This window comes from Tiliqua scincoides, chromosome 13 (assembly GCF_035046505.1).
Source record: "Tiliqua scincoides isolate rTilSci1 chromosome 13, rTilSci1.hap2, whole genome shotgun sequence".
NCBI lineage: Eukaryota > Metazoa > Chordata > Lepidosauria > Squamata > Scincidae > Tiliqua > Tiliqua scincoides.
Genome location: NC_089833.1, coordinates 622,586 through 765,254, shown reverse-complemented (window position 1 = coordinate 765,254; position 142,669 = coordinate 622,586). Strand labels below are relative to the sequence as shown.

The 142,669-nt window shown below is 50.4% G+C and overlaps 2 protein-coding genes across 2 annotated transcripts in view; both read left to right on the top strand.

The window, feature by feature from the left end:
- Positions 1 to 34,377, top strand: part of PRKCB (protein kinase C beta) — a 54,156-nt gene extending 19,779 nt beyond the window's left edge. The window contains exons 5-9 of the mRNA XM_066640403.1: positions 1,531 to 1,669; positions 12,846 to 12,926; positions 14,232 to 14,339; positions 24,945 to 25,085; positions 34,041 to 34,377. Coding sequence (XP_066496500.1) covers positions 1,531 to 1,669; positions 12,846 to 12,926; positions 14,232 to 14,339; positions 24,945 to 25,085; positions 34,041 to 34,199 — 628 coding nt within the window. The 3' untranslated portion in view covers positions 34,200 to 34,377. The remainder of the gene's footprint in view (positions 1 to 1,530; positions 1,670 to 12,845; positions 12,927 to 14,231; positions 14,340 to 24,944; positions 25,086 to 34,040) is intronic.
- Positions 34,378 to 72,126: 37,749 nt separating this feature from the next.
- CACNG3 (calcium voltage-gated channel auxiliary subunit gamma 3) lies at positions 72,127 to 136,698 on the top strand. The gene is made up of 4 exons (XM_066640808.1): positions 72,127 to 72,337; positions 128,556 to 128,639; positions 130,151 to 130,291; positions 136,184 to 136,698. The coding sequence occupies exons 1-4, from the start codon at positions 72,127 to 72,129 to the stop codon at positions 136,696 to 136,698; spliced, it is 951 nt and encodes a 316-aa protein (XP_066496905.1).
- The last annotated feature ends 5,971 nt before the right edge of the window (positions 136,699 to 142,669 follow it).

Below are 142,669 nucleotides of genomic sequence, written 5' to 3'. Positions count from 1 at the left end.
AGGGCCCATGGGTGGGCAGGTAGGGACCAGGAGTTGGGGCCAGGACCTGCAGTTTTGACCCCGTTCCCGATCCTGACCCTGTTCCCAGGCAGCACAGAGCGGCTCCAGGCTGCTTAGCTCTGCCAGGATCTGCGCCACCTCTTTAGGTGGTGCAGATCCGAGTAGACCCATCAGGGCTGCAGTGGCTCTCCACAAGGGAAGGGGAAGCGTTTCCTCTTGCCCCGGGCTGAAACTCGCACTGGATACAGGGCAGGCCTGTCGGCCTCCCTGTCCCAACACAAGTTAGGATAGTACTGTAAGTTTAATTAACGGCCTTTCTAAGGTTCAGAAAGCAGCATAAACTTCTAATATATATTTTTAAATGGTCCGTATGCTTTTTAGGAATGAGCCATGGAAACCACTCCCCCCTGTGTTCACTGCCCCATCCACATCATTTTAGCAACTGAAATGGAGGCACAACATGGGGGTGGCAGTGCTTCTCTGGGTACCTGGTAGCTGCCCCTTTGTTCCCAGAAATCCTCTGGGGATAGTGCTATTTGCTGTCATCCCCAAAGGAAAGGAAATGCTCACTACCTGGCAGAATAGTCTCACTGGGGCAAAACTGGGGGCAGCAACGATGAAAGAAGAGTTGGTGGCCTGTCTGGGAGAACCTTCACAGCCAAAGCTTAGCAATAGAAATAGAACCAGATCCAAGAGATACAAACCGAAAGAGAGGAGATTCTGGCTGGACATCAGGAAGAAGTTCTGGATGCTCGGGGCTGTTCAGCCGTGGCGCAGATTGCCAAGGGAGATGGTGGAGTCTTCCTCACTGGAGATCTTTAAGCAGAGACTCAACAGGGACCGACTGGAGATGCTCTAAAACAGGAGTGTCAAGCATAAGGCCCAGCGGCCGGGTGCAGCCTGTGGAAGCTTTTTATCTGGCCCTGAGACAATAAAGCTTTTTATCTGGCCTGTGGAAGCTTTTTATCTGGCCCTGGCCCTTTATCAGCTGCTGAATGGTGCTGAGGTGTTACTGCTGAAAGGCTGGCTTGTATGACAGGCTCTGCTATACCTTGAAATATCATCAAGATATGTGTATCTTCTCTTCTGTCATTAGCAGGCAGTGTGTTCCTAAGTGGGGAAAAAGTACTTATTTCTGGTTATGACCCATTTAATGACATCATTTCTTGCCTAATGACATCACTTCCAACCCTCAGCAGACATCATAAATGCTGTTTGGCCCACTGTATGAAATGGGTTTGACACCACTGTGTCACTAGGATTTCCTGCGACAGGCAGGGGGTTGGACTAGATGACCTTGTAGGTCCCTTCCAAATCTAATTCTAAACAGCATGGAGCATGACCAAAGATGACAGCTGCAAATGCACTTAAACTACCAAACAGAACCAGAACTTCCCCTGAAGCCGTTTGTTCTGCTTCTAATTGAACGCTGCTCAGTATAGGAATGGCGGCTCTCAAGAAAATTGACGCCCCCCCCATGCCCCACCCCTGTGCATTTTCATGACTGTTGCTCTGTTTTGACTGCTGCAGGGACTTGAAACTTGACAACGTCATGCTGGACTCGGAGGGGCACATCAAGATTGCCGATTTTGGCATGTGCAAAGAGAACATCTGGGACGGGATCACCACCAAGACCTTTTGCGGCACTCCGGACTACATTGCGCCAGAGGTGAGAAACACACCGGAGCCTCCTTGCGCCATTGCTTTTGCTTCCCAGCTGACAGTGTGAGTGACTGGATGCTGCCTGGTGCGCCAGATCTGTGCTCCACTGCACAAGGCAAAATGCAGGTCCCGTTGGGGGGTTCCAGGTGCTCTGCACCTGTTCATGAGGTTGCTCTAGGACATTGCGTGGTGGCAGTTCAGCCGTGTGGGTGGCCCTTCTCCCTCCACCCCATCATGCAGCTGGAGGTCCACATCTTGGGGGACTGGAAGGACAAGATGGGGGGTGCAGCGGAAGGGGAAGTGCTACTAATTAGGGCTTATTGCAAGGTTTTGTTCTGTTTTTGCTGGGGGGGGGGAGCTGAGGAAGGGTGGCATATTTAAGGTCTGCTGACTTGGTTTCAGACTTCCCTGCCTGGGCCTAGCAGCAGTGGCATAGCTAAGCCATCTGACATCTGGAGACAAAACCGGAAGAGCCTTTCTGAGGCCTCCAGGAGACCTTATGAGGCCCAGGGAGACCACATGTAGCCTTTCTGAGCCTCAGAAGGCCGCTTTGGTCTGCCATTGGGGGTGCAGGTTGACATCCCCTCAAGGCATGGTACCCAGGGCAATGTACCCCCTTAGCTATGCCCCTGCCTGGCAGAGCCTCTCCCAAGGATCAGTCTCTGGCCTTGGGAGTGTTGATGTCTTGGTGGGGAGTGGTACAGGATTTGGAAGTTGGGGGACCCTGGGGCCTACCGAGGCTGCTCCCAGTTCTCCCCTTCTCGCTCTCTCAGGACACTCTCCCTCCCACTGTCCTTCACCTGCCCCTGATCTCTTCCTTGCCACTGTCCTCCTCTGCTTGCTGCCTCCCTTGCCTCTCCTCCTGGCAGCATCAGCCTCTGCTTCCGCCTCCCTCTCCTCCTTCTCCCTTTTGAAGTCCCTGCCTTGCTGCTACAGCCCCAGTCAATGGTATTCTGGCCAGCTGAGCTGCCAGCCTATTCACACCACCCCCCTTTGCCAGGTGGGATACCCCACCCCACTGCGACCACCCTTGGCATCTATGAGGGCTGCAAACCACAGCTGCCCACATCAGGGACAAGGAATGTCTGTGGCAGGGAAGAGGCAAAGGAATTGGAATAAACTGACAGCTTAGCAGGGAAAACCCGCTGGCGTTATTGTGGAAAGGGAGGCCATTTTCAGCCAGCTGAGCCATGTTCAGGGAGAGAAGCAAAACTGGTGCATCCAGGAGAGGTATGGAGAAAATTGGCAGCCACTTGTGAAAGATGAGAGGGAAGGATGGCCAAATCTCCATGGAGATGGGACAAGCTTTTTGCTAATTAGATATTTTTTTCATTGTTACTGAAATGTGAACCCACAGCATGGTTAACACGCCGTTGTTCCATGTGCATGAATTCTGTGTGCACTGCCTGTTTGGAAACCTCAACTTTAGCTGCACATGTCTCTTAGATTTACACAGGTAAATGCAGAGGTGGAGCTAGGATGGGTTCAAGGCACTAAGTTCTTCAGGGAGCCTCACCGCGGTGTGCAAGCCGCCCCTCCCCCTCCTCTTCAGAGCATTCCGGGCTGAGGAGGAAAATGGAGGCCTGCACCTTCTGGGAACATTCAACCCTTTTGATGTACACCTCTGGTCTAGAGGGTCTGGTCTAGAGGCTACCCTCTAGACCAGAGCCTCTAGACCAGAGCCTCCGTTTGCCTGAAGATAACATCCACAAGGTCGCCAGTTCGAGGCCACCGGCACCGTGCGACCTTGGAGCAGCTGACAAGCTGAAGCCGAGCTATTCCATCTGCTCTGAGCGTGGGAGGATGGAGGCCAGAATGTGAAACCAGATCAGAAACATCTGAATGTTGTGGTTCTTGAAAGATAGAACCTTCTTTCAATTGTAAAAATCCCTACGGGGATTTAAATAAGCCTGCCTATGTAAACCGCCTTGAATAAAGTCTTGAATAAAGACCAAGAAAGGCGGTATATAAATACCTGTTGTTATTATTATTATTATTATTATTATTATTATTATTATTATTATTATTATTATTATTATTGTTGTTATTACACCTCCGCTTTGCTTCCCCACCTGGAATGGCTCTGAAGGAGATGGAGAGGGGCCCCTTGCACACCTGCAGAACTTAGTGCTTTGCACCCACTCTAGCTACACCACTCGGTAAATGAATTCTTCAGTGCACTTTTAATAAATGTGCTTGCCTATAAATGATTCGCCTATCATATATTTTACAGTATATTCTCGATATTTGGGATCAGAAAAGACCCCAGAAGTTCTGAAGAAAAACAATGCTCAGTCCATTTCTCTTAGCTTGTTTGGGGTGCTGAATCCAAAAATGGCATCGGTTTTGCCCGATTTGCACTAGTTTTGACACTAGCCAAAGCATCGGCTTCCTCACTAGGAAGATGCTTGAATCAGCATATAAGGTGGCTATGCCGCACCGCCCCCAAAACTAGTGTCAGTCGAGCAAAACCGATGCCATTTTTGGATTCAGCACCCCAAAATATTCTAAATTTGTTCAAACACCCTTGGCAACTAAAGCAGTTTTTGTTTGTTTGTTTGTTTTGTTTTGGAAGGTTTGTGTTATTCTTTATTTACCAAATACCAAATTCTTTATTTACCAAAATTTGATAGTTCAATAAGGCTGCAATCCAGTTCTGGTCGCCACATCTCAAAAAAGACATAGTGGAAATGGAAAAGGTGCAAAAGAGAGCGACTAAGATGATTACTGGACTGGGGCACCTTCCTTATGAGGAAAGACTACGGCGTTTGGGCCTCTTCAGCCTAGAAAAGAGACGCCTGAGGGGGGACATGATTGAGACATACAAAATTATGCAGGGGATGGACAGAGTGGATAGGGAGATGCACTCTCACATAACACCAGAACCAGGGGACATCCACTAAAATTGAGTGTTGGGCGGGTTAGGACAGACAAAAGAAAATATTTCTTTACTCAGCGTGTGGTCGATCTGTGGAACTCCTTGCCACAGGATGTGGTGACGGCGACTGGCCTGGACGCCTTTAAAAGGGGATTGGACAAGTTTCCGGAGGAAAAATCCATTACGGGGTACAAGCCATGATGTGTATGAGCAACCTCCTGATTTTAGAAATGGGCTACGTCAGAATGCCAGATGCAAGGGAGGGCACCAGGATGAGGTCTCTTGTGATCTGGTGTGCTCCCTGGGCATTTGGTGGGCCGCTGTGAGATACAGGAAGCTGGACTGGATGGGCCTATGGCCTGATCCAGTGGGGCTGTTCTGATGTTCTTAATCATGACTGCATCCTAGGCTGGCGCAAGTCCCTTGTGCCGGCCCAGGAGGGTCATAAACGTGCTGTAAAGCATGTTTACACTTCCTCAAGAGTAAGCTGGGTTGATGCAGGGACGCGCACTGGCCCACGGAGGCTGCATCCAGCCTCCGAGCCAACTTGGGAAGGGAGGGTTGCATTGGCTGAGGTTGGCCAATGCAAGGGTCTGGGGAGGGCAGGGAGGAGGTGGGGAGGAGGTGGGAGGGAGGTGTTCCTGGGCGGGCAGGGAGCAGAAGACCGGGGCTGGAACATGGCTGTTATGCCGGATCCCAACCCCATTTCCCAAGCAGCGGGAACTGGCTTGAAACCACTCCACTCTCCTTGGACTTATGGCACATCCGGAGGTGGCGCAAATTTGAGGAGACCCATTGGTGCTGTGGTGGCTTACCCAGGGTTATTGTATTGGCAACCTTCAGTCTCGAAAGACTATGGTATCGCGCTCTGAATGGTGGTTCTGGCACAGCGTCTAGTGTGGCTGAAAAGGCCGATTTGGGAGTGACAATCCCTTCCACACCGGGAGCAAGTGCAGTCTGTCCCTGGTCTGTCTCCCTGGCTATGGGCCTTCCTTCTTTGCTTCTTTGCCTCAGACTGTTGGCAAAGTGTCTCTTCAAACTGGGAAAGGCCATGCTGCACAGCCTGCCTCCAAGCGGGCCGCTCAGAGGCCAGGGTTTCCCACTTGTTGAGGTCCATCCCTAAGGCCTTCAGATCCCTCTTGCAGATGTCCTTGTATCGCAGCTGTGGTCTACCTGTAGGGCGCTTTCCTTGCACGAGTTCTCCATAGAGGAGATCCTTTGGGATCCGGCCATCATCCATTCTCACGACATGACCGAGACAACGCAGGCGTCTCTGTTTCAGCAGTGAATACATGCTAGGGATTCCAGCACGTTCCAGGACTGTGCTGTTTGGAACTTTGTCCTGCCAGGTGATGCCGAGGATGCGTTGGAGGCAGCGCATGTGGAAAGCGCTCAGTTTCCTCTCCTGTTGTGAGCGAAGAGTCCATGACTCGCTGCAGTACAGAAGTGTACTCAGGACGCAAGCTCTGTAGACCTGGATCTTGGTATGTTCCGTCAGCTTCTTGTTGGACCAGACTCTCTTTGTGAGTCTGGAAAATGTGGTAGCTGCTTTACCGATGCGTTTGTTTAGCTCGGTATCGAGAGAAAGAGTGTCGGAGATCGTTGAGCCAAGGTACACAAAGTCATGGACAACCTCCAGTTCATGCGCAGAGATTGTAATGCAGGGAGGTAAGTCCACATCCTGAACCATGACCTGTGTTTTCTTCAGGCTGATTGTCAGTCCAAAATCTTGGCAGGCCTTGCTAAAATGATCCATGAGCTGCTGGAGATCTTTGGCAGAGTGGGTAGTGACAGCTGCATCGTCGGCAAAGAGGAAGTCACGCAGACATTTCAGCTGGACTTTGGATTTTGCTCTCAGTCTGGAGAGGTTGAAGAGCTTTCCGTCTGATCTGGTCCGGAGATAGATGCCTTCTGTTGCAGTTCCAAAGGCCTGCTTCAGCAGGACAGCGAAGAAAATCCCAAACAAGGTTGGTGCAAGAACACAGCCCTGCTTCACTCTGCTTCGGATGTCAAAAGGGTCTGATGTGGAGCCATCGAAGACAACAGTGCCCTTCATGTCCTTGTGGAAAGATCTGATGATGCTGAGGAGCCTGGGTGGACATCCAATCTTGGGGAGAATCTTGAAGAGGCCGTCTCTGCTGACCAGGTCGAAAGCCTTTGTGAGATCTATGAAGGCTATAAAGAGTGGCTGTCGTTGTTCCCTGCATTTCTCCTGCAGTTGTCTAAGGGAGAATACCATATCAGTGGTGGACCTGTTGGCTCGGAATCCACACTGTAATTCTGGATAAACGCTCTCTGCAAGTACCTGGAGCCTCTTTAGTGCAACTCGGGCAAACAACTTTCCTACAACGCTAAGGAGAGAGATGCCGCTGTAGTTGTTGCAGTCACCCCTGTCACCTTTGTTCTTGTACAGCGTGATGATGTTTGCATCCCTCATGTCTTGAGGTACTCCACCTTCTCTCCAGCAGAGACAGAGGATTTCATGCAGCTCAGTGACGATGATCTCTTTGCAGCACTTTAGGACTTCAGCAGGGATGCTGTCTTTTCCAGGTGCCTTGCCAAAGGCAAGGGAGTCCAGGGCCACGTGAAGTTCTTCTAGGGTTGGTTCACTGTCAAGCTCTTCCAGCACAGGCAGGCACTCAATGTTGTTCAGTGCTTCTTCGGTGACTACATTTTCTCTGGAATATAGCTCAGAGTAGTGCTGCACCCAGCGTTCCATCTGCTGCGCCCGATCCTGGATGACCTCGCCTGTGGCAGACTTCAGAGGGGCAATTTTCCTCTGTGTTGGACCTAGGGCCTGCTTGATACCCAGGGTTAAGGGGAAGAGTTTCCCCTTGCCTCCGGCTGAGCCATTTCTGGCCCCAATCTTGTGCTGGATGCAGTGCAGGCCTCCTGGCCTGCCTCTTCCAATGCAAGATAGGATTGTGCTGCACATGGTGTAAATTGTGTTCATAGTACTGGACACAGTACTGCACACAGTACTGGACACAGACTGCAGATGGACATCGTCGCCCTTCAAGAGACAAGGCTGCCAGATTCCGGATCTGTCAAGGAGCGAAATTTCTCATTCTTCTGGCAGGGAAAACCACCAAACAAACCAGGGAACATGGTGTTGGCTTTGCGGTCAGAAATACCCTGCTGAAATCCATCATCCCACCTACTGTGGGAAGTGAAAGAAAGGAAGGCCCATAGCCAGGGAGACAGGCCAGGGACAGACTGCACTTGCTCCCAGTGTGGAAGGGATTGTCACTCCCGAATCGGCCTTTTCAGCCACACTAGACGCTGTTCCAGAACCACCTTTCAGAGCGCGATACCATAGTCTTTCGGGACTGAAGGTTGCCAACTAACTAACTAACTGGACACATTTATTCATTGGTACCTCTGACGATCTCATTCAAACGAATGAATGAGAAATTCTTGCTGTCTCCTCCTCCTCCATCCATCCATCCATCCATCCATCCTGGGTCCCCAGCTGGTGCTGAGAGGAAGCGCTACCTCTGCTACCAAAAGTGCTTCCAGCCCAGGCATCACAGGCGATGCTGGGTCAGGCTGTTTGATGAGCACCTGCTGGTCCTGGGAGTTTCTTAAGGAACAGTTGAGTGAGGAAGAAGGAACCCTAATGCCAGAAAAGGGGTGGGAGGTGTGGCTGCTGCAGCTCAATGCATGTAGGGTCTGAGCACTGATCAGTCTGGAAAAAGGCACCTGAGAGGGGGCATGATTGAGACATATACAATTATGCATGGGATGGATAGAGTTGGCTGTTCTTGTTCCTCTCACCCCACACCAGAACCAGGGCACAGTCACTCAAATTGAGTGTTGGAAGAGGTAGGACAGAGAAAAGAAAACATAATTTGTGGAACTCCTTGCCACATGATTTGGTGATGGCAGCTGGCCTAGATTCCTTTAAAAGGGATTAGGCAGATTTATGGAGGAAAATTCCATCCCAGGTTAGAAGCTGTGAAGGGTACATGCAACCTCCTGGTTCTAGAGGTAGGCTGTCTGAATGCCAGTTACAAGCGAGGGGAAACAGGTTGCAAGATGTCTTCTGGGCCCCCTGAGGCATCTTGGGGTCCCCTGTGAGATCCAGGAAACTGGACTAGAGGGACCTTTGACATGGCCCACATCTTCTTGGGTTCTTATTTGTCACTGCCACATTTTTGAATTGGGGTAAAGATGTTTAATTGATCAGTCAGTTTTATTGATCAAATAAATGTGCAGTCCTAATTTAAAAAACCCGTTTTCCAAAGACAAACACATTGTTTCCCCCACCCGGCCTTGAAAAATCCCTTAAGAAATGGTGTTCTGTGCTTGTACTAAATGTTGAAACCTGAGAATCTCTGGGCGGCAGCATCTCAGGGAAGTCACTCCTCGTGCATTTTTTGAGCGATGCCCCAGAACGCAGTACCGCTTGGTGTGTTCATCTTTCCCAGGGAGATGTTTAATTACTGGCCCTAATGTGTGCTGTTTTCCGCAGTTCTGCCAAGATTAATATGGGAGCCTTGCCAGAGTGTGGCTGGATTGCTTAGCGTGATTAATGCTCTTTCAGAGTAGAACAAATGGCCGCATTCCCTTGGTAGGCAACTGGGCAGCACTTCTAAATGCTTATTTTTGTCCCCTTCCATTTTGCTATTAATTAGTTTAAAAAAAAATCAAGGGACAGGAAACAAAATTAGGGATTGCAAAATAGATACAAAATTATTGAAAGCTGCCTTGAGCAATGGAGCAAAAGTGAGGGGGGGTTTCATATGGAGGGAGAAAAAATAAGATTCTGCTTCGCTCACCATAACCCTGCACTCGTTTCCCTTCCAGTCATGAACAGGGTTATGAGATTCAGTCTCAGGGCCCCAAATCTCCAGGGAGCTCCCACCATGCTTTGCAGCAGTGGCGTAGCTAAGAGGGGGTTCAAGGCCCTAAGTTTTGCAGGGAGCATCACCATGGTGTGCAAGTGGCCCCTCCCCTTCTGATCCATTCCAGGCAGGGGAGCAAAACAGAGGTATTTGCCTCTGTTTTGCTCCCCCCCCCATCCAGAATGGCCCTCTGCTGCCTTGCCAATTGGCAGCAATCAAAGTGCTGTAGGCCGCCTGGAGCCACCAACAGTAGCACAATCAGCCAGGCAAGGTGGGCACTACCTTCTTATGTTCTTATGTTCTTACCTGCCTTGCCCAGGTGATTGTACTTGTTTCTGCACTGTCCAGGAGGTTTTGCAGCTGTAAGTAAGCAAAAAAGTAAGCAATAACACACACACACACACACACACACACACACACACACACACAGACTGGCTCGGACATGAAAATAGCTGCAAGTCCCAAGTTGAGTTGCCTTGCCCAGGTCACTGCCTCTTGGACCCAGCTCGAGTCCAAGTTGGTGAGTGACAGGACTCAAGTCCAACTTGGGAGCAAGTCGTGGGACTCAAGTCTACATCAGTGGGAATATACCCCTGTGTTGCCGTCTCCTCTGTCTGGGCCAGGCCTCAGCTCTAGATCATCATGCAACAACAGTATTTATTTTCAACAAGAAGTTCACAAAGTGGTTTACAGAGAAAAATCAAATAACTAAGGCTGCAATCCTAACCACACGTTCCTGAGAGTAAGCCCCATTGAACAAAATAGGACTTACTTCTGAGTAGACCCTGTTAGGATTGTGCCCTAAGTGGCTCCCTGTCACCAAAGGGCTCACAATCTGAAAAAGAAACACAGAAATCCAGTCTCTGTGATCCAGTGCTCCAACTGGAATTGGGGGTGTTCACCTGAAGCCTAAAGCCAGCAGGAAGTCTTGTGCTATGAACCCAACAAAGGCAGAAATGTCACGAATAAGAAGTCCATGCTCTGAGTATTTATACCAGGCCTGGCCAATAAGTTGCCTACTCATGAGTAAACATGCAAATGTGGCTCAGTTTAGCTTTCCATAAAGCTCAATACATTTTTCTTGTCAGCTATCAGCTTGTCAGTTTCAGGACCCACCAAAAATCAGGTCACAACCCACGGTTAGGGAAAGGCTGTTCCATTTGCCTTCCAGCTTTGACCGCCCTACTGTAGAACTGTATGTCCCAGCAGAAGGCAGAAACCTGAGTTGGCAACCAGCTAAGTCCAGAGACCCAGACTGGACCTGGCTCAGGGGGTGCCCATGTCCCTTGCCAAAATGTCTGGTCTAAATTCCAATGAAGTGCTAAAGTGAGAGCCTTTCGTTTAATTTTTTTCTCTTGTAGTCTAATCACACTTGCCTATTTGAGTATGTTTGTTGTACGATGATGCTGGTTATATAAATCTGCATTTTTAGGGTGTTTGTGTAGGATATGTTAATGCCATGCAAATCTACGATTAAAGAAGGCTATAAGCAGATGGGGCGCAGCAGTCGTGGGTGATTGTGAACATTTGCAATTTGACACGTCTGCGTCAAGTGGATGTCTGCGGTTTGGAAGGTCACCTCGAGGACCGGCAGAGCTCCAGGCCATTTCTCAGCTGTATGTCTTGGGTGCTGAGGTGCCCAGTAAATCCCCCTTAGGAAATGGAGCATCTCTCTGTCGGGTGGGGGGTTTGGGAACAAAGGGTGCTCCAGTCAACTCCACAGCTCCAGGCTTTGGGGACGGATCGGGCAGGAGAGAAGGGTGTGGAAGGAGCCCCTTGTGGCGACGAGCTTGGTCGCGCCTGTGTATATCTCACTGCAATTACCATCTGATTTGCGTTTATGTTTGAATATATGAATCTTTTCGGAATAGAAATCTGTAATTAGGATGAATAAACTGCAGAATGGCTTTGCATTAAGTGACAGATGGTGACGCCTCGGGCTTGTTGAGCTCCATGCGCTGAAACGAGGCAAATAAATGTGGGGAGAAAGAGCTTCTACTCGGTGGCGTAGCTGGAGGGGCTGGAGCACTCAGCCTGGCAGGGAGGTGGGCAAGCGGCCCCTCCCTTTGGGGCAGGGAGGGCAAAACGGAGCCATAGGGAGCTATATGGCTCCATTTTGTCCCCCTGGCGGGAATGGCTCTGAAGGGAGGGGCCGCTTCACCCCTCCTCCAAGCTACGCCGCTGCTTCCACTCCTACTCCTCTCCTTGCTAACTTCAGGTCCCTTTGCATGGACCTGTTAAGCTGCCACTTCTTTGGAAAATTCTCTCCTGACTTCTTGTGGTTGGTTGCTTATTCCCATGCGCAAGGTGATGAAGAACGTGTGCCCAAACTGACTGGTGACAAACCAAGCGTAGAACAAGCCGGCATGGTAGATGTTGGGGTGATTCAGTTGGAGCTGCCCATGGTGCGAGAGTTCCTGCTCCCGCTGGAGGCTTGCCTGGAGCTGAACTGAAACAGCTTGTCCCAGTTCACAGCCTGCTGGAGTAGACTTGCAGAGCACAAACAGTGTGGAGCCTGTGGACCAGAGATGTCCAGCCCAGACAGGAAGCTGTCATAGCTTGTCCCGCCCAAAAAAGACCATCTTGGGTGGGTGAGGCCAGTGGAGAGCCTGAGAATTTATTTTGTATGTACTGTATTTTAATTGTCAGCTGTTTTGATGGTTCTTGTAAGTGGGAAAGCAGCCTGTTGCTGTTAAAAATCAATCCATAAAATCCTTGTTTGCTGACAAAGACATCCTAGTGTATTGTACTGCCTTCCTGGATTGCAGTACCCTCGATGGCCATGATCTGGGTGGCGCTATAACACAGTGAGACCAGGTCAACCGTTCCATCTGCCTGAGAGCTTTCTCTGTGCTGCAGAAGGTATTTATGGACAAGTCAGGACAGTGAAAGGACTGCTTGACGTGCCCCCTTCTTCCTCTGTTCTGAATCTTCATTGCACTGGACACTATGTACATTGCACATAGACCCAGGAGATTTGCAGAATCCCTGACAGCTCCACGCGTCAGGGCCTGCCTTGCTCTCTCTGAGGAATCCATGAATGCCTTGGCTTTGGGCATTCCTTGTGGTACTCACGAATCATCAATGGGAAAAGGCCAGTTCCTGCTGCACAAAGGGGGCGTGTCTTCATTGGTCCTCTACTGGACTTTGGTTGGCCATGCAAACCGTGGGTACAGATCTACAATGGGCAAGTGCTACTGGGCAGCCCTTCCCAGCGAAGGACAGTGATGTTTCAGGAGCAGCTGGTGATTCACTGCACATTTGCCCTCACTGCTTGAAATCCCTACACACACAGCTGTAAACAGACCTGTCTGTTTTTTTGACACAGTCTTGGGGATTTCCAGTTGGAATAATTTTGCCTTGTGACAGTGTGCCTAAAAGGAAGGGTGTGTGTGTGATCCTTTGGCTCTGTTGGTGATGATGATGATGATGATGATGATGATGATGTTGTCTTGCAGATAATTGCTTACCAGCCCTATGGGAAATCCGTGGATTGGTGGGCCTTCGGAGTCCTCCTCTACGAAATGTTGGCAGGGCAGGTAATGGCATCTGAATGGATGTTCTGTGGGATTTGCATGGAGCTCCACAGAGGGAGTGGTGATGGGTGGGTCATTTTTCCCCCCAAGCAGAGTGGACCTGTGGGGAGAGGGAAGGAGGGACAGTTGGTTCCCCACACCCTAAGGCTGAGGGTTGCAAGTTTTGGCCTGAAGCTGTGGAGGTCAATGAACAGCCAAATGTCTATAATTTCAGAATGAGATGAAGAATGCTGATGAAATTCACACTTTCCGGCTTGGATGTGTGGGGGACTTGTACTGCTCACCTCAATGCTGAGGCAAGTAGTAGGAGCAGAGATGTAGCTCCAGGGAGGGGGCAGCACAGTAAGTACTGCAAGCTCAGCAACAGCCCCTCCCACTCGACACCGGAGTCATTCTGGGCAGTGATGGGAACACCCAGGAGCACTACCCAGAATGGCAGTGGGAGGGGCCACTGTCAGATGCATCGCAGGCCTGCAGTACTTACCGAACCACCAGCTCCATAGCTGCACTACTGCGTAGGAGCCCCGAACGCGTCCCTGGCTTGGATTAAAATCAGAGCAATAGAAGAATTCTCGCAGAGAGCCTCTTTCCATTGCACCCAGCCCCAGTCTTCCCATTGACCTAATTGACCTGACCAGCAGGAGCAGCTTCAAGGGGTCAGAGCAAGGGAGATCTCTCTCTCCCTCTGCCCCCCTCTTCTTGAGCACCCAGCATGCCAGCTTGCAGCACCCTTTCAGGATACAAAGCCTCAAGGAACTGGGGAAAGGTGGTTTTCTCAAGGGCAGCCTGTCGAAGACCAGACACACTCAGAAGGGGGGAGGAATAAGCTAGGGCACGGGTCTCCAAACCCTGGCCCGGGGGCCAGATGTGGCCCGTGGCGAGCCTCTATCCAACCCGCGGCCAGCCTCTTGTCCCCTGAAAGCCTCTGGGCTCACTTGGCAGAACGTGACTGGCTCTGGTTGCACCTGGAGGGTTGCTACTGGTCTGGAGGGCCAGAGAGGTTGAATGAATGAGCCCATTCATTCATTTATTCACTCATCTCTGTTCCATCTCTGATTTATTTATATACATTTTATATTTAAATTTTTTTTCCAGCCCTCAACACTGTGCCAGATATTTGATGCGGCCCTCTGGCCAAAAAGTTTGGAGACCCCTGAGCTAGGAGAAAGGAGACCTTGGAAAGAGCAGGCTCCCTACCAGCTTAAGAACCCCAGTTCTGCCCCTCTGATGCTGCTTGTTCTCCTCGCCACGGCTGACACTATTGGGCACCCCTAAAGCTCCCCCTTTCTTGCCTCTCCACTCCTGCAGGCCCCGTTTGAAGGCGAAGATGAGGACGAGCTTTTCCAGTCCATCATGGAGCACAACGTGGCCTACCCCAAATCCATGACCAAGGAAGCTGTAGCAATCTGCAAGGGGGTAAGTGCTCATTTGTGGATGTGTGTGTGTGCTGCAGTGGGAGGGTGGTTTGTGACTCCTTCAGCCCACCGCCAGCATATCTAGAGCCTTGTGCTCAGCTCAGGACGAGTCTCAGATTCTCAGCGGTGGAGGAGGATGTAGATGTGTCCTTCCAGAACTCCTGACACCCCACTTCTGAGCCCTACTGGCTTTAGTCTTGTCACAGGGCCTGTAACCAACGGTGTGGCTAGAGGGAGTGTGAAGCACTAAATTTTGCAGGGAGCTTCACTGCAGCATGCAAGCAGCCCCTCCCCTTCAGAGGAGCCAGGCGTACTCCTCCGTTTTGCTCCCACCACCCGGAATGGCTCCAAAGAGGAAGGGGAAGGGCCACTTGCATGCCGTGGTGAGGCTCCCTGCAAAACGTGGTGCTTTGCACTCCCTCCGGTTATGCCACTGCCTGTGGACATTTAAAAGCAGTTGCTTAGAGGACTGTGCAAAGAGTGGGGGGGGGGGATTTGCAGATTTCCTTTTCCATCATAGACAGACTTTGTCGTGGCTAACCCAAGCACAGAATCATAGAGTTGTAGGGAACCTCAAGGTCATCTAATAGAACCCCCTGCCTATAGTAGGAAATCCTCCTAAAGTATTGCAAGAGGAAGACCAGAAAGGCACTGCCCCCGCCCCGGGGGTCTTCCCCATCTACCCCTAGGACAAAGAGCACACCACATTCCCCCTCCCACCCACAATCCCCCTTCCCTCCACTTCTCCCCACCGACAGTCATCTCCTCCCTGTGTCTGTTGGTGACGGTGCTCCCTCCTCCACTCACTGCTGATCCTCTTCCTGCTTCCCTTCTCCCTTTTGAAAAGGCAGGGAGTTCAGGGGAGGAGAGTGTTGAGCTAGAGCGTCTCTCTGGTGTGCCACCACTCTGCTCCTCCACGCTTCCTTCTTTGCCCTCTGCCCGAAAGGTGGAGGAGAAGAAGCAACAGGGGGTGACCCTGCCATCCGGTAAGGGAGGAGAAAGGACCAGCCATTGGTCTGGTGGGGCAGCGACGGAGACGGAAGCATGACCCCCTCTGCACTAGTTCACCCCCTGAGGTGACCGCCTCACTAGCAGGCCAGTCAAGAAAGTATAGTCCTGGAGCCCTCCCATTTTCATCAGTAGTTTCCTTACAGCAAAATTGGACAGCAATTTACTCAAATCTTATACTTAAGAAACATCCAGGTTCCCGTGTGGAAGAATTTGGCTGTACGTGTTTGTGGGTGACTCCTCCAGCAGGGCTGTGTGTCTTACTCCTCCCGCTCACCCCAAAATTTTCCATCCAGAGGGTAGCTGAATGTTGCCCCCCATGTCAGTTGGATCAACTGACATCCATTTTTCAGCTCCTGACTGGTTTTGCTCACACGGTTTTCTTGTTTATTTTAATATTTTAACATACAGGCGTGCCCCGTGTCTGCAGGAGATCCATTCCACTGACCTGTGGATATGGAAACTACAGATGTGGGGACATCTGTTTCAGGGGTTAAACACTTCCTGTTTAGCATTAGAGCTAGTTTAATCAAGTATTCAGGCTGCTGGCAGCCCGATTTTGTTGTACTGTAAGTTTAAATGCTTACAGCAATCTGTTAAAGATACACTTTGCCCCCAGTAAGTTTTTTTAATTATGTTAATACTGAGGGGCAAACCTCTCCCTGCATCCAAAGATAACTGAAACCACAGATACAGAATCCATGGATTTGGGGACCTGCCTGTATCCTTGAAATGCGCAGTGTGCGGGAGGGGGGGTGGACCTGCGGCTCAGTACCCAAAGAGCTGAGCAGCCACTCCCCTTCCAAGTTTGGGGCTGGGACAGTTCCCGGTGCATTCCTGCAGCTCACTTCTTCCCCTTCTCCTTTTCCACACCCAGCACCCTCCTTCCCTCCCTCCCTCCCTCCCTGTTCAGAGGCCTCTTTGCTTGTCTGTGCTGCAGGCAAAAGTCACTCTGCTGTTCCTGGTTTAATGGGCCAGGGAGAGGAATGGCTTTTCCAGGTCACCTGGCAATGGACTCTGCTTAGAAAGTGCAGCGTTGGTTGCACCTCCACATCCGATGCTCTCGCGTGCGTCGCCTCCCACTCCACGCAGCCTTCACCTCCCCTGATCTGAGCCTCTTGCCTAAAAGCCGAGGCAGTGCAATTATTGGCCATTTGGGCCAGACCCAGCAACGGATGCTGCCACCCTCTCCATCCTCATTGCTGCTTCCAGAAGCAGATTCAGCACCTGCCTCTGACTGACAACTGCTCCCGACAAGATGCGGTGTCTGTTGGAGAAGCCACAATGGGTATGCAGGGCTTGGGTTGGAGCCCCTGGGTGCTGTGGCCAAGTCGCAAGGGACCTTGGTGCCCCCCCCCACTCACTGATGGAGCCTTAGGTGCTGCCACTGCCAGAGTTTGGCCTGGCATGGTGGGCCCCTGGGTGCATAGGAGTCCTTGGGCCAGCAGCTAACCTGTGATGTCATCTCTGAAGCCCCTTCCACAAGGAGGATCAAACGTGCTGGTGTTTTTTTATCTCAAGAAAGAAGTGCCCAAGGAGAGGTTTATAAAAGCAGGCACTGGAGAAAGTGAGCAGAGGGAACGTTGTTCTCTCTGCACGAACTGGGGATCACCCAGCAAAAGAGACTATCCCGTTCTCTATGTCTGCAGAAGATGGAGGCATTTGCCTTCCTGCCTTCTCTTGGGCATCTGAATGGCCCTGTAAGAAGCAGGATATAAAAGGCAGGAGGACCCTTAGTGTGGCCTGGCTCAGTTTCTTATAGCCCACAAGGGTTGTTTTAAGAAAAGTTGCTCCAGAAATTTGAACCCAGAATCCTCCCGGTGCAGCATTGCCATCCCCAAAATGCCCAGATCCTTTGATCGCAGGACCATCAGAAGCACAGGCTCCTCTCCAAAGCCAGTTCCATGGAGTGAGGAGATCAGTTCTTTGCTGAGGTCCCAAGACTGCCAAAGACCCCCTCCCCCCACCCACAAACACATCAGAAAGTTAGAGAGAGCGCAAATGCATATCCAGTATGTGACTCCTGGCCTCCCAGGCTACATCATTTGGCAGGGTTGGGAACTTTACTTGGACATTTCCAAGTTGTGAAAACGCACATTTTTAGCTGACTCATGGTCAGGGGCACCCTGACTCGGCTCTCAGCCCCACACATGCAGACCCAAGTCTGCCCCTGTCTGGGTGTGCTTGCTTACTGGGTGTTCTTACTGCGTGAAAAACCTTGTGGGGCCATCATTCAGACCAGGTGAGCATCAGGGAGGTTTCAGCCAGGAGGCAGGGTAGGGTTAAGGTTTGCTTTTGCATGGGGGGGGAGGCAAGACTGGGCTCTCTTTTCCTTTGATGATCTTTGCATGAAGGATGGGCAGTCTGTTATTGTCTTTGGCTGAGGTAGAACAGAAGCCAAGAGCATTCTTGCCTTGCAATTGGCTGCAGAAGCCCAGGGAGGGGGAGGAGGCGGAGAAGCAGTGGGGGAGGCAGTTCATAGCAATCACACTTCTTACCGCATGGCTGTTTAAAGGGGGGGAGCTTTAAAGGGGAGCTTTAAAGGGGGGGACTCAACTTGAGTCCTATTGAGTCACAAAAGGGTGACTTGGTGACTCGGAATGTGCCCCCGTTATGACTCATTTTTGAGTCAAATTGTGGGGGAAGGGAGACTCGAGTCGTGCTGTGCTGGGTTTTCCCATCCCTGGCATTTGGGGCTCCTCAGTCTAGAAAAAAAAGGCGCCTGAGGGGGACATGCTTCAGACGTACACAGTTTTGCAGGGGATGGAGAGAGTGAATAGAGGGACGTTCTTTACCCTCACACACAATACCAGAACAAGGGGACATCTACAAAACTGAATGTCGGGAGAGTTAGAAAAGATAAAAGAAAACATATCTTTACCCAGTGTAAATAGTCTTTGGAACTCCTTGCCACGGGATGTGGTGACGGTGTCTGGTGTAGAAGCTTTGAAAGGGGGGTGAACAGATTGGTGGAGGAAAGGTCCATCACAGGTGGCAAGCCATAATGGGTATGTGCAACCTCCTGGTTCTAGAAATAGGCTACCTCAGAAAGCCAGGTGCAAGGGACTGGCAAAAGGTGTCTTCCTGTCTTGTGTGCCCTCTGAGGTGTCTGGTGGGCCACTGTGAGATGCAGGAATCTGGACTAGCTGGGTCTTGGACCTGATCCAGAGGGGCTCTTTTTATGTTCTCCTTCATTGCGTGGGTTCTGCTAGGCGTGTGTTCCCCAAGCGGGCCCCCTGCCGCAATCCTGAAGCCAGGTCTGCTCCGTTTGAATCAAAATCAGGGAAGTTCCACACTTCTTAGTCTTGTGTGCTCAGGAGGTGGCCCAGAGTCCAGCCAGGCTGCTGCAGCCAGGGAAGGGGTCCATCCAACCACCATTTCTACCCCTTTGTCCTTGGGAGTAACCATGGCCAACGATGGGAGATGGGAGCAGTGATAAAACTCAGCTGTCGGTTTTATTTTTCTCCCATCAGTCCCAAACCGAATGCCGCAAATTGGCAAGGGACAGGACTGATTAAAACATCTGCTGGATTTTTCGGGTAATGGCTTTTCTCCCTCCTGGCAAATTGTGAGGCTGAATGGGAAGTGACTGAAGCAGGCAGAGACAGAAGGAGGGACGCGGTCTGCGGATGCCCTGCTTGTAGCCATGCTTGCCTTCATTTGGTGCAGAAGTGAGTGACACCCAACACACTCGCAGCACATGCACATATCATATTGTGCAAGTGAGACCATGCAGATATGTGCTTGACGTTCCCTCCGCTGAAGGATGCAAGGATGTGGCTGTTCCGTTGCGACCAAAAGGTTTGGCTGCAGCCTTTCCAACCGTGTCAGAAAAGGGCAGAGATCTTTCTGTTAATGAGCTTCCCAGCTGCCTCATTTGTGTCACTTTCTTTTCCTTTCCTTCCAGCCTGACGTTTGCTCGCTAAGCGCAGAGAGAGAAGAAAAGGGGATTGGCCTGTTGGAGAGCAGGGTTGGGAAGGGGCTTTGCATATCAACATGAAAGGGCTTGTTTATTTTGCAGCTGCTGGCTTCCAGGAGCAATTGGAGAGGGATTTGCGGCTCTCTCCCCAATTTGGTTTGTGCATCCAGAAGCCGGTTTTCGTTTAGGGTGGTTGTGACTTTGGGCAGGAGTCACACAAGGAACACAAGGTCATACATGCACACCCTCAAATGTTTGTGGGCCATTGCAGTTGGCCAAGATGCAGTGCCATTTAGAGCCTCTGTTGCTTGATTGTGTCCAGTGGAGCTTCTTATTGGGGCTTCTACCACATCATGGGAACATCAGCAGGCACAGCAGACCAGGATCCCTGAAGGTCCCTACTTTCTGTACCACAAGTGATCCTGGTCAGAGGAACTGCGGGCAATTTGGGCCAGGATATATACACAGTGGAGCAGAATCCACCTGCCTCCAGGAGTCCGGTGTTCCCTGGGACTGAGACAGACAAATGTCAAGAAGAAGCATTAAATGCTGCAAACGTATAAGCAGCAACTGTTACCCTGCACATGCCTGATCTCGTCTGATCTTGAAAGCTAAGCAGGGTCAGGCCTGGTTAGTACTTGGATGGGAGACTGCCTGGGAATACCAGGTGCTGTAGGCTTATACCATGTGTACCTTGACTCAACGATCTCCGACACTCTTTCTCTCGATACCGAGCTAAACAAGCGCATCGGTAAAGCAGCTACCACGTTTGCCAGACTCACAAAGAGAGTCTGGTCCAACAAGAAGCTGACAGAACATACCAAGATCCAGGTCTACAGAGCTTGCGTCCTGAGTACACTTCTGTACTGCAACGAGTCATGGACTCTTCGCTCACAACAGGAGAGGAAACTGAGCGCTTTCCACATGCGCTGCCTCCAACGCATCCTCGGCATCACCTGGCAGGACAAAGTTCCAAACAACACAGTCCTGGAACGTGCTGGAATCCCTAGCATGTATTCACTGCTGAAACAGAGACGCCTGCGTTGGCTTGGTCATGTCGTGAGAATGGATGATGGCCGGATCCCAAAGGATCTCCTCTATGGAGAACTCGTGCAAGGAAAGCGCCCTACAGGTAGACCACAGCTGCGATACAAGGACATCTGCAAGAGGGATCTGAAGGCCTTAGGGATGGACCTCAACAAGTGGGAAACCCTGGCCTCTGAGCAGCCCGCTTGGAGGCAGGCTGTGCAGCATGGCCTTTCCCAGTTTGAAGAGACACTTTGCCAACAGTCTGAGGCAAAGAGGCAAAGAAGGAAGGCCCATAGCCAGGGAGACAGACCAGGGACAGACTGCACTTGCTCCCGGTGTGGAAGGGATTGTCGCTCCCGGATTGGCCTTTTCAGCCACACTAGACGCTGTGCCAGAACCACCTTTCAGAGCGCGATACCATAGTCTTTCGAGACTGAAGGTTGCCAACCATGTAGAAAATAGGCCTCAAGGGACATCTGACTCCAGCACTGGAGCAAACCAAACGTGACTCTGCTACAGCCCCATGGCTGCCGTCTCCCACCTCCTTCCTTTTGGGAATGCAGCACCCTTCAGCCACTAGCCTGAGAGAGAAGGGGCTGTGGCCGCAGAGCACTTTCTTTGCCAGCAGCAGCACCAAAAGAAGATGTGGGTTTTGGTAACCCTGCGGGGGCAGGGAAGCAAGCCTCCTCCTCCTATGCCAGGAACTTGCTCACTACTGGAGCAGTGTGGAGGAGAGAACAATGATGGGCTAGAGTGTCTTTCCCCTCCACTTCCTTTTCTAATCCATGGAGCAGGAGGAGCAGAAGCTGGCACATCGTCAGGCAAGGCATGTGACCTCAGGTATCTGGAGGGAGCCCTGGGTCTGTTGCATCCACGGAAATTGAGGCAGGACATAGGAAAGGAGATGTTCTCTTAGGCATGTGAGGCTACAATGTGGAAACCCCAGTTTAGAGATTTGGGATGCCTTCAGTGTCCTGCACCCCGTGGATCAAGCTGTGCCAGGCTTGAGATGGGAGCCCGTACGGTCAGCATGTGACATTCTTCTGGGCAAGACACAGTTGCCACACCCCAGGAAGCTCCTGGCTTGGAGAAAGCAGAGACATGGGAGAGCCAGCTCCCAGCCACTGCCCCCCGTGTCACTCTGAAGGCTGCTTCTCTCCCTTGTCCAGGGCAATATGAATTCTGAGCAAAATTCTGAGCAAAGTTCTGAGCAATATGTTCTGAGCAAAGTCACTAGACTCCCCCCTCTGCCACCCCCAACTTGCTGACCTCTGACCCTGCTCTGCTCATCAGTCCCAAATTTGTGGCATCACTTTGGCTTCAAAGCTATTAATACTAAATATGCTAAATACTACTAGATATGGTAGTATTTCAGGTGCCAAGGAAGCGAAAGCAGTTAGGGCGGGGGTGGGGGCTTTTATTCTGTGGACAGGGCCATGCACAGGCAGGGCAATATCCTGCCACCTCCAGAAATGTAGTTGGCAGGAAGACAGGGTGTGCCTTCTTGGTTGCATCGCCCTGACTATGGAACTCCCTCCCACAAGAGGGAATCATCTGGCCCCCTGCTTATTGATCTTCAGCCCGCTATCAAAGACCCTTCAGGATTGACTTGTTGGTATTGGAGAGACGGCTGTTGTCCTTGGCTGATCCTGCTCACCAGTGTAGCTCCTGTTCCGAGTGTGTTCATGGCATTCTTCGTTTTATGAATCTTCCATGTAGCTTGGTCCACCTCTCCAATGTGATAGTATCTGAAACCTTCCCCCCCCCCATCCTAGACCCAGAACGAGGGCCAGTTTAGCTGTCCAGTTCTCCTGGAATCTGGTTTCATATCCCTTGGGCTTATCTCCCTTTGCAGTCATCCTTATCTCTCTCATAGCTTGGAAATCAAGCCCCCCCTCCCCCCGGCCAGGATATTAATGTTTTCAACGCTGTGCCTGGGTTCCCATGTTCCATCCCACTGGCTGTGCAGGGCTTGGGCGGAGGACACGTTCAGATGATAAACAGCAGTAAGTCACCTCCTCCAGTACATGCCGTTTCATTAACCGAGCCGGCTTGCTGGTCCGGATGCGGCCAATTCCCTCCCTGTGCTCAGTGTTAATGAAAAAGAGATTCGGAGCGGAGATGCTCGTCTCTCCACCAGGCAGTGGCCTTTGCACTTAATTGCTTTTATGTTGTCAAGTTTGCAGAGATTTTCCTCCACGTACAAAGCTGCCTTTTTTGCTCCTGTGTGACTGGGATCAGCTGGGGGGGGGGGGAGAGAGAACAACTAGTTGCTGGCCACTTTTTCAGATGTGTGGTTCAGCATTTCACAAACTGTGGGTCCGGACCCACTTGGTGGGCTGTGACCTGGTTTCTGGTGAGTCCCACAGAGTCTCCAGTGAGAATACAGGTGATGGGAAGATCCGATAACTTAGTGGTTCTCAAACATTTAGAACCAGGACCCACTTTTTAAATGAGAATCTGTCAGGACCCTTTCAGCCTGACAGATCGGCCTTTTCAGCCACACTAGACGCTGTGCCAGAACCACCATACCATAGTCTTCAGAGACTGAAGGTTGCCAACTCAGGACCCATCAGAAGTGATGTCATGACTGGAACTGACATCATCAAGCAGGAAATTTTTTAACACTCTTAGGCTGCAATCCTACCAACATTTACCCAGAAATCACATTTACTATCCTTGTTAAAAGCATATACATAGTAGGCTGCTAAAAGTACAGGTCTGTAACAGTCCCCCAAATGCAGTCACGTACCATGGGAGCATCAAGTCTAACATATTAAAAATAAAATATTGAAATGATTGGGGGAGCCAAATGAAATTGGCTCGCGACCCACATCGTGGGTCCCAGCCCACAGTTTGAGAAACACTATGATAACTCATTGCCCCTGAGGCTATTCAAAAACCATATAGATGAAAACTGTCCTGCAAAGAGCTGAGCTCCTGCAGTTTGCAAGCTTGTGTAAACATAGGGAGATAAATGTTTGAGTGTCATTTTTTCTGGTGTGAAGACTGGGTCACATCACTAAGCCCCTCAAGCCTTGAGGCTATTAACATAAGAAGAGCCCCGCTGGATTAGGCCAAAGGCCCATCTAGTCCAACTTCCTGGATCTCACAGTGGCCCACCAAATGCTTCAGGGAACACACAGACAACAGACACAACCTGCTTCCCGGTGCCCTCCCCTGCATCTGGCAATCAGAGGCAGCCTACCTCTACCTTGCACATACCTACCATGACTTGTAACCCATGATGAACCCTATTCATTAGGGCTGCCACCTTAGGAGAAATGGATTATTGCAAACAAACAAATAAATATTACTTGTAAATAAATAAATAATTTCTTTCTAGGTCACCTTTTTTTAAAGCCTGATAAACCTAGGTGGGTCCCAATAAAGTATCCCTTTTCAAAAGTGGGTCCTGGTGCTAAAATGTTTGAGAGCCACTGCTGTGGTCTGTCTGCAACATGAGAAGACCCAGTCTTCATCCCTTTGTTCTTTCTATTCTTACTGCACCCCCCCCCCCTTCTCCTTTTCCACCTCTAGGTACAAAGGTCCAGATTTAGGTGCTATGTTGATTGGGGGGGTTCTGCCCAAAACATCAAACCCATGTCAAGTCCCCCTCCCACAGCAAAGTATCATTAAAGAAATGTGCATTTTGATAACACTCCTTTGCATCATGTTTGACTACAGGAAAACACAATTGTCATGACATCATGTCACATATTTTCTTAACTCTGGAGGGGGAGAATTTTTTGATGGTGATGGAAGAACTCGCCTTAGGTTGGGGCATGATCCAAGTTTGGATCATGATCCATTTTTAATGGAATATGCCTGCCTCTGGACTGTCCGAGCCTGACTCTTCCTCCTGTGGAACTCCTTACCACAGGATGTGGTGAGGGCACCTGGTCTAGTAAAGGGAATTGGACTGATTTATAGAAGAAAAGCCCATTACAGGTTACAAGCCACAATGGGTATGTGCAACCTCCTGGTTCTAGAAGTCTCTGAATACCAGGTGCAAGGGAATGGCAACAGGATGCAGGTCTCTTGTTGTCTTGTGTGCTCCCTGAGACCACTGTGAGATCCCTGAGGCCACTGTGAGATACAGGAAGGTGGACTAGATGGGCCTTTGGCCTGATCCAGCAAGGCTCTTCTTATGTGCTTATGTTCTCCTCATCCTCCCAGGATTCAAAAAGTAAAAGGGGAACGGAGGAGAAGAGAAAGTGTGGAGGAGGAGGAAAGTAGTGGATTAGAATGTCAAGTGGGCACAGAGACAAGTTGCACCAGTCCCTTTTTCAGTCTGCCACCTGAGACAACTGTGAATAGCTGTTGAACAGGAGTCTGTCAGTCCACAGGGCTGAGCACTGGAATGGGCTACAAGCCACCAGTTGAAGTGAAACGATTGGTTTGAAGATCTCCAAACTCCAAGACACTCTGAAATGAGTGTCTTATTATCACCCATGAAATGAAGCTTATTTTTGAGATGATGATGTACAAGTTTCACCTATTTTAATTGGCATTTTTGTCTCACTAGCTTCTCCTTTGGATTCAACACAAAGGCACAGGGATGATTTGCAGTGAAAAGAGGAGGGTGAATTCTGAAGTTGTTCTGCCGGGTGCTGCTCTGAATCCATGAATGTCTCCTCTCTCTTCCAGCTCATGACCAAACATCCAGCAAAGCGCTTGGGGTGTGGCCCAGAAGGCGAGAGGGACATCAAGGAACATGCCTTCTTCCGCTACATTGATTGGGACAAACTTGAACGGAAGGAGATCCAACCTCCTTTCAAGCCAAAAGCTGTAAGTTCCTCTTTAGTCTCTCTTTCTTTCTCTCTCCCTCTCTCTGCCTCTTACACCAACACAGGTATTCCAAGCTACACAAGACTGGGACACAATTCCCTCCTTATGAGTCAGCAGTGTGGACTTTTTCCTTGTGTAATGGATGCATTGGAGCTCTTTTCTCCATTCATGGAAGTGTGCCCTCCCTGCAGTTTTGAAGGAGCTCTTTGTCAATTGGTAGAAGATATGGGTGTGCCTTCCTGTGAGGCATGGCTCATGGAGTGTGCCTCTTTTTGAGACCAGGTGGTGGTCTTCCTGAACCCGCTTCTACAGGTTGCTCTGACAAGGGCCTGATCTGAGAGAGATGCACCAGTCATCTTTCCTACATTCACTTTTAGTGCATTTTGAGATGTCCAGTGTAGACACCACAAGAGCTTCTGAAAAGCCATCTGGCAGGCAGGAATGACCTATACAAGAACCTTAAGTAGTATACCTGGGTCCTCTCGCATGCAAAGCAGTGCTCTGCCCACTGAGCAATACTCCCTCTCCCAGGTGTTTCTGCTTGGCCTAAGCACAGTTTTTACAGCATAAGCCTGAAATGCAATGAGCTGCCCCAACGCCAAGCATGATGTGGTGTCTGTTTGGGTGTTGGGTATCTTGCTGCACACCCGGAGTGTGCCCATCTTTTCTCATGCCTGTGTGTGCTTCCAACTGTGTGTTACAGCATTCAGCCAGAACCACAGAACTTTTGAACACCCCGGCCACAGCTGTCCTTCCCCCTGTCAAAATTCTTTCCTTCCTCCGATGAGGGAGCAGTCCTTTTTCTCTCCTCTAAACAGCATCTGAACATCCATCTCGGAACATCCCGTAGGCCTGAATTATTCACGAAGAGGCAATTCACTCAGCAGGTGGGAAGGCAGGCCAGTGGCCTGAATAGGTAATGCGTACAGACCAGGAGCTGGGGGCAAATCTGGACTGGAAAAAAGGATTCTGGTCTTTCCTTTCCCCAGTGTGCCACGGTGGCCATGCTTCTGAGTGCCGAGGTGACTTGCTACCAGGAAGGGACGTGATGGGCACCCGCCATGTGCAGCTCTGTTTCCCAGAGCGTGTCCAGCTTTACCTCGAAACTGGGCAAAGCGCTGTGACTTTCTCACAAGTTGTTTCTGGGAAATAGATGCAGGAGACCTGCTGAGTCATGAACTAGAACTCACCTTGTTAGATTTTAATCAGTAGATGCTAGATGTGGACACCGCAACAGATATCCCCAAAAGCAGGGAGAGGCCCAGCTGGGATTGGAGAGGAAGTGGGGGTGTCTACCCAATTCCTCCCACACTGCAGCATCAGTCCACTGTGCCCTGTTTTCCTCCCCCCACATCTGCTGCGATGGGGCACATTTTCAACTCCACAGCTTTGAGGGACTGTCTCAGTTGGAGAAGAGATATGGGGGCAAAGTGTTTAGAGAGTCCTCCTCCTCCCTGCCCTGTCTGGATCCAAATCAGGGTGGGGGATCCTCGTGGACATGCTAGGCATGTTGTGTGTAATTTTGCCCTCCTGACATGTTGGTTGGTTTGATAAGGTTGGGTTGGAGCTGAATTCTTCCTGCCCCTTCCCTAAACCCCCTGTTTCAAACCCTGGCCTCCCCACCCTGCTCCTGTTTCTCTTGTCTTTTAAGCTGTAGGTGGGTTTCCTGTGCTGCACTGTGGTGGGGGGAGGGGGGAGGAGAGGAGCAGCATTGTGCTGTCAAATGTCAAAAGCAAACTTCCCCCCTACACACATTTAACCTTTTATTGATAATCTGCACTGACATGTGCATGAATGTGTGTGAGAGAGAGACAGAGAGCACATGCGCTTGCTCTGAGAGAGGCCACGCGTGGCTGATCTTGGGCTGTGGTCTCTGCATACCGATTGCCGGCCTGACTCAGAGTGAGCCCTCAGCACTGGATTTCAGCCTTCACACACCGGCTCTCGTGGAGATCATGACTGGGTGTTTGAAAATAAATAAATCTAATCCTTCTTTTCCTTGACACAGAAGCCTGCGCTCTGGCAGGCCTTTCGGTGTTTTGTTCAGGCAAAAGCCGTGGCAGTGGGTTTCTCAAGAGAAAACAATAATATAGAGTACATCTTAATTACTGAGTGTGAAGCTGCCTTGTGGGGAGGCCTCTGAGGGCTGCCAGTTTGCAGTCTGAACGGCGGCAACCACTGCAAGCAAACTCTTGGCTATAGATCCTGAAGCTTGGGAAGGTGGGATGTGGGAAACGGCACCAGGCTGGCACTCAAAGTGGTGTTCTCCGAACCTGTCTGGGGTCCAGTCATTTGTCCACCTAAGTCTGTACTGCCTGCTGAAGAGCAATGGGGCAGTCCCGCCTGCTGTCCTATCAATGAGGTCTGGAGCAGTCCTGCCTCTCTCAGTCTTTCCAAGGCTTGAATGCTTCCTTGTGTGATATCTCTGGTTTTTTCATCATCCAGTCAGGACCAATGAGAAATATTTTATGGGGTCTTTGCTGGGAATGGGGGAGTCTCTGTGAAAGCAAGCCTTGATCCTGGTGAAATAGAAAGGCTATATTCTGGGCTGACAGCTTAATGTTGGTGACTGTAAAAAGGGAGGAAAAATGCCCTTTTCTTCTGCGATAAATATTAGAAAGAGCTCTTGGTGATCTGTGTAAAATAAATCTTCCACTTCTCAGGGCCATTTTGAGAGCTCTGGGTGGGCCTGACCACAACACTAAATGGGGTAAATTTTCTCCCTGGTGCTCCTGTTAATTGCAGAAATTGACATAGGAGGTAAATCTCTCCCCCTGTTTGAAAAGCAACTGTTTTGGCCCTGGAGCAGGGAGACTGTGGTTCTGAGATCTATGGATTGCTCTCAACAGTATAAAAATGGAACCTGACTTTTCGTTGGCAAGAATGAAAGAAGGCTTCTTTCTTTAAAAGCCTGGGTTGTTTTTGTTTGTTTGTTTTTAATTTTTAGAGAGGGAAAGAAGACTTTCCCCCTGACACAAAGGCAGTGGTGTAGCTAGAAGGGGTACAAAGCACTAAGTTTTGCACAGAGCCTCACCGCAGCATGCAAGGGGCCCCTCCCCTTCAGAGGTGAGGGGAGAAAAACAGAGGCATAGGTTTGGAGCCTGGAATGACTTCAAAAGAGAGGGGAACTTTGCACATGGCAGTGAGGCTCCTTGCAAAACTTAGTGCTTTGGATCCCCTCTAGCTATTCCACTGCACAAAGGGCTGCCTGCTGGGGATTAATTAATAAAATAGCAGTGTGCCAGTTGGGGACAGCTGGATAGCAAATTGGCTTTTGCTGATAGGGGCCTCCCAGCCTTTCAAGGAACAAGATGCAATTGTCACTTCTCGTTCACACAACGAACAAGAGGCGAATGATGTTCTGTGAACAGCACAGGCCCTCGGGGATTGCTCTGTTACCAGATCTGCACCGCAGTCTCCTGCCATTGTCATTTCGATGAACGGCGCTGGGCACTGACTGCGGCTCCCAGATCCTTCCGTTTGGACTGGCCCAGAACATTTGGCAGCCGTCCACCTGAAGAGTCCACAGCTGTTTGCCACCATGGCTATGTGGAACCTGCATGTTCCAAGACAGTCTACCTCTGAATCCCATTTGCCACAGAGCAGCATAGGAGGAGCGTGGCCTCTGCATGGACTTCTGGAAGCATCTGGCTGGAATCAGGTTGCTGGACTGGGTGAAGCCCTTGATCTGCCCCCCCTCGACTCTGATGTTCTTCATGCCTACAGATGGCTTCAGAGAGCCATGTCTTCACATGCTAATGGCAGCTGTCACAGGGTGGCCTGTCTGCTTTGAAGGTCTCATAGCCTGTGGTCTTATCCATGGATGGTACTTGGTCTGTTTTTATCTCCTTGGAGAGCTCCTCATTCAACTGCACAAATGGGTCGCTGTTGTTGGAACGCACTGTAAGATGAACCATCCCGGCCTTGACGTTCTTAGGAGGTTCCTCAGGGGGAACCTTTCCAAATGAGAAGCCACAGAGATGTAGGAGAACCAATGCGAGCAGTTTGCAGGCTGATAGTTTGGCAAATCTGCTTTTCCATTTGGACAAAAAGTCCATTTTGTTTCCCAGCCTTGGTTCCAATGGGGGGGGGTGAGGCACAGCCCCCTTCCTTTGGAGCCAGCGCAGGCGCCCTCTCCAACATCTCCATGCCAGGCACGTCTGAAGCTAGTGAGCCGCAAAGCTGTAGCGACACGGGCAGGGCAATTCGGCCAGAGCTTGCTGCTGGCATGAGCAGGTCATTCTCTCTGCCACACAGTGCCATGGCGATCACCTCCCGCCTCACATCCATTCTCTGAGAACCTGCCTGGCAGGTTTCTTCCCTCTCGCTCTTGGGGAGGAGGTAGGACTGGAAGAGGTCGAGAGCAGCCTGCTTCTGCCCTCCCTGCCAGTCAGTTGCTTTGGGGCAGCCAGTTTGCAGACACGAATGGGAGGGAGATACGTTCTCTCTAACCAGGATAGTGTGCATGTACATGTCAGTGTGTGCGTACGCCATGGTTTTCTGCCTGGAGTGACTTTTCCCCAGAGGGCCCACATGTGTGACGCCTCTCCCTGGAGCACATGCTAATGTCCTGTTTTCAGGCCTGCCTCATCCACAGGCTATTTTGGATCACGCGCGTAGGTGACAGACGAATTGGCGACGGTGGGTGGACAGTGGGGGCTCCGGTCTCCGTTTGTCCCACCTCTAGCACTCTCCCCTTCTCCCTTCCATTCTCCAGTGGATTTGAAAAGAAAAGGGGAATGGAGGAGAAGATGAAGGAGGAGGAGTGTGACACTCGAGCCCACTACCTTTCTGTTCCGGTTTCCTCTTCTTTTTTGAATCCAGGGAGCAGGAGGAAAAGGAGCAATGGTGGCTGTTGCGGCAGGGATTAAGATGGGGTGACATTTGGTGCACTGCCACAGGTACCGGGAAGCTTTGAGCTGGCCCAGCACATCCGGGACCTGTGGCCAGGGGAGGCACAGCCTCCCTCTGACAGAGCCCCCAAAATGCCTTGCAGCACCACACCACAGCAAGTGCCTCACCCGCCACATGGCACACAGCACATGTGCACCCAGTCTCCAGCTCAGACCCAATCAGCCCAAGGTGCCTGATCACAGCATACGGCCGCCAGTTTTGTGTTTCCGCCTGTCTCTTCCCCCAGGCCAGCCGTAAACTCCGCGCCCAGAAAGGAAGCAATTGCTTGGCTGCCAAGGGAACATTTTCAGGTCAGCTCTCTGGCAAACCTCCCAGGGAAGGACAGAAGCTCCAGAAATGTTGCACGGCCCCCTCAGCTTGCCCTGAATGTTCACACTCGGGGCAGGGATGGTGTTGCCGACCAGGCTCTCTCCGTCTGTCTGGGGGACTGTGATGGGATGCACACACACACACACACCCTGCCTCTGCTCTTGGAGAATGTGCAAGGGGCAGCTGTGCCTTTAATCATCTTGATTTCTGACTGTCATCCTCTGCAAAGACTTGCTGTCAGTTTTGGTTAGAGGATACAAGTGTCTTTGAAGTTGGCTCTTGGGACTTGAAATCCGGGGAGGAAGAATCTCTTCGAGCCTGCCTGGCTTCTGCTTCTGAGGAAAGGTGTGAGAGAGCAGCTCTTCAAAGGGCTGAAGACGCCCTCCGAGATGTGCAGCTTAGCAGCAGCACAACACAGTGCTCACTGTGATCGCCACACTGTTACGCGGCCATGTCGGGAAGGGCTGTGTCTTGGCACCTGAGCTTTGCACATTGCAGGCCCCAGGTTCCCAGCTGCAGCTCCAGGCATGGCTAGAAAAGGCCTTTCTCCGCCTGGAGCCCTGGACAGCAGCTGCACAGTCAGAGCAGACAGTCATGAGGACAGCCTGCCAAAAAGAAAAAAGGGGGCAGGATGGAGATGTGTCAGATTTTGCAGGGGATAGATGTGCTTTTCCCTCACACACAGCCCCTGCACCAGGGAATAGCCACCAATTGCGTGTCAGAACAGACAAAAGAAAATACTGCTTTGCCCAGTGGGTCATTAATCTGTGGAACGCCTTGCTACAGGATGTGGTTATGACATCTGGCCCAGATGCCTTTGAAAGGGGATTGGACAGATTGATGGAGGAAAAGTTCATCACAGGGTACAAGCCATGATGGGTGTGTGCAAACTCCTGGTTCTAGAAGTGGGCTGTCTCTGAATACAAAGTGCAAGGGAGTGGCAACAGGATGCAGGTCTCTTGTTGATTCGGGTGCTCCCGGAGGCATTTGGTGGGCTGCTGTGAGATGCAGGAAGCTGGACTAGATGGGCCTTTGGTCCAGTGGGGCTCTGCTTATGTTCTTCTGTTAGCTGGGTGCGCCAAGGGTCTGTCTCCAGCAGAGCAGTGTACTGTGTAATGTGGACACATGCCAGCCTCAGAGAGAGGCCTTACCCATTTCTCTTTGGAAGACCAATTCTCAGAGGGCCCACCCAGCCTGGTCAGTCCCTAAATGACAGCAGTAGTGCCTAGGAAGCAGTTGGGGTGGCCATGGGATGCGACGGAGAGCTCTGCACTAGGGAGGCGCAACTTGGTGCCAGCCCAAGCTTGTTGCCTGCTGCCCTCCCTTGCCAGGGTGGGCAAGAACACCACCCTCCTCTGTCCCATCCTCCTCTTACCTTAGGGAGTTGGAGGAAGAGGAGCGGTCTGTGTGGGTGGGTGTTCACTGCCTGTTTAAAAACAGTGGGCAGAGGGATGGCTGACCTCATGGCCTGGCAAACCCTGCGTGGATCCTCTCAGCGCCCACCCTCGGCTCACCACTTGAGCTGCCTGAACCGAGCCCCTCACTCTTCTGGAGAGACCCATCTGGGCCCAAATATCTGGGCTCAGTTCCATGCAGTTTGATTTGGGGTTGGATTCTTGGAGTTTGTCGCTGGGATGACAGCTCTGAGATCAGGCAGGCAGGGCCCAGAACGCCTGTCAGCCCCACAGTCACAGTGTCTCCCCCTACAAGCTCCCAGCTGACACTCACAAGAGAGACGCCTGACAGTTTGCAAGTGTTTGCCTTGAATAATGGATTTTTTTTAAAAGCCTGCTGTTAAGTGCATTAAAAATGCAAATCTGTTTTTCTTTGCAAATGAAAGTTAAATACCATGGAACCTCCTCTCCACCCCCTCCCCCTCCAAAGCCATCGCCTGGGACAGGTCTTTGGATCCCTGTGTTTGGAAGGGAGGAAAAACTGCATGGCTGAGCTGTGCCGTTCCTTGGAGGGAATCACGCTAAGCAAGTGACGCTGCCATGTGGGCTCTGATAAGACCTCACCAGTGAAGGGGAACCATTAATTGTGATTGTGACAGGAGCTGACAGGGCCTTGGGTTGGGGGAGTCGAGCGCCATTTGCGATGCGGTGGTGTTCTATTAATAGCTTCCTTTCTCAGCTCCAGAGGTACAGCAATCTGGCATCTGGACCGTCTACAAATGGCTATGTGCAAAACTGGCAGGTGGGCATGGGGCACATGGCCACGGAGCCAAAAAACCACCCACAAGGGAGTAAAAGTTTGGGAACTTTTCTCAGGGAAAACTGCAAGAAGAGAGACCTTCTTCCTAATATTCAGCTTGTGGTCACCAAACACTTAATGCATTGATTGATTGATTGATTGATTGATTGATTGATTGATTGATTGATTGATCGATTGATCGATTGATTGATTGATTGATTTCAATCAATTGACCAATCAATCGATGGATCGATCAATCAATTTCACACGTATCCTTCTTCCAAGGAACCCAAGCCAAAAGCAGGCAGATGGTAGGTGCTCCTCACCAGCAGTGATGACTTCAAGATCAGCCTCCCCCACTGTAACAGCCATTTGAAGAAGCAGATGCTGACATCAGTGGCGTATCTAAGGTGTGGCAAGTGGGGACATCTGCCCTGGTCATCACTTGAAGGGGGACGCTGGGTGAGGACTACCATATTCTAACTGATGGTGCCTTTTTGAACCCGTTTCAGGGAACCTCCAAAAAGGTAAACGCCTGCAGAAAAAATACAAGGTGTTTCCATATACCTGAAACAGAGACGTGGCAAATGCACAATGCTATTAGGAAAGAGAATCATTTTTTGCTTCCCATCCCATGATCTCCCCTTCCCTGTTTCACATTGAATAAATTCACTTGGTGGGATGGACAGGGCTGGCTTCCCACCCTATGATCTCCCCTTCGCTGTTTGGACAGGGGCACCATTTCCCCTAGTTATGCCACTGGCCATCATGTCACATGAGGAGAGGCCCCATAGCAGCATCTTCTGGTTCTGTGGGGCCACTGGCAATGTGGGCACCCTTCTTCCCCTGCAGTCTCAGCCACTCCTCCCATGAACCCCAGTGATGGAGACCCTGTAGCCTTGTCAAATGGGATGGGGATCCTTTGTGACTGGTTTGCAATCAGGTGCCCCACAACAGCTGGGCAAAGGAGAGGCTGGTGTCACGGAAGGTGTTGCTGCAGTTGTGCCCAGGACGCTTCAGCATTGCTGGTGGAGAGCAGGCAGGAGCCTGGCCAGTTCCTTTGAAGGGAGACCACTGTGTTCTCCCTAAAAGGGTGGGCTGCAAAGCTAGGATAGAAAATATACATATATATAATTTAAAAAGCATACCAAGAAAGCCAGAGTGATGCCCTCACCCATGCATGTGGCACATTTGTGGGCAGGCACGGTATTGCATGCCTCTGGTCCAGCTCTGCAAGTGATTGTCTCTCCATCTCATCCTCCTATGATGACTTGCTGGGTGGACCTCTGACGGCAGCTTCCCTCCTTGCACTTCCATGACAGCCGTTGCAAGATGTGCTCTCCGCCTGCCGGGGGTGTCAGTACTTTGCATTTTTCCTTTTGTGTTTTCTTCTCTCATTTGCTCATTCTAAGATACTTTGCCTCACCCGGGGGAGGGGGGAGGGGCACGCAGCAGGCCACATCCAACTCGCCTTTTGGGTTTTCCCTTTTTGTTTGGTTTTTGCCACCTACCATGAGTTCTTTTCTTCCCCTTTCATAGTGCGGACGGAATGCGGAAAACTTCGACCGGTTTTTCACCCGCCACCCACCTGTCTTAACACCACCTGACCAGGAAGTCATCAGGAACATTGACCAATCAGAATTTGAAGGATTTTCCTTTGTTAACTCTGAGTTTTTTAAGCCTGAAGTCAAGAGCTAAGTAGCCATTGTAGACCATCTTCCTCCTCCTCCTCCTCCTCCTCACCACCACCTGACCCTTGCGCACCTGTCATCACCTGGTCCCGGCAGCTGGCCGGGATGTGGCGACATCCTCCATTGCAAACGTTTGGCTGTCATGCTTTGACTTTCTTTTGTGGTGATGCGAGAATGACCCTGATTCCAAGACGCGAGTGTCAGCAGCCACCTGCCCAGGTCTTGAGTCTGCAAGAGCAGTGGGCACCTGTGCTCCTTTTGCAGAGTGATGCCCTGGTTCTCTCTGGTTCCTTTCCAAATCTTCTGGTCCAGAAGAACTTGGTTGTCCATTTCACACGCGCGTGTGGACTTTCTTCTTTGTCTTCCTTGCAGCCTTCCTGTGAAGCCAGACTGTGCACATGGACAGCCACGGTTGTATCTGGGGCTGCTGGAAAACCTGCCCTTGTGCAGGAGTGTGCCCAGATCCATTGGGAGCAAACTGCAAGAGAGGAGATTCCACCTGGGCATCAGGAAGAAATTCCTGACGCTCAGGGCGGTTCGGCAGTGAAACAGATTGCCAAGGGAGGGGGTGGATTCTCCCCCAATTGAGATTTTCAAGCAGAGGCTCAACTGGCTCTAGGACAGGGGTGTCAAACTCTTGTCATATAGAGGGCCAAATAGCATTCATGATGCCTGCTGAGGGCCAAAGGTGATGTCATTACACAGGAAGTGATGTCATTGAACAGGTTAAAACCAGAAAGAAACACTCTGCTCATGTAGGAACTCATTAGCTGCTAATGACAGGAGAGAAAATACACAAATCTTGATCATATTTCAAGACATGGGAGAACCCAATTATCATGTGGGCCACCCTTTCAGCAGTGTCACCTCAGCATTGCTCAGCAGCTGAGAGCCTGAGGGCCAGATAAAAAGCTTCTGCGGGCCGCATCTGGCCCCGGGGCCTTAGGTTTGACACCCCTGCTCTAGGAGGATTTCCCACTACAGGCAGGGGGTTAGACTAGATGACCTTGTAGATCCCTCCCAACTCTATCACTCTGTGCTTGAGAAAGTTCACTGATCCAGGTTAGACTCCTCTGCTTTCTCCTAACATTCCTCACCAGTTTCACTGGAGGCAGTGCCCCTACATGCCCCCAAGTTCACTTCAGCTGCAGTTTGACAGCCTTCATTGTGAGCCACCTGGCATCTGGGGTCCAAGAAGAAAAGTAAGATTAGGGAAGCACAAATGTCTGAACACCCACTTGCACAAGTTTGCCCACTGGCTATGTGAATGTGGCTTCTGTTTAAACTGACCAACATGAGTAGCAGCACAACCCGATGCATGTCTACTCAGAAGTAAGTCCCACTGTGTTCAGCAGGGCTTACCCCCAAGAAAGTGCGCCGAGGATTGCAGCCGAGGTCCAGCAGTTCCGTGCCTTCAGAATGCTGGGCTGGCCAGGTTGCCTCTGCGTGCTTGGAAGTCGGTGGTCCCTCTCGCATCTCCCGCCTGTGGTCTTTTCTTCCCCAACTTTTGTGGGTTTTATTTCCTTCCGCCTTGGCGGAGGCTCCTGGTCCAGGTGCCAAAAGGACAGGCCTTCCTTCTGTTCCACTGTGCTTTCAAGTGTGTCAAAAACCTGATATTTTACTGAAATTAAGCTGATATTTAAAAATCCAAACAGTATTTGTGTAACTTGACTGAAGCTGTAAAGTATTTTTGTCTCGACTAATATTCTTCGAAGAAGAACCGAATTTTGCCGCTGGGATTTTCCGTTGTCTCTGTTTCTGGCAACCCCAAACAGAACAAAAGGAAAGGAAAGGGGGTGCTTGGGGGCCTTTGATGTCGCTCACCCACCTTCCCTTCTGCACTCTGACGCCTCCTCTTTGTGGGGCGCCCACCTACGGATTTGCTTTGAGGTGTTTATGTGCCAATTTTTTTCCAGTTACGATTCTAAAATAAAAAGTAAGAAATCTTGTTTTGAGGAAACCGCAATTTATTTGTAGCCAGACGAGGAATGGCTCTCAGTGGTGGGTTTGGGGACAATTGCAGAGAAGAATTTTGAAGGGCAAAAGTTGTCATCTGCAAGCCAAATCTGAACTCCTCTTTGCAAATTAGACATTGCGCACTGAAAGCCCCAACAGTTGTGAAATGGCGAATCAGCACATTTATCATTTGTTTAGAAATAGAGGCAGTGGCGTAGCTAGAGGGGGTGCAAAGCACCAAGTTTTGCAGGGAGCCTCACTGCAGTGTGCAAGCAGCCCTTCCCCCTCCCCTTTGGAGCCATTCCAGGTGGGGGAGCAAAATGGAGGCTCTCCCCCTTCCAGTATGGTTCCAAAGGTGAGAGGGAGGGGCCGCTTGCACACCACGATGAGCCTCTCTGCAAAACTTTGTGCTTTGCACCCCCTCTAGCTATGCCACTGGATATAATGAACTGGAAATCTCAGCGCTAGATCCTGAAGTCCTGGTTGGACCTTCTAATAGAATATGATCTGCTGAACATACGGTGTGGCACATGCATTCCACAAGCTCTCTGTGGTACCTGCCTAGAGCAGACAGCTTCCCCTGTCATTGAGATCATAAGTGCATCACACTAACATTTCAGCCACTTGCATACAAAGATAGCTTTTGGATGGATCTGCACGTGCTCACCTTGCCTTCATCCCAGCCTGTGACAAATGCAGCAACTCCAAGATGACAATAGACAAGTTGTGGGTTTCCAATTCCTCTCATTCTGGGCAATCTGCAAAAGCCTTGAGGGTCCACTTGGCCTGGTCTTTTGTTGAGCTGCATTTCGTGTTCCTCTTCAGTCCAGAGGCGATGCAGATCAGATGCACTGAAGGAGGAAGGCAGGCCAATCTTGCCCTCCTGTCGAAATATTTAGGGGTTGACAGAGAAAAGCAGGAGAGCCCCATTTGGCGGAGCCCCAAACACAGGGAATGGCTTTCCATTCCGCCTCAGCAAGCCTAGTTGCCTTCCTTGGCAAGCTCTTTTGAGCCCTTGGTCAGGTTTTGGGTGGGCGGCTTTGGCAGAAGTTCCACCCCCAGCAGTGCTTCTGCGCCAGGCAGCATGTGGTCATTCAGGTGAGTCACCGGTGGTGCATGGCTCAAGTCTGGAGGCAGCTGGTGCTTGTCAGCAATTAGCAGCTTTTGAGCAGGAGAGATGCAAGTGGCAATGAATCTCCCTTCTCCAAATTCCACCCCTTCCTCTGGAGATCTGCTTCTGTTGAATGAATGGGGCGGGGGAGGGTGAGAAGGAAGCTTACCAGAGTCATTCTTCGGGGTCGCTACAGAGAGGCATGGAACCTGGAGAAGTCAGTTATGAAATCTGAGGACAGAGGTCTCTTCCTGCATGTGCAGTCCACGGACTGCCTTGTTGCCAAGCAAGAGTCCCTGCCTAGAGATGCCCAAAGAGACCATGGCATTCCAGTGTCTTCAATAGTTGTGTAGACAAGCGAGTGTTGGTCTGGGCCCACAGGAGAGGGTAAGACATGCTTTGTCCCGGTCCCCCCATCTCCCGCTGTAATGTCCTTTTCCACACAACCACACAAGGGAAATAAATCCTGTTCCTACTTTAGGCATGTTCATAGGAAGAACTACCTGTTCCTATCAGCCCAGTGGCATAGCTAAGGGGGGCAGGGGGTACATTGCCCTGGGTACCACATCTTGAGGGGGGTGCCAACCCACACCCCCAATAGCAGATCCCAAGGCAGGCAGGGGCCTATTGTGAAAACCAGAAGTGCCTTTCTAATACCTCCAGCAAGCCTTCTGAGGCCCAGGGAGGCTGCCACCTGGGGGGGCAGTGTTCTGAGCATCTGGCCCATTAGTAGATGATAAAAAAATTTTTTGCCCGCAGGTGCCAGATCCCTTAGCCTCACCTCTGTATCCACCCCCAAAATCCTTCCCTTTTCCAGAGATCTGCTGCACTTATGGGGCGGGGATGGTGGTGGTGACACAGGTTAGAAACAGCCTCTGAAGATTCTTGAAGAGGCTGAAGCCTCTGCTCAGTGTCATTTCCCCGGCTTCTTCTTGGCCCTCACTGCCCTCTGCTTCCTTTGCTGTCACTGTGGTTGCACATGCCTCTAGCTTGTGGGCAAAAAAAGCCATCACACCACAATGCTGCATCTTCAAGAACCAAGTCTCAGGGTCAGTAAACAAAGGCCCCAACTCCGTTAGGGCCTTGAACTGTTAGAGCAAACGTTCCAGCTGCACAAGATCCTTCACCACAGTGTGAAAGCCGGGCTGCTGGTTGTGTACTTCCAGGGCATGGCTGCAAAAGCACAGAGGTCTGGCATGTGCAGCCCTGGCTCCAGAAGCCTCTGCCGGTGCAGGTAAGTTGACAGCAGGGATATGTTGTTGGGAGATAAGGGGGAGTTTTGGGGTGGGGTGGGGATGACAGGGAGAGGGTGGGTCCCGGTGGCAGAGACTTGTCCCAGGGCCCTCCCCACTCTTTCCCAAACTCCCTATTCTCTCCTCAGACCTGCGCCAGCAAAATAAGACCCATACAACCGCATCCCAGGGCCTAACAGAGCACAGGGTGGGGTGACACAGTACACAGCAACTTGACCACCCTGCACAATCACATTGCCCCCACATGCATGCGTGCTACACCCCCCCTTGCAGAAGGGCTCCATTTCTGAGCCAAAACCAGGCAGAAAGGCAGGGAGCCACCCAGAGTGCCACAGGGCAGGAGGGCATACCACTACCACTGCTTGCTGCCTGGATAAGTCCACACCTGGCACCCCCCCTCCTTCAGTGGCACCCATGGCCAACACCCTGGCCTGCCACACCTTAGATATGCCCTAGACCCAGAGATAATCACCTGTTCCTACCGCGACTGGCTGTCAGATCACCCCACCATCACCATTGGGTGCAGCTGCATTGGCCCCAGTGCTGGGAAATAGTCACATAGGGATGCTGCAGTCCTTTTATTTTTTCACATGTTTATGCTGCCCATTCTAAGGAGCTCAGGGTGGCACACACAGTTCCTCTCCTCCTTTGGTCCTGAAAAGGACAATCTGCCCAAGGACAAGGATGGTGAAAGCAAAATGGCCCCAACAGTACACAATTGGGCCCAAACAGCTGTTGTTGTTTTTTTTGCCTCAACTCCCCACATTCTTTTTTTCACGCCTGGTTGTCTTGCTCCAGGAAGGATCAGTGGTCAGTGTCTTCTTTGCCCCCCTGAAGTCCCAGGTTCAACGACCAATTAATTGAGTGAAAAGGATCTTGGGAGCTGGTTGGAGGAAAGGCCCTGGAGAGACCCTGGAGAACTGCTCCAAGTTACAGGAGCCATACTGGACCAGGTAGACTAAAATGGTGTGAGGCGGCAGAAAGATAGATTCTGTTAGAAGGGCTGTTTCATGCTCCACTTCCTTTTCTAATTTTATATTACAAAATTGCACTTCAGTAAAATTAATACATCATTGAGAAACACTTACTTTTGACACTACACACAAGAGAAAGCCTTTGGCTTTTGGCATTTTCGCTGGCACTGCGGGAAGACCTTCCTATACAAAATGGAGAGAGCTTGTTCACCATAGCCATTTCTCACTGAACTTCCTGCAAATGCACGCCCTGCATTCAGATACGCATCGAGTGCATGCTTTGGGAAGCCAGTATATCTCATATGCAACACTTGGGCCACAATCCAGAGGACCTATCTGCACGCGTGGTTGAGGGTGACAGCCACAGGAGTGGCCATTTCCAGAGCGTCAAAGTCTTTTTGTTTCAGTGATGGTTGGCCTTAACAGTGTCAATAATGCAGTGCTGTGATTGTGATGAATCTGTTGTGAATTTATGTCATGTGTTTTTCAAGCGCTCAGAGTATTTGTATACGTTATGTCAGTCATCTGTGCAGCAGTTGCAGCTTTACACACACAAACACAGACATTGATATATAACTCATGGGCACACAATGCTTGCTTTCGCTTTGTTGTGTGTGTACAACGTGATCTGAAACTGTGGCAGGAAAAAGAGACTTTTGCACATAGCACAGCATGTGGTTGGTCTGTGGAACTCCTTACCACAGGATGTGGTGGCAGCATCTGGCCTGGATAACTTTAAAAGGGGATTGGACAAGTTTCTGGAGGAAAAATCCATTATGGGTTATAAGCCATGATGTGTATGTGCAACCTCCTGATTTTAGAAATAGGCTGTGTCAGAATGTCAGATGCAAGGGAGGGCACCAGGATGCAGGTCTCTTGCTATCAGGTCTGCTCCCTGGAGCATTTGGTACGGCTGCTGTGAGATAGAGGAAGCTGGACTAGATGGGCCTCTGGCCTGATCCAGTGGGGCTGTTCTTATGTAGTCCAGCTGAGGTTCCCACGTTTCTATTTCAGTGGTTCCCAAACTGTGGGTGAGGACCCGATTTCTGGTGGGTCCTGGAGAGGTTCCAATAAAAACCCCGAAACACCAATGGTGGAAAGATGAGATAACTAATTGCCTCCAGCCCTGAGGCTATTCAAAAATCAGGTCGCTACAAACCGCCCTGCAAAGAGCTGAGCTCCTGCAGTTTGCGAGATAGCCACTAACTACTCTGCATGGAGCTGAGCTTCAGCAGTCTGCCAGCTTGTGTCAAAATAGGGAGATAATGTTTGAGCATCTTTTTTCTGGCTATTATTACTTGTAAATAAATCAATAAAATATTTCTTTTTAGATCTCCATTGTTTTAAAAAGTGGGCCCCAATGCTAAAACGTTTGGGAATCACTGGTCAATTTGGTTTCAAAAGAAGTTTTTAAAAACAAGGGATAGTGTATAAGGGAGCATGATCAGGTTATGAACTGCTGTGGGGCTTAAGTGTTAGCCCCCCACCTCGCCCCCCACCTCCCTTGCAGTTCGGGGCTGTTTTGTTCCTCCTCCCCTATTTGTGAAAAAAGAAGCAGTATCAAGGGGCAAAGGCCAAGTTTGGTTAAGGCCAAGTATGATAGGCCCCTGCCTATCCGGTCCGTAAGCCGAAGGATCTCCTACGTCGGTCAAGTCCTGGACTGATAGCTGGAGGCCACATGCGGGCTACTGTGGACTGCTGAACTTTGTCCGTCCCACATAGTCACCAATAAGTCAGCAACAGGGGAGGATCGTGGGCAGATCAAGGCAGGCCAGGGGATGGGGGAGGATCTTGGCAGCATCTGCAAATGCCGAGCTCCTTTCCCCCCTTCTGCCCTGATCTACCATGATCCTCCCCCTGAACCCGCCCTCACAAAACTCCTTGGACCTATGCCAGCAAAAGAGCTGGTGAAGGTCCAAGGAGACCCATTGGAGACTATGGAGTAAGTAAAACACTTTTTTATTTACCTCTCCTGGACCTTCTGGTGCCCCGTCAATGACACTGCACACTCTGGCCTGGCAGGGGATAGAATTGGGCCCTTTGTTTGATTACTTGGTTAATAATGGTTGGCAACCTTCAGTCTCGAAAGACGATGGTAGAAGCCTACAGCAACCGGTATTCCCAAGCGGTCTCCCATCCACATACTAACCAGGCCTGACTCTGCTTAGCTTCCGAGATCAGACAAGATCAGGCATGAAATATACATTAGGGTCCAACTACAAGAGCACTAGCCCAGTGTACACTTAACGTGTGTTTTAGGCGCCCAGTGAGTTCTTGTTCTGCTGAACAAGAAACCGATAGAACACTTTTGTTGTTGCCTTCTTCTGCGCTCACATGGCTCGTGGCCAATGGCTAGAACTGGGGCATCAAATCCATTTCACACAGCAGTCCAAGCAGCATTCACGATACCTGCAGAGGTCCAGAAGTGATGTCATTGCACAGGAAGTGACATCAATAAGCAGAGCCGAAATAAGCACTTTTTCCCCCCACTTCGGAACTCATTCGCTGCAAATGACAGAAGAGAAACTACACAAACCTTGATCATAATTTCAAGATATGTGAGAGCCCAATTGTCACGTGGGCTGCCCTTTCAGCAGTGACACCTCAGCCCAGCTCAGCAGTTGGGAGCAGCAGATGGTGGTGCTGGGAGAGCCCAAGGGTCGAATATAGAGTTTCCAGGGGCTGTATCTGGCCGATGGGCCTTATGTTTGGCACTCCTGATCTAGAAGTTTTTGGGATGTTTGCCTTGGTGGAAGGAGGGACTCGGATACTCCTTTTTGTCTGAGCACTCGATCCTTATCTGCAGACTGAGAGAGTGGGGGAGCCATGGCATCTCAGTCCTTGGCTACGGCCCCGGTGTTGGGCACCCCCAACCGACAAAGCAGACAGAGTGATGCCTCCAGCCTTCCACCCCCTTCAGATTTGACACCTGTACAACTCTGGCCATGGCCTCGCTGGGACTTATGTGACGTGTCCCTTCCCTTTCTAATGCTGTTTTTAATTCTGTGCTTTCCGTCCAACAGAAAGACAAACGCGATACCTCCAACTTCGATAAGGAGTTCACCAGGCAGCCCGTGGAGCTCACGCCCACAGACAAACTCTTCATCATGAACTTGGACCAGAATGAGTTTGCAGGATTCTCCTACACTAACCCTGAGTTTGTAATCCACGTTTAGGCAGCCCAGCGACACCGCCGCCTGTGGAGTGGCAGTTCGGACTCCAGATTGCCTTGTAGATAAGACTGGCACTAGTCTTCCAGGGTTAACGGTACATTCATTCATGCATCCACGTGCCCCCTGGGAGAAGAGGTGGTTGCTCATCTTAGATGGCAGTTCCTCTCTAAGTGTGTGAGCATGAGCTAGCTTGGTTTATATATATAGATAGATAGGTATAGATATATATAAACCACATATATTCATTTCCATATATATACATGTACAGGAATCCCCCTGTATCTGTGGATCCCGTGTCTGCGGATTCACTGATCCACGGTTCTCCACTCTCCTGTACTCATTACCTACTTTCCTTTACTGTGACTCAAAGCAGTTCCTGTCTCTATCGTTGCAGCCTGTTAAGAGAATGCTAGAAGAGGAATGGGAGAAGCAGTCAGTCAGAATGGGCATTGGGGGCAATTGGTGGGCAGCTGTGAGATACAGGAAGCCGGACTAGATGGGCCTATGGCCTGATCCAGTGGGGCTGTTCTTATGTTCTTAACTACAATTCCCAGGAAGCCTTGCAGGTCTCTTGTTATCAGGTGTGCTCCCTGGGGCATTTGGTGGGCCGCTGTGAGATCCAGGAAGCTGGACTAGATGGGCCTATGGCCTGATCCAGTGGGGCTGTTCTTATGTTCTTAACTACAATTCCCAGGAAGCCTTGCAGGTCTCTTGTTATCTGGTGTGCTCCCTGGGGCATTTGGTGGGCCGCTGTGAGATCCAGGAAGCTGGACTATATGGGCCTTTGACCTGATCCAGTGGGGCTGTTCTTATGTTCTTAATGCTGGAGGAGGGGATGAGCTGGAACACTAACAGGAAGTTCTGTGAGCATTCTCTTAACCTCCCTCCTCTAGCATTCCGGCTGACTGCTTCTAGCGTTCCTCCTCCAGCGTTCTATAACAGGCCACAATAGAAGTGCCATGTAAGTATAGGGTTCCCTTTTATTTATGGTCTCAGTATCTGCGGAGGGCCCACAGGAACATGTCTCCCATAGATACGGGGGACACACCTGTACATATACATATGCACACATACATATATGGAAATGTATTGTGTCTGTTCCTGGGTCGTCAGCAAAGGGACTGCATTTCTGGGACCGCCAACCAGCAGCTCCCCACCGAGCTCTGAAATGATTCCAAGTCTTGTCTCAACACCAACTTTCCTTGTAATTTTCAAAGTTCTCTGGAACTCAGATCCGGGTGTTCCTCGTCTCCTCTGAATGCGAAGCATGGTCCGTATCCTCCATGGTTGTGCTGCAGCTTTCTCAGTGATGACTGTGACCTTGTCTTAAGAGAGCCTTGTTTTTTTGTTCAAGTCTCCCCTTAGTGTGAAGGAGTCTCCTTCCTAGACCCCTTTCCCACTCCGCAGTGAAGCCGTCTCCCCTTCTGTGAAAGCGTTTTAGAACCAGGCGCAGGCTGAAGACTCCCCAACATGACGTTTCGTTCCAGTTCTTGTAAATTAAAGCAAGTTTACTGCTGCTTTTTTTCTTTTTCTTTCTTTCTTTTTTTGGAAGTAAAAAAAAAAACAGGAATCATCAGAAGGTGACGATTTTAAATCACTGGGACAGTTTCCAGTTTTACTGAGCAATCCTGAACTGGTTTGCTCAGAAGTCAGACCCTCTTTGTTCAGTGGAGATTTTTTTTCTTGTAGGTCCACATGGGATTGCAGCCCTAATGGCGCCTTTGATGAATTCCATTTAAAAAAAAAAAAATCTGGAAGTTGTGGTGGGATTGCTGGCATCACAGCCATACAGTGGCATCGCTAAAGCTTCTGGCACTCAGGGCAAAAACAATTTTAACATGCCCCATAACACTCCCCCATATATTTTTAACACCCCCCATATGACATCTGAAAGGCCTCCGAAAGGACTTTTGGAGGCCTTGGGCAGCCCAATCCTGAGCTGCCTGGGGCATGTGGCTGCAGCGGCGCTGAGAACAGCTGCCGCCACATCCTGTGCGTCTCAGCCTGCCACAGGAGGCGCCTCGGGGGAAGGAGACTTTCATCCCTTTCTCCTGGGTAAGGGAAGCAGCCCCGCAATGGGGCTACTCACTTTTCTGCTGACCAAAAGGTCAGCAATAAGGTAAAGCTGTTTGTGTAGGGCACCGAGCCCTACACGAACGGACAAGATCCGGTGGAGCTCTGACTCGCCTCCTGCTTGCCCACTCCCTTCCCTGGCACGACTTCTGCCTGCCCTCTCGCCGCGCCCCCCCCCACTGGCCTCCTGCCTCTCTGGAATGCCTCCTCCATGCCCCCCTCCCCGCCCCGCTTACTGTGCCACAGCTCTGCAGTTTGTGAGACCGCCGAGCGGCGGAGGCTGGGTGCCTGCCCCACACTAGCCCGGTGCTAGCCCAGCAACAGCCAGTGCTGGGCTAGCACGGGCGGTAGCCTGGTGGTAACTGTCACTGACCTGCCTTATGGCATGTTTGTGGCACTGCACGTGTGCGCCACAAAGCTCCGGATTGGGCTCTAAGACATCACCTCAAGGCACGGTACTGGGGCAATGCACCTCCCTTGTTATGCCACTGAGTGGAGCTTATTCGCAGGATTGCAGCCCTAATGGTGCCCTTTGATGAATTCCATTTTTTAAAAAAACAAACAACATCTGGAAGTTGTGGCAGAATTGCAGGCATCACGTCCAGACTTGATTTGGCAGCAGAAGCCGAGCCACAGACACAACGGGGAGAAATGCTGGTGACGGTAGTTTCATAGCTGGGTGGTGGGTGATTTCTCCCAACATCTTGGCTTTCCATCTCCTGGCTTTGCTCTTTTTTCCCAGTTAGTAATACAAAACCATCTGTATCGTGTGTTTTTTTTTTTTTGGGGGGGGGGGGATAGAGAATTTGGAGCATTATTTAAAAAAAAATCCTGCTGGTATTTTTCATCAACACTCCCGATGGCTGGAAAAGAGAGTGTTCCAGCCTGAAACGTGTCCAGATTGCAAATCGCTGGCTGGTTTGTCCCCTGGGTTGGGTTTCCAGTGTTTACATTAAGACTTCTAGTTTATGCAAACACACACAGCCAAGCAGTGCTGCAAATGGGCAAGCGCAAGATCCCAATGGATGCCATCAAACACTAAATGGTAGAGGACGCAGTCCTGACCTCTTATGTCAGCGCTTTCCAGCCCCAACATCCGGGCAGTGCAGCTCTGAGGTAAGGGAACAAACCTTCCCTGACTTTGAGGAGGCCTCCATGAGTGACACCCAACTGCAGGACGCAGCACACGTCCCGTTGGCACCGCTATGCCAGATGGGAAAGCGCTGACATAAGGTGTTAGGATTGTGCCCAGAATTATATAAATAAGAGGTGACAAAACAGAGATGATTTAAGGCAAACTCATTTCATACAGCGGGCCGAATATCATTCATTATGCCTGCTGAGGGCCAGAAGTGATGATGTCATTTGACAGGAAGTGATGTCATTAAACAGGGGAAAACCAGAAATAAGCACACTGTTCTTGTGTAGAAACTCATTAGCTGCAAATGACAGAAGAGAAAATACACAAATCTTGATCATATTTCAAGATATGGGGAAGCCCACCCTTTCAGCAGTGAGACCTCAGCATTGCTCAGCAGCTGAGAGCCCGAGGGCCAGTTAAAAAGCTTCTGCGGGCCGCATCCGGCCCCTGGGCCTTATGTTTGACACCCCTGATTTAAGGTATTGACACTGGAAACATTTTGGCTTCTGCCTTCCTTGGTCGGATTCAGTTTTGGCTCCAGCGCAAGCCAAGGAGGTGACAATGTGGATGGTGGTGGAAATCTCTGCAAAGTGGCCCAGACAAGGGAATTAGGGCACCATCCTAACCTGCGCTGATGGCCTGCACTGTATCCTTAGCAGGTTGGGGGGCTGCTGGAAGGTACCTTGGGGTAATGGGATATTTCCCGCCTTACCCCATGTATCACCCCAGCCTGCCCTAAGAGGCTACTCAGACATGGGCTCCTGCGCATGGGCTGTGAGTGCTTGGGCTGTGAAAAGCTTGGGCGCGTTTCAAAGGACTCTGGCGGGGAGGCTCTGCCTCACCTGTCTCCTCACCCACCGTGCATCCCTGCTCGAATCTCCACCAGCTATTTAGCTGGCACAAAACTGAGCAGCCTGTGTAGGGCTCCAGGGGGCAGGAGATGGCAAGTGTCTTTAGTGTATATATTCAGAATTGTTGGTGTTCTTCCAGTCCCTCAGGAGTTGATGGCTCATACTAGGTTAGTCTAATTTGTCTAGTCTAACTTGGCTAAAAGCAGGAGGTCCAATATGTTCTTGACTAGCCTAAATCACAACTTTATCATTCAGAAGGTGGAGGAAGGAACGGAGAGTTCGCTCTCTTGAATGTAACCAGCAGGGAAGAATTGGTTGAAGAAGCAGCAGGGACTTGGGGCAAAAATGACCACACCATCTTGGGTTTCTTGAGACCCAGGGAATGAGAGTGTCCCCTGGATTTCAGGAAAGCTTCTTTTAATGGACTCTGAGGCAAATTAGACCTTTACTCATGGCTAGAACTTCCAACGAAGAAACAAATCCAAAAGGGTTGGATTGTTTAAAGATGAGATATTGAAGACAGAATTGCCAATAGTACCCATGAGAAGACAGGCTGGGACCTCTCCAGGGAAACCAGCTTGGCTGCACAAAGAGCTGTCCGGAAACAAGAAGAACATGTCAAGTCAAAGGAGAGTCAGTACCATAGTAAATGAATGGCACACAAGTCCAGGCAGCCCCCATATCTGCAGGGGATTGTTCCAGACTCTCCTACAGATGCAGAAACTGCAGGTAATGGGAGAGCCCTATTTCCATGGCCCGCATGGCAGCCTTGCATCCCTCCCCACCCCTCAGGAATGCTGTTTAGATGCTTACCGGGGCAAAGTGTTTCTTTCTTTTACAGAACGCTATAACCACACAAACTTAGAGCTCAATCTGCAGGCAGGCTGAATGCTTGAAAAGACTAGATGTAACATTAACAGGAAGCAGGCAGTTAACTTCCTGCTTCCCGTTAATGTTCAATCTAGTCCAGTGGTTCCTGAATGTTCTAGTGGCCCTAGAGGCTGCTGCCTGGTTTATACAGCCAAGTGGTGAGGCTATAATGGTGATTGGGCAGCAGTGCTCCCCTGCCCCAAGTAGCAGCTTGATCAACCCCTTGATGCACATAGCCTAATCTGCCCTGTCAGCTTCACAACCCAACAAAATTTGGCTCATGGCCCACTGGTGGGCCACAGACTCACAGTTTGGGAGCAGCTAATCTAGTATTTTCAAGCATTCAGGCTGCCTGCACATCATGATGTAAGCTTGCAGGCTTATAGCGTTCTGTAAAGGTAAGAAACATTTAGCCCTGGTACACATCTAAACCAGAGGTCTCTAAACTTTTCGACCAAAGGGCCGCATCAAATATCTGGCACAGTGTCGAGGGCCAGAAAAAAATTAAATATAAAATTTAAGTAAATACATTAGAGGTGGAACTTAGATGAATGAATGGGCTCAAACGCCAGGATTTCTCCAAGCACCAGCACAGCCCAAGAAATAAAGCACAAGCTTAAATGGACCCCTATTCCCTCATCCCACAAGCACAACTCTGGTTGTATTTGCTTAACTGGGCAAGAGGCTCTCAGGGGGCAAGAGGCTGGCCGCAGGCCAGATAGAGGCTGGCAGCGGGCCGCATCTGGCCCCCGGGCCGGGGTTTGGAGACCCCTGATCTAAACAATAGATAGGCATGGGGTTAAGAGACCTGGGGGCACAGAGATCAGCAGGGAATGTAACCAGCAGGTTAAATGCAGATAACTGAATCTGCAGGTAGAGGGGGATGCCTGTATGGGATGGAGTCAAGAAGGTTGAAGCACAGAATGAGCTGGATTTGGTGAGCGGTGCCCAAGACAACAGAAAGGAGTGTTTTGTTGTGTCTGAAAGAAGAGGAAGCCGTAGGCCTGTTGCATGCAGAAGATTGGGGGGGGATCCCCACCATCTCAGCTGGAGCTCAGGTTTTGTGTCTCTCTTCCAAGGGAAAGGTGGCCCAACCCAACAAACAATTGCACTAATGAGGAATGGGGCATCCCAGCTCAAGACAGGTAATGAGATAGGAAGGGAACACTTCAGTCTGTCAAATGGATGTCCATCTTCAGGACCAGATAAACTCCACCCCAGGGAGGAAGGAAGGAGAAGGAGCCACTAAAGTCAGCCTGATGTCAATTCCTGGATAGAGCTGGAAAAAATTATTTCACCGAATGGCTGTCAGAGCTTAGAAAATAATGAGGTGATTCCCAGGAGCCAGAAAGTGTTGAGGAACAAAAGGTGCCATGTGACTGATCACGTTGATCGTGGGAATGCCCTGGCACCGTGTGGAGAGATTTCAGCAAAGCAGTTGCCCGAGTCTCCCAGGATATCCTGGTGGATGAAATGGTCAAGTGTGGGCTAGACAGTTCGGCTGTTAGCTGGGTTTCAAAGCTAATCAGATGGGCTTTGAACCGTTCCCAATGAGCACTTGTAAATTGCTCTGTATCACCCTGGAGGGACGTATCGAGTGGCCTGGCGATGGCTCTGCGCTGTTCAGTGTTTTGATAAATGACCTGGGTGAGGGGAGTCGAGGGGCAGCTTATTGAACTTGCAGACACTGCAAAGCAAACACCCTGAATCCAAATTCAAAATTACCTTGACCAGCTTGATCGCTGGGACCCAACAAGATGAAGTTCAGCAGAGAGAAATGTCAGTTCCTGCCTGTTGGTACAACAAATCAGAGGCACAGGTATAGAATGGGAAGAACGGGCTTGGCAGCAGCTGATGTCCAAAAGATCCAGGTTTCTTAGTGGGCCGCAACCTGAATGTGAGCCAGCGGTGTGATGCGACTGCAGGAGAAGCGAAAGCAAAGCTGGGCTGCACCAGCAGAGGCAGTGTCCCAGTTGCGAGATGCAATAGTTCCCTTCCCTCCCCAGTTCTGCACCTTCTTTGCAATACTTTGTCCAGTTTGGGGCATTATATTTTAAGGTCCCTGATAAGCTGAACCAGATTCAGAGGACAGCAGCTTGAGATGGTGAGGGCATCTGGATAACAAGTTCCTCAAAAAATAAGAACTGCATATGTTCAGCCTGGAGCAGGGAAGATTAAGGGTAGAGACTGTAGCTGTCTTCAAGCATCTGAAAGCCTTCCTTGCAGAAGTACTTACTTCCTGGGTCTCCTTAGGGCAGAACTAGAATCAGTTGGTTGAGACTATGAGAAAGAAGATTGAGGCTGGACATGAAGAAGGATTTGCTGACTGTCAGAGCTATCCGGCACTGGAACAGATTGCCTTTAAGAGGGGATTGGACAAATTTCTGGAAGAAAAGTTATCACAGGTTACAAGCCATGGTAGGTATGTGCAAGCTCCTGGTTTTAGAGGTAGGCTGCCTCTGAATGCCAGATGCAGGGGAGGCACCAGGACACAGGTTGTGTCTGTTGTCTTGTGTGCTCCCAAGGGCATTTGGTGGGCCACTGTGAGATACAGGAAGCTGGACTAGGTGGGCCTATGGCCTGATCCAGTGGGGCTGTTCTTATGTAGATGCAGTTGTGAGCTCACCTTCATTTGAGGTCTCCAAACTGAGGCTGGAGGGCCCCTTGTCAGGGATGCTGACGCAGTTGTCTGTATTGAGCTGCAGGGTTTGACTAGATGCCCTCTAAGACTCGTCCAACAGTGACATTCTGTGATGACACCATACATTACATGGGCGGGCTGGCTGTTGACAAAATAGCAAGAAATGTATGATCATTTGTGCTGCTTCCGAAGGCCACCACAGCCTCTCTGGTTCTGAGCGACTGTGATCAGGGGTGGGGGGTGTGGAATCTTGGCATGTGCCTGTCTCCTTGACTCACTGCTGCTGCCACTCCACGGAGAATTCCACCACCCTCGGATTTCTTCTCCCGGCATGTCCTGGCACATGTTGAAACAATGCGCAAACTGTGTCAGGGAAGGAAAGGGGATTGCGATGCTCTTGCTTGAATCGCAAGGGGAGCACAGTGGGCCCGGCCCCCTTTTAGCTACTGCTCTAGAGGGCAAAAGGGGGGCCACGGCTTGACAAATTGGAGGTGGGGTTCATTAAGGGACTCCCTACCTCTCCCCAGTCCCGTAACTCAACAGTGGGACAGTTTGTTGCCTCCGGCAATCCCTTGGGATTCCAAACCCTGCTCCCGAAAGCCCTTTTCCATGCATCTGAATGGAGCTGTCCACTCCCCTGAAGTGGGGAAGGTCTTGCCATCACTGAGGCTCTTGGTGCACGTGCAGAGTGCCACAGCTTTCCCTTCAAGTGAGCAGCCTCAGGCACGTGCTCCTTTGTAAAGGAGAAAGAAGGTTTTGTTGGTCGGCTTAAGGAGCTCTGGCTCAGAATGTGGTCCTAGACAGGCTTCCTCAGATGTAACTCTTCCATTGGAACCCATCCCAGGCAGGTATGCAGAGGACTGCAGCCTTCAGGGGCCCTACCAAACAGACGTGATGAGAGGTCCTTGAGAGAGGAGGCTCCTTGTATTTTTCTGGGTGTGGGAGAATGTTTGGATCAGGGCTGGGGGGCTTAACCCTTTGTCTCCCAATTATACTACACAAAGTGCCCTCCAAGGCTGCTCCTTTGCCGTATCTTCTCTGCAGCTGAATGTTTACCCTTCCATGTACAAGAGCAGCTGTGGGGGGGGGGGCATTTCAACGAGGGCTGCAGCATGGGAGAAGGTCTGACTCTCCACCCCCAACAATTTGTTTGCTTTTCACATTTTTATGCTACCCACCCATCCTCCAAGGAGCTCAGGGCAGGGTACATTGTTGCTCCCCTCCTATTGTTCTCACAACAACCCTATGAGGTAGGCAAGGCAGAGAGAGAGAGAGAGACCCTATTTTCCCTCCACCACCACCAGTATTCTTGGCAACATACCCCCTTGACCCCCTCACTTACGCCACTGGACCATGGGCAGAGCGTTAATTCCTCTCTCTCTCTCTCTTTCACACACACACACACACACACTCATTCACTCTCACACATACACTCTTTAGCACTCAGTTTTTGCCCTATATTTTGCAAGGATTTATTCAGGAGGAAAGTGTCAATCTCAGGAGTGAGGTGAACACCCCCTGCTGGAAGGGGGGTCGGTGGTAAGTGCCAGGTCCTCTGACCTGTTTCTTTGCTCTGCACAGAACAGAGAGGGGTGTCTCTCTCTCCAGTCATGAGAGATTGGAGATTGGAGATGCCTTCTGTCCCATGCATGTGCTGAAGACCCTTTGCCCCTGAGCGCAAGGACTGTGGGAAGGGGGGAATTGCAAATTGTACCAGGTTAAAAGGGAGGTATTGCAATGAAGAGTTTTGCATCAGACTGTGAGGGGGGAGGGGGAGGTCTGCTGCACTGCAGATTGCAGCGTTTCCACTCCAAGGCCCCTGAGCCTCTTCTGCAGACCCCTCCCTGGTTTTCAAAGCATGATATCTTCCTTTCAAATATATCACCATGAAGTTCAGACTTTGAGGGTCTCTCTGCCGTTTTTCTGGTATCTGGTATATTTAAATGTGGGCACAGTGTGTCCAGTTGGAGCAGCAGAGGCCCTTTCCAACCCAGCCAAGAGGCAGGCTGCCAGCCTTCAGAATGCCCTTTCCGATGTTCAGCTGCATACAGCCTGGTCTCTTACTCGGCTGCATAGGTGGTGCATCAGGTGCGCATCACTTGCACATCACCTTCCCTTGTCAAATGGACAACAGCCACAAAGCACCACCCAGCCGGGCACCAGCAGCTTTCCTGTCATTCCTCTTCTTTCTCCCACACACTGGATTTGAAAAGGAAGCAGAGTGAAGAGTGCAGGAGAGGAGAGAGCTGGCCGAAGCATCGCCAAACGGGAAAGGGAACTGCCCCAGAAATGGGGAAGTCGATCGTGCAGCGCACAGGGCTCTTTCTAAAAAGACCGCCCTGCATCACAGCATGTGGGGTGCTTTCTTGCACAAGCATGCACAGACCCAGCTACCCACACATGCTCAACACATCACAGAAATTCTCCCCGTCATTCTCCCAACCACTCTGAATGGGAGGCCAAAACGCTTTGTTTAGCGCTTGCATCCCTCTTGTATGTAGGTCCATAAGGCATCCGGGGCTCAAGCTAATTAAGACTTGTTAGCCACAAAGAGACCTCCTTTAGGGCCCCTCCCCTTCCCCACTGGATCACTTTCTATGAATTATGGGATATAAAACTATGCATGCTTACACAAAATGTGAATGCCCGTCTTGACACTATCTATGCCAACAATTTCCAAGGTCCCAGGAAATTTCCTGCTCTCCTCCTTTTGGCTCCCAGGTAACCTTTTCAACCCCAGGCCAAGGCACAATGTAGCCCTTGCACTCTGTTCTCATGGACCCGGGTGACATGGAAGATTCTAGGGAATTTGGGGGGATACTCCTTTGACTCCTGGGCCCCCTTTTTGACCCTGTGCCTGTGTACAACATATCTCCTGCAGCCCCCTCATATGGCCCCTAGTGAAGCTGGAGGAGAAGCAAAATTATTTCAGTGAATGGATCTGTCTCTCATGGTTGTCTAGCATATGCCCTGCCTCCCTTGACCGCCTTGATCTAATACAAACACCCGTATTTCAAATGTTGTGTGTGTGTGTGTTCATGGCCAGCTTCAGGGGCAGCTCACCCCCTTCCTGGCACTAGAGACAGTACAAGAAATCCAGCCCCCCCTTTCCTGGCCATGTGCCAGAATCAGTTCCGTCCACTGCCTGCCTTTAGCATGCCACATGCACACCACAATATGCAACGTGAAAATGAGAGTCACAACACGCCACACACATGCTGCCACATGCCTCAGGCAAATGGGCTCGACCTGGTGCCACTCTCATCCTTCCTCAGTGGCATGTTGGCCACTGATGCACATTCCTCTACTCCCACACTCCCGGATTTACAAAGGAGGAGGGAAACAGACAAAAGAAAATATTTCTTTACCCAGCAGGCAATTAATCTGTGGAACTCCTTGCCACAGGATGTGGTGGTGGTACCTGGCCTAGATGCTTTCCAAAGGGGATTGGACAGATTTATGGATGAAAAGTCCATCACAGATTACAAGCCACGATGGCTTATGCAACCTCCTGATTTTAGAAGTAGGTGACCTCTGAATGCCAGGTGTAAGGGAGGGGCAACAGGGTGCAGGTCTCTTGTTGTCTTGTGTGCTCCCAGAAGCATCTGGTGGGCCACTGTGAGATGCAGTAAGAGGGACTAGATGGGCCCTTGGCCTGAGTCAGTGGGGCTCTTCTGATGTTCTTAACAGAGTGTAAGAGGAAGCAAAACGAGGAAGCTCAAAGGATTGACATGCCAGGTGATCCCCCAGCCCCACATGCACCTAGAATAAGTTCAGGGATATCTCCAGTCACCAGATGGGGAGAACTGCAGTAGTCCTTGAGTGACAAGCTAAGCCCCCCAAGAAGGTATACTTCAGAGCTTTTTATAACACAAACACATTGGACCAAATGCCTGACTGCATCTCCAGCCCATTAGCCAGGCAGTCTCAAGGTGTTCTTGCAACAGCTGCTTGAGCTGTGACTTGGGAGGAACGAGCCAATTGAACAGGAACTGGGGGTGGGGGGTGGCTGTTCCTACCAGGATTACTGATAGGCAGGTCAGGGCTTGCACCCCTCTGCTTTCCCAGGCAAGGAGCTGCACCAAACCCACTTTCTCAACCTACTGACCACCCGGCATCCCAACATCCTCTCCACCACCTCCGCTGCTTGATTCATACAAACAAGCTAAGCAGCCGTCTGGGAAGAGATTTTCAAAGGGAAGGAAGGAACCTTTCTCTGCAGTAGAGTTGGCCAAAGTGACCAGAAGTCAATGGCCTGCATAGCCCATGAGAGAAAGTGGCCCACACACTTGGAGTCATGCGTGGAGCCAGCGTGATTCACCATGTGCGAGGACTGGATATTTAGGACAATGTTGGCCTATCCCTGAGGCCAACTGAAGCAGTCACCTCAGGCAGCAGGTTGATGGGGTGGGGAGGAGTCCACCTCCTTGCCTCCCCTGCTCCACTCCATGGATTGGAAAACAAGGAGGGAGCTGAGAGGACATGCGGAGAGGAGCAGAGGCCAGCACATCATTACGCAAGGAGGGCAGCATTTGGCAGGCTGCCTCAGGCATCAGGAGATCTTGGGCCTGATTTAGGCCCTGATTTGAGAATATGCGACATAAAGGCTGTGCATAAACCGACCTGCCAGGATCAGGAAGAGAAACTACAGGGGATATTTCATTTCTGAAGTGCTTGATTGGTTCATCTTTCTGTCATTCACAAGAGTTCCCAGAAAGGAAAGCAAATACTCCTGACATGACCAGTGCAGACATTTTCTCTTGCAGGGACTGCACGTCACACTTTGGCCACCAGAGAACCTGCCTGCAGTTCCCGGTGTGCAAAACCTCTTTTGGCTTCTTTGCCATCTCAGAAGGTACTCAGCCCACCTCGTTCTTGGTTTTCTGAGTCAGGCTACCAAACTGGTCTTGTGAATGGACGCATTTGCCCCCACCCCCTCTTCTGTGGCTCTCCATCCTAGATGCACTTTGATGGGACTGACCTTCAGATAACTCAGTGGGGCTTCCTTACGATTAGTCAGGCATAGGATCACACTGGCGGGTCCGGTCTCATGACTGTGGGTGGTGCAATTCTGTTCCATTTACTCTCGAGGGCTGTGGAGGGCCTGGTTTGGCACCCCCTGGGGTTCTGTGAGCACCACTGGCTGCTGAGATGGTACACAGGGGCGTCTTCTCTTCTAAATCACCACAATGCCATCTCGTGCAAGACAAACCAGTGGTAAGGGCTGAAGACGTTTCTTTCTCATCTGGTCTTCTCTTCTTGATTAATAGCTTGGGGTGGGGGGTTGCAGTTGTATTTTGTTTTTCTGTGTGTGTGCTTTAATTGCATGATTCTTTATTACTGTTGCACTTGGTTTCATTCTAGTTTTTGCATTTCACTTCCTTATGTTGCTTTGAGCATTCCGTTTATTTGGACAGGAAGGTGGGCTCAGAATCATTTCAATGAATTCAGTTCAGTTTCTCCATACAAAGGGCTGGTGGGCACTGCTTGCAAGTCAGACCTGCTAGTTTGTCAACACTGAATGAGGGTAGCTCACCCGAGTTTCAAACAGGCATTTTTCTGGGTTCTGCCTGGAGACATCACAAATCCAACCTGCAGCCTTCTGTGTGCAGAGCAGGGGCTGCATCACTCAGCCCCAGGGGGTCTGGCTTTCAGTGATTCTTCCCATAAGAAAACTCCCTACCAAGAGGAACAAAGCCCAGCGCTGAATTTCTGTTTCCCGACCAGGAGGCTGTTTAAAAATGTCAATACCTGCCTGCAGTCATCCTTCTAAAGACCAATCCTATCACTTCAACTCCCTGTGTCCTACTGCGTGCATAGACCTGACCAAATAAGATGAGGATAGCTTGTTAATATCTTTGGTGGGAAGGAAGTGAAAGATTCATTTCAAATGACACAGAGATGCAAAGGACCCAGACACATGAGACTCTTCAGCTTCCTTTTGCAATCATATCATCATCGTCATGTCCAAAGCCACTGAGCTAAGACACCCCCCCCCCCAAAAAAAAAAACATCGCAGAAGAGGCAGCCTTGGGATGAGCAACAGCTAAGGGCAGCTACTTTGGTTTTCAGTTCATAGTTTATTTCGATTTTAGAATTGTTGTAAACACCAAATTTAATTGATACAAAATCAATGGCCGTGATTTCACATGGCAGCCAACGTATCCATTGTAATAATATGCTGTGTCTGGCTGACAGGCAGCGACAAACGTCCTCAAAAACCATGATAAAATCTCTTTCAATATTGTCCCCCTTCTTTCACTCCAAGAGACGTCTCTGGGGTTTGCATCACCTGGTGCAAGGAGCTCATTGCATCACCCCCCTGGTGGAGCTCCTCCTGCACCAGATCATAGAGAATAAATCACAGACGCATAGCCTGAATGCAGTGGCTTCACTAGGGTTGGTGTCCCCCTCATTAACTTTATTTATATTGTTTATTTTAATGTATAACACCCAACAAATCAGGTCACTCATAAAATCAGAAACCAACCAAAAACCAGTGGCCAACTTAATGACACTCACACCTGAAGAAGAGTTCTAGTATTAGCTCTGATACATGGAAATGAGAGCTGATTGGTCTCCCACCTGATTGGGAGCTAACACCTGATTGGTTCCCTGCTGTGTCATAACAACACTTCATTGACTCTTGGAACAACCAGTCTCATTGATCAGTTTTGAGTTAAAGGTATCTCCTTCTCATTACATAAGTCAGTTGTGTTTTCCTTCTCTGGTTATTTAGTGATATCATTTGATAGAATACAAGGCTGTTTGTTTCATTGTATTCTGCATTAATTACCCATCAAATGATATATAACGTGATGGGATTATTAAAAATACTGAGATTTTCACAATTTTGGCAGTAGTGGTGTCACCCCCCTGATTGCGTCACCTGGTGACCCCTAGAGGGGCCACTGTTCATTCCCAGTACAATCCATTGGTTTTGCCGCAACAGAACAGATGTGTTCCTTACTCTTGCATTCCAAATCAGCAGCAATAAAAATGACTTTCCAGGGTTTAGCATCACAGAGTCACCTCTGAAATCATTTTCTCTAAATTTGTGCTAAGTCTTGCTGTAATTCAATAAAAAAAATGAATCAAACTACCAGCAAGGTGTTTCTTCTTTTTATTGTCTCTAATGATTATGTTATGATGTTGCTGTCAGCTGTGGTAATGTGAGTAAATTAAATACCTTCATAAATAAAATAATTTGGGCTCAATCTACGTTGAGCCTTCAGTGAGCAATCCTTTGTCTCATGTCTCTGGTTCAGCAACTGTTACCCTGCACATGCCCGATCTTGGAAGCTAAGCAGGGTCAGGCCTGGTTAATACTTGGATGGGAGACCGCCTGGGAATACCGGGGCTGTAGGCTTATACCATAGTCTTTCCAGACTGAAGGTTGCCAACTATTGTCTCTGGTTTTACTTCAGTGCTCTTTGGCCACCAAAGCAGTTTATGTTCAAGTGATGGAGACAGTACATGGCCAAAGTGGGTGGGTACATAGGTGGGTCAAGAGTCAATTTCAGGTGAGTCGCATAGCACCCAGCTCAAATGAGAGCTGAAAATACAGGGTACAGAGCTGCTGGGCAAAGCGGGCTCCCCGTGGGAGAGAGGCAGGGGGCTTTGCCCTGAACAGGTGGGGTGCTGGAAACGGGGGAGGACTTGGGATTGGAGAAAGATCAGAGCCTGTCTTCTGCTTGACTTGCAAGCCAGAATGTTTGAATTCCAAGATACCGGCTTAGGTTTGAAACCTTAATTGATGATGTCACTTCCAGGTTAATGACATCACTTCTGATGGGTCCTGACTGTCAATTCTATAAAGTGTGTCCTGGTGCAAAAAAGTTTGAGAACCACTGCTTTAGCACATTGGAATCCCAGACTGAATCCCTGACAGTAATGCCAGACAGGTCTGGGACTTCTTCCCAAGGGGGCTTCTGCAAATCCATAGAGACCAGGGGTGGGCAACCTTTCAACTTTAGTGCTCCTGAACCTTTAACAATTGTGTAGAGGAGGGGATTCAGCAGGTGCAGCTGATGCGAGATGACAAGCAGCACCTGGTGAAATTCCCTCTTCTATACAATTGGTTAAGGTCCAGTAGCCCTAAAGTTGAAAGGTTGGCCACCCCAGTATAGACTATACTGAAAAGAGATGGCCAGCTTGTCCAGCGATGGCCTGCTAATGTGATAGAAAGGCAGGCCCACAGGAACACTGGAAAACCAAGGGGGAAGCAGTGTGACTGCAGTTTCCTTCTGCACGTCCAACACCTGCAACATCAAACAGCCGCTTCAAGCTCCTTAAGACCAAAATACGGTGATGCTGCTTCTGCTAGTGGCATGTTTAGCTTTGGTGACACTTCCCTTAATTATGTCAGCTGATGACAAAACCATTGTGACAAATGACTCAGCATCTTCTGTGGGGAAGCTAATGAATCCTGAACAAGGCTTCTGTGCTGCGAGTTCCCCCAACAGCCTTCTCCACGTATTTGCTTGCATGGGAACGACAAGGGAGGTGAGCAGTGTGAAGCCATGCAATTCGTCAAGGAGGGGCACAGACTGAAGGATCTCAGGTAGCAGCAGTGCTGGAAAAGCCCTTCCCCTGAGACAGCAGATGGCCTCTGCCACAATACAAGACTCCACTCTCTGCAAGGAGACCCTATGCCCTTCAGAGACCCTATGCCTTGGAAAGGTTATAGTGCCCCCATGTGCAATTCAAAATGAAAATAAAACTACTGTGTAAAATAAAACAAATTACACCATTTGTGTGTGTATTATGTACTCTCTCTGTGTGTGTGTTCCAGGGATTTAAAGGTGCTGAAACAAGGAATTTGGTTATCTGTAGTTTTTGGTATCTGTGGAGGGTCCTAGAACAGATCACTAGTGGATACCGAGGTGCCACTTGTATATATTATTATATTATAAGAAAGATTTTAAAAGAATCAAGTATATATTACTCAGAAAGACATATCAATAATAAAACATAAATCTATTGGAATACATGATGGGATCTGATTTCCTCGCTCTATTTTGACCATTATTAGTAGGATTTCCCCCACCTTGTTCAGGTGGGGAGAAGTAACAAAAAGAGGACATAAAAATGGGGGGAGAGAACGCCGCAGAGTGTGAGGAAATCTAACAGATTGTTCCCTGATGACTATTTCAGTTGTGGGTTGTTTTTTTTAAACTATCAAATATGAAATTCTTTCCAAAAGAGCTTTGCTTGGCTGGTCTCCTAGTCCTGAGTTTAGCAGGACGCTTGGTTAATCCAGCCCTGGCAAGAGTGCTCCAGGTCTGGCTGGGGAGGCCTGCTTTGCCTCCAGAAGGCCTCTGGTCCGATTGAAGGATCTGAGATGTGAAAATGCAAGATGCCCTTCCTTGGGCTCCTGTGCCCCCTTTTGGACTCTCGGCCTGCTGCTGGCCCCCCCCTTCCCATGGGCCCTGCCTTGGGTAGCAGGACGGGGAAGAGCCCTCCCCCTACCCAAGACTGCAGAGCGCCACTGTCAGTTGAATGCACAATTTGGGGCTGGGTGGTTTGGGCCTGACCCAGCAGAAAGCAGCCGAAGCAGAGGTATAAGTCAGCAACCTGCTATGGAAGACCAGCCAGGTTGGGGGAGACCAAGAAGGGAGCCTTCCCTCCCACCCATCGCAGGGAAGAATGCAGTCTCAGGGACCAAGAGGGGCAAGCCAATGACCTTCCCCTCTGGCTGCCTTTCTTCCCCCTCATTTGCATCACAGTCCTCCTTGTTAGCCCCCCCCCCCCTTCATCAGGGAATGTAAAACCAATCAATTAAGGAGCAGGCCTGGCTGAGGCTGCAGTCAGAGAGGCTTTTCCCAGTGGAGGCAGCAGCGGCTGGAATAGACACCTCCAAACTATTCCAGGCTGCTGGGGGGGAAGCAGGAAGATCTGCCTGGGGGTTCGAATCTTAACCGGGGGTGGGGGGAGGGAACAGCCGAGCAGTTTTGGGAAGCTGCTGCCTCCCTCTCAAACAAACCAAACCAAAGCAGGAGGAGAGTAAAGTTGGGCACTTGCCTAGAGACCAGCATAAGGCCTCCGTTGCCTTGCTCCTGACCCCAAGGGGATGCCAGTTAGAACCTCCTCAGGCCCACCTGGCACACGACGTGGCTTGCCAAATGCAGCCCCCTTTTCCCTGATGATGAGCCAGCCTTGGCTCCTCCCACCCCCTGAATTGGAAAAGGAAGAAGCGGGAATAGAATGGAAGAGGAAGTTCAGAGGAGAGGAGAGTAGTGGGCTAGAGCGTTGAAGACACTCTTCCCTTCCGCTCTATTCCCCTCTTCCTTTTCCAAGGAAAGAAGAAAACAGGGAGGGCGAGTAGCTGTGGAGGCAGGTGGGACATCAGAGGTGGGCACCCCAAACACTCTGCTGCCTGAATCACTTGTCCCAGTTGGTTTCATGGATCCGTCATTTCTGGACATCAGAGAGGAGTACTGAGCTGGGCCAGAAGCGATGGTAGCACCTCTTGTAGAAACACTGAGTAGAACAGGAAGGGGCACCTCCATGCTTCTCTCCCCCTTTACCCACCAGGGGCAGGGACTCTGGGACTGGAGCAAGACTCAAGCACAGTCAGGTGGAATCAGTCTCTCCCCCCCCCCACACACACACACCATCACCACTCACAGGATATCACCAGGTCCAAAGACAATAGTCACTGAATAAGAACATAAGAAGAGCCCCGCTGGATCAGGCCAAAGGCCCTTCTAGTCCAGCTTCCCGTATCTCACATTAACCCACCGGATGCCTCAGGGAGCACACAAGACAACAAGACACAACCTGCATCCTGGTGTCCTCCCCTGCATCTGGCATTCTGAGGTAGCCTATTTCTAAAACCAAGAGCTTGCACATACCTAGTAACCAGTGATGGACTTTGCTTGCTCTTCACAGGCAGCTTTCCAACAGGTGCAGAGGTCAGGGCCTTGAACCTACTCTGTGCAAGGCACACTACGAGGGTATCTCGCGACATGACCACTGGCAGTGCCCACTGTGATGCCAGCTGATGCTCTGTGACATCACTGACTCACTTGTTTGAAAGAATGTGTCGACAGACAGCCATGTCACAGGTGAAGCCAGGTCCGGGTGACACTTGCTACTCTGCTGTCCGTCATGTGACACGCAAGAGCATAGGAGTCCTGCTGGGGCTCAGGGTTGACAATCTTCATCTGTGATGTTGCTCAAGAAAAGATTTCCCCTTGTCACAGTTGTTACTAGGAGTTGGCAGGAAAGTGTACCTCCCAGTTGTGGCCTGCCTCAGAACTCTGGGACTCTGAATCAGAGGGAGGTCAGGGACTTCTCCGCCAACAGGGTCTGCAACTCCCCCACTCTGTGGCCTCAGGAGCTCTGCAAGGATCCAGAGGCCAGGCTCCTTGAGGCTCATGAGCATCTGGGTCACAGCAGCCAGGATGAACGAGGCCGTTGGTTGGAGAGGAGTATGGAGAGGTCACAAGGGGTGCTGGAACCAGGTCACAGAGCCAAGGAACGCAGTGTGTGTGGCTCAACAGAAAGACCTCTCTAGGCCACCCCATCATCAAGCGAGGGTCAGGAGGTCAACCTTTACAGTTTTCCTTCTGAGTGGCTCAGAGCCTGCTTGTCTCTTTGTGGAGCCCCCTGGCTAACCAGCTTTCCAACCTGTAAAGCCTTGTACTCCAGGTTGCTGAGGTCTCTGGACCAAAGCCCTGCAGTGGACCCCCATGGCAACCCCTGTGCATCATAACCCCTGATCAGTGATGTACAGTGAGGGAAGGCAGGGGAGGCAGAGCCTCACCAGACCCATCAAGTAAAATCCTTGCCATGCTGCTCTTTTCTTCTCCAGCACAGTTAGGGCGCAATCCAAACCTGCACTGGAGCAGGCAAGCCAGGAGGCTTGCGCTGCATCCAACTCAGTTTTGTTGGGTGAAGCGGCTCAGTCAGGGGCAAGGGGAAGCTCTTCCCCTTACCCCGGGTAAGGGCTGTGCGCCCCAATGGGTCTCCTTGGACCTGCACCATCGCTGGAGGCGGTGCAAGTCTGAGGAGAGCGGAGTGGCTTGAAGCCGATCCGTTCTCCCCAGGGACAGGGGTTGGGATCTGGCATAACCACCAGGTTCCAGCCCTGCCCCTGGCTCTCTGCGCGCCCACCCCCAGGGCCGCCCACCCTAACCCTAACCCTCCCCCGCCCAGAAACGCCCCCTCCCACCTTCTCCCCGCCCTCACGGTGTGTCCATACATCACGGTGTGTCCCGTGATGGGCAAGGGGGCTGTTTCTGGCTGCCCCCCATGGCCACATTTGCACTCCATCTGCAGTGACTGGTGTTAATGGTATACATGGCAAGGTCTGTGTGGGTTGGGCCACTGGAGTCCCGCCCCCCCAAATGCTGATCTGCCTCCAAAATGATCTATTTTACCCAGCATGTGATTAGTCTGCGGAACTCCTTGCCACAGGATGTGGTGATGACATCTGGACTAGATGCCTTGAAAATGGGATTGGACAAATTTCTGGAGGTGATCACAGGATAGGAGGTGGTGATTGGCACCTGGCCTGGGCGCCTTTAATAGGAGATTGAGGCAGAAACATTCAGCATAGGTCACAAGCCATGATGGGTACATGAAACCTCCTGGTTTTAGGTTACCTCAGAAGGCCAGATGCAAGGGAGGGCACCAGGATACAGGTCTCTTGTCTGCTCCCTGCGGCATCTGGACTAGGTGGGCCTTTGGCCTGGCCCAGCGAGGAATTCTGATGTTCTGATTCCTTGGCTCTGTGCAGGGGAAGGCTGGAGCCTGGGCAGCTTTCCCTTCCCTAGTGGAGCTGCAGGCTTCATGAGTGCCCTTTGCCACTCTCTGCTCCTTTGCTGTCAATGGGGAATCACAGCCATGAGTTTCTCATGTGGACTGGAAGGCGTGTTGCAGTCGGAGCTGAGACAATTCTGTGGACGTGCCTGGATGCCGTTTGCACAAGCGCAGACCACCCCCAGCCAGACAATGTGCTTCGTATCACACACAGGCTAGTCTGAAGGAGCCGGTAGTGCTGCAGCAGCCGAGGCGTCTTGAAAGGTCACATGAGTCATCCTCCACTCCAAGCAGCCGTGAAGGGAAATGGAGGAAACCACGAAGATGCTCATCTGGAGGGAGGCCTGCCAAGGAGTTCCGGGCTCTGCTTGGGTTCCTTTGAACTAAGGACCCTCCTGGGAAATTGTGGGCGTCAGGAACAATGTAGGGAATTTGGGGATGAGGCTGCAGCTCAGTCACGTGCTTCGCAAGCAGAAGGGGCCAGGCACAACCCCTGGAAGCAGCTTCAGGTGGGGCTGGGAAACATCAGAATTTCCCTGCTGGATCAGGCCCTGGGTTAGTCCAGCTTTTTGCATCTCACAGGGGCCCACCAGGTGCCTCAGGGAGCATGCAAGACAACAACAGACCTGCATCCTGTGACCACTCCCTTGCAGCGGGCATGTCAGAGACAGCCAACTTCCAGAACCAGGAGGTTGAACATACCAGTGATGGACTTTCCCTCCATCAATCTGTCGCAACCCCCTTTTAAAGGCATCTAGGCATGTACCATCACCATATCCTGTGGCAAGGAGTTCCACAGATTAATGACACTCTAGGTGAAGAAAGATCCCCTTCCTGAAACTCCAAAGAACTGCCCCTTTTTGGGACAAGAGATGGAACTGCCAAGGGGTCTGGGAAAAGAGTTCCATGAGTAGAATTTTTAAGGGAGCAGGAGACTTTGGGGTGGTTTTGGGAGCAGAGTGGGAAGAGTGAAGGTTGTGGGCAGTTAGATGAGGCAGGACAAAGACCTTAGAAGGGGGGGGCCAGGGGAAGGAGTTCTTGCCTCCCCACCCACCACACGTCTCTGCTTAGATGGACATCAGTTGCTCAACAGTCTAGGCCAGGGGTGTCCAAAGTTCTTGGCAGGAGGGCCACATCATCTCTCTGACACTGTGTTGGGGGGCCGGAGAAAAAAAGAATTTACATTTAAAATTTGAATAAATTTGAATAAGTTTACATAAATGAATATATTAAAGATGAACTTATATGAATGAATGAAGGTCTTGCAATAGCTCAAGGCCTATAAAAGGCCTTGAACAAAGCAAGGCTGGCCTTTCCTTTGCTGCATCGCAGACGTGACACAGCAAGCAGTGGAGGGAGCCCTCATCCCACAGCTCACGCGAGAGGTCAAACAGTCGCCCTCATGCAGAGAGCAGTTGCGTCAGGCCAGTGCGGGCTCCAACAAATCTCCAGAGGGCCAGAGGCTCATTGGAGACTGGGGGCTCCCTGAGGGCCACATTGAGAGGCCTCGAGGGCCACATGTGGCCCCAGGGCCGGGTTTTGGGCACTCCTGCTCTAGGCTAATTGGGGGGGGGGAGGTTTTCATGTGTGTTTGTTGCTGCTGGAGGTTTGTTCCTGCTGGACCTCCTCCTGCATGGAATGATGCTCGGGGACACATCAGACCTGCACTGGTTGCCAAATTCACCCTTGAACTCTCTTTGGCCACAGATAATATTTTGTGCTCTGTAGTTCCCAGACACCCTAAAGCAGCACTGCCTGTCCTTGGCCTGGGTTCCTTTAGGTGGGAGAGGCAGCACAGGAGACCTGCAGCCTACAGCATCTTTGCAACACTGGCTCTATTCCTGTATATGCGTATACAAAATAAGCATTATGGAAGACATGAGGCATCACACAGACCTCTCTTCTGTAGGCAAATGTTCGCAGTCATAAGAAGAGCCCCACTGAATCAGGCCAAAGGCCCATCCAGTCCAGCCTCCTGCATCTCACAGTGGCTCACCAGATGCCCTGGGGGGGGGGGGGGAAACAAAGGCCAAAAAGATCGCTGCAAACTGTTGCCACTCCCTTGCACTTGGCATGTCAGAGATTGCCTACTTCTTGTATGTACCCAGTGGCAGAGGCATAGCTCGGTCATTTGACACCCGGGAACCATAAAATTTTGTCACCCCATACAACGCAATTAATTAATTATAGTATTAATTGATTAATTCACATTTTTATACCACCCTTCCTCTAAGCAGTTCAGGGTGGTGTACATGGTTCCTCCTCTTATTTTGTCCTCACAACAACCCTGTGAGGTAGATGAGACAGAGATAATAATAGTCATGACATGAAATGAATAATAATAAGGGCCAGAAAATAAATTCAGTGAATATTTCCTCACAAGCAATGGATGAAATTCTGCATAAAATGGTATATAACATGAAGGTATTATTCCTAAAAGCCACAATTTCCAGAATTTTGGTGACCAGGAAGATTGTGGGGGATCAAGGCTTGGAGGGGGGGAGAAAGGGAGCTTGTGGGGGATCCTGGATTGGAGGGGGGGGAGAGATTATAGAGGATCCAGGCTTGGAGAGGGGAAAAGATTGGGGGGATCCAGGCTTGGAGGGGGGAGGACAAAAGAAAATATTTTTTTACTCAGCGTGTGATTGATCTGTGGAACTCCTTGCTACAGGATGTGGTGACGGCATCTGGCCTGGATGCCTTTAAAAGGGGATTGGACAAGTTTCTGGAGGAAAAATCCATTACGGGTTAATAAATAATAATAATAATAGTAATACAGGTATTTATATACCGCCTTTCTTGGTCTTTATTCAAGACTTTATTCAAGGCGGTTTACATAGGCAGGCTTATTTAAATCCCCGTAGGGATTTTTACAAATGAAAGAAGGTTCTTTCTTTCAAGAACCACAACATTCAGGTGTTTCTCTCTGATCTGGTTTCACATTCTGGCCTCCATCCTCCCACGCTCCGAGCAGATGGAATAGCTTGGCTTCAGCTTGTCAGCTGCTTCAAGGTCGCACGGTGCCAGTGGCCTCGAACTGGCGACCTTGTGGATGTTATCTTCAGGCAAATGGAGGCTCTACCCTCTAGTCCAGACCTCCTGCCCATGGTTACAAGCCATGATGTATGTGCAACCTCCTGATTTTAGAAATGGGCTGTGTCAGAATGCCAGATGCAAGGGAGGGCATCAGGATGAGGTCTCTTGTGATCTGGTGTGCTCCCTGGGGAATTTGGTGGGCCGCTGTGAGATACAGGAAGCTGGACTAGATGGGCCTATGGCCTGATCCAGTGGGGCTGTTCTTATGTTCTTATGAGGAGAGATTGTGGGGGATCCAGGCTTGGGGGGGTGGAGAAAGGGAGATTGCAGGGGATCCAGGCTTGGAGGGGGGAGAGCAAGCATAGCACTATCAGGACTCACCCAGCTTTGCAAGTCTTAAAACAAGTAAAAATTCACCTTACAACTGATGCCTTTGTTTTATTCTTGGGGTGGGGGTGGGGAGGCTGCCTTCTGGAGCATTTGTTGAGCTCCACTTTCATCAGATGGGGACTATGCAGCTAGCCTTGCATTCCCGTGCCCAACTTGACCAGGAACCAAGGCACATTTGCCTACTTGGGAGTAAACGCGACCATGTGGCTTCCTTTCGCTTTCCATAGGGCTCAATACACTCCTCAGCTTGGAGGGAGGGACTTCCTTCTTGGGTGTTTTTATTGGACAGGAACCATTCTGGTGTCCTTGGATTCCTCTCAGCCTGCCCTTTCCAACGAACTATGGCAAGTCCACCTACTCATGAGTAAATGCGCCATATGGCTCGGTTTCACTTTCCATAGGGCTCCATGAATTTTTGGGTTTCTGGTTTTTTGGCCATAACTTTTGATGGAAAGGAGATATTTCATTCTGGTTTTTTGCAATGCATTCCACTGGAATGCATTGCATTCTGCTGGCTACAGCATAATGGGGTTATTCCTAACCTTCGTGATGTTAACGATGTTGGGGCATTTGTGGTGTCACTCCGCTCCAGCTATGCCACCACATGTACCCATCACATCTTGTCACCTGTGATGAGCTTTTCCTCCATCAATCAGTCCCAATCCCCTTTTCAAGGCATCTAGGCCAGGTGCCATCATCACATCCTGTGGCAAAGAGTTCCTCAGATTAAAGGAACCCATTGTTGAAGGAAAATGAAGGGTCTTTTTTGAAATCCCAGACTTCCTCAGATTAAAGGAACCCATCGTTGAAGGAAAATGAAGGGTCTTTTTTGAAATCCCAGACTCCCGCTTTAGACAAAGTCAGAAGTGCACAGTCCTGAGACAGAAAAGCCAGAACAATACACCAAGAGAACAAGCTGGCACTCCATGTTGCCACTTATCACTGGCTGAATGACTTCCAGGTCTATCTGGAATCAGGGTAGAGCGCTTCTCCTCAAGCCCCTGCCTCCTTGTGAAAAAGCCAGCAGCATCCAAAGCTTTTGGCAGGAGGGCCACATCATCTCTCTGACACTGTTGGGGGGGGAGGAGAATTAATTTACATTTAAAATTTGAATAAATTTACATACATTTACATAAATGAATATATTAGAGATGGAACTTATATGAATGAATGAAGGTCTTGCAATAGCTCAAGGCCTATAAAAGGCCTTGCACAAAGCAAGGCCGGCCTTTCCTTTGCTGCCACTACTGCATCACAGACGTGAACAACAAGCAGTGGAGGGAGCCCTCATCCCACAGCTCACGCGAGAGGTCAAACAGTCGCCCTCATGCAGAGAGCAGTTGCGTCGGGCCAGTGTGGGCTCCAACAAATCTCTGGAGGGCCAGAGTCTCATTGGAGACTGGGGGCTCCCTGAGGGCCGCAAGTTTGGGCACACCTGCTGCAGTGGCTTTCTGCCACTCTCTCAGTCTCTGGACATCTGCTTTCCTTCTGCTGTGTAAGCTTCTCCTCCCTGTTGGAGGACTTTTGCCAGTGCAACAACGTTGTCTACTGGGTGCACCTCACAAGCTCCACTCCTTATTCTCCTCCTGCCTCTTCTGGCCTTGATCACTGACTCTGAAATATTTCTCCTGGGACCTCATTCCTACCCATCCTGCAAACTGCTTTTTTCTCTTCACTTGCTGCCTTGACTGTCTTTATGGAAATGGCCTCCCACTCTAACAGGAGAATTCGGCTTGTGTTTCCAGTGTCACTGGCTGGAAAATGTCAAGGTTCAGATCCAGGAAGTCCACAGAACCACAAAATGTTGGTAGCTTGGAGGTCATGGTCATCTAGTCCAACCTTCTACTCAGGAAAGGCAACTACAATATAGCACTGTAGGTGTTGGGCCTCTGCTAGAAAACCGAGAGAGAGAGAGAGAGAGAGAGAGAGAGAGAGCCAAAAGCCCCCAATCGTATGAGGCAGACTTCAGTGCCAGATAGCATTCCTCAAATATAGTCTATGACCCTGAGGTCTCCAGCCCTTGCTCCTCAGAAACCACAGAAAACAATTCCTCGCCTCTCTTTCTTCTGCACAAAAACCTTTCAGATACTCAAACACGGTTCTCAAGTCTTCTCCTCTCCAGGCTAACATGCCACTCTCTTTTAACCACTCTTGTTTTCCAGACCACCTCTCCCCCACCTGAGTTGCTCTTCTCTGAGCCCACTCCAGCTTCTCATTTCCCAGGGAAGCACTGGACATAGTATTCCAGGTGCTCAAAACCAGACATGGTATTCCATGTGAGCTCAAACTAGAGTATAAAGTGCAATTATTTCTTCTCCTGATCTGGACTCTCTGAAGCCCAGCATTGCATTTGCTGTTTTTGCAGCTGCATCACCCTGCTGCCTCATGTTCAGTTAGTGTCCCACTAATGCACCTAGACCGTTTTCTTGCACGCTGTTATCCTGTTCTCACCCCTTGAGTGGCCATGACCTTCCAAGGGGACATGAGTCCTCCTTCATAAAGGTAAGAGTGTGCATGTGACTCTAGGGCGTCTCAGGATGAGCTTAGACCCTTAAATTGACTGTTGCCTCTCCTTACTTCCCTGAGGAATGAGAAGCTCTTGGGTGACCCTACCAGGTTTGAGTTCCCTCCAATGACAGAGCACTAGAGGTTCGGCAAGTTCTAGCAATCAGCAAAAGTTCCCTTTTGCTACGGTAAATGCCACCACACCGCTTGTTTGCTACTGTCAATAAACACACATAGGAGCAGAGGCAGTGAAGCTTCTCCCCCACCCAAAAAATACATTACAGTTTTACAATTGTTTGCATCTTCTGACAGAGACTTCTACAACTACAGAGAACCTACAGTTTTTCTCTTTATGCAGAAGTGAGGGAGTTGGTGTTCTTCAGCAACTGTGGACAGCATTCAGGAGTCTGGATGCTGCTCCTCTGGTGATCAGGAAGAGAAGAGAAGAGCACGTGAGAGAAAGGAAGTTGCACAATGGACACATGTCCACCAAGTACCAGAGGGCAGGCTGCAATCCTATATGGGAGCTCATAGGAGTAAGCCCCACTGAACACAATGGGGCTTACTTCTGAGTTGACAGACCTAGGATTCTGCTTGCAATACATGACGTTGCATGGTTCAGGAGAGGAGATCGTTTGCAATGAATGACTCTAGTTTTAGGTTCATCTTGGGTAATCGCTGCAAAGGTGTGTGCCCATGCTGCAGAAAGATGGGCTCTCATAAGGAGGAAAAGCAAGGGCTTCCCTCTGCCTCAGCAGGCAGCACTATCTTCAACTTCTTTCATGTCAAAACCTAAATAAATAAATACATACACAAAGCATGAGACAGGAACAACCATAGATCACACCCCCATCCCAGGACACTATCCACCCACCCACCCCATTCTGCCTTCCCACACTGTTCACTGTAAACGAATATTTCTGCTCTCTCTAATAAGAGCAGAAGGAGTGACTATGAAGATTGGCACTAGTGAAAGCTTTTTCACACAGTTGCCAAGAACCTTAGTAGGACTGGGACACAATCTCCCAGTACCTGAAGGGGTCCACCAGATACCTCCCCCTTTACCTGGTGGTGCTCTAATTCAGTGGGCTTCAACCTTTTTCATTCCTGTAAGTTGCCACGACCCCACAACTGAGGCTTCGTGACCCCACTGGGGTCCTGACCCCAAGCTTGAAGAACACTGATGTCTCTTTAACTAGTAGGGCACAACTTGCAAAATAGGAATAAATAGTTCTGCTGATTTTGTCACAACTTTTATACCCCTCCCATGAGCACCTGCATGGAGAGAGAGAGAGAGTTGGGTGACATGGTATGGAGCAACTTAAGCCCTGACATTTCTCGTTTTCAAAAATGAGAACTGTTTTATTTATTCCTTTTCATTTGCCTGTATTTTGAATGTCTTTCCAGGGTTGGATTTGCACATGGACAGGCTGCTGTGCGTGGAGCAGATTTCGGAATGTGCCCTCCGCAGAGGTGGCAAGGTCTCCTGCTCCCCTTGGCTGCAGCCTTCCAACAGCCTGTCAAAGGACAAAAGAAGAGGCTGCTCACAGGCTAGAAGAAAACTCCTCTTTGGCTGAGCTGAGAGCCTCATCCTGGCACGGCTGACTCCCTTGACCTCTGCCTGGTCTGCCTGCTGTTCCTACCTGCTTGCTCTTGACTCTTCACCCTTGAATCTGATCTTCTCACCTCCCCACCCCCCACAAACCAAAATTTTCTCCAAAGGAGATGTCACAAAGACATGCCCCAGCTTGAATTAAAACAGACAACATGAAACATTTCTTGACCCAGCGTGTAATTAATCTGTGGAACTCCTTTCCTCAGGATGTGGTAATGGCAGCTAGCCTAGATGCCTTTCAAAGGGGATTGGACAATGATGTAGGAATTACAGGGTACAAGCCATGATGGGTACATGCCAAGCTCCCGGTTTTAGAAGGAGGCTGTTAGAGACAAGGGCATGGCCACAGAATGCAGGGATCTTGTCCATGCTATCCACGCATCTGGTGGGCCACTAAGAGATACAGGAAGCTGGACAAGAGGGCTTCTGGGCCTGATCCAGCGGGGCTCTTCTGGAGTTCTTATGGATAGTGAATAGATTCTGTGGGCATCAGTGGAGACCTTTCCCCTTCTCCATGCCCTTGCTCTGCTCAAGACAACTAACAGCCCAATCCTATGCACGTCTACTTAGAAGTAAGTCCCATTCGATTCAACGGGGCTTACTCCCAGGAACGATTGGGCTGCAAGGCTGCTGGACAGCCTCAGACCCGTCAGCGTCCATCTTGCCACTCAGGAAGACTTCTCTGCACCCAAAAGAAGAGGGCGGCGAGGGCAGCCTGGCACACCTGTGGCGGGGCATCTCTGGGCTGGCGGGTGCTGGGTGTCGCCTGATCTCGGAAGCTAAGCAGGGTCAGGCCTGGTTAGTGCTGGGATGGGAGACCGGCTGCTGTAGGCTTCTGCTGGCAGAGAGGGAGGGCCCCGCCCGCCTGCCCGCCCGCCTCTCCATGTGATCAGCAGCAGCAGCAGCAGCATCCCATGCCCGTCTCTCCGCCGGCTCAGTCTTCGCTGCGGGCGGCGGCCGGCCGCATCGCCCTGCCGGCCGAGGAGGGGCCATGGAGACGCGCCCGGCTCCCTGATGGGACCGCAGCCTCCCGCTCCTCCGCTCCGCCGCCCGCCAGCGCCGCCTGGAGCGGGGCCAGGCCGGCTGGGAGGCGCCTCCTGACATCACTGGCGGGAGCTGTCCGCTTCAGCACCACAGCCGCCGCGGCTCCGCTTCAGCAGCGCGGCGGGGCCTCCTCCGCCCCCTGGCCCGGCTCGCCCGGGGCTCCAGCCCGGCACCGTCCTTGGCGCTCTCCCTCCGCGGCCCCCGCCTCTCTCTCTCGCACGCGCGCAGGGAGGCTGTCGATCTCCCGCTCCTTCGCTCCTCTGCCCGCTTTGCCAGCAGGAGCGGCGCCCCTTCCTCCCGCTCGGGCTCGGGCATGAGTAGCAGGTGCCAGGCTGGGCAGCAGCCTCCCGCCCCGGCCCCGGATCTCCAGGCAGGATGAGGCGCACCTGAGGAGTCCAGGGCCCCTCTCCGCCGCCGCCGCCGGGGGAGCAGCTCCATGTCTCCGGCGTCGAGCTCCGGGAGGGCCGGCGAGTGACCGCCTGGCCTCCCCTCGCCTTCCCTCTGGCCGGATGTCCGCGGGACCATGAGTCACTATGAGGATGTGTGACCGAGGAGTCCAGATGTTGATCACCACCCTGGGAGCCTTCGCAGCCTTCAGCCTCATGACGATCGCGGTGGGCACCGACTACTGGCTGTACTCCAGGGGGGTGTGCAGGACGAAGTCCAGCAGTGACAACGACACCAGCAGGAAGAACGAGGAAGTCATGACCCACTCGGGCTTGTGGAGGACCTGCTGCCTGGAAGGTATTCAGCGGAGCTGGGCGGGGAAGGGGGGAAGTTGGTGGGTCCCGACCCGCCTCGCGCTGAGCCGGGCCACTCTGCCTGGGCTGCTTGGGGACTGGGGCTCCGCATGTCAGTGTCAGGCAGGCGCTCCCAGGGGTCTCTCTTCCAGAATGGGGTGGTAGGAAAGGGGGCACTGCCACCCTGCCAGTCAGCGGTTCCTTGAGAAGGGCGCCAGATCTTGTCACACCTGCTTTGGCAACTGCAAGAGAGAATCCCAGTGCATGCGCCAGGCCGAGGCCAAGAGACGGTTTTCCTCAGCGGGGTGCACTTGTTGCAGGATTTGTGCATGGGGGGGGGGGCACCATCCTTGTGAAATCGCTTCCAGAAGCCAGGGACAGAACTGAAGCGGAGCCGAGCCGCTTCCTTTGGTGCTCTGACATTCACCCTTGGCTGCTAAGATGTGGGGAAGGGGATGCTGAAGAGGCTTCTGGGGGGTCTCCGCAGGGTCCTTTGGTCTGCTCTTTTCTCACATGCACCCAGAATCATGTCCTCCTCAGCACAGGACACTGAATGTCACCTTCATTAAGATCCTGCTGAGGCGCTGTCAGGGAGGGGGCCGCGTTGACAACAGGCAGGAGCTCCTCACATTCTGCAGCCCACTCCACAGGCTGCTATTTCCAGAGCATCGAGCTGCACCTGTATGTTACCAGAGAAACTGACTTAAGCTATCCACGCACACCATCCCCGGATTCTCATTTCACAGCCAGCGCCGACAGCTAGACGAGCAGGGATGCGTCTGGGTATCCCTTCCCAGTCCCAAAGTCCCAAGGAGGAAGCTTTGGGGGTCTCTGCGTGAAGTGTTGCAAGGGACCGATGTGATCCGCTAGGCTAGGGGACCTCAAACTTCCAAACACTGACAGCCCGAACCTAGGCACATCTACTCTGGTGCAAGTCCCAGTGGAGCTTCCTCCCAGGAAAGTAGTCCAAAGACTGTAGTCTGAACCTCCTCTTTGGAGAATAACATACATTTGAAGGTCCACCCATTTATGTTTTCCCTCTGAAGATCCATCACCCTCTCTCTGCCCACTGGTCATTCAAATCCCCCCAGCTGGTTGTGGTGGGTGAATGCAAAGATTCCACTCTTTGGGAGATGCAGCACGAACCAGCTGTTCTCCCTGCTTACTCTCACCAACGCCTCCTCCCTTGCCTGCCCCCCATCAAGAACAACCCATTCAGCTTGCAAGCAGCTGTGCCCAGCATTCTCTTTCTCCTTCCATTGAGCTCTGAGTGAAAGCTGCAGTTCACCTTTACCCAGGTGAGCATGGCTCTGGGGGAGAAATGGGGAAAGGTTAAGTGGGGGGGGGCTTTCTATCAATGAGGAAAAGGCAGGCAGCTCAGCCAGAGAGGATAATGGGGGGCCAGACAAGGAAAGTCAGTGAGAGGGAACGCTCCTGGTGGAAAGTAGGGATTGGACTGCAGTGTCTTCCAATCCTACGCTGGCTTGGTCCCTCGCTGCTACCCCAGAATGCAAAATTAAGGCGATGCCTTTCATTGAGCCAGCTGGCATGCGAAATGCTGGAAGCCAACACCTGAGATGCTCATGAGTCTGTCTTCAGCCAGAGGCATCCAAATGAGCAGCAGAGAAGGATCAAACATGGGTTGGCCCGATAGGTAGGCTTCACCTCTCTTGCTGTAGGTGCCTTGCAACAAGGCCCCAGTTGAGCACATGCTGTAGAGAGGGGCAGTCAAGACCTTACCCCTAGCTTTCCAGAGTGTTTCGCATCTGTGGCCCTCACTGGTCAGGCTGGTGATGTGGTTGCTACCTTGACTGCCTCTTGAGAATGTCGTCTCAGCAGGACCGACTCAGGTCTTGTTTGGTTGGAGGTGCAATATTATAGAGAGACATCAACACCTCATACACCTAAGAGAGGCTCTCGCAGGCAGGCTGGGCGACAACTTCTAGCTGACGGCAGCTGCTGCTTCGGCTCTCCTGTCACTTCCAGCCCTGGCTGCCAAGTGTCAAGTCTCATCGGCTTCTCTCCTTGTTATGCACCTTGCGACTGGAAAAATGATCTGACTCCGTTGTCCTCAGGGAATAGGGTGGGGCATGGCAAAGTGTTGGGAAGCCTGTGGGGATGGGGGGGGAGAATCACTGTATTCTGCTTTTCCCCCTTATTCTCACAGCCCTGGCTGTGGGTGTCTGAGTGTTGGTGTGATGTGTGGCCCTCCTTGCAAAACCCAATGACTTAAGGACAGCGTTACACAAACAGCGCGTTCAGAGTGGGCGTGTCAGAACCAACCAGGAATCTGTTGGTTTGAATGTCGCCTCTGCCATGAAGTTGCCTTGAGCAAATCATTCTTCTCTCACCCTTAATCCCTGTCCCACTGCAATATTTTATTTACTTTATTCATTTTCCTTGTTTTTATGCTGCCCTTCCTCCAAGGAGCTCAGTGCTATACACGGTTCCTTCCCTCCTTTTGTCCTCACAACAACCCTGTGAGGTAGGTGAGGCAGAGAGACAGTGACAGGCCCAAGGTCACCCAGGAAGCTCCATGGCTGAGCAGGGATTTGAACCTGGATCTTCCAGGTCTAAGTCCAACTGTCAGAACACTATTGGGGTGATAATATGGTCTACTACTGTACAAGGATGTGATATGGATGAATGCAGGTGCATCAAACATAAGGCCAGTGGGCTGAACGATTCTGTGGGTCCCCAGAAGCAATCTAGCTCCTCGCCCAGTTATAACTGTGATAATTGGGCTCTCTCATGTCTTGAAAATATGAACGAGATTTGCACATTTTCTCTTCTGTCACTTGCAGCTAATGAGTTTCTACATGAGAACAAAGTGCTGATTTTTGGTCATCATCTGCTTAATGATGTCACTTCCTGCCCTCAACAGGCCCTCTGTATGAAACAAGCTTCACATCCCTGGATTAGTGAGACAATATCTGTGAAGTGCTCTGATGAAGTGCTCTCTTTCTACACACACACACACACACACACACACACACACAGAGAGAGAGAGAGAGAGAGAGAGAGAGAGAGAGAGAGAGAGAGAGAGAGAGAGAATGCAAGTGGAGTAATGGATGTCCTTGAGATTGTGCAAATGGTGTCAGAATTCCGGTAAGCAAGTTTGGCCCAAGATGTTCTGACACTGGAGGAGACTTGCCAAATGCTGCCTCCCTTCCCTGGAGATGTACCAGGAGGAACTACAGTAGGGGTGAGTGGGCAGATAAAGGAATGTACCCACTCCTTGTCAATCTGTTGCCTGAGACACTCTAGCCCACCACTTTTCTCTCCTCCACACTTCCTGTACCACTCCATCTCCCTCCTCCTTTTCCAATTCAAGGAGAGGGAGGAGCAGTGGAGGTGAGTGGGCGAATGGAAGTGGACGGACATAGATGCCCCCCCATCTATCTGCAGCTAAGCCACCTTCACAGTCAACCTGATGGGTGGTCTGGCTCTGCTAACAGGCATTGGGGAACTTCAGGTAATTCCTGAAATGATGGAATCCAGTGCCACATTTAAGTTCTAAAATGGGAGGCTTGGGGTGGAGAACTCCTAAGAGGCAATGCCTTCAGAATAGGGCCTTGTTGCTCCCTGATGCTGCAGGCCTGCTTCCGGTTACTCAGGGGTGAGAGAAAGTCATAAGAACAAAAGAAGAGCTCCATTGGATCAGGCCAAAGGCTCATTCAGTCCTTTGCAATTGGCATTCCGAGGTGGGCTACATGTAGAACCAGGAGGTTGGGCGCAGCCACCATAACTTGTTACCAGTGATAGATTTTCCTCCATCAATCTGTCCAATTCCTTTTTAAAGGCATCTAGGCCAGACACCATCACCACATTCTGTGGCAAGGAGTTCCACAGTCTACTTACACACTGCATAAAGAGTATTTTATTTGTCAGGTCCAACTGTCCCGCCACTCAATTTTGGTGGCTGTCCCCTGGTTCTGGTATTGTGTGAGAGGGAAAAGGACTTCCCCCTATCCACTCAATCCATGCCATGCATAATGTTAAATGCCTCAATCATGACCCTTCTTGGCACCCTTGGTAGATACTGAAGGTTGTCATGGGGCACAAGGAAGAGGGCATGGCACAAGGGATGCCGCCATTTTTCAAAAATGGAAACAACATCAGTCCCTTCAGTGGTGCCTCAAAGACAGTGTAGAGCAGTGGTTCTCAACTGGTGGTCTGCAAAGGTGATGCTGGGTGTTATGTGTAGCACCAACTGCCCAGCAGTGAGACCGCAATCGAAGCTTCCAACGGCGATAGGAAGCTCAAGCTGGCAGGCAGAGCTCTAATGCACATTTTTCAAGTGCAAAAAAAGCTTGTTTGCTTACCCTGAGCCTATCGCTGACCTTGGAAGTTCCCGTTGCTGTCTTCAAATCCGGAAGTAACTGGCAATGATGTCATCTTCCAGTGGTACTGCCGGGGACATCGTGGCAGCAGTCAGGGGAGCAGTGCTGAGTAACTGCCTTTTACCTTTTACCGACTTCTGCCTCTGGCCGACCCCCTGCCTGAGCCTGGCTGATCATGTCTGGAAAAGGGGGCCAGATGGTGACTAGTCCAATAGGGTCTGCTTCCCAGAGACAGGGAAGGACTGCAGAGTTGCCTTGTGGAAGGAAAGGCACTCTGTGCATGCTTCAGAAACAAGGCCCCAAAGAATAATGGAAAGAAACCCAGTCTAATAACACCCCAACCCCTGTTGGCTTCTTTGTTGCATTGTGTTGCATTGTCTGTTTGTTGGCTACGGGGTGTGACCTGGCTCTGTGGCGTGCCTTAAAGTGGCACTGTGGAAGAGTTGTGAGGAGCAGGGAACAGACGCACTGGCCTTCTCAAGGCAGCCGGAGTCATTATTCTGAGGGAAGTAAGGATCACTGCCTGAAGCTCTGAACACTCTGGCAGGGTTGCCAGCTTATTTTCTGGCCCTGCTCATGTGCTTTTAGCAACTATCTGATCCGCAGCAATTAACAGGAACGGAGATCGCGTTGGTCTTCATTCTTTGCAAAGCATCACCTGCTGGCTTCTGCATATCAAGTTGCTATTAAAAGCACAAGAGCATGCCAGGTTCATGTTCCCTGGCCAGTTGACAACCCAACTCTCCGATCAGCTGCCGATTGCCAACAAAACAGGACTGTTGAAAGAGGCTGGCTGTCTGTTGGAAGGAGACACCCTTCCAGTGCATTGGGTTCGAGTGATGAGTTTGCTTTCTGATCTGTTTGCTGATTCAAGGCTAGGAGGGGAGCAATTGCCCTCCAGCAAAACACAAGCACCATGTCTGCTTAAAGGAAGAGGGGATCAGTGGCATAGCCAGAGGGGGTGCTAAGCACTAAGTTTTGCAGGGAGGTCAGATCAATGAATCCAGTTGCACCCCACCTGTGCTCCCTCTAACAGTCCCCACTGCTGTAAGAAGCTGTTCAATGGCTGTGCAGTGGTGAGGTAGGGCCTCCTGATGCATGACGACAGTGGCACACATCATCACTGATTCCAGAGTTGCCAAGCTCCCTGCTCCATGGAACTGTGCGGAAGTGCAGCTTAGGAGGAACAGTGCACCCCACATGCCAGGCTGCTGGGCAGGATATCTGGAAGGGGGCTTGGTATCATTACAACCATCACAACCCTAACTCCCCACCCCTGCAGTTGTGGTTCCTGTAGCACTCAGAAGCCTGGTAGACGGCAGCTGAGAGTGACCATTCCCTCCACTTCATCTAGCCAAGTTTCTGTGTGTAGCCAAGTCTGGAACAGGTTGAGCTTATTCTTCATTGCCCCGGTTGTTAAGGCAGCAACTTGGGGATTTTTTTTTGGGGGGGGCAGCAGGGGGACACTGCCAGGACTACCAATCAGAGGTGTCACTAGGGCTTGTGTCACACTGTACAAGAACTCATTGGATCACCACCAAGACAGACCTCCTTCCGTAAAAGACCATACAGAATAAATGACAATACGAACAGCCTCAATGCAGTGGCATCACTAGGGTTGATGCCACCCCATTCACAATATTTATTTTAATATATAATAGTACAGGTCACCCAATAAAAAACCGGTGACCAACTTGATGACATTCACACAGCTGAATAAGAGTTCTAGTTTTAACTCTGATGCAGGGAAATGAGAGCTAATTCAGATGAACACCTGATTGGTTCCCTGCTGTGTCATAAGAACGCCTCATTGGCTTTCAGAACAATCAGTCTCATTGGTCAGTTTTGAGTGAAAGAAATCTTCTTTTTGTTACATAAGGCAATTGCGTTTTCCTCTTCTAGTTAATTGGCCATAAACTTTGATAGAATCCAGACAATTAAACAAGTTTTATTTCATTACATTATGCATGAAATTGCCTTTCCAGTGCTATGTAACATGTTGGTATTACTCATAAAAACAAATTTTCCAAAAGTTTCCAAAATTTTGACCACAAGAGGTGTCACACACACCCTGTGGGTGTCACCCAGTCGGTGGTGTCACGAGGGTTTACATCACTCAGTGTGGGAGGCCAGTGCATCACCCCCATGATGGACCGCCTGCCTCCCAGGCAGTGGGCAGGGCAATGCCTTGGCTGGCGGGTGTGGTGGTGCTCAATCGCCCCTCCCTGCTAGTTTTGGGGCTCTAACTTTTGAGAGAATAGAGCTATTTCGGTGAGGTTTGTTCCATTCCATTATGCATGAAAATACAAATTGAGGGACATGTTACATGATGGTATTATTCAAAAATACCAAGATTTTCACAATTTTGGCCAGTAGTGGTGTCACCTCCCCGTGCGCATTATCCAGTGCAACCCCCACCCCTGCACCTCCCTAGCAGTTGGTAGGAGCCACTGGTTGGAGCCATTTGGGGTAGCTATGGCAAAGAACCGTCGCCATCCTGAATGGCTCCAACACCAAGGGGGGGCATTTACGTGGCATGTTGTGGAGACTGCCGTACTGACCATTCGCCCCCCCAAGCTTCACTTCTGCACGGAAGGCTGATAGAGGGCAAACTGGTGGCGGAATACCCCCTGCCTTCCCCCCTCCTCCCCCACGTTGCTGCCTGTTCAGGAGCACCACCTGGCCACTTCCTGCCTTAGTGCACTGTTCCTGGACAGTGTGGAGGGGGTTCACTTCCTCCTCCAGCTTCTCTGCCAGTGCTTGCCTCCTTCCACCATGCCTGGTGAGGTGGTCGCCCGCCCACTCTCCTCCACACTTCCTCTGCCTCTCCATCCCCCTCTTCCTGTTGTAATGTAGGGAGTGGGAGGGGCAGAGGCTGGCACATCACCAGGGTAAGGAGGGCAGCATTTGGTACACTGAACCTGATGATTTGAACTGGCTGCTGGTTGGCTGTTTGTTGTGCTATTCTATATTGTGTACTTTGTGAAATGCATCCATTATTTCCATTTATTGTTTTAGCCATTTTTAAGAATGCAAATGCTTTGGGTTTCAATGTTTCCTATGAGGTTTCTTATGAGGAAAGGCTGCAACATTTGGGGCTTCTGTCTGCTCTAGAAAAAATGTGCCTGAAGGTGGAACGTCATTGAGACATTCAAAATTAGGCAAGTGATGGAGAGAGTGGATGGGGGGGGATGTTCTTTTTGCTCTCGCACAACAACGGAACCAGGAGGCATTCACTAAAGCTAAGCGTCAGGAGAGTTAGAACAGTCAAATGAAATACAGGTGTGCACCATTTAACTATGGGGATACGTTCTCCTATTCCTGTTGTTATGCGATTAGGTTATTAAGTGAACATTCAGACCAATCTATTGCCTTTGTTGTGTAAACAGACACTAGCTGGCTGCACAGGCTACTGGAGATAGATTACCTTCTCTTTGCATTAAGAGCCTCTCTGTTGTGAGGCTACAGAGACTGTTGAAAGCTATGGGAGACATGATTGCCTCATTAACAGCATCTTGAGGGGGGACATGATTGAGACATACAAAATTATGCAGGGGATGGACAGAGTGGATAGGGAGATGCTCTTTACACTCTCACATAATACCAGAACCAGGGGACATCCACTAAAATTGAGTGTTGGGCGGGTTAGGACAGACAAAAGAAAATATTTCTTTACTCAGCGCGTGGTCAGTCTGTGGAACTCCTTGCCACAGGATGTGGTGCTGGCGTCTAGCCTAGACGCCTTTAAAAGGGGATTGGACAAGTTTCTGGAGGAAAAATCCATTATGGGGTACAAGCCATGATGTGTATGCGCAACCTCCTGATTTTAGGAATGGGTTAAGTCAGAATGCCAGATGTAGGGGAGAGCACCAGGACGAGGTCTCTTGTTATCTGGTGTGCTCCCTGGGGCATTTGGTGGGCCGCTGTGAGATACAGGAAGCTGGACTAGATGGGCCTATGGCCTGATCCAGTGGGGCTGTTCTTATGTTCTTATGTTCTTATGTTCTTATTGTGCTTTGAAAACCATCATATATGCGGTCCGTGGTTAAGCAAATGGTTGCTAAGCGGCACACACCTTTATTTCATTAACCGGCAGTCTGTGGAACTCCTTGCCACAGGATATGGTAATGAAATCCAACCTAGATGCCTTTCAAAAGGAATTGGAGGCAGATTTATGGGGGAAAGTCCATCACCGATTACAAGCCTTGGTGGGTGCAACCTCCTGGTTTTAGAAGTAGGCAGTCTCTGAACAGCAGGTGCAAGGAAGAGGCACTTGGATGCAAGGATCTTGTTGTCTCATGTGCTCCCTGAAGCACCTGGTGGGCTGGACTAGGACTGACTCTTCTGTGTTCTTAGGATCAGGGTAAAAGTCATAACAGTCCCTTCTTCTTTCTGTTCAGTGCTTTCTTCACTGGCATTCTCTGCCTGCTTTCTTGTGTTTTATTCTTCTCTCTCCCCAGGACTGAAGATCCGGGGGAGTTATTTTATTTCACTGTTGTTTCCCTGAAATTATGCACATTATTGCTTTACCTTTTTTGTCTAGGAAACTATTCTAATTACCTTCTCGCAGCATTAGACAATAAAACCCATTGTTTAAAAAAATATTTAAAACGGCATAAAAATCCTATTCTAGCAGGAAAAGCAGGATTGCAAGGAAAATAAGACTGGAGTAGCTTCCTAACTTCTGGTTCCTCTGGGCAGGCCCATCAATAAGGCCAACTAAGACAGTGGCCCACAGGAAGCATTGAGGACCAAGTAACTGGGAGAGATGATGCCCCCAAATCAAACTTGGGCTACCCCAAATGATACCCTTCAGCCTCATCTCACAAATGCCCCTTATTACCTGCTGTCTCAGCCTGTCTTGTTCTGAATCAGGGAAATGCGGGGAACCAGTGGGAGACTGGACTCTGGCCTTTGATTAAGGAGCGCCCCTGCTGGGCCCAAGAACAGGGCCTGCCTAGTAATGAGATTCCTGTGCCCGCCCTCCTGTACACTGACAGTAGCCTGCAATGGGTCGATAAAATGGCTGAGTTGGGTGTCTGTAAGAAGGTGCAAGTGCTGAGCTTGCGCTCAGGGTTTGAAATCCAGGCTTCACAGGACTCTTGTACCTTTGCGGGCAAGTTGAGTCTCCCTCACCTATTCAGACACTTATGTTTAAGACACATTCAGCCCACTCTTATTCTCCCTCCCCCCACCATCATGGCAACGTCAAACTGGTGAATGTTGCATCTTGGGGGGAGAGGCTTCAGCAAGGAAAGGGGATTGTCCCCTTACCCCTGTGCAAGCCTCCCAACCTGCAGTGAGTCTCCCTGGTCCTGTGGAGGCGATTTGGTGGGCACAAGTCCGAGAAGAGAAAGGGGATGGGGAGGCTACTGCCAGAGGGGAGAAGATCCAGTGCAGGTCTTCCTTGAGGGATGCTCCCCCTTTCATGGCCTCCCCTTCCCCATTACGCCCCTCCTTGCCTGGTTTTGCCCCTTCCCTGCCTTCCTACCTGTCTTATCATCTTACCTGCTCCAGCTTGCAGAGACGTTGGCAATGGTGGAGGCTGACTCGTGCACTGTCTGAGCACCTTTTGCACCAGGTACTGACTGCTTTACGGCAGCTGGTGTTGTCTCAAGAGCCTCCCTGCCATTGGGCAGGGAGGAGAACATTGGGCTCTTTCTGTATTGATTTATTATGTTACAGTATTGAAATGCCACCTTTCTCGTAGGCTCGAGTCTTGCAAACTCAGGTTGGTTTACTTTGGCATAAATGATGGCTATAAACCCCTACTCATTGGATGGTCCATTTCTCAAGATGTGCTGTCATCATCCTGGCTGCACAGCTCTTGTGCTTGCCAATTGTACACAGGGCAGCTGTAGAACACGCCTCAGGCTGTTTCTCAGGATGTTTGCTCCATTTCTTGCTAGTTGCCAGTCATTTCTTCATCTCTAGCCAGCAGCTTCTGGTCACCCAACCAAAGTACGGCCAAGGTTGATCCTGCTTAGCTTTTTCAGGCAAGGCAACAGTTCCACCTCCAAACCTCGCTTCCTGCTGAATTCACGATTGCCGAATGTTTATACTGTTTGTTATAAAGTGCAAGGACATGCCCAAGGCACCAGGATAGGGTCAGCCCTAGACCTCCCTAGGAGCCAAAATGCACCACTCTAGCAGATCTCCATTAGCTTAGCAGCCCCTTTGTACTAGTGGAGCTGAGGCAACTATCAGAACAATCCTGCGGGTTCGGGCCCAGAATCCATCTCGTCCAACTTCCTGCAGCTCATGGTGGCCTCTGGGACCCAGGGCCTAGGAGAGGGGGGTAAGGGGTAATTTGTCCCTGGGCCCAGGATCAGAAAGGGAGCCCAGGAGCCAAAGGAGGGGGCCCAGAAATTTCCAGGGATCTTACATTTTCCAATCACACCCAGACTCACTGCCTCTGTGGGATGCTGGGGGCATTATCTGCCAGGAGCCATACACACCAGGCCCAGGAATGCATATAGTCCTAACAGTGTCACATCTGGGAGGAAACTGACCTGCTACAGTAGCTCTTTGGCTTGTGGATCTTCGAACCATGAAGGAGTGTAGAGGACCTCAGCAACCCAGCTGAGGGAGTGCAGCTACTGCAGATGTCGGTTTTGGTGCACACAGGTCACTTTCCATTCTTGTGTGAGCCTAATACAATGCTGCTCATCTCCTGCAATGATTTTCTATATTTAAAAGGTTTTAGAGAGACTTAGGAGTGTGTTTGGTTTTTTCTGTATTACTGTATGTGCCAACACTGGGCAGGCAGGTAGACCTGAGTTCTGCATTGGGAAGACTGGTAGATCTGGGCTCCAAAGACTATTCCAGGTGTTATCACTTTCCCTCCTGCCTATTTTGCCCCCATTCTGTCCACCTCCCATTGCCACCCCCCACTCACCCTCTCCCTCTTTGGGAAGGGGCCCAAAAGAAACTTTGTACCCCCTGATAGAATTCCTCTCAGAGGCCCTGCTGGGAGCACTCAAGACAATAAGGCACCTGCGTCTTGTAGCCACTCCCTTGTCTCGGGGAGAGGATTCCACCCCACACTGCACCAGAAGAACATTATAAAAGCCCTGCTGAGTCAGGAATGAAAGGCAGAATCAAAGAGATCTACACAGGCAAATCAGAGCCTAAGGACATCTGGCTCTGAGTTCAAATTCCTGCCATGTTATGTGCTCAGTTAGGGGCTGGAAAGTAGTGTGGCAGGTTGTGAAGTGCTTGCAGCATCCCGTGCACAAGTGAGGTTGGTGTTGATTTTCACCCCAGTGTTTTCAGACCAGGGGACTGAAAGCTCACCCAACACCTGCCCTAATCTAAACTTGTATATCTGCAGCTCAAATCCCCAAATGCTGCAAGGCTTCAGGTTGCTCTCCCCCCCCAGAAAACAGACCTTGTGGCTGCTGCTGAGATGACAAAATGAGACCATTTGCACCCCGGCAGTGGCACAGCCGGAGCATCTGCACCAGAGGAATTGCTACCAAGCTCCTGGGAAGAGCAGTGCAAAGCCTTTCCTGGTGTATCCTGACGACAGCATGACCTCTGACATGGTTTTGGCCTGGCTTTTCTCCCTGTTGTCCTTCACACAGCCAGGTCCTCCTTGCCTCTTTTCTAGAGCTCCAAAGGCCACAGTAGAGCAGGACTGAAGAAAATCCTAGCATTGTTGGGGACATCGTAACAATTGTTTTTAGGGACATCTGCTAAAATTGAGTGTTGGGAGACAAAAGAAAATATTTCTTTACCCAGCGTGCCATTAATCTGTGGAACGCCTTGCTAGTGGATGTGGTAGTGGTGTGTGCCCAGCATGTAATTAATATGTGGAACTCTTTGCCACATGATGCTGTGATGGCATCTGGACTAGATGCCTTAAAAAGGAGATTGAATAGATTTTTGGAAGAAAAGTCCATCACAGGTGACCAGCCATGATGAGTGTCTGCAGTCTCCTGGTTTTAGAAGTAGGTTGTCTCCAAATGCCAGGTGCTCTGAATGCCAGGAATGGCAACAGGATACAGGCGTCTTGTTGTCTTGTGTGCTCTCAAAGGCATCTGGTGGGCCGCTATGAGCTACAGGAACTGGATGAACCTTTGACCTGATCCTGTGGGGTTCTTCTGATGTTCTTATTATTACCCAGCTTGACCAAGTCTTAACAATGGCAGTGGCTTTTCTGCTGCTGTGTTTGGCAACCAAAGCCTTTCTTTACCCATCACAGTCCCAGAGAGAAATGGTCTTCAGACCCAGAAACTGAGAGACAGGAATCTGCTTCCTGGTCAGGCTTGTGTCAGCTCAGAGGTTCAACCCTGCAGCAAGGTCAGGTGGGAAAGAGCGAGCTCGCCAACTGCCTGCTTTGCTATTCTGACCCCCCCTTTAGCCAGAGAGCATGCCCATTTAAAACAAATACATCTTGGGAAAGATATTTATGTAAGAACTGGCTCTGTATTTGCACTGAAAGTGGCTGGAGGATTTCGTGACATTTGCAGTGTCTGCTTTGCTGCCTGAATAGGGAAAAACAAACCAGGCACAGAACCCGAGATTCCGAATCCCACCATCCCAAGCTAACTTGCTAATAATAAAACAAACGGCAGTGAAACAGCTTGTACATGCGTCCATTCCATCTGGTGGAGGAGGCTGCAAAGGAGCTGAAATCTACAGCTTCTAGGCCGAGGGCCCAATCCTATCCCACTTTCAGCACTGATGCAGCCGTGCCAACAGGGCATGCATGCATCCCGCAGTGGTGGTGGTGGGGGCAGTCACGGAGGCCTCCTTAAGGTAAGGGAACAACCCTTACAATGGGTCTGCATTGGTACTGGAAAGTTGTAAAGGATTGGGCCCTAGAGAAGCAGGATTTTCTGCTTCCCCTCTCCTAATTTCCTCATCTTGTCCCAAGTCAAGATCAGTTGCTGCCACCAGCAAGGAAAATGAGATGTGTTACTATGAAAAGCCCTGCACATTTACAGCTCAATCCTAGGCATGCCTACACAGAAGTAAGCCCCACTGAGTCCAGTGGGACCCATTCCAAGGTCAGTGTGTATAAACCGGGGTTACCAAACTTGATTCACACAGAGGAACATATGATAAACTTCAGGTGTTTGAGAAGCACAATATTTACGAAGCCTTTAAAATTCTTAAATATATGCACTAACCATGAACATTGAACTTATGCTTTAATCCAGGGGCGTCCAAAGTTTTTGGCAGGAGGGCCACACTGTCTCTCTGACACTGTGTCGGGGGCCAGGGAAAAAAAAGAATTAATTTACATTTAAAATTTGAATAAATTTACATAAGTTTACATAAATGAATATATTAGAGATGGAACTTATATGAATGAATGAAGGTCTTGCAATAGTTCATGGCCTTGTACAAAGCAAGGCTGGCCTTTCCTTTGCTGCCACTACTGCATCACAGATGTGAAACAGCAAGCAGTGGAGGGAGCCCTCATCCCACAGCTCACGTAAGAGGTCAACAGTCACCCTCAGGCTGAGAGCAGTTGCGTAGGGCCAGTGTGGGCTCCAACAAATCTCCGGAGGGCCAGAGTCTCATTGGAGACTGGGGGCTCCCTGGGGGCCACATCAAGAGACCTTGAGGTCTGCAAGTGGCCCCAGGGCCGGGGTTTGGGCACCCCTGCTTTAATCCAATGGACTCTCATATCCAGGAAATAGTCACAAAGCTTGAAGATTTCTTCTATTAATTGTGATGCAAAAAAGGAGCTTAGCCAACGTATTTCTGTGAGCTGCACATTATAGTTCAAAGAGCCACTCCTACTATAAACAGATCCTTGTAAGATTCCTTAACTGTTGCCAGGGGACTAAGTGCTGATGATCCATCATCTGAGTGTTCTTCAGGTTAAAGCAAAGAGGGTTTCTCCCTTTTTTCTGTAACCAGAAGGTAGCACAGTACATAGGGATGGGCTAGAGAAGGAGGGACAAACATAAGGGCCACAGACTGGATGCAGCCCCTGGAAGCTCTTTATCTGGCCCCTGTTATAAATGGGCTGTCCCAGAGTTGCCCCTTCAGCAGCATCACTTCTGCCAAGTCTCTGGAAGGAGGGAGAGGAGACAAGGAATGCTGCAAGGGAGGGGGCAGACCAAGACAGGGAGATGCTGCCAAGGTGCTGGCAGAGCCCAATCATCACGTGGGCTGCCCTTTCAGCAGTGCTGCTTCTGGTGAGGAATCACTTTGCAGAGGACCTCTCAGCTGCTGAGTGGTGAAGTGGCGCTTCTGAAAGAATGGCCCCTGTGATAACTGGCCTCTCCCAACATTATAATTGGGTTCTTTCATCTCTTGCAAATCTGATCAAGAATTGCACATTTTCTCTTCTGTTATTTGCAGCTAATGAGTTTCTACATGAGAACAAAGTGCTGATTTCTGGCCATCATCTGTTTAATGACATCACTTCCTGCTTAATGATGTCACTTCTGGCCCTCGGCAGGTGCCCTGCATACTATTTGGCCCACTATATGAAATGAGTTTGACATGCCTGGGCTAGAGTGTCTCCGTGACCTCTGCTCTAGTCCCCCACTCTCCTCACTTTCATTTCCACTTCCTTCTCCAAGCCAGGGATTTGGAGGAGGCATGGTGGATGCAGGTGGGCAGGCGAAGGTGCCTCCCCCCACTAATCTCCTGAGATGACTGTGTCAGTTGGCTTCAGGGATGGGCAATCACCCATTATTGCCCTGGCAATCATCATCACCCTGGCAATCATTATTGCCATTATTGCCCTGGCAATCACCTCAGGCTGCATTTCCGCACAATCAGCCTGGGTGAAGAAGAGATGATGGGGATAGAGTGGAGGAGCCAAAGAGAAAAGAGGACGAAGCACTGTGAGACAGTGCCTGGCCCCAGGGTCTCAAGTCTGCTTTGTGGCTGAGTGGGGATCCAAACCAGGTCTCTCTGGGCTACCCAGCCCTCTGGCTATGTCTCAGCTATGAAACAATTACGGAGCAGAGAGAGTTTCTCTTCTTTGCACCACTGTGGATGTTTGAGATGTGGTTTGCAGGAACTGGAACTCGAGTCAGGTGACTCGAATCCGAGTCATGAAAATCAGTGCTTTTTGCTGACTCGTTTACACTCGAGTCCTGCATGTGGAAGAGTCAGCAAAACAGTCAAGTCAAGGGCCCCCTGACTTGGCACTCATTCCCACGCAAGCAGACTCGAGTCTGCCTGTGTCTGGGTGCGCTTGCTTACTGTTTTTGCGGTGTGAAAAACCTTGTGGGGCCATCATTCAAACTGGGCGAGCAGCAGGGAAGTTCCAGCCAGGAGGCAGGGAAGGGTTAATGTTTGCTTTTGCATCTGAGCAGGCTGGAGCAGGCTCTCTTGCCCATCTCTGAAGGAACCAATGACCACTAAATGTAGGATGGGAGGTCTGATTTGTTTTTTTGCATGAGGGGAGGCAGAAGGAGGAGCCCAAGTGAGTTCTTGCCTTAGGATTGGCTGGAGAAGCTCAGGGGAAAAGGAGGTGGGGAGGCAGGGGGGAGGTTCGTAGCAATCACACTTTCCGTTCACATGGCTGCTGTGAGCTCCATTGTTATTGTGGGGAGGGGAGGAAGCCCCATTGAATGACTGGCTGCGGTTGGACTACTTCTGAGTAGAGCTGCAAAGGATTGGGACATCCTGGTAAGCCTTGCAGCTGTTGTGTGCGACCCTCCTCCCTCTTGCCGCTTCTGTCCCCGCTCTCTTGCACTCTGTCCCACCTGCTCCCACCTTGTTGACAGATGGGCAGGGACAGCAGGGGAGAGTTTAAAGAGAACTCTGACACGCGCACACACGCACACACACACACACACGCACACACACACACACACACCCAGCAGCAGCCCCGTTTTTCTTTTCCGCGCCTGAAAAGACTTGTGACTCCAGTCTTTTCGAGTCACGAAAAGGCGACTTGGAAAGTGCCCCTGTTATTACTTGTTTTCGAGTTGAGTTGTGGGGGGTAGAGACTCGTGACTCGACTCAAGTCAAGCCACGCTGGATTTGCCCATCCCTGGTGGTTTGTCTGCTGTTTTTCATCAGGCTTTTTCACCAAGGCTCTCAGAAAGTGTGCTTTGCTGTCCTGCGTCATTTTAGTTAAAGAGGCAGGTCATGTCCAAAAACAATCCTGCATCTCTCTGTTTGGAGAGGCAGTGCCAGCCTTAGGGCAATTTGACCAATTTGGTAAAATCGGGGGTTGTATGTAGAAGGACGCTGCACCAGAGTGGCAAGCAGAGCACCTGCAGTTGCAGCCAGCACCTCACGCGAAGCTGACAACTGGCGTGGAATCTTCCACTCCAGTGGTTCTCAAAGTGGTGGGTCACAACCCACCATTGGAACCTAAAAGGGTCACTTTCCCCTTAAGGGGAGTGACCCATAAATGAGTGCCCTGATGGCGCTGCAGCAATCCCAGAACTGATCACCAGGTGCATTTACACATACCTGGGGCGACTGTGCAGCTTCCTGGAGGGTCCTGGAGGCTCACAGCCCCCTCCAGGAGCCTCCCCTCCGCTGCGGTGTGCTCCGATCTGCAGTCAGAACCCACTTCCGGTTTCAGAAGTTCCATGCTCTGCAGCTCCAACCCCAAATTAAACAAATCAGAGCCCACTGCAGCGGAGGGGAGGCTTGCGGAGGGGACTGCGAGCCTCCAGGAGGCTGCACATTCCCCCCAGGTATGTGTAAATGCACCTGGGCGCCTGCAGCATCATGATCGCTGCAGCACTGTCAGGACATCTCCCCCATCCTAGTCCCCACCCCCGCAAGTACTTACCTCAGTTTCTCAGACTCCCAGAGAGTTTGAGAACCACTGTTCCACACCAAGGCGCTGTGAGGAGAGCAAGGCGAGCGAGCATTTTCACTAGACCGCCCTCCTGCCCGCCTGCCCTTGGGTCCGACAGGCTTGAAATGCCCCCCCCCCCAAAAGCAGTTGGCGGTGATGCCACTGCCGGGTGCCTCACCTCTGCTGCTCATCCTGGTGAGTAGGGGGGCCCTGTGGAAGGTGGGGGCCCCCTGTAAACATGTTTTTCGTTGTGTCTTCCTGTGAGGAGGGACTCCTATTCCTCAATGAGAGGCCACTGTTGCCTCCCACATCTCTGGCTTTGGATTAGGATATCCTAAGAAGACGTGTCTTGGTTCTTCTAAAATTTTAAGTTACCCTGCACATGCCCGATCTCGTCTGATCTCGGAAGCTAAGCAGGGTCAGGCCTGGTTAATACTTGGATGGGAGACCGCCTGGGAATACTGGGTGCTGTAGGCTTATACCATGATCTCGGAAGCTAAGCAGGGTCAGGCCTGGTTAGTGCTTGGATGGGAGACCGCCTGGGAATACCGGCTGCTGTAGGCTTATACCATGATCTCGGAAGCTAAGCAAGGTCAGGCCTGGTTAGTGCTTGGATGGGAGACCGCCTGGGAATACTGGCTGCTGTAGGCTTATACCATGATCTCGGAAGCTAAGCAGGGTCAGGCCTGGTTAGTGCTTGGATGGGAGACCGCCTGGGAATACCGGCTGCTGTAGGCTTATACCATGATCTCGGAAGCTAAGCAGGGTCAGGCCTGGTTAGTGCTTGGATGGGAGACCGCGTGGGAATACCGGCTGCTGTAGGCTTATACCATGATCTCAGAAGCTAAGCAGGGTCAGGCCTGGTTAATACTTGGATGGGAGACCGCCCGGGAATACCGGCTGCTGTAGGCGTATACCACAGTCTTTCGAGACTGAAGATGAACCAGTATCAAAGTCCAAGGGTTGCCCGGTGTCTCTGGAGCTCTGACCCTGCCAAGGCCTCAGGCATCTGCTTGCGACCCCCACTTTCCCTCCACCCAGGCCGGCCACAGCTGTGCCAGCAAGAATCCTCTCCTCCATCGCCTGCTGCTGCCCATTCAAGAGCAACTAGCGCACGTAACCTACTGTCCTAGATTTTATGAGCAGAAACCGTTGCCAAGCGCGTTCTCCTCTAATCGGAGCCACTTGGACGTGGATGGAAAGTGGCGTCTGGATCCAGCCTGCGAGTGGTGCTGAGGGCAGGCTGGGGGTGGGGCCAGGCGAGAGCACACCACTGGGTTTTGCTGGGCTCGTCCAGGTCCTCGGGGCAGGCTGGCCTGCAGTGCGTGCCACGAGACTGGGCCGCTTGCGAGGGGTGAGCGCACTGTGGCATTTGAGAGGGCTCACTGCATTTGCTGACTTCCTATTTTAAGCATCGCCGGCAACTTGGTAATTGGCCCTGCTCCCTTGTTTCGGTGACCCTGAGTTCCTGCTCTAGATGACTACTGGGGGGGGGGGGGATCTTCCATCTCCAAAGCAAATGTGCTTATTTCAACCTTTCCAAAAGGACTGCTTTGTCTTCTGCTTTGGAAAAAGCAAGCGCTCGTGTGGGCCCCCTGCTGCCCCACACATAGTCCCAGAGGTTATTTTTTGTGATTGGTCCATGCCAACAGTGGCGTAGCTAGAGGGGGTGCAAAACGCTAAGTTTTGCAGGAAGCCTCACCACAGCATGCAAGCTGCCCCTTCCCTTCGGAGCCAGGGAATGTTCTGCCTCCATTTTGCTCCGCTGCCCGGAATGGATCCGAAGGGGAGGGGCCACTTGCATGCTGTGGTCAGCCTCCCTGCAAAACTTAGGGTGCAATCCTAACCAACCCTGCCCCCCAACTACAGGATACAGCACATGCCCTCTGGCACAGCTTTGCCAATGCTGGAAAGTTAGTTAAGATTGCGCCTTTAGTGCTTTGCACCCTCTCTAGCTATGCCACTGTATGCCAATGTCACGCCTGGGTGTGAGATCTCTGACAGATCACCTCCTTCTGTAGCAGCCTGCTTGGCCACTCCACTTTGCAAGGGAGACCCTGCAATCTGGTGGTTGCAAACACAGAGTGCGCATGTTTTCCGTGCAGCACTTGTGCCACAGAATGTCCTCCCTAGGGAAGCCTGTGGGCCTCCCCTCACTGCTCTTCTTTCAGCAAACAGCTAAAATGTGGGGGGTGACCTGAATTGGATTTGTCGCCACATGCATTTGTTATAACATTTTACAGTGTGCCACTATTGAAATGGTTTGATTTTGTTTTTTAAAAATTGTTTAAGGGCACAAGACTAGATGCTAGATCCAGGGCCCACCTAGTCCAGCCTCTTGTATCTCACAGTGCCCAACCAGATACATTTGGCAGCACATCCTGGTGCCACTCCCTTGCACTGGGCATTCAGAGATTGGTGACCTCTAAAACCCAGAGGCTGCATCCGGTCATCATGTGATAAACTTTTCCACCACAAACCTGTCAAATCCCTTTTGAAAGGCATCTAGGCCAAGTGCCACCATGACATCTTGTGGCAAGGAGTTCCACAGATTAATTATCCATTGAATAATATCTCCTATCTTCTTACTCCAGTTTTCTCTGTTTGTACTGTACCTTCTCCCACTGCGGAAGCATAAACTGTAAGCCTCCACAGATAGAGAACTGTCTCTCTTCCTTGTATTTCTCATTCACCCCTCCTGGTGCTCTATAGCAGGGGTGTCCAAACTTTGTGGCAGGAGGGCCACTTCATCTCTCTGACACTGTGTCGGGGGCCAGGAAAAAAAAAGAATTAATTCACATTTCAAATTTGAATAAATTTACATAAATGAATATATTACAGATGGAACTTATATGAATGAGTGAAGGTCTTGCAATAGCTCAAGGCCTATAAAACCTTTCCTTCACTGCTGCTGCTGCACCACAGACATGAAACAGCAGGCAGTGGAGGGAGCCCTCATCCCACAGCTCATGCGAGAGGTTGAACAGTTGGCTGAGAGCAGTTGCATCAGGCCAGAGCAGGCTCCAGCAAGGAGCCCAGAGGGCCAGAGGCTCATTGGAGACTGGAGGCTTCCTGAGGGCCGGATTGGGAGTCCTCGAGGGCCGCAAGTGGCTCCAGGGCCAGGGTTTGGGCACCCCTGCTCTATAGTTACACCCTGATATAGCATTGCTTGGGAACCAAGGCAAAACAAGGGTGCACATTCAGGATTTCACTTACTTACTTACTTACTTACTTACTTACTTACTTACTTACTAGAAATATTTTGTTTGGGAAAAAAGGTTTGATCCAGTTCTCAAATGAGGCAGCCTTCCTGAATAGCCTCCAGACTTGAGACCCAGCCTTCACCTACCCTAGTACCTGTCATTGTTGCACTTGGAAAAAAATACACCAGAAAAAAGATGGTCAAATATTTGTCTCCCTTTATTGTCACCAGCTTGCAAACTGCAGGAGCTCAGCTCTTGGCTGAGCAGTTAGCAGCTATCAGATTTTTAAATAGCCTCACGGCTTGAGGCAATTAGTTATCTGATCTCTCCATCACTGGCATTTTCATTGGAGGCTTTGCAGGACCCATCAGAAATTGTGTCACAACCCACCAGGTGGGTCCTGATTCACAGTTTAAGAAATGATACTCTATCCTGCCCTCATTTGTCAATGGGGGATTGTGTGGCTTCCTTCTTCCTCAGACGCTGCCCCTTTTCTGAACAATTTTGCAACCTTTCCCAAGAAAGTGGAAAAAGTGCTTGGGGGGGAGTGCATTTCTGGAGGGATGGAATGTTTCTGTGATGCACTTTGGACTCCATCCTTTCCTCCTCTCTGCTTTGCTTCACAACCCCCTCTGCATCTAGGCTGTAAATGTGCTTTTTTTGGTTTGCTTTTTGTTTTCCCCTTTCTGGGCTATTGACCTGTCTCTGTACTTCTTGCAACAAACTCTTTTGAGTTTCTGAAGTGGCTCTTGCTGGGAAAGCCCAAAGGATTCTTATGGAGTCAATTTGCATAACGTGCACCTCGGTGTGCAGTGTGGCTGTGTTGATCTGTTGACAAAAATTCACTTTTTGTGCCCCCTTATAATACAGCAGTGAGTAACCATCTCCCCCAAGAGTTGGGGAAGCAACACCTGATATTGGATCCATTTAGGCTGGAGTTACTGGATTCAAGTTTTTGAAGTTAAGAATTCTGCCCACAAAAACCACATTTTAATGAGGCTCTTCAAAGGGCGGCCCTCTTCTTCACACATTTCCTGTGAGCCTCCAGGCTTCACTGCTGTGGGGTGCGCTTTGGGGCAGGCATCCTTCTGTCTTATAAATGCCAGGCATATGTGTACAGTGTGATCTCTTTCACAAAGAAAAACAGGGTGGGCGGTGGGACTAGACAATGTTGTGGAATAATGAGTAGCAAATGGTGAGAAACAGTGGAGAAGATGGAAGTGTCTATTGTTGGGGCGTGGATGAACATGTGCAACACGTGGTGCAAGGGAGCTGGCGTTGTGCAATATCAAAAGCAACCCAAAGAGAAAAAGAAAGGTGGGCCTAGCAAGGACTGGGGTAGTGGTTCCCAAACTTTTTTGACTGGCAGCTCCCTTGACCTACTGGGCCACTGGCCACAGCTCCCCATTAGGGCTACAATCCTATACATTGAATAGGGTGGCAGGTTTTTCACGGAGATTCCAGAGTTCCCCTGGCTGGTTTCAATGGCTCCCCAGGGAGCCACCGCTCACAGTTTGGGAGCTACTTGACTTGGGGATTAGGTGGGTATGTAGGAGGGTGTCAACCTCAGGGGATGGCCGGCAGTTCAGCAGTGGAATAGATTGCCAAGGGGGGTGATGGATTCTCTCCCACTGGGGATCTTCAAGCAGAGGCTCAAAAAGCATCTGCTGGAGATGCTCTAGGAGGATTTTCCACTACAGGCAAGGGGTTGGACTAGATGATCTTGTGAGTCTCTACCAATTTTAGGATTCTATGGTGCAGAGGACACCAAACTTTTCCAAGTGGTGAAGACCAGAAGCGATTGTGAGGAGCTCCAGAAGGATCTCTCCAGACTGGCAGAATGGGCAGCAAAAAGGCAGATGCGCTTCAATGTCAGTAAGTGTAAAGTCATGCACATTGGGGCAAAAAATCAAAACTTCACATATAGGCTGATGGGTTCTGAGCTGTCTGTGACAGAACAGGAGAGAGATCTTTGGGCGGTGGTGGACAGGTCGATGAAAGTGTTGACCCAATGTGCGGCAGCAGTGAAGAAGGCCAGTTCTATGCTTGGGATCATTAGGAAAGGTATTGAGAACAAAACAGCTAATATTATAATGCCATTGTACAAATCCATGGTAAGGCCACACCTGGAATATTGTGTCCAGTTCTGGTCGTTGCATCTCAAAAAGGACGTAGTGGAGATGAAAAAGGTGCACAAGAGAGCAACTAGGATGATTACAGTTGGGGCACCTTCCTTATGAGGAAAGGCTATGGTGTTTGGGCCTCTTTAGCCTGGAAAAGAGGCACTTGAGGAGGGACATGATTGAGACATACAAAATTAGGCATGGGAAGGACAGAGTGGATAGAGAGATGCTCTTTACACTCTCACATAACACCAGAACCAGGGGACATCCACTAAAATTGAGTGATGGGAGGGTTAGGACAGACAAGAGAAAATATTTCTTTACTCAGTGTGTGGTTGGTCTGTGGAACCCCTTGCCACAGAATGTGGTGACGGCATCTGTCCTGGATGCCTTTAAAAGGGGATTGGACAAGTTTCTGGAGGAAAAATCCATTCCGGGGTACAAGCCATGATGTGTATGCGCAACCTCCTGATTTTAGAAATGGGTTATGTCAGAATGCCAGATGCAAGGGAGGGCACCAGGATGAGGTCTCTTGTTATCTGGTGTGCTCCCTGGGGCATTTGGTGTGAGATACAGGAAGCTGGACTAGATGGGCCTATGGCCTGATCCAGTGGGGCTGTTCCTGTGTTCTATGGTAGAGCATATGCTTTGCATACACCAAGCCGTGAACGCCACCATCTCTCACAGAAAGGATCTTAGCCAGGCTGAGAAAGGCCTTTTCCTGAGGCCTTGGAGTGTTGCTGCCAGCCAGAGCAGGTGGCCCAATGGGCTGAGCACGAAGCAGGTTCATGAATGGAGCCAGAGGTCAATGGTTGGGCCACATGCCTTGGCCACAGACAGTTCCAGGTGCAGTTCTTGGCAGCAGCTCAAGGTTGGGCTGGGAAGAAGTCTTGTTTGAAACCTTACAACCTGCTGCTGCGGTCAGTTTAGACCAGTGTTTCTCAACCAGTAGTACTCGTGCTGGAGGTTCTTGTGGTGGCGTTTGGTGGTATGCGTGGGACCCCCAGGCCGCTGCCGCCTGGTAGAGACCAGCAATGCAACATGAGAAGCAGCAGTAGGAGGCTTGGCAGACAGACATCAGCAGGCACTTTCCATGAACTTTCCCACCCTGAGCCTCTTTGCGCTGCATCCAGCCTCCCAATCTGGAAGTAACTGGTGATGACATCATCACCAGTTATTTCTGGTGGTACTTCCAGTAGGTGGACCGTGTGAACTGGTACTGTGGGGGACAAACATTGAGAAATGCTGGTTCAGGCAACACTAGGCTAGATGGCTCGACTGCTCAGAGGGACAGGACAGATTTATTTTTTAAAATTTAAGGACATGTACTCTAATGGCAGAGACACGACAGGTGTTGATTGGGGCCCAAATAAGTGCACCCCCCCTCAAGTTCAGCAGCATGTCATGCCAGGCCTACTTGTGAGTAGCAACTGCATGGGGGCCACAGTTTTGGAAGGGGCCATGTTGTGGCAGTAGAGGCTACTACCTGTGCATTGTAGTCACTGCCCAAATTCATTCCTCCTTTGCAACAGTTTTAGGGTTAAAACAATTTCTTTGAAGAGGTGAATCTTCAGTGGCTAAACTGGGCACAGGGGCACTGTCCTGATCCAAACTGTGGCTGTTGAATTCAAGTAGACATCAGTCTGCAGTGACACACTGGCACATTTTGCGTCATGTGTTCTTAGGATTGTTGAGAGGTGCTTGTCCTCTTGCTTCTTAAAAACAAAAGCATCGAGGTAGGAAGGTCCTAGTACAGCCGATGCAGCCAAACAGCCCCAACAGATCCAGGCAAGCGGAACAGCCAGGCTGGGAAGGACAAGAACTTTGCTTGCAGACAGATTTTTCAGAAATTCTCTTTCAAGGAAAATCATCTTTACAAACAGGGAAAGTCGTTTGATCTGCTCACTCTCTCAGTGCTCCTGGCCAAAAACTTCTCTGCAGCCTTGAAACCATCCATTTCAGTCCGCCAGCTTCTTCAGAAGGGGGTTCGAGTAGGTCTGCTCAATTATCTTCTGTGAGAAAGAGAGAATTTCCCTGGAAAAAGAGATTTTTTAAAACTGATTGGGGACGGAACTGGCCTGAGACCTCCTGAAATCTGAGATAGGGTCCCGAATGTCCCCCATTCCCCCCCCTCCCGCTACAGGGAAAGTAGCTGGTGGAGCAACCCAAATGCCAGAGCCAAAATCCATTGGCATTCAAAAGTCCTCTTTTGTGGCAGAATATTTTCCAGATGGTCTCTGCCGAGCTCTTCCCTGAATATCCTGCAGGCACTTGGCATTTCACACCCAGCTATTTGGCTTAAACAGCTCTCAAGGTTGGTGAGGTCACGCACCATGTTTGTCTGGGTCCTGAGTTCAACATCTTCCCATAGACCTCCTGTGTGGTGGCCCCTAGCCAAAAACATCAGGCTACTAGTGCTTCTATGACAACATAATTACACTCCTTGCCTCAAAATGTTTGTGGAACTCCTTGCCTCAAGATGTTTGATGACACCTGGCCTAGATGTCTTTAAAAGGGGATTGGACAGACTAATGGAGGAAAAGTCCCTCCCAGGTTGCAAGCCTTGATGACTATATACATGAGCTGGGTTTTCAAGGTAGCCTATCTCTGAATGCCAGAGACAAGGGAGTGGCAACAGGACACAGGGATCTTGTGCACCCCCAGAGGCACTGAGATAGAGGAAGCTGAATTAGATGGGCCCTTGGCCTGATCCAACAGAGCTTCTCTTGTATCTTTACTTTCTCAAGTGTGGAGGTCAGAAGAGTGATGACCTAGAGTGTCATAGCCGCTCTTGTTCACCACTCTCCTCTCCTCTACACTTTTACGCCACCCCCTTCTTCCTTTTGCAGGCCTGGAAGTAGGAGGAGAAGAGGATGGCACATCGCCAGTTATGGATGGGCAGCATTTGGTTCACCAGGTCTTCGGTCAGCTGTGATCAGGCAGCAGAACTAAAGGCCACAGTGATGGGGTATCATGGTGGCTTACAACTGGTCTACCTTCTAACTGGAACAGAGGCCACACTGAGGTCTGCCACAGAAAACTTGCCATGGAAAGTGTGGGATACTATGGAGGGTTTGGGGACATGTTGCATGCAGGCACTGTCTTCAAAGGGGACCGTTGGGACTCACCATCACTGCAGACTTGGAGGGTGCATGTTGTGTTTAACTGACTCTGACAATATTGCAAGACACGGGTTCCAAAGCCTGAAACTTTTGTGGGGGCCATTCCATTTTATTTAAAATGTCCATAAGAGCTGCCTTGTTTTCTGCCTGCAAACGCTTTAAGTACCTCATTGCTGCTTTCGTCAGTTGCATGGTTTTTGCCCAGCTCAGAATTTCTTTTGCCAACAGCCATCTCTGAACGTTCTCCTCTGCAAATGAGCCTCTCTCTCGTCATGCAGGACTTGTCAAATGAGCAGTGTTCAGTTCGCATTTTGAGCTCAGCTGTGTCCCCTTCTCTTCTCATCCTGTTATGGAATTTTAAATGTTCCCCGATGATCTTTGGCTCAGGAGCGTAGCATTCTGTTAAGACCTTCCACAGATGTGCAAGACTTTTGTCTCCTGGCTTCTGAGGTTGCATCAGACCTCAGAGAATATGAAAAGAGAGGCTGTTTTGGTGCTGCAAACATAAAGGAAAGTGCTCTTTCCTGCTCTTAGCCGCCCTGGGTCCCTTTCAGGGAGAAGGGCGGGATACAAATAATGTTTATTATTATTTATTATTATTAGTTATCATTTGCTAGAAAACAGCAGCCCAGTCTTCCAGTCTACAGGCTGTCCCTCAGCTCATTGACAATCCCAGAGGCTCTATTGCCCAGGTGCAGTCTGTCCAAGTCTTGTGCTTTCACACAAGTGCAATAGTGCTGGTCCAACTGATGTCAGTTCCAGCTTCCAGAGAAACCTCCAGAGCAGAACCAGAATGTCAGTTGGGGGCTCGCGACATTGCAGATGACTCCCCTTTTTTGGTTCAAAACTCCTCCATTTTTCCATAGGGTGCCACTTTCTTCATTGCTACATTTGCACTGGGCCCCATATTCCCGAAGGAATAACTCTTCCTCGTTGTGTCCTGCAGACGAGCAAGCAGGCTTCTTTATTGCAATCAAACCAGCAGGCTTCTTATCCAGTCCATCACTGCAGTTCTAAGGTTTCGCTGTTTAGGGGCCATGTCTCTACCATCCCCGCCTCTACCTCCACCTCCTCCCTGCCCTGCGACACTAGACCTTTTCTTTACTCCGTGTGTGGTTGGTCTGTGGAACTCCTTGCCACAGGATGTGGTGATGGCATCTGGCCTGGTTGCCTTTAAAAGGGGATTGGACAAGTTTCTGGAGGAAAAATCCATTACGGGTTACAAGCCATGATGTGTATGGGCAACCTCCTGATTTTAGAAATGGGCTATGTCAGAATGCCAATGCAAGGGTGGGCACCAAGATGCAGGTCTCTTGTTATCAGGTGTGCTCCCTGGGGCATTCGGTGGGCCGCTGTGAGATACAGGAAGCGGGACTAGGTGGGCCTATGGCCTGATCCAGTGGGGCTGTTCTTATGTTCTTAACTACAATTCCCAGAAAGCCTTGCAGGTCTCTTGTTATCTGGTGTGCTCCCTGGGGCATTTGGTGGGCCGCTGTGAGATACAGGAAGCTGGACTAGATGGGCCTATGGCCTGATCCAGTGGGGCTGTTCTTATGTTCTTAACTACAATTCCCAGGAAGCCTTGCAGGTCTCTTGTTATCTGGTGTGCTGCCTGGGGCATTTGGTGGGCCGCTGTGAGATACAGGAAGCTGGACTAGATGGGCCTATGGCCTGATCCAGTGGGGCTGTTCTCATGTTCTTAACTACAATTCCCAGAATGCCTTGCAGGTCTTCTTGTTATCTGGTGTGCTCCCTGGGGCATTTGGTGGGCCGCTGTGAGATACAGGAAGCTGGACTAGATGGGCCTATGGCCTGATCCAGTGGGGCTGTTCTTATGTTCTTAAACTACAATTCCCAGAAGGCCTTGCAGGTCTCTTGTTATCTGGTGTGCTCTCTGGGGCATTTGGTGGGCCGCTGTGAGATACAGGAAGCTGGACTAGATGGGCCTATGGCCTGATCCAGTGGGGCTGTTCTTATGTTCTTATGACCTAGCCCCCCCTCATCTCCTCCTCCTCACTCTGCTGCTTTTCATACAGAGCAACAAAGCTCTGTTTCCAAAGAGGCCGCAGCAGAGCAAGGGAGAGGAGACCAGGGGCAAATGCTGCAGAGGTGACCGACGGGTGTAGGGTGCCTCTGTAGACAATTCCCCCTGCCTCGTGGCTGGGCTGGCCCTTCCTGCACAGCACCCACACAAACACACAGGCACAGCCTAGCCACCCTCTAGCCCACAGCAGAAGCCAGAGGTGCTTCCCTTTCCTTCCTCCTTCTGCCCCCCACACCCAGTCCAGACCAACTCTGCAAGCACCCTTTGCAATGGTTGCCGTGGGCAGTGGGTGCTGCTGCAGGGGGGAGGGATATTCCAGGAGCCGATATCCACAGGAACCTTCCACCCTTCTTTTAACTTTGTGAAAATAAATTCCCCCTTTTTAATCTCATTTTATTCTCTCAAGATTTTTTGTTGTTGTTGTTCTTCAAGATGATTTGCCCCATGGGGACAGAACTGCTAACCTACGGGGTGGGGTGGGGGGTGCCAGGAGCTGAGTGGTTCTCCCTCTCCTCCATTTCAGCTTCACAACCACATTGTGAGGTAGGTCAGGCAGAAAGTGAGTTACCTTCTCCAAGTGAGAGCTGCTGACTGCAACAAGCTATTTCTGGATGAATTTTTTCCAGCCTGAAATTCTGGGAGGCCTCGTTCTAATCTCCACGATGGCTTTCAGTCCTCATTTGGAGATGGATGCTGATCCCTGCAGACAGCAGGCCGTTTCTGGAGGGTGGCAACCAAGTGAGCTGCGTGACAATCCTGGGGTTTTGCAGCCCAGTCCCAAAGGCACTGGGTGCAGCAGCACCAAAGCAGCTACCACTGCATCCTGCAGCACCGTGGCAGCCGCCAGAGGCCTCCTCAGAGGAAGCCCCACAATGGGGCTTCTCAAGCCTGCACCAGCCATTCTGCCTGTGCAAAGATGAGAGACTCTGTATCGGGCCAGAAGGTTCAGGATCTGGCAGAGCAGAGCTCTGCTGTTCCCACTGCGGTTTCTTGCCAGCCATCATCCAACTCTTGTGCCAGGCTGTCACTCACATCCTGTTACCGCCTCACTAAATGGCCTTGGACCGCCCACCCTCAGATGCCGTACAGGAACAGCAACACTGACCAACCCCCTTGCAAGATCATTGCAAGCAAGATGGTCATAATGTGCCATTCTGCCCAGGATTATTATTGCCAATTATGACTCCACAGATCCATCTCTGATGCTCCTTTGATTTGATGATCAGTGCAACTCTTTCCATTCCCTAACTTGGATTTAGATGCTAAAAGTTAAGAACCAGGCAGAGGGATTTGGGATGAAGGGTGGACAGCGGCAGAGGGAGAGCCTCTCATAGAAAGAAAACCTTTCTTCACCCAGTGTGTAATTGATCTGTGGAACTTCTTGCCACAGGATGTGGTGATGGCATACCCACATATATCGCCACATATCACCTAGAAAAGAACATCGTAGGTTGCAAGCCACGATGAGTATGTGCAGCCTTCCTGATTCTAGAAGTTGGCTACCTGTGCATGCCAAAAGCAAGGGGGTGGCCACAGGATACAGGGATCTTGCTGCCTTGTGTGCCATGGGCCACTGTGAGATGCAGGGGATGGGCCCTGGGCCCTGGGCCAGATCCAGCAAGGCTCTTCTGATGGTCTTATGTACTTTGATACGTGTGCCCAGTTACCTTTATGTCAAAAGAAACAGAGTGATGGACATTAAGCAGCAAGCTGGAAATTACCCATAATTTTCCCTCTCCTGTTTGGCTCCCTTGGATTCCAGATTGTGCTCTGCTTTTCTGAACTACTTTGTGTAGGTTGTAATTATCCCACAGATTCCAGGATGGGCGCATGATTCACCATAGCGATGTAGACTCTTTCCCATTCCCCTCCCCGCTTTCTGATTCTTCATTTGAGAAAAGATCCAAGCAGGATGCACATTTTTTGCACCACACTTTAAACGGGGTGGAGAACCAGGGCTGGCCCTTCAGGGGACTAATGGAGGTACCTATCTCAGGCAGCAAACTGGCATGGAGGGCATCACCCCTATCTGCTCTCCACTGCTCCTCCTTCTCTCACTTCCTGAACAGGAAAAGGAAGAGGGGATGGAGCAGAAGTGAGAAGGAGAGGAGAGTAGTGGGCTAGAGCTCCCACCACCTTCCCTCTCACTTCCTTTTCCATTCCATTCCCATTGTTCAGTCCATGACATAGGAGGAGGCTGGGTACATCACCAGGAAAGGCAGGGCAGGTGCCGGGAGATGGATCTAGCCCACCTTCTCAACACTTCCTCCTTTGCTCTATTCCCCTCTTCTTGTTTAACTCCAGTGAGCAGGAGTTTTGAACCACCTTTGAGCCCATCTAGTCCAGCTTCCTGGATCTCACAGTGGCCTACCAGCTGCCTCAGGAACACACAAGACAACAAGAGACCTGCATCCTGCTGCCCTCCCTTGCATCTGGCATCTGAGGTAGTCTACTTTAAAATCAGGAGCTTGCACATAAACATCACAGCTTGTCACCTGTGATGGACTTTGTCCAATCCCCTTTTAAAGGCATCCAGGCCAGATGCCGTCACCACATCCTGTGGCAAGGAGTTCCACAGGCTAATTACACCTTGAATAAAGAAATATTTTCTTTTTTCTGTCCTAACTCTCCCAACACTCAATTATAGTGGATGTCCCCTGATTCTGGTGTTGTGTGAGAGGGAAAAGAACTTTATCATATCCACTTTATCCAACAGCTGCATAATTTTGTATGTCTCAATCATGTCCCCCCTCAGGCACCTTTTCTAGACTGAAGAGGCCCAAACGCCGTAGCCTTTCCTCATAAGGAAGGTGCCCCAGCCCCGTAATCATCTTAGTCGCTCTCTTTTGCACCTTTTCCATTTCCACTATGTCCTTTTTGAGATGTGGCCACCAGAACTGGACACAATACTCCAGGTGTGGCCTCACCACTGATTTGTACAACGGCATTACAATATTAGCTGTCTTATTCTCAATGCCTTTTCTAATAATCCCAAGCACGGAATTAGCCCTCTTCACTGCCGCCGCACTTTGGGTCGACACTTTCATCGACCTGTCCACCACCACCCCAAGATCCCTCTCCTGATTCATCACAGGCAGCTCAGAATCAATTAGCCTTTATGTGAAGTTTTGATTTTTTGCCCCAATGTACCTTACTTTACATTTACTTACATTAAAACGCATCTGCCATTTTGCTCCCTATTCTCCCAGTTTGGACTGATCCTTTTGGAGTTCTTCATAATCCCTTCTGGTCTTTACCACTCAGTAAAGTTTAGTGTCATCTGCAATCTTGGTCACCTCCCTGTCCCCTGACAGAGTCATAAATGTCCCCAGGTTATTTATGAACAGGTTGAAAAGACATTGACTTATTGATCTTTAATTTGACAATTAGATCTGAAGCATCTTCTCTTTTAGCCTCTCTCTGACATACAGCACAATCCTAACTTGCACTGGAATAGGCATAAAAACATAAGAACACAAGAACAGCCCCACTGGATCAGGCCACAGGCCCATCTAGTCCAGCTTCCTGTATCTCACAGCAGCCCACCAAATGCCCCAGGGAGCACACCAGATAACAAGAGACCTGCAAGGCTTCCTGGGAATTGTAGTTAAGAACATAAGAACAGCCCCACTGGATCAGGCCATAGGCCCATCTAGTCCAGCTTCCTGTATCTCACAGCCGCCCACCAAATGCCCCAGGGAGCACACCAGATAACAAGAGACCTCATCTTGGTGCCCTCCCTTGCATCTGGCATTCTGACATAACCCATTTCTAAAATCAGGAGGTTGCGCATACAAATCATGGCTTGTACCCCGTAATGGATTTTTCCTCCAGAAACTTGTCCAATCCCCTTTTAAAGGCGTCTAGGCTAGACGCCAGCACCACATCCTGTGGCAAGGAGTTCCACAGACCGACCACACGCTGAGTAAAGAAATATTTTCTTTTGTCTGTCCTAACCCGCCCAACACTCAATTTTAGTGGATGTCCCCTGGTTCTGGTATTATGTGAGAGTGTAAAGAGCATCTCCCTATCCACTCTGTCCATCCCCTGCATAATTTTGTATGTCTCAATCATGTCCCCCCTCAAGCGTCTCTTTTCTAGGCTGAAGAGGCCCAAACGCCGTAGCCTTTCCTCATAAGGAAGGTGCCCCAGCCCCGTAATCATCTTAGTCGCTCTCTTTTGCACCTTTTCCATTTCCACTATGTCTTTTTTGAGATGCGGCGACCAGAACTGGACACAATACTCCAGGTGTGGCCTTACCATTGATTTGTACAACGGCATTATAATACTAGCAGTTTTGTTCTCAATACCCTTCCTAATGATCCCAAGCATAGAATTGACCTTGTTCACTGCCGCCGCACATTGGGTTGACACTTTCATCGACCTGTCCACCACCACCCCAAGATCTCTCTCCTGATCTGTCACAGACAGCTCAGAACCCATCAGCCTATATCTAAAGTTTTGATTTTTTGCCCCAATGTGCATGACTTTACACTTACTGACATTGAAGCGCATCTGCCATTTTGCTGCCCATTCTGCCAGTCTGGAGAGATCCTTCTGGAGCTCCTCACAATCACTTCTGGTCTTCACCACTCGGAAAAGTTTGGTGTCGTCTGCAAACTTAGCCACCTCACTGCTCAACCCTGTCTCCAGGTCATTTATGAAGAGGTTGAAAAGCACCGGTCCCAGGACAGATCCTTGGGGCACACCGCTTTTCACCTCTCTCCATTGTGAAAATTGCCCATTGACACCCACTCTCTGCTTCCTGGCCTCCAACCAGTTCTCAATCCACGAGAGGACCTGTCCTCTAATTCCCTGACTGTGGAGTTTTTTCAGTAGTCTTTGGTGAGGGAACGTGTCAAACGCCTTCTGAAAGTCCAGATATATAATGTCCGCGGGTTCTCCCGCATCCACATGCCTGTTGACCTTTTCAAAGAATTCTATAAGGTTCGTGAGGCAAGACTTACCCTTACAGAAGCCATGCTGACTCTCCCTCAGCAAGGCCTGTTCGTCTATGTGTTTTGAGATCCTATCTTTGATGAGGCATTCCACCATCTTACCCGGTATAGATGTTAGGCTGACCGGCCTATAGTTTCCCGAGTCCCCCCTCTTTCCCTTTTTAAAAATAGGCATGACATTTGCTATCCTCCAATCTTCTGGCACCGTGGCCGTTTTGAGGGACAAGTTGCATACCTTAGTCAAGAGATCTGCAACTTCATTCTTCAATTCCTTAATAACCCTTGGGTGGATGCCATCAGGGCCCGGTGACTTATTGATCTTTAATTTATCAATGAGGTCTGAAACATCTTCTCTTTTAACCTCTATCTGGCTTAACTCCTCGGTCAGGTGGGGCCGTTCGGGCAGCGGTATCTGCCCGCGGTCTTCTGCCGTGAAGACAGATGCAAAGAACTCATTTAATTTCTCTGCCATCTCTAAGTCTCTTTTTAGAGAGGGCCAACCGCTTCTCTGGCGGGCCTGCACTGTATCCAGTGCAAGGTTCGGGCACTTAGTGGCTCAGCCTGGGGCAAGAGGAATCACTTCCCCTGCAGCCCCAAGGGGGCTACTTGGATCTGCACCACCAAAATTGGTGGCACAAATCCAATCAGCCGGGGACTGGCCCAAGCTGCCCAGCAACAGGATTAGGATCCGGCATAACCACAGGATCCTGGCCCTGCCTCCTGCTCCCTGCCCACCCACCCTGGGAACTCCTGCCACCTGCTGTCTGCTCCCTTTAATTCCTTAATAACTCTAGGGTGGATGCCATCCAGGCCCGGTCTTATTGATCTTTAATTTATCAATGAGGTCTGAAACATCCTCTTTAACTTGGCTGGTTAGCCATGCGGGCACCCTCCTGGACTTAGTAGAGCCCTTTTTCCTTTGCGGTATACACTTCCGCTGGGTCTCTGTTACTGTTGATTTGAGCAACCTCCATGTACTCGGTAGGCTCTTATTGGACTCTTTTTACCTTCCCTTTCAACCTCCTTCTAACCAGCCTCCTCATTTGAGGGAAGTCCGCTCGTCGGAAGTCAAGGGTTTTTGTGAGAGATTTGCCCGGTATTCTTCCCCCAACGTGCATGTCGAAACAGATCGCAGCATGATCACTGTTCCCCAATGGCTCCATAACATTGACATCTCTAAGCAGGTCCTGAGTACTGCACCATATTAAATCCAGAGTCACCTGTCCTCTGGTTGCCATCATTGCCATCTCGAAGTGCCTCATTGCCTCATTGTGTCCTTTTATCTCCCCTTTCCCTCCCTGACCCTCGAGAGGGCCAACCGCTTCTCTGGCGGGTTTCCTGCTTCTAACGTATTTGAAGAAGCACATCTCTGGTGCAGACACACTTGGATTCAGTTCTGGTTTCTACAACCCAAGACAGATATTGTAGAGCTGGAAAAGGTGCAAAAGAGGACAAAGGATGCGGTGACTGGAACACCTGCCTTGCGTGGGAAGGCTGCAGCGTTTGGAGCCTTTGAGCCTGGACAGAAGCGATTAAGGTGGGGTATGATTGCTGCCTATAAAATGATGCATGGTGTGGGGATATTATTTCCCTTCCTGCTAGAACCAGGTTGGGTCACCCCACAAAACTGACTGGAAGGAGGTAAGAAGGAACGCCTTCTTTACGCAGCACTGTGGGACCAGTTAGCTCGAGATGTGGTGCTAGCCTGGGTGGCTCGTCCTCTGTTTTGCCACAAAAAGGGAATTCACCCCAAACCAGGGTCCCCCTTTGCACTCCCCGTCCCACCTGGGCAAGCCCCAAAGACCAGGGTCCCATCAGCGCAGGTGTTTGCAACCAGAGGAGCAATCTGGGGAAGCAACAGGCCTGGCTGGCCCCACCTCCTCAGCCGTCACGCTCACCTTGCACAGGGTGGAGATCAAATGGCAATCAGGGCAGAAGGAGAGGTGGCTGCCTGTGTGCTCTGCCCACAGAAGGACAGGCAGGTGATGTACAAATAAGGAGATCAGAAAAATAACATTTACACAGCAAATAATAAAAAGGGGGGGGTTGGATTGTGAGACACAGGGCCCAATCCTATCCAACTTTCCAGCACCGATGCGGCCAGGCCAGCAGGGTGTGGGGTGGGGCAGTCACAAGTGTCCTCCTTGTGCTTGTGGCTGCATCAGCGCTGGAAGGTTGCTTCGGCTGGGCCCAAAGGCTTCAAAAGCAGCACCTGAGCAGAAGAGAAATGCTTGGAGCTCCCCCCACCACCCCGACGACATCCTTGTCGTCACGACTTCTTTGTCAAGCTGTGGCGTAGCTAGAGGGGGTGCACAGCACTAAGTTTTGCAGACACCACCTGAATGTGCCGTGCAAGCAGCCCCTCCCCCTCTCCTTTGGAGCCATTCCAGGTGGGGGGGGGGCAAAACAGAGGCATGCCCCTCTTCTCTGGGTCTTCTCTGGCATTCACCTCCATTTTTACTCCCCCTGCCCAGAATGGGAGGGGGAGGGGCTGCTTGCATGGTATGTTCAGATGCCTGCAAAACAGAGCTTTGCCCCCCTCTCACTATGCCACTGTTTTCAAGTACTGATTCTACAGGCTTCCAATAAATCTGTTTCAAACTACAAAGCAAAAAGGACATGAAGCTGCCAAAGGCCAATCTGGGGCCAAACTGAACAGGCCTCACCCTGGTTGCCACCTCGTCTCCTTGCAGCAGTGAGTCCCCTACGGCCCCCTCCTCCTCCTCCTCTCTTCCCAGGGCCCAGACAATGTGGCTGGAAGCCACCGCTGTGCCTAGAGCTGAGCTCAGTTGGCAGAACCAGCGCTCCTCCCAGGCAGCGCTCAGAGGCGTGCTGTGCCCCCGTGGCCAACAAGCATCTGGGGAAGAGATTTTCCTCTGGCTGCTTTTCCTCAGGCTCTCAGCTTCTTCTCTTCTCTTCTCTTCTCTTCTCTTCTCTTCTCTTCTCTCGCCTGCCATTGGCTGAGGGCTTAAAAACTGCAGGTGCTGGAGACAAACCCATCAGACTTTGACAGCCTCTTTGCAGGGTGAAGGAGAGAGCCAGAAAAAATTCTGCCACACTCCCACGGCTGATAGAGGAAGAGATGCAGGAAGCACCGTGCAGTGCTTGGTGGTGGGGCACCAACAGGGCTTCGTGCAACATCTCTCTGGTGGGCCGCTGTGAGATACAGGAAGCTGGACTAGATGGGCCTATGGCCTGATCCAGAGGGGCTGTTCTAATGTTCTTATGTTCTTCCCAGAGGCCATTTGTGGCACCTCTAACAAAATCCACTGAGTGCCAATAGAGCATGTTCTTCAACCTGTGACTTGCGACCCCCGTGGGGTTGCAAAGCCTCAATTAGGGGGTTGCAGCAACCTTTCAAAGGCTGTTCAAGAGAGGGCTTGGGTCCAATCCAATCATGGTCCTGCCTTATCAAAACCAAGCTCTTGATATAATCCTACACAGCCTCTTCTCACTGTCTTGCTCCGCAGTTCCTAAGGCAACTGCTGAAACTGCTGAAACTGCTACCTTACAGGGTTGTTGTGATAACACAAGAGGTAGGGGCGGGCAGGAGAGGGGGCGGCTGGGCAGATCGGGTTCCAGGATGGGGCAGGATCAGCGGTGGATCCCCAATCTCTCTCTCTCTCTCTCTCTCTCTCTCTCTCTCTCTCTCTCTCTTTTAAAAAAATAAAAAATTCAATTTTCTTAAAATTTGATTTTTGACCTTATTTAGTGAATAACATTAGCACATTTCCCCCGGGGGCTGGGGATAAGAATAGGCCCTCAGTTTGGCTGTACTTGTCGTAAGAGGCGACTAAACAGCCACCGGGTAGATGGGGCTCGTCAGCCTGGGAAGGCAGCTCATCTGAGAGAAGGAAAACTCTGATCCCAAACCTCCACTGCCTTGTGGCTACATCCAGTTATGGAAAAGGCTTCAGGAGACAACCTCGAGGCAAAATCCGGAGCCGGAGTCCCTGAGGCAGTTCATGGCTGAACACAGTCACGTTCTGGCAACTCCTGCGACGCCGCTGGAACCAACCGTATTGGCCTCTGCCTTTCCATTGGACCATTTCAGTGACGTGGAGAGGGGGGATTTGCTGCATGGGTAACAGCCTATCCTCCATACCTACTTTACCCAGGCTTTGCGCACTGGAGAGAGCACTCTGTTCCAGAACCACCATTCAGAGCGTGACACCATTGTCTTCCGAGACTGAAGGATGCCAACAACATTAGCACAATAGTAAAATCTCAAAAGCAATTATACATACCATGTATAAAGGAGATAAAGGAGGAGCAAAAGGGGAAATAAGAAAAATATATAATCAGAAAAGAAACATAGATGTGTTAATGGCAGAAAACTTTGTAAATAAAACAAGAATCAGTGATCAAAACTCTATAGATGAGTATTTTTTTTAAAGAATCTCCAAATTTCCATAATTTTAACCATGCAAAATTGTCTTCTGATTCTAATATAGAGAGAGTTAAGAGTTCCTCTGCCTAACTCATTTACTTATTGGGACTGTGGCATGAAAAAGGTTGAAGACCACTGCTGTAGGTAAATACATGGTGAACCAGTTCTAGGTTCAAGGCTGTGTGCATCTAAAAAGCAGCTTAAATTTTTTTTTTATTTTTGACATTTTTTTACTGCCTTTCCTCCAAAGAGCTCAGGGTGGTGTACGTGGGTCCTTACCGCCTTTTGTCTTCACAGCAACCCTGAGTGGTAGGTGAGGCTGAGAGAGAGTGATTGGCCCCAGGTCATTCCGGAACCTTCATGGCCGAGCACGGAATTGGAACCTGGATCTTCCAGGGCTCAGTCCAACACCAGAATGACTACACCATCCTGTAGGGACTGTTTGTCCACATCTCCCACTTCTGGACTTCCTGGGGCATCTGGCTGGTTGCCATGGGCAAAGGTTTACTAGGTAGATGGTCTGACCCAGCAGGGCTGTTCTGCTCTTCTGATTCAGAGGTTCTCTGTTTACACCCCTGATGTATGGAAGCTGGCAGGTGTGCTCTTGTAGCCAGCCTCTCTCTCTATGAAGGACTTATGACCGGGGTTCATCGGGCCAGGAGATGGCTCAGCTCCCAAAGACACTGAACACAGGGGTCAGGATCCCATCAGTGTCAAAAGTGCAGTTGGTGGAAATGTGGGCCAGAAAATTGCAGGCATTTCTCACCCTCATTTCTCACCATAAACCGAAGGCAACTCTTTAGCTGAGGGTCTTGTGAATGCGAGGGGCTTGCAGAGAATTTTTCAGGGTACCTGATTCCAGGTGGAACTGGGACAAAATGCTCCCTTCCACAAAGCGGCAAAGAGGCTGATGGTTCTGAAGACAGTCATCCAGCCCCTGGCCTGTGCATCCAGCGGCACCGTTTTACAAGGGATAGTTCGAATTTGCTGTCCCCAGAAAATCACTGTCTCTGATTTGGCACTGCAGGGCAATTTCTAAAGGGATCCTTTTTAATAGTGTGCTTTAATGTGCACGAGCGTGCTCTGCAGGTGCAGAAGAGAGCACCCAAAACGACTAGTGAGCTGAGGCAGCAGCTTTCCTTTCTTATTAGGAAAGGCTGCAACGTTTGGGACTCTTCTGTCTAGAAAAAAGGGGGCCTGAGGGGGGACAGGATTGAGACATACAAAATTATGCAGGGGATAATTAAAGTAGATATAGAGATACTCTTTTCCCTCCCACGCAACACCAGAACCAGGAGACAGCCACTAAAATCAAGTGCTGGGAGATTTAGAACAAAAGAAAATTTTACCCAGCTTGAAATTAGTCTGTGGAACTCCTTGCCACAGCATGTGATGATGGTATCTGGGCTGGATGCCTTTAAAAGGGGATTGGACAGATTTCTGGAGAAAAAGAGCATCAGAGGTTACAAGCCATGATGGCAGCATGCAGCCTCCTGGTTTTAGAAGTAGATTACCTTGGAACGCCAGGTGCAAGGGAGTGGCACCAGGATGCAAGTCTTTTGTTGTCTTGTAGTGCTTCGTGAGGCATTTGGTGGGCCATCCAGGAAGCTGGACTAGATGGGTTGTTGGCCTGACCCGGTGGGGCTCTTCTGACGTTCTTAGGGGAGTGAGATATGCCACACAACCTCAGAGAGGACTGTCCTTTTCAGTGGGCCTCCTTGACGGTTCTGCATGACAACAGCAGAAATTCCTTGGCTGACATGACAAGGTGACTCCTTGTCCAGTGTGGGTACTGTCATGTCAACTTTCTTCCTGCTTGACCCTTCCCACCAAGAAGGGCAGGGTCTTGGGTTTCTCCTGGTGATGGTGGTGTGTCACTACAGCTGCCTCATGCATGAGTCTGAGCTGCAATTGTAAAAAGCACTTTTCTTTATAAGTGGGAAAGGTGTTTGGTGTTTTTGCTCATTTGCATTGAGAAATTTGCTCTAGTCCAGGGGTGTCAAACTCATACTGAAGGCGGAACGGCATTCATGGTGCATGCTGAGGGCCAGAAGTGATGTCATTAGGCAAGAAATGATGTCACTAAACAGGTCATAACCAAAAATAAGCACTTTTTCTCACTTAGGAACTTATTGACAGAAGAGAAAATACAGAAATCTTGATCACATTTCAAGATATAGGAGAGCCCAGTTTTCACGTGGGCTGCCCTTTCAGAAGTAACACCTCAGCGCTGCTCAGCAGCTGAAAGCCTGAGGCCAGATAAAAAGCTTTCGTGGGCCGCAACCAGCCCCTGGGCCTTATGTTTGACACCCCTGCTCTAGTCTGATCCTGAGGCTACAGGTGGCATTAGTTGAAATCTAGCAACAATCAGTTCCCTTCTCAGCTGATACTTGCTGACTTTCATCAAAACCAGTTAGAACCGGGCAACATGATGCCAGGGAGTGAGTTTTGTAAGTTTGCTTTCTTTCTGACAGCCACCTAAGCCCCTGCTTTCCTCCCTCTAGGGCAGGCTAAAATTGAATACAGTACCCTGACCTCAAACTGCGACTGTTCCCCCAGCACAGGAGGCTACCACTGTTCCCTAGTTGTGGCCACCCTTGTCACTGGCCCCCTTTCTCCTGTGCCTTTGGGAGCAGCCTGACGCGGAGGGTGATGCTCGGGCACCTTTTCCCACCCCAGGCTCACCCTGCCAGAAAAAGGTCCTCTGCTTCACTCCTGGGTGCCAGGGTTCCATCCACCGCACAGGAGCAGGGCCAGTCAAGGAGATGGCAACCTGTGCTGCCCAGCCTTTTCAGCAAAGCTTAGCAGGTGTGCCTGCTGCTGCCACCTGCCACCTGCCCACGGCTGCCCTCCACCTGGCATCTCATTTTGTTGTGTTTGTTTTGAAAAGGCCTCCATTATTTCTAGCAGCCACGCTGTGAGTTGGAAAAGTGGAGTAAAAATAAACACAGCAAAGGTTATTTTCTGACCAGCAAATTGCAGCCAGCACTTTTCTCATCATTTGATGTTGACTCAGAATGCCAGAGCAAAAGGCTGTCTAGTCCATCCCCCTAATCAGTGCAGGCCACTGTGACAGCATCCGTGACAGGCAGCCATCCACAAGGGAGAGTCCACAACCACACAAGGCGGACTGTCCCGGTGCTGGACAGCTCTTATTGTTGACTGAATAAACCTAGGAGCTGGCCCAGGCAACCTGCAGAATAATGTCCATCTGTCCCCCCATCCAATTCAAAATGGCCTTTAAGGCTGCGGAGGTGAGACTTGAACTGTTGGGGGGGGGAGCTGGAGGTGGACTCAGCTCCATGAGGCCTTTCTGAGCTCAAGGGCTTGGCTTCCTTCCTGCCAGGCAGATTGGCTAAGTTTAATCCAATGCTGAGGTTCTGTTTTTCTGGGTGCAGAATTCTGGTAGCACAAAACAAGGATTTTTCTTTTCTTTTCTTTTTCCAAGAGAGAGAATATTTCCAGCCTCTTGTCAGTGGCATAGCTAGAAGGGGGGCAAACAACTAAGCTTTGCAGGGACCCAGAGTGCAAGCAGCCCCTCCCCATTCCCTTCAGAGCCATTCCGGGCAGGGGAGGTGAATGCCAGAGAAGACCCAGAGAAGAAGCAAATGCCTCCATTTTACTCCCCCCACCCAGAGTGGCTCTGAAGGAGAGGGGAAGGGTCGCTTGCGCCTGCAGGGTGAGGCTCCCCGCAAAACTTAGTGCTTTGCACCCCTCTAGCTACGCCACTGCTCTGAGTGATGTTCATTCTGATGAAAGGAGTTATGGGCTCCAGGAAGGGTGAACAGATATAATGGAGAACAGAGTGCCTTTACCTTCGACCATTGCATAGAAGAAGGAATTTTGCCAGGTGTGGCTTTCTAAACTCTTCCATGTTGAACTGCACCTGCCCAAATTCCCTCATCTATGCAATGGTGAAAGGTGTATCTGGTCAGCCTGACTCCAGGGATCTTTGACCAGGTGCAAAACGATTAGCTGTCTTCTCCAAGGGGCCCAGGAAGAGCAAGAGGAGATGCTGGAGACAGACTAGTGTCCAGCCTCCTCTCCCTTGCTAGGTGATCTGCATGGTGTGGGGAGGGTAAAGGTTGGCCGAGGGAGCATCTGTGGGTTGCTAAATGAAGGGGGAGAGATCCAAGATCTTCACTAAAACCTGATTTTTATGGTGTTTCCCCCCAAACTCTAAGAATATTTCTGGGTATCACATGACCAGACAGTTGCCAAGGGAACTATCTTAGGGTTTTAATGAATAGGAGGGAGTGTTTTTTTAAAAAAAAAAAATAATAAGATAAATGTCAGAGGATAAAATAGATTGGTGCTGGCATGAAACTTAGCAGTGGGCAAGCTAAGGAGTGCCCCCTCCCATCAAGGCAAGGTGGATCAGACCCAAGCACCACGAGGGGGGCTGGGCCACCTGCCTCCTCAGCCTTTTGGCCAATGGAGCCTATGCCCCCAACTCAGTGCCCCCAGCCTCACTCCATCTCCTCCCATTTGGGACTAGAAATCTTAGGTTTTGGAATGCCTCCAACCTGGCAATCCTTTTGAGGCAAAAAATGAAAGGTGGCTGATAGGTGAGTGAGTAAGTAAGTAAGTAACTGAGACTGACGAGGGAAAACTTTCAGAGAAATAACTAATTTGTGCAGTGCCAGAAAGGGATGGAGAGAGAAGCCTCTGCAGATAAAGATCGCAGAGCAGGTAGCTGTGTGGATAGTCACACTGGGGAAACTCTGATGGAAGGGCAATTAGACAACGGCTGAGTTGAGACACAACCACCAGGGACAGAAGTCTCGATGCTGTTTAATGAAGGGAAGGGATAGAGGAATGTTCTTTTCCCTCTCGCACAACATCGGAACCAGAGGGGCACCCACTAAATTGAGTGTTGGGAGAGTTAGGACAGGCAAAAGGAAATATATCCTTACCTAGTGTGTTATTAGTCCGTGGAACTCCTTGCCACAGGATGTGGTGATGGCGTTTGGCCTTGAAAAGGATATTGGACAGACTGCTGGAGGAAAAGTCCACCATGGATTGCAAGCCATGATGGGCATGTGCAACCTGCTGATTCTAGAAGTCAGCTATCTCTGATGCCAGGTGCAAGGCAAGGGCACCAGGCTGCAGGTCTCTTGTTGCCTTGTGTGCTTCCTGAGGCATCTGGTGGGCCACTGTGAGATACAGGAAGCTGGACCTTTGGCCTGATCCAGCTGAGCTCTCCTGTTGTTCATGTGTTCTAATTCGCAGATATGATGTGCTGCTGGCCTAATGATAAGTCATGTCCTTCAGCTTCGGCTCTCGGGTCATGGATTCACATCATTTCCCATGATCTCGAAGTGTTCCATGGCAGGATATATGCTTTGTCTGCAGGAGGCCCCACTCAGGTTCTCCCCACAGGAGCTGGGGAAGTCTAGACTCCTTCTCTACCTGAAGAATTGCTGCCTGTTGGTGTAGAGAATGGACCAAGGATTCTGGTCTTGTGAGACACTTCTTTGAGAAGGATGGACTTCCACACTTCAAAGCAAAAAAAACTCAGCCTGCCCAAGTGAAGCCCTGAATGGCTGCAGGATTTGGGAAGAGGTGTGGTGCCCCAAAACACTTGCGGAATGTTTGGTGCTTGCAAAATGTGGTTGGGACACTGACCAGGAGCTGGGACAAGGGAGGCTAAGCTGGCTGTCTTGCCTTCAGGGCTTCTCTCCATTCCTCTCTCCTGCACCTCTTCCAATTCCAAGTGCACCCACCACCCGGGTTCCTAAGCAACGTGCATGATCGCGAGTGGGGCTGCTTCTCTCTATCTGTCTCTGCTGTGGGTGGGAGGAACTTGACGGATTAAACTGTCTTCTCTGGCTCTGTGTGTAGGAGGGCCAAGTGGGGGGGCACGGAGGGGGCTGTGTGCAATTGGGGAGGGGGCCACAGTTGGTTCAGGCTCTTCCAGGCCAGGCAAGTCCCATCTCACACCAGCACAGCTGATGCTCAGGGGCCAGGCTGAGTTCTCAAACGCAGGCGCTCAGGAGGAGCAGGAGCAGGAGAAAGACATGGTGAGCCCCCCCATTCTTCCTCCCCCCCTAAAAAAATTAGCATTTAAAATTGGCAACAAGTGTTTTCCGACTAATTTTATACCCTCGTAGGAGAGCGCTGGGTGGGTGACAGTGGCAAGGAGTTCAAAGACAAAGTTCCAGCTTCAGAAGAAAACTTGCAGCCCAGGATTTTCTCTCTCCAGTTCAAAGAACTGTGTCTTACCTCTTTGGTTTCACTGTCCATTTAACTGCCTCCCCTGTGGCAGGGGTTCTCAAACTTTTAGCACCGGGACCCACTTTTTAGAATGTGAATCTGTCAGGACCCACTGGGAGTGATGTCATTAACCTAGAAGTGATGCCGTGACTGGAAGTGACATCATCAAGCAGGAAAATTTTTAACAATCCTAGGCTGCAGTCCTACCCACACTTACCCAGGAGTAAGTCCCATTGACTATCATTGTTAAAAGCATATACAGAGTAGTCTGTTAAAAGTACATTTTCCCAAATGCAGCTTCATGGTAGCATCAAGTCTAATATTTAAAAAAAATTGAAATTAATGGGGACCCACTGGAAATTGGCTCCCGACCCATCTGGTGGGTCTGACACACAGTTTGAGAAACACTACCCTGTGGTATTGCAGAATGCTTTACCACAGGATGAGGTGATGGCATCTGAACCAGATGCCTTCGAAAGGGGGTTGGACAGACCGATGGAGCTAATGCTTGTATATCCCAGTGTGGAGCTCAGAATGATGCTCCAGAAGTGACGTCACAACTGGAAATGACATCACACCCTGGCTTTTTTAAAAGTGAAAATTGGGGGAAAACCTGCCTCCTCCCTCCAGCAACTCACCATCCACTTGCTCTGCCGCCTCCCAGTGGCTAAGGCATCTATCCACAACCTGGGGTCAAAGAAGATTTTGTAGCCCCCCCATGACAAAATCAAAGTTAAGAAAATAATTAAAAAGTGTGACCCTTATTGGTTAGAGACACTGTGCTGAGGTGAAGAGGGACGATTACTCTCTCCCTGCTAAATATAGCAGGAGCATCACTTGAAAAAAGTTCCTCTTTACCCAGTTAACAGGGGTAACTGTATTAAGATACATGGAAATGAAAGAGGACTCATATTGACACCTTATTGGTTCCATTCTGTATCATAATAACATCTCATTGGCACTCAAAACGATCAGTCTCATAGGTCAGTTCTGAGTTAAAGACATCCACTTTTTGTTCCTCAAGGCAGTTGTGTTTTTGTTTTCTGGTTAATTGGCCATACATTTTGATAGAATACAGATATTCCAATGTAGTTTGTTTCATTGCATTCTGCATTAAATTACCTTTCCAATGATATATAACATGATGGTATTATTTGCACATTTGCACCAAGATTTTCGCAATTTTGGCCGCTAGTGTCAAGCTCAGCTTGTTGCCCCCCTAAAGCTTGTTACCGGTGCAATTGCTACCCCCTGCACCCCCTTAGCTATCAGACTGAATACAGGTGGGATCCATCACAGGTTACAAGTTGTGGTGGGTCTGTGCAACCTCCTAATTTTATAAGTAGGCAACCCCCCCCCCCCCAGCTTGTTGGGCCTCCGGAATTATTTTGCTGACTTCCTTTGCACAGAGGTCTGCCTACCCTGAAAGAGGTTTGTCCCACCAAAAAACTTTTCTCTGACCTCAAGAAAACCTGGACGATACATCAGTCTGGTGTGGCTGGCAGTTTCCCCACAGAGCAGGAACGTAAAAAATAGTTGGTGAGGGGAAAGGAAGTGGGCAGTTGGGGTGTTTCCCTAACACAGTGGTTCCCCAAGTTGTTGTTTTTTTTCCACTTGCATACCCCTTGGCAACCCACTTCCATAAATTTTACCCGTCATGCTAGCAAAATGTTTGTACTTAATGTAGCTGCTGTTATTTCAAATTTATGTTTTCAACTACTGATCCATACCTGATAATACAATGGTGCGCAAGTTAACAACAGAGATCAGGACCACGATCCCCATCATCAAGTGGCGCTTGACACAGTCTGAACCCTCCGTAGGGAAGGGGATGCTCCCCTCCCCTCTGTGAGGCTCAGACTGAAGGATATCGTGCCTCTCGTGCGACTTCGGGGTTCACGTGCGCTTTGACATGTGCTGCCTCTGGGAGGCTCAGATAACCCTCCAGAGGCGAGGGAAGCAGAGCTCCCTTCGCTTTCGGAGGGTTGAGGTGTGCACCCCCGATGACCATGTGACCACACGTGGTCGACGCATATGTGATCCTGGCGTAAACCGGTAGGTTGCTAAGGGGCACAGCCCTGTACACAAATTGATAACCAAAAACTAGCAGTTGGTGGGGCTTTCACAGCCAGCTAGCTGCCTTCCTTCCTGCCTTGCCAGCCCTGCAAGGCATTCTAATACAGACCTGTCTTTTCCCACCATTTTTCCATTCATTTTCTAGTACCCCAAAGGGTCCTGGGATGTACCCCTGGGGGTACACGTACCCCAGGTTGGGAACACTGCCTTAATAAGTTTTAATTAACTACAACCCAGCTTTGGTCCATCATGGAATTGTGGGTAGCACAGATGAGAATCTCAAGCAGTTTTTCAAGCAGTTTCAGCAAAGGGATTTTTTTCATGTATTCTCCAAACAGGCCCTGAGATGAGGATGGCTGGACTCATTATAAGGGCGGTGTGTTAAATGTTTTTTTCTGAACATTGTGTTCTGTCATGCTCTGGTCCTTGATGCTGTGGTAGGCTATCACAGTGGTTCCCAAACATTTTAGCACCAGGACTCGCTTTTTAAAGAAACACTCAGTTGGGACCCAACTAGGTTTACGAGACCTTCTTTAGAAAAGGAGGCCTAGAAGGAAACGATATTTTTACTTATTTATTTATAAAGAAAAATAACCAGAAAAAAAGATGCTCAAACTTCTATCTCCCTGTATTTGCACAAGCTTGCAGGAGCTGAGCTCTTTACGGGACAATTGCCATCTGCAGGAGCTGAGCTCTTTGCAGGGCAGTCAGCAGCTCTCTGATCATTGAGTACCTCGGGCCTTGAGGCAGTTAGCTATCTATTCTTTCCATCAACCACATTTTCATTGGAGGCTCTGCTCTGCACTATGCGGCCCACCAAAAATTGCAGCCCACCAATTCTGAAAGCCCTGGGTTGGCGCCTCCAAGAGGGCGGCCCAGGCCTCAAGCAGCAGATTGGTAGAGAGAGCCCAATCAGAGACTGGGGAAGGAAGAGGGGAATAGAGCCAAACATTTCCTGCTTCGCGCTGCTCTTCCTTTTCTGATCCGGGAGTGAAGGAAGAGCAGTGGAGGTGAGTGGCCCCTAGCCAGCCTGCTGCCTGAGGCGACCACCTCAGTTGGCCTCATAGATGGGCCAGCCCTGTGTCTACGGAGTGAGACCATTGGTTGGTCTTCTGGTTGGAAGCCACCACCTGGTCCATCGATCCCAGTAGAGCAGCAAGTCTCAGGCAGAGGGGTTTCCCAATCTGGGGGTGATTCCCAACCTGCAGATGCTGCCAGCAGTTGAACTGCTTGGCATGCCTGCAGTTGCATGCCAAGCAGAGGCTCTAGAAGTGAGAGTCCCTCCTGAACCCCTCCCCCCACCAAAGAGCATCTGACAGAATTTCCCATGGGGGAACAATGCTCATGTGCCGAGTTCACACAATTGACAGGATTCAGCATTCACCCCGGATTTGGGCCTTTCAATGCATAGACGTTGAGTGGCCAATGGATTCCTGCTACAAGACAGACCCACTGACACCTGTCAAGTCACCAGGAGCCCCACTGAGAAAGGGGGCCCACTGCAGCACCAGCATGGCCAAAAGCTCAGTCTCATCCACTTTACAGGATGGGATGGGGAGGATCTCAGCAGCAGTGGCACATGCCAATATCCTATCCCTTGTTTCCTGGTCCAACATGCTCCTCTCTACTTGGCCTTACACCAGCTAAATAGCTGGGTAGGTCCAAGGAGACCCACTGGAGGACAGGCGGCCTCCAGGAAGTAGCCTCCTGGGTTGCATGTTCACCCCCCCCCCCTTCACCGTAGTGTGGAGTGCATGGTCCATCAGGGTCAGGGAATGGGACTGAGCTGCATGAGTTCAGTAGGGTTTACTCCCAGGAAAGCCTAGTTAGGATTGTAGTCCAAGAGAGTGCCTGGTTAACATTAGAACCAGGAGCTTCCCAATTCCTGGTTCAGTGTCCTGGTCTGGCCTCAGTGGTATTCCATTCCTCCGCCCAACCACCCATCCCTGGGCACATTGACTCTTCCATATTCTTCTGCCGTCAATCGCATTTCGTGCAGCGCCATAAGTGCAAGAGGAGCAGGAACATGCTTGGCTTCTGTCCTCCGGATTCTTAATTGGATTTTAACTGAATTTTAACGGGATCTCTGATGCTTACTTTGTAACCCTGTGGCCACCTCTGCTGAGACTTTGGGATTAATTTGGATACACAGAGATATAAATCTAAAAAAAGAAAAAAAGAAAAAAGGAGAAAAGGAATCAATATTGCAGTAGAACAGGACAGGTGGTGGTGCCTGGAAGGAGTCCCAGCAAGGAAGACATCGGGCTGAGATCACCAGGCCTCATCCAAGCAGAAGGAGAGCTGCTCCCATTGCAGGGCTTGCTGGGACCTTGTGGGGATTCTAGGACCCCCACTACAAAGGGTGAGGCCGCTACACCCTGAGATCCCATTGAATCAAGTGGACCGCCTAGATCCCACACCCGGATTTCCCCAATGCCAGAGGACCCTTCGCGATCACGTCCTGGACCCCAGGTGGCTGCACAGCACTCACTGGCAGCAGGAGGCCTCCATCCATCCTCCAAGCTCTGCTCCTGAGCAGCTGACCCCGATGTCAGTGCTTCACAGACCAAAAGCCTCCATGGATGTCCCTGGAAGGGCGGAGCTGCCTCCTTAGATCACCCACGCCTCCCGTGTGCCTCCCCTCCCCAGCTGCTTGAGCCTTACCAGTGCCATCACTAGCAGGGTGTGGGGAGATGCAGACTGCACCTGGTGACACTCTGGGGGGGGAGGGGTGACACCACTCATGGCCCAAAGGGTGAAAATCTTGGTATTTTTGAATAATACCATCATGTTCTATGTCATTCAATGGACAATTTAAGCCATTTCTGCCCAGCGTTGCATACACGCGACAGGGATCAAATGTGTGCACCTGTGGGCTGGGCAGAAATGGGTTAATGCAGAATACAATGAAACACCTCTGAAATCACTGTATGCTTTCAAAAGTTGCAGCCAAATAACCAGAAAAGGAAAACACAACTGCCTTATGGAACTGCCTTGTGGATTTCTTTAACTCAAAACTGACTGACGAGACTGATTGTTCTGAGAGCCAGTGAGGTTTTATTATGACCCAGCAGGAAACCAAGAAGGTGTTAGTAGGAGTCAGAAGTACCAAGATTTTCATAATTTTGGCTAGTAGTGGTGTCACACACACATACCTCAAGGGTGTCACCTGGTGCAATCCACAAACCTCTGCACCCTTAGGGTGCAATCCTAACCCCTTATGTCAGCACTTTCCAGCACTGACATCAGGGCAATGGAGCTCCGAGGTAAGGGAACGAACATTCCCTGACTTTGAGGAGGCCTCCGTGAGTGACACCCAACTGCAGGATGCAGCACACGCCCCGTTGGCACCACTATGCCAGTGCTGGAAAGCACTGACATAAGGGGTTAGGATTGCACGCTTAGTGATGCCATTGGTTGCTCCAGAGGATGGTCTGCACTGGGAACTGAATAGGAATGTATCTCTGTTCAATACCTTCAACCGTGGCATCTTTCTGGGCGTCTATCAAATTTGGGGTTGTGCTGCACCATGTGACAGTGGCTCCTGTCCTTTCTGAAAGGTCACTGCCAGAAGGAGAGGCTAGGGGGCAGCCTTTGGCTTATGCCGTGGGCCTTTGGCTTATGAAGTCCCACTGCGTTCCATTTTGGCCCCTCCATACTCTTCAACATTCACTGGGAGAGATTATCCAGGGACTTGGCAATGGGTATCACCAACATGGGTGACACCCACTCTATAGCTCTCTGCCTTTCTCCCAGCTGCAGAAGCTGTGGATCTTCTGAATCAAATGAAGGGCTGAAGGAGGGCAAACAAACCAAAACGAAGCCTGGACAAGACAGCAGTTGTCCTGTTTGGGAGACTGGCTGCGATGGGAGACGATGGGTTCCCTGGAAGGGTCAAGCCTGCAGCTTGGGAGTCCTGGTGGACACACCAGATGCTTGGGTGACATTTTGGCCCCCACTGGAGTTGCAGAGCTCTGGCTGGTGCACCAACTGCTGCAGCTATTTCTATCTCAAGCAGACCCTGCTGTGCTAACCCCTGGTTGTTCGCTGTGTCCATCATCATAATCATCATTTGTATTCAAAATTTATGAAACAGCATCAATGACAAACATAAAAAATAAAAAAAATATTATTGACCAGCTTTGGATACAAGTTTCAATCTGAGTTAAGTATTATTGTCCGTCGTTGCTGTTGTTAAGAATAATTTTACATGCCATTTTCAACAAAACCGTTTACAAAGCAGTTTAAATCATTAAATGGCTCCCTGTCCCAACAGGGCTCACATTTTTGGTAAGCAAGCCTGAATCCTTGCTGAGGGCAGGATATCAGTTTTTTTTAATTGGGGGGGGGGGTGTCGCTTGCTGCCTTCCTGGCATTGGCATCGAGGGGGCATGGAAAGAGTTAATGTGGCAGGAAAGAGTTAATGTGGCAGCCAGAACGGAGGAGGCCAAGAGGCTGTTTCTGGAGAGAGTGAGCAATGTGAAGTCAAGGGAACTGAGCTGGATTCAAACCTTTGGATGCTGAACCAGTCTGGTCCTTGGGACTAGCGAGGGGTGTCGTTTTACAGCGTAGGGCTGTCTTTGCAAGCAAGGCCAAGAAAGGCCTTCTCGATCCCGGCAACGGAGAGTGCCAGAAAAAGACACGACTCAACACAGCCTTGTGACATGCCTGTCTCCAATCTTCCACAACTCCTGACCAGCCCTGCTCCTGCACCGCCATCATCAAAGGTCAGGCGCCTTTGGCTGTCACGGGGAACACAGGACTTTGCTGCTTGAAGGGCCGTGCTGGCTGCCAGCTGGATTCACCTGGGCTTGGTTTTTAAAGGGGTTCAGCATCCCTGCAACAGCATGCGAAATAGCAGTGCCCAGGCTGGCATTAGCCTCCAACATTTATTCACAGGGGGAGATAGAGACGTGCCAGTAAGTCACCCTTCGTACAATGACTGACAGCCCAGAACCTCCCCGCATCACCACTACACATCGCTGAGGGCTGAGTTTGGCTCTGCCGTGGCCCTTCCTGTTCAGATTTGAAAACCAAGGCGTGGAGCTAAAGATGGAGCAGGAATGCATCATTTCCCAACACTTGTGGATCTGCTGTTTGAAACATACCGCAACAAGCTGCTGTGGTGTGTGAAATAGGCCGTGCCCTGCACGGCACCTTCAATGTTCACACATGTGCCCCAGCCTCGATATGTGTGCTAGAGGCTGCAAGATGAATCCACCCCCCCCCCCTTTTCAGGGTTTTAACTGCTGGCAACTGAAGAAAGGGGCCAAGCAACAAAGAACTGAAGAACTAGACCAGGAGTGCCAGCCAGATGCAGCCCCCAGAAGTCTTCATCCAGCCCCCTTATAATTGGGCGCCGCTTCTGCCAAGGCTGGGGGAGGGAGAGATCAAAGGAGACCTCAGAAGGCAAGGAATGCTGTGGGGGAAGGGGCAGACTGAGAGCCCAATCCTATGCCTGTCTACTCAGAAGCAAGTTCCATTATAATCAATTAGGCTTGCTCCCAGGAAAATGTGGGTTGCAGCCTAAGAAGTGTGATAGAAGGAGGTGGTGGGAGAGCCCAATTATCACGTGGGCCAGCCTTTCAACAGTGCCATCTCTCAGCTGCTGAAATGCAAAGTGATGCTGTGGCAGAAGCACCACAGCTGAAAGGGTCGTGTGTCGTCGTCGTCGTCCCTCCCATGACTGGGCTCTCCCATCGTGATAACTGGGCTGTCTCATAGCATGAAAATAGGTTTGGGATTTGCACATTTTCTCTTCTGTCACTTGCAGCTAATGAGTCCCCTGTGAGAATAAAGCGCTGACTTCTGACCATCCTCTGCTCGATGACATCACTTCCTGCTTAATGATGTCACTCTTGGTGCAGCCCACTATATGAAATGAGTTTGACACTCCTGAAGTTGAATGGACACTGAGTGCGATTGATTGATTGATTGATTTTCCCTGCCTCTCTCTCTCTGAATGGCATTCAAGGCTATAGCAAGCATCTCTGTAACAGTAAAGCTACAGACTGAAATTGCCCCTGGTGCATAGGAGGGTGTTGGGGGGTATGGAGCAAGGCTCTTTCAGAGGTGGCGCTGTCAGTGTGCCCCTCTCCCAAGAAATCTACCACATGATTTCATCCCTGGCTGCTGGGTGGTTTTGTGAGCAGGGGGTTTTGTGAGCAGGACTCTGACACCCAAAAGATCGTTTTAATTGGTTTCCATTATAATGGTTCATTTCAAGGCATCTTGCTTTTATTCTGTCCAGGAGATGTTGATTAAAAGTAAGGAGCACTGTTTATTTCATCGTCATCATCAACAACAGCTACTACTACAATTAATGGCAATAGATGGGAATGTTGGAAATGGAAGCCCATGAATTGCCATCTGTCCATTTTTGTTCCATGTTGAGTTCCTTAGCAAACAAAGGAAATGGATTCAAGCCTGTCCCACTTGTATGTTTCCATTTGCTCAGAAATGAATGCTCAGTACCTGACTATGAGACCACCAAGCGAGCTGGCTTTCCTAAGCCTTTGTGGGCCATGAGGTGTCACCTGAGCCGCTGTGGTCTATCAGTGCAAGGGAGCTGGCTGCTCTCCCAACAGTCTGTGCTTTGAACCCTTGCTGGATATTTCTCCCCCACCAGCTGTCAGTTCAGTCAAGACCCACTGCAGGTCCAAGTCCTCGAATCTCCTTCAGAAGGTTGGCTCAAAGCAGGCCTTTCCTGCCAGGCCTCCAGGCCCGGTGAAGCTGGAGCCCTGCCTGTCGTTTACTGCTGGTCATCTTTTTAATTTCAGGGGTAATTGTTTTATTCCTGTGCTCGTTTTAAATGGTTTTTTAAAAATCGGTAATGGGTCATGTTATGATGCTGTAAATCAGCTTGAGCACTTCCTGGAGAGGCAATTCAACGGTGGAAATAAACGAGCACTTTTTGGCTCTCACTGTCTCCTGAAATGTTTGGGGAGGGAAGGAAAAGCATCAACAGGCTTTATGGTGATCTTAAAGCAAGAAAATGTAGGTTTGGGACGGAGCTTCCATTTCATCCCCTTTATAACAAGGGTTTCCAAACTTCACAGCTGACGGCTGCATCAAATATCTGGCACAGTGTTGAGGGCTGGAAAAAATATTTAAATATAAAATTTAAATGAACTCATTAGAGATGGAACTTGAATGAATGAATGAATGAATGGGCTCAAATTTCCTCCTGTCAGGGAACAGGAGGAGGAGGAACCAGCAGAGGTGGGCAGCCCCAGCTTGCCACCCAAAGCAACCACTCAGTTGGACTGGCCATGGTAAGGATCAAAGGAAATGGTGATGCCCCCGTTTTCCAAAATGCAGCAGTTGATTCCCAGATAAAGCAAGGTCAGTCTCATGATCAAGACAAAACAAAAGTGGATTATCAAGGCTAGGAAAACGTGAGCATCTTCTGGAGCCAAGAGGCATACACCTGAGTCCACCTCAAGGCCTTCTCCCATTATGCATCCTTGAAAGGTCTCTCCAGTGATGACCTTAGAAAACAGGCAGGTTCCTAGTGGGAAAGGGGTGGTGTGGTGTGTGATGGTAGTGAGCTGTTTCTGTCCTCTCCTTTGTAGTGCCTCAGTGGTGCTGTCATTGTTTAACTGTCATTTGGTATAGTCTGTTCCTGTGAGGTGCTGAGAGAGCTCTACAATGAGCTGGGAATGATGAGGTTGCTGCATTCTAGAAATGAATATTTATACATCATTAGATGCCATCAAGACGCAACAAGTGAGATGCAATCAGAATAGGAAGTCGACACTCAAGTGGGGTTCCAGATTGCTGATACCTCAACAGATTCAACCAGCAGCAAGTTTTTTCTAAAATTTAAGAATCAGCAGACATGATGGAGAAGGCCCCAGATTCCCTTCCCCGGAACATCTCCAGGCAGTGCTGGGAAGACCCTAAGCCTGGAACCCTGGACAGCGGCACTGGTCACTGTAGCCAAACCCCAACTAACTGAGCCAATGTTTAGGATCAGAATCAGGCACCTGCCTGCTCTGTGAAAACAAAGGTTATAATTTTTGGCAACGTGTTCCCAAGAGGATTTCACTCCCTGCTGAAATACAGAAGTCCTTCCTCTAGGAGGCCCCCACTCAAGTTTCCACACCCCCAGTCCACATTCTTGGTGATCACATTTTTCACCATTTATACCACCCTTCCTCCAAGGGGGTCGGAATGGTGCACATAGCCCCTGCCTTCCTTTTGTCCTCACAACAACCCTGTGAGGGGGCTCAGGCTGAGAGAGACTGGCCCAAGGTCATCCAGAAAGCTGCATGGTCATTGGTGGGAATGTTGAAGCTTGCAGTGGGCTGACACACCCTGTCCCCTCAACACCACCATCAGTAAGTAAATCTAAGTATGACAATCGATGCCAGCATCTCTGTGGAGATGCTCTTTTGAGTGGCCAGGCAGCAAAGGTCACTGGTGTTCCAATCCTCAGACTGACTCTGGTGAAAAGGGGGGATTGCAACTCAGAAGCACAGTTTGGAAAATAATTAGGATTACGAATGAAAGGGAAGAGGAGGTGTGGAGAAAAAAGCATGCTGGGCTAGAGTCTCAGCTTTCCTCTGCACTTTGCCCTGTCCAGGGAGTGTGAGGAAGGGCAGGCAGGAGGGCAAGCAGACAGGCACCAGCCTGCTGCCTGAGGCACTGACCTCCTGGTGGGACCAACCTTGGAGGAAGCGTTGGCCAGACTTCACCTGGAATACTGTGTCCAGTTCTGGGCACTATACTTTAGGAAAGATGCAGCCAAACTGGAGCAGGTTCAGGGGAGAGCGATGAGGATGATCAGGGGGCTGGAGGACAAGCCGTACAAGGAAAGTTTGAGGGAACTTGGTCTGTTCAGCTCAGAGAAGAGAAGGCAGAGGAGGGATATCGCAGCTCTCTTCAAATACCTGAAGGGCTGTCATATGGAATTTGTTCTCAACTGCCTCTGAGAGCAAAACTAGCTCCAGTGGGTACAAACTGCAAGAGAGGAGATTCTGGCTGGACATCAGGAAGAAATTCTGGGCCGTCAGGGAGGTTCGGCAATAGAATAGATTGCCAAGGGAAGTGGCAGAGTCTCCCTCACTTCAAGCAGAGGATCGACAAGTGCCTGCTGGAGATGCTCTGGGAGGAGTTACTGCTACAGGAAGGGGGTTGGACTGGATGACCTTGTGGGTCCTTCACAACTATATGATTCTGTGATTCTCTGAGCACAATCGAAAGGACGCGCTAGGCCAGCGCAAGTCCCTTGCACTGACCTGGGAGTGTCACAAACATCCTGTAAAGCATGTTTGCATCAACTTGGGAGTCGAGGAGGCTGGCGCAAGGATGCGCACTGGCCTCCCCATGCTGATGCAGGCACCTGGCCTGGTAGGTTTGCGCCAACCTTTTCAAGCCGGTGTGGGTGGGGAGGGCAAAAGGGAGGCGTTACAATGGGCAGGTAGTCCCATGGGCAAGTGGCAGGGTGGCAGGGGCAGAGCCGGGATCCAGCACTTATGCCGGATCCTATTCATAAGAACATAAGAACAGCCCCACTGGATCAGGCCATAGGCCCATCTAGTCCAGCTTCCTGTATCTCACAGCGGCCCACCAAATGCCCCAGGGAGCACACCAGATAACAAGAGACCTCGTCCTGGTGCTCTCCCCTACATCTGGCATTCTGACTTAACCCATTCCTAAAATCAGGAGGTTGCGCATACACATCATGGCTTGTACCCCATAATGGATTTTTCCTCCAGAAACTCGTCCAATCCACTTTTAAAGGCGTCTAGGCTAGACGCCAGCACCACATCCTGTGGCAAGGAGTTCCACAGACTGACCACGCGCTGAGTAAAGAAATATTTTCTTTTGTCTGTCCTAACCCGCCCAACACTCAATTTTAGTGGATGTCCCCTGGTTCTGGTATTATGTGAGAGTGTAAAGAGCATCTCCCTATCCACTCTGTCCATCCCCTGCATAATTTTGTATGTCTCAATCATGTCCCCCCTCAAGCGTCTCCCATTCCCATTCCCAGGCAGCCTTTCAAAGGGGATTAGACAGATTTAGGGAGTCCATCACAGGTTCCAAGCCATAATGGGTATGTGTGACCTCCTGGACTGGTTTTCAAGTGGGTCACCTCAGAATGCCGGGTGCAAGGGAGTGGCAACAGGATGCGGATATCTTGTTGTCTTGTGTGCTCCCCAAGGCACCTGTGAGATACAGGAAGTTGGATTAGATGGGCCTTTGACCGATCTAGCAGGGCTGTTCTTATGGGGGGAGATGGGACCGGGAAGTTCTCTTCAAATGCCTGAAGAGCTGAGTCACATGGAGGAGGGCAAAGGTTTCTAGTCTGCTGGCCCAAGAGAACTCAATCAAACGGGTTTAAGCTGCAGGACGGGAGATTCCAGTTGAAAATCAGGAGAAATTTTTAGTTGCTATTCAGCAATGGAATTGATTACCAAGGGAAGTGGTGATGGGGGTCTCCCTTACTGGAGGTTTCCAAGCAGCAGGTACCTTTCGTAGATGCTCTAGAGAGCACATGCCTGATCTCGGAAGCTAAGCAGGGTCAGGCCTGGTTACTACTTGGATGGGAGACCGCCTGGGAATACTGGGTGCTGTAGGCTTATACCATGATCTTGGAAGCTAAGCAGGGTCAGGCCTGGTTAGTACTTGGATGGGAGACCGCCTGGGAATACCGGGTGCTGTAGGCTTATACCATGCTCTTGGAAGCTGAGCAGAGTCAGGCCTGGTTAGTACTTGGATGGGAGACCGCCTGGGAATACTGGGTGCAGTAGGCTTATACCATACTCTTTCGAGACTGAAGGTTGCCAACCAGAGAGAATTGTCCTGTTGCAAGCAGGGGGTTGGCCTAGATGTCCCCAACATCTAGGGGTCTTCAAAGTCTAGGATTCCATGAAAGTCTGACTTCTGTTTCATTCGCTCGGTCTTCTTCCTCTGCTCACGGAATGTAGAAATATTTTGAGCCAGGTGGAGGAACTTGAGATGCCTTCGCTTACACGTCTCTCCTGTGCTCTCCTGTTACCAGGAACGTTCCGAGGAATCTGTAAGCAAATCAATCATTTTCCGGAGGACGCAGACTATGAACAGGACGCGGCTGAGTACCTGCTGCGTAAGTTGGCTACTCCTGGGGAGACTGTGTGAGGGGGGGCACACCTGCATGGAACAAATTTAAAAGGAAATTGTAGATACAGCATATGTACGAATCCCATTTTCAAGCAGAGCCCTTCCCAGAATATCGCACAGGCATTTGTCAAAGCATGGCATCCATCAGGGGTTCCCATGTCTTTTACAGCACAATCCTGTCTTACCCTGGATCAGGCAGGCCAGGATGCCTGCGCTGTATCCAGCACAAGATTGGGGCCAGAAGTGGCTCAACCGGACATAAGGGGAAACTCTTCTCCTTACCCCCGGGTAAGCCACCACAGCCCCAATGGGTCTCCTCAGACTTGTGCCGCCTCAGGAGTGGCTCAGTTCTGGGGAGAAGGGAGCGGCTGCAAGCTGCTTCACACTGCTCGGGGAACAGGATTGGGATCTGGCATAACACCTCCTCAGGAGGTGGCACAAGTCCGAAGAGAACGGAGAACAGACTGCCCTCCCTCCCGCTTCATCCCTGCCACCTCCCCGCCCTCCCCAGATCCCTGCATTGGCCAAGCTTGCCCAATGCAACCTACCTGGCCAAGCTACCACAGCAGCTGGGTGCAGCCTCCATGCTCCAGTGCACCTCCATGTGCTGGCAAAGCTTGCTCCCAAGGAGGGGCAAATGTGGTTTACGGCACATTTGCAATCCTCATGGGTTGGCACAAGGGACTTGCTCCAGCCTGATGCAGGGTTTGAATTGCGCCCTTAGATGCCTGACAATGGACTGGCTCTTTGGGCTAACATTTCCCCATCCTTCTTCAAACTCCAGCCATGGGTGTTGTGGTTTAATGGAAGATGCTGAGAAGCCACACAAAAAATGTGTCCAATAACCTGAATGCTTCAGGTCTCATTTTGTTACAAGGCAAGTTCAAGTGATGACCCAGAGTGGCAGGTTTGGACAGGCAGCAGCAGCAGAGGTGCCACAAGCACTTCTGTCCAATTGTATGGAGCCACAAGAATTCCCTCTTGGTATGTTCTGTGATCGCCATGCGGAAGAAGAGCCCATAAGCAAGCATTTGCCTCAGCAGTGGCATAGCCAAAAGCTCCAGAACCCAGGGTGGTGATATGGTGAGTGATGCACGTGATGTCACTTCTGGGTTCTCCCAGAAGAGAAGGCTGTGGTGATGGGGTGCTTCTGCTATCTTGCCACCTGCCTGTCCCTTCTCTTTGGAGGCTGAGCAGATGCAAGATCCTGAAAGTTCCATTGCTGTCTCCTCTATCAGCCAACTTGCAATCTTGCCACTGCTCAGTCTCCAAAGAGAAAGGAGCAGGGCAACTGCGAGATCACAAGCCAGCAGAAAGACGAGGAGGCAGCTGCTTCTCCCACCACTGCCGCCAACTTAATTGAGCCTCACCCAGCACCCTTCCAGCCTGGCGCCCAGGGTGACCCACCCCCTGCCCCCTGCTTGCTATGCCACTGTACTGAAGATCCTTAGGGAGAGCTGCTTGACCAGGTGTTGTCTTTTCTTCCTCCTCTTCCAGGTGCAGTGAGAGCCTCCAGCATCTTCCCCATACTGAGTGTGGGTCTTCTGTTCTTCGGAGGCCTGTGTGTGGCAGCCAGTGAATTTTATAAGAACAAACTCAACGTCATTCTGAGTGCAGGGATATTTTTTGTGTCAGCAGGTGAGTCCCGGCTCATCTCACTTGACTGCAGAGGACTGAAGGCTGGCGAACCTGGTTTGGGATCTGTCCAGAATCAGGTCTGTTCCAGGTCCCTTGCTTAAGTTCAAGGATGTGTGAAGGCAGCAGTTCTCAAACCTTTTAGCGCTGGAACCCACTTTTAAAAATGATACTATATCAGGACCCACCTAGCTTTACAAGACTTAAAAAAAACCATTTCACTTTACCTGCTGCTCAAGCCGCTGTTTTTATCCTTTTTGCTACAGGAGGAAGACCACTTTCTGGAGTGTTTGGTGAGCTCCGTGTTCATTGGATCAGAACCATTCTGGTGGTCTTGTGTTCCCCTCCACCTGGCCTCTGCTTAGAGCTGAGGCACAGTTGCCTATCGCACAAATGCACAAATGCACAAATGCATCACGACGTCATGTGACTCACCATATCACCACCCTGGGTTCTGGGGCCTTTGGCTATGCCACTGCTGAGGCAAATGCTTGCTTATGGGCTCTTCTTCCGCATGGCGATCACAGAACATACCAAGAGGGAATTCTTGTGGCTCCATACAATTGGACAGAAGTGCTTGTGGCACCTCTTCTGCTGCTGCCTGTCCAAACCTGCCACTCTGGGTCATCACTTGAACTTGCCTTGTAACAAAATGAGACCTGAAGCATCCAGGTTATTGGACACAGGAAATATACCTGCAGTGGCACAGCTAGAGGGGATGCAAAGCACCAGGTTTTGCAAGGAGCCTCGTGGCAGTGTGCAAGTGGCAACTCCCCCTCTCCTTTGGCACCATTGTGGGTCAGGGGAGCAAAACAGAGACATAGGCCTGGCTTTGAAGGGGAGGGGGAGGGAGAGTGAGACTCCCTGCAAAACGTAGTGCTTTGCACCCTCTCTAGCTATGCCACTGCATGCATGTGTGGCTCAGTTTCACTTTCCATAGGGCTCAATACATTTTCCTTGTCAGCTATCAGCTTGTCAGTTTCGTGACCCACTGAAAATCAGGTGGCGACCCACAGTTTGGGAACTACTGTATTAAGGCTGTTCTGTGTGAGGATCTTCAAAGCTGTTCATGGCAGAATGCAGAAATGCCAAAAGCAGTCCTGAAATCGCAGTGAGCCCAAACGAGGGTTGCTGGATCTCAGCTGTTCAGCCCCAGATCTCGGCTTTGGGGGCATCTCAAGCTTTCTGACTTGGTTCCCATTTCTAGTGTTTCAGACAGCCTAGGTTTTGGAGGAAGCTCCCCACTGCCCCCCTTTCAATTCAAAATGTCACGAGTGCTGCTGGTGTGCACCTTCCACAGCTCCCATTTGGCCTAGAAAGACGGGAGAAGAAGCTGACATTTTGTGGAAGCAAGAGTTTGGCAACAGTTTCATTGGCTACTGAAAAATTACTACATAAAAAATGCTCAGGTTTGTTCTGAAAAAGAAATTATTGCCATTTGTCAACTGGAAAAACTAGGAAAACTATTCTCAGAAACATTCGGATTTTCCCCCGAGATTTTTTTTTCCACTTTTCCCATCTCTTTGACATAGAATGGGCAGCTTTTTTGAGTCATTCATTAATCCACAACAATGTGATATCACCAGGAATTTCAAGTTTGGGGGTGCCTTTGGGCTGGCCATTCTACTCACAGAAGCAAGGAGTAGGCTGGGGATTTACCACAGATTGATTAGAAGCTGGGTAAATAAATACTTTCTTTTCTTTGTTCTAACTCTCCTGACACTCCATTTTAGTGGTTGTCCCCAGGTTCTGGTGCTGTGGGAGAGGGAAAAGAAAAAGCTTTCAATGGGACCAAAGCTGGAGGGGCAGTCAGTGGAGCAGGCATCACCCCAGCCTTCTCTTGTCTGCTAAGTGCTTCCGAGTCCCAGATCTGCTCTCAGGGCAGGTCTGATGTGGGACACTCCAAGATCCTCTTCTCTGACACATCCCTGAGCCTCCTAGATCTGAGTCAGCTAAATAGTTGGCATAGCTCCAAGGAGACCAGTGGAGGCCAATCTCTATAGAGCTAAATAGGTGGTGCGCATCTGAGGAGACCCATTGCAGGCCAGGTGGCCCCCAGGGAGGTAAGGAAAAAGATTGTTGCCTCTCCTTAGCTGCCTGGATGTGCTCCCTCCACCAGAGCATGCAGCGTGTACTCCACTGGCAATGCTTCATGCTCTGGGCTGGTGGGGAGAGGGCTGGGTTGCTCACGCTGTGTTTGTGGGAAAGCAGGAAATGTATTTGGGCTGGGTGAATAATTGAAGCTGAGCTGAGGCGAGAACGAGCCATCGGTAGTGGAAAGCTGAGAGCAGATATGAATATGGAGTGGTGTCCAGGGGAGAGTCTTATCAAAATCCCGCAATACCTTGATTAGGATCGCCAAAGAAATGCACAATCTTGAGCAGTCTGAATCCTGCAGGACTGTTCACCAGCCTGGACCTGAAGCCAAGCAAAAACGGGCAGCTGTGACAGGCGTAGTTCTTGTTGCAAAGATTGGTTAATACATTGCCATGGAAACAGATTACAGTTATCCTAAATCAGTTTTTTCCAAACCATAGGTCTGCACTCAGCAGTGGGTTGAACCTGAATTTTTGTGGGTCGTGAAGCTGACACTGACAAGCTGGTAGCTGAGAAGGAAAATGTATTGATCCCTATGGAAAGTGAGCCACATGTGTGTCTATTTAGTCATGAGTAGGAAAATATGCCTCAGTCCACTTCGAAGGGCAGGCCGAGAGTGACACGATGCCACCAGAATGGTCCTGATCAAAATGAACGCAGGCCCCTAAAAACACTCAAGAAGGAAGTCCCCCCTCCAAGCTGACAAGGAAAAATGTATAGAGCCCTATGGAAAGTGAAACTGAGCTGCACATGCACGTTTACTCGTGAGTTGGCAAACATACCTGGGTTTTTATCAAGGGCCAGGCAAAATGGAACACAAGACCACCAGATTGGTCCTGTTCTGTTGAATGTGGAGCTCAACAAACACTCCAAAAAGTGGTTCCCCCCCCCCATAGTAGAAAGGATAAAAACAAAGGCTTGAGAGTGGCTGAAAAAGTGAAACCATTTTATTTAGTCTTGTAAAGCTGGGTGGGTCCCAATAGAGCGTCATTTTAAGAAGTGGGTCCTGATACTAGAAAGTTTGGAAACCACTGTCCTGAACAAAGGCACAACCGCAACAGTGCCAACTGATTGGAGGAAATTGCTCAGTGTGTTTCTGTCACCATCTGAGAACCAGAGAGGAAGAATCCAGGCAGGGCCAGTCTGCAGAGGAGGCTGCAGGGGAGGCACCTGATGGTCGAGGCTGTCCAGTTCTCAGAAAACCGTGATCTTCCTAGTGTGGGTGGAAAGAGTCTGGCATGTGGGATTCACCCCTCCCCCACACACATGCTTTCACCTGCCCCCCCCCCAAAAAAAAAAATCTGGCCCATCCTAGCCAGCCAGCACTGAAGACAACAACTCCTCACGCAATGGGAGGCTGAGACTGGCCACACTGCCACAGCTGGCCCCGGCTCAGGAAAATGACTCCTCGTCTTGCTTAGCATTTTGGTGAGATGGGGCTTTGGCACTAGCACAGCTGGGGGAGGGGCTACAGGGCCCTGGGTGGCATGCCTGGGAGTGGCAGTCTGCCCCCTCTGAACAGCCACCTGCTTTTTTCACCTTGGAAAGAAAAGGGGGAAAGTGGGCAGCCGCTCTGAGTGGTGTGCTACCACTCAGAGCATACCAGAAGGAATTATGGTGATGTCAACTTGTCACCACAATTATTTCTGGGTCAGGTAGAGGACAGCATTGGAAGGCATGGCCCCTGTTGGCAGAAGAGCCAGGTATGCCACTGGGCTTTGGGGCTCAACTGAGGCAACAATCATATCAAGATGATGTCTGTTTATCAATGCATGAAGAATGCAGAAGATTCTGTCAGCCCCGAGCAGCAAAATCTCTCACTTTGAGTCTGATGATCAAGGTTTTTTTGAAAACCATGAGCTTCCCAGCAGAGGCCAAGAGCGTCGGGCAGGTAGAATGAGAAGGCTTTGTGACACTCCGGCCCTCCATGTCTTCCTTGGGACACTGTTGCGGCGCCTCAGCTTGGATGACAGAGTCATTAGGCACCTGGCAAACCACCAGCTGGGGAGGAAACAGACCTTCCTTGGGGGCTGCTGAATGGCTCCACTTCCTGATGCTGTCACTGGTAATTCCAGGCCTCTCCATCTCTGAGGAACCTTTGTCTCAGGCTCCCTCCCCACCCTACAAAGGGACTATTGTTCTCCCTTCTTTCCAACTGAGATGAGAGGAGAAAGCAGCCAGGGGACACTCTGGGCTGCTTCATGGAAGACGAGTGGCGGGAGCTAAGCAGACCTGCCACTCACGCTTCAGCTGAGACACAGTCAGGTATGGAGCAGTGGTGCTGGGTGCACAAGCAGACCTCACTTTCAAGGGTGAGAAGATGGGAAGGGCAGTGAGGTGATCAGTGCAGTGGCAAGACTCAGATTCAAATAACTGCTCAGCAGTGGAGCTCACTGGGTAACCTGGGGTCCGTCACTCAGCCCAGCCTGCCTGACAGGATTGTTGTGGTAGGTATGTTTGGGAAAGCAAAAGCGAGTCTAAATGGAGCCAATGGAAAATTTCTTGTCCGGACACAGAACACACATGCACTGATTGGGCCCCAGTAAATCACGAGCGATGGCTGCGTTGAGCAGGAACCATCAGTCTCATTGGTCAGTCTTGAGTGAAGGAAATCCTCTCTGGCAGTGGTACTCAAACCTTTCCGGCCAGTGGCTCCCTTGACCCCCGTGGCTGTTGGCCGTGACTCCCCATCATGTTCCTGAGGGCTGGAAGTGACATCATTAAACAGGAAGTGGCCAGAAATGACAGGCTGGCTGGTGTTCTTGCTTCTTGCTTTTTATATGAGAATCCATGGGGTTTGTTTGTTTTTTTAGATTTTTAATTATTGTAAATTGTTTTAATGATTGTTTTTAATGTTGTATTTTAAATTGTTTGTAAGCAAAAAGGCAGGGTATAAATGAATAAATGAATAAATATTATATATTGTTTATTAAATATTAAATATTATTAAATAAATATTATTAAATAAATAAATATTAAATAATATTAAATATTATTAATAAATAATAAATAAATATTAATACACAGCAATAGACATGCTTTATAAAAGATCAGCTGCTGATCACTGTTGGAGACAGGATGCTGGAGTAGGCAGATTTGGTCTGGTCCAGGAGGACTCATTTTTTTAAAACTTTGTAAGCGTACCAATAGAATTGTTTTATCAAATGAACTTTATGAACAACCAGTCTGACCAACATTACACACACACACCCCTGTGGACCGCAATCCAACTAGTCATTTCTCCCATTCTCCTTGGATAGGTTTGAACCCTTTATTCATTTATTGAAATTAAATTTTTCCAGCAGCTGGTCCCACTGCTGGGCCCAACTGGTGAAACTGGCAAGCAGTGAGATTCAAGGCGCTATCCTCACCAACTTTCCAGCACTGAGATAAGGGCAATGCCGCTCCGAGGTAAGGGAACAAACATTCCCTAACCTCAAGGAGGCCTCTGTGACTGCCACCTAACAGCAGGATGTAGCACATGCCCCATTGGTACAGCTGCATCAGTGCTGGAAAATTGGTAAGGATTTGGGCCTCAGTGTTTTAGAATCACAGGCGGTCCAAGGCTAATGGGAAGACCCTCAAACCCACCCACCTGCCTACTGGTCTGTGCTATAAAAGTCTCTCCTGAGCCAGATCTAGGACTGTGGGACTCCCTGTTGTACAAGAGATGTTGGCTTTGAGGTCCACTTCAGGGTGCTTCCCTCGTACATTGCAGAGCCCCGCCCACCCTGCTTGGAGGGAGGAGCCTCTACGCTGAGCCTAGTTCACGGTCCCTCTCCTCTTTCCTCCCTCCAGGCCTCAGCAACATCATCGGGATCATTGTTTACATCTCAGCCAGCGCAGGGGACCCTGGGCAGAGCGACTCCAAGAAGAGCTACTCCTACGGGTGGTCCTTCTACTTTGGCGCCTTGTCCTTCATCATTGCAGAGATGGTGGGGGTCGTGGCGGTGCACATGTACATTGAGAAGCACCGGCAGATCCGTGCCAAGTCCCACTCGGTGGCTTTGCTGAAGAAGTCCACCTTTGCCCGCCTGCCCACCTACCGCTACCGCTTCCGGAGAAGATCCAGCTCCCGGTCCACAGAGCCACGCTCGCGGGATCTGTCGCCCATCGGCAAAGGCTTCAACACCATCCCGTCCACCGACATCTCCATGTTCACCCTCTCCAGGGATCCCTCCAAGCTGACAATTGGGACGCTGCTCAACTCGGACAGAGACCATGGCTTTTTACAGATCCACAACTCCCTTCCGAAAGAGTTCAAGGAGTCGTTGCACAACAATCCTGCCAACAGACGAACCACGCCGGTCTGAGAGCAGGCCTGCCCCTGCTGGGCAGAGGGTGCTGGCAGAGGGTGTCGCCCTGCTGCTGCCACTGCTGGCAGTGTATAGAAACGTGTCATTGAGGCTGCATGATGTGACCCACCCCCCACCCCTCCCCCAGTGATGGTGTAACCAGTGAAACTCGTTTTGAACAAAGAAAACCTCGATGGACTCCCCACCCCCCCCCAGGGCACCCTGGTTTTTTGAAATCCAAAATTGCCACCCCCTCGCTCAGGCCTTGGTGGCTTGGCTTGGACTGTATTTGGGTCTTCCCAAATCCCACATCGCTCATTCTCTGCCCAAGAATGGACACCGAACTCAGCCTTGTGCACAGGAAAAAGGGCGCCCTGAGGACTGTTCAAACGGTGACTGTGCGGCAGCGCTGCTGGGAAGGCGGAAGAGGGCCTGTCTGTGCGCAGCGTCAACCCAAAAGCAGGATTTGTGGGGAAGCTCTGAGCCCAAAGCAGCTGCTTCAAAGACTGAGACCTTCGTTCATTCTTCTGTCTGGGGTGATGCTGGGGTTGGGAGGCTCTCTGTGATTGTGTGCATGTATCAAAAATTGCTTGGGTTCCAAATTCCTCCCACGGGACTGGAAGACGTGGCCCTGAGCCATTTCTGTGGGGGCAGGAAGGGCTCTGTATTTTCTTGCATATTCAACTCTCACGTCAAGGACTACTGTGGGGCAGAAGACCCCCCTTCTCCATCCCAACCAAGGCACTGGTTGCAACCAGCCCCCTGTGGGTCAGCTCTGAGCACTGCAGGTTGGATGACCCTGAGCTCAACCAGCAACATGAGGGGCAGGTGTCTGGAGTCAGCAGACACAGGGGGCTTTGCTTGCCGCTTGCTGGTCCTTCGGGGGGCAGCACCATCGTAAAGCCTGTAAGAACGGCTGATGCCAGGAAGTGCTTGAGAACAAATACACCAATAAAACACGTTCAGATCTGTGGTCGTGGCTGCCTGGCCTTCTGTTGGCAAGGAAAGGGGCTGGGCAAATGAGGAAGGGGGATTTATTTGTTCCCAGGCTCAGTAGTTCCAAGAACCCAATCCTGCCCCCCCCCACCATTGGCAACGATGCAGCCCAGGCCAAGGAGACGCTTGTTGCATCTAGTGGTGGTGGTGGGGGGGGTGATTTGGAGGCTTGGGAGAGGTAAGGGAAAATCTCTGTAGGCCTCCTTGCACCTATGCCAGCTATAAAAGAGGGGGAGAACATAAGAACATCAGAAGAGTCCCACTGGATCAGGCCAAAGGCCCATCTAGTCCAGCTTCCTGTTTCTCACAGCGGCCCACCAGATGCCCCAGGGAGCACACATGACCCCTGCATCCTGCTGCCACTCCCTGGCCCATTCAGACAGCATTCAGAGGTAGCCTGCTTCTGAAATCAGGAGGTTGCACATACTCACCATGGCTTGTAAGCTCTTTGTAACCAATCTCTTTGTCAAGGCATCTAGGCCATATGCCACCACCACATCATGTGGCAAGGAGTTCCACAGACTAATTACCAGCTGGGTAAAGAAATATTTTGTCTATTCTAACTCTCTCGACAGTCAGTTTTAGTGGATGTCCCGCAAAAAAAGGAGCGACGGGTGGAAAAAGAGCAGACAGCATCCTGGATGCTGCAAAACCAAGGCCGGCCCACTGATGTGGGGAAGTACCCTGTGCTCACCAGCCCTCCAGCCAAGCTCCCCCCAACCAGTAATGTGAAAGAAAGCAAACAGGCACAACACTTAGCCTTTAGCAAGGGCTCCTTTCTCCCTTGCTCTCCACTTCACTAATCTTCCTGGTCAGACTGGGAAACTGATTGTCTTTTTTCCCATATCCAAGACTAGGAAGCCCAGACAGAAAGAGGCTGCAGAGAACCCCCAAATCTAGGGGACCTCCTCTGAGAACAAGCCAGCGGAGGACCATGGCAGTCTGCAAGACAGGGCAGCGGCACTCCACTCAAGGTGAAGTACACGAGGCAGGTAAAAAGGGAAAGTGTGGACTGGAGAAACAAAGCAAGAGGAAGGAATGCAAAGGATCCTGACAAGGTGCAGATCCACAAGCAAACAGGAACAAGAAAGGGGGGGGCCCGTATTGGCAATGAGAGCAAAATGCAGGTGGCCAATATCACAGACTTCCTAAGTACTGTCCCTCTTCTATTTACTCCAGCACCCAGGTTCCTGCACTCTCTCGGTGCATGGGTGTGCCTTCCACCAACCAGCAGCTTCTTTCAACAGTGCACCAGGGCAACACACCCAGGCACCCTTGTGTACAACCTGGAACAAACTGAGGAAGGTGAATTCATGAGGCCACCTGCTTGGATGGCTTGTGACCACCTGGGCAACCCTGCCTCCCCTTTCACCTGGAGGTCTGGGGTGCCACACTGGCTGCAAATTGGTGCCACCCTGGCTGCGGTGTAGTGTTGTCTTAGCTGAGCCCAGATGACAAAGACAAGCAAGTCACAAAAAGACCTGTTGGCTCTACCATACCCCAAGCGTGCATCTTTTCTGCAGTGGCACTGACATCCTCTAGGACCATGCCTTTGACAGCCAGATGAAACTACAGTATTTGCATCCTGGATGATTGTGTCCTGGTCAAATGTGTCTCCATCACTGGCATCCCTGGACATTCTTGCCTGGTTTTTTTGTGTGTGCCACTGTAACTGGGCAACAAACTATAACTGGGAAACAAACCCTATGCTATACAGGTTGGGCCTCATTATTCGTGTGGGTTCTGTTCCAAGCACTCACGTGGATGGCAAAAAACGCACTATAGCAAATCAATTTTAAAAACAAAGTTTCTTCGCTCCAGTGATTTAAAAATAGCCTTGCTGACCTTTTGACTCTAAGATAAGAGTCATTAAGAAGACAATCCATCAATCAGTCCTCCTCCAAGCGCTTACAAAGGCACTTCACTCAGACCTTCCCTTCACCTCCGTTCAAAGTGATCACCTTTTTTTCACGTGCTCAGGGGGAAGGGAGGGGTCTGCTGGAGAGAGAAGGATTGATGGATTGTCAGCCAGCTGCCCCCCTCTCTCTCGCTTAGTAAGGAGGCTATTGTTAAAGGACTGTTCAGTTTTTTAAACTGATTTTAAAGAAGTGCATCTTTCCCCATCTCCAGGGATCAGCACATTCCTTCTCATTTGCAGGGGCCATTTGTTTTGAGTCAAATTCGTGTATAAAAAATCCGTGTATAAATAGGCTGGATCTGTATATCCTAAGCCTCTTATCCCAGCCCTCACCGTAATTCTTACAGTGAAGATTCTAAATTCTTACAACCTTTGCATTGTAAGAATAAAAAAGTACATCTAATACAAATATACGCATATGGGGACACAAATGTCCCAATCACTGGCATACCTAGGGGGGCAAGCGGGGCAAATGCCCAGGGCGCCGACCCTCCAGGGGCACCTCAGAGCCTCGCCCCACCCCGCCCCCGCCAGGAGGAGCACCCAGGAGCGCTGCGGAGAGGCAGCTTGCTGCCTCTCCATCAGCGCCTGGGCACCGACTGAGCCGCCCCTCCCCTCCCCTCCCCTCCCCTCCTCCTTTATAAGAGGATAGGAGACAGGCACCCTAGAGAGGCACTTATGCTCTAGGGCACCCATCTTGTCTCCTCCTATCGAGGGTGGCGGTCCAGTTGATGCCGTGATGCTGCCTGCATCCCTCAGGGGTGGAGCAGAAGTGGCGCGCACCCCTCTGACGTCGGAGGGGACGCGTGCCGCTTCCTGGCCCCCATGGAGCTTTCCGCACAGCTTGCAAGCTGCATGGGGGTCTCCACTGCAGCGGTCTGGGGCCGCTGGGAGCAGCCCCAGACCGCTACCATGAAGACCCCCGTGGCACGGAAGGCTCCGTGGGGGCCTCGGCTGCTGACAATGACATCACTGCAATTACTTCTGGGTCACGTGCATGGGGTGGAGGAGAAGGGGGGCAAAATGGGGTGTGGAGGGTGTAATTCTGGGGGTTGCCCCGGGCGCAGAGATCCCCAGGAACATCACTGGTCCCAATGCTGAAAAAAGGGATGCAAATGCCCAGTACTGGGACACATTTGACTGGGACACAGTTACTCCAGGACGTAGTGGTCCCATCACTTAGCCAGATGCCAACATTTGGTTGCAGAGGCCTCTAGAACAGGATGTCACAGAAACCTCTAGAGCAGGGTGTCAAACATAACGCCCACAGGCCAGACACGGCCCACAGAAGCTCTTTATCTGGCCCTTGGGCTCTCCCAGCACCACCATCAACTGCTCTTAGCTACTAAGCTTGGCTGGGGTATCAGTGCTAAAAGGGCAGCCCATGTGACAATTGAAAACTTGGTCACGATTTGTGTGTTTTCTCTTCTGTCATTTGCAGTGAATAAGTTCCTAAGTGAGAAAAAAGCACTTTTGGTCATCACCTGCTTAATGACATCACTTCTGGCCCTCAGCAGGCATCATGAATGCTTTTTGGTCCAAGTTTGACACTCCTGCTCCAGAGAACCAGAGAGGCTCAAAGTTGGTGGGAAAATAAGGGTAACTGTTGATGCCTTGCCACACCACCTCGGGCACTCGGAGGAAGGGGCTTGGGCTAGTCTGGGGTGAAATGCCAAGGCTTGGAGTGGAAGAGAAAAGGGCGAGCACAGTGGTGAAGCCCCAATGGCTGCAGTTTGCAAGAATCTTAAGTCGGAAGGAGGCCTCAAGCAGACCTAATTAGAGTCTTTTTGATATTCATATTCTACCTTCTTTCCTGAGATTAGAGCACTGAGATTAGATCCTGCCAGGAACAAAAGAGATTTGGTTGCAGCAAAGGTTGCTGGGACAGAGAAACAAGAATGGCAGCTCCCCCACAGTTCTGAAAACATCGCAGATAGCAGCACTTGAATCTGTCGCCAGCATATTTGCATATGATATTTGCAGCTTGGGTTGCATCCTACACAGTGACTGGGGTGGCCAAGTGTGGCTGCTGTGTTCTGCTCCAGATTCTGCTGCCTTTCATTGCACAATGAAAGGGAAATGGCGACAGGCTTTGATGCTCCAGGGAACAAAAGCAGGTCTAGGTCCGATGAAATATTTCGCTTCATGGTCCTGCACTTCTGCTGTAGTGGCACATTGGATCTCTTGGTCACGTTTGCCCTTGGTAAAGATGGAGAGCTGGCTGGTTTTGCAAGCTATCATCGCTTCCTTCCATCTGTGTCCTACTTTGGGTGCAGGAAGGGCCCTGCAACCCCCCTGGCACTGCTCTCTCTGAAACCACACATGGCTTCCTTCCAGCTCTGTCCTCTTTGTCTGATGGTGATGTAATCAGTTGGTTATTGGAGGGAGGGTCTCCAACCCAGACAGAGCTCCTGCCCCACCAGGGCTAGCGTACATCCCACTCCCACCAGCCTCACCCAAGGATATGAGTTTCTGCTGCCATTCCCTTGCTGCACAACCATTCCATACATAAGCTGACTTTTTTTCCCCTCAAGGGTCATTGTGCTGCTGGTCCTCCTCCTCTTTTTCTTGCTCCCCAGAGCAGAACCATCCATTTTTAGTTGGCTATCAGCTCCAGCCAAAATTTGTGGAGATTTGAGCATGGCTCTCCATAAACAAGGACAGGCTGAACATCACAAGAAGGGTGGTTGGATGGGTGTATAGCTGTAGCGTGTGGATCTGAGAGAAGACAGCCCTTTTCTTTTGTGGTTCATAAAACCTGAAAGTACTTAAAACAAATCTCTTTGAAAGAGTGAATCAGAGGACAAAAAAATTATATGAAGCCACATCTTTCTTCTGTCTGTGCCCATTCCAGGGGCACCCCTTCCTCCCAGGCCATCTATGTCCTTGAAACATATTTAAAATGCAAAACTTATCAATATTAAAGACAGCCATTTTGCTTGAGGCAGGTTTGTGTTCCTGACGGTGAACCAGAAAATTGGCTGCCTTCTGTCAGGAGGGCTGTGGGTGAAGAAGGTGGGAGAGTCAGTACATCCATGAAGCCAACTGAGGCAGCTGCCTCAGGCAGCCTATTTT

Excerpts from the sequence above, each read along its gene's own strand:
- CACNG3 (XM_066640808.1), top strand. The coding sequence starts at position 72,127 with ATGAGGATGTGTGACCGAGGAGTCCAGATGTTGATCACCACCCTGGGA. Across the intron at positions 72,338-128,555 it reads GAGGACCTGCTGCCTGGAAG|GAACGTTCCGAGGAATCTGT; the intron begins GTATTCAGCGGA and ends TCCTGTTACCAG. Across the intron at positions 130,292-136,183 it reads GATATTTTTTGTGTCAGCAG|GCCTCAGCAACATCATCGGG; the intron begins GTGAGTCCCGGC and ends TCCTCCCTCCAG.